Source organism: Pantherophis guttatus, chromosome 1 (genome assembly GCF_059756535.1).
Source record: "Pantherophis guttatus breed Tessera chromosome 1, ASM5975653v1, whole genome shotgun sequence".
Taxonomy (NCBI): Eukaryota; Metazoa; Chordata; class Lepidosauria; order Squamata; family Colubridae; genus Pantherophis; species Pantherophis guttatus.
In genome coordinates this window covers 67,857,361-68,001,539 of record NC_142063.1, presented here as the reverse complement: position 1 = coordinate 68,001,539, position 144,179 = coordinate 67,857,361, and the positions used below count along the sequence as shown (strand labels likewise).

Here is a 144,179-nt window from a genome sequence, read left to right as displayed (position 1 = left end):
ATCACTGCCTTCTCCTGAATGAACAACACAACTAGCTTATTTACTTTTGTCTACTATTACTAAATCTGTGCTACATAAATCCAGACAATGACTAGATATTAGCTAGAGTAGAGAGAAGCTGTTTCTTTGCTGATGCCACGTAATTAGTTGATTGTTGTAACCCAACTCTACCTTTGATCATTCTAAAAGGCAGAAAGTAAAACTTTGGCCGGTTAACAATAGGAATATAGCAAGCCCTCAGGTATAATGGTCCCCAGCAGGGGCGAGTTTCAAAACCCGTTGCTACCGGTTTGCTCATGGGCGTGTGCTTGCATGTGCAATACTTCTGCGCATGCGCAGAAGCATCCAGATGGGTAGGCGGAACCTTCCACTGCTGCCGCTACTGGTTCACCCATTCTGGGGCGAACTGGTAGTAACCCACCACTGGTCCCCAGGCTAATGCAGCTATAAGTTCGGTCTCTCTGTTTGGGCTACCTGGCATTTAATTTATCACTTGGTGCCCCAACTAAAGAAATAACTCCAAATTTTGATTTGAAAGACTAGGAATAAATCAGGGGTGAAATGCTCCTGGTTCGGACTGGATCGCCCAATCCAGTAGCGATGGCAGTGGGTGGTTCGGAGAACCAGTAGCAAAAATCCCTGCCCCGATGCCATGCCAAGTGATCATCAGAGGCTTTTTTTTCCAATTTTTAAAAGCATTATTTTTTCCACCTCTTTGGCTGAAAAAATGCTTTTAAAAGTAAGGGGGGAAGCCTTTGTCAGCCAAAGAGGTTGTAGAAAAAATGCTTTTTTTAAAAAAAAAAGCTCTGACGATCAGGCAACTCAGCTGGGATTGTCAAAGGCTTTTAAAATCATTTTTTACAACCTCTTCAGCCAAAGAGGTTGTAGAAAAAATGGTTTTAAAAGTAAAAACAAAAAAGTTGGCCACACCCACTCAGTCACATTACCCCCACCACGCCCACAGAACCGGTAGTAATGAATTTTACATTTCACCACTGGAATAAACACTGTTTATGATTCTATATAACTCTGTTAAATTCCAAATTTACAAACTAGGATTAAAATGAGGATGTTACTCTGGAATATTCATCCAACTATGTAATTTGCACATTGTGTTTTTATGGATCCAAGAAAAATCCTATTGAGATGAATTTTGTATTAATAAATGGAACAAAATGAGGGCCAAAATATATGTAGTGCAAAATCCATCTATACTCAAACAACATGGGGATATTAGGGCTACAACAGGAAAAGTCAAAATGAAATGGAATGTGTAAACTCATCCTTTCTCGGATGAATTTTTCGTCAGCATTTCTAATTACTTTCTGTACTAAATTTGGGAAACCTGCTGTTCCGCAAATCCTGTTGCATCATTAGTCTGTGTAATCAGTACACATAAACAAAGGAAAACAGGGCTGGTTCTAATTCTGCTTTTCAAAATTTGCATTCTTTTTGAAAAGAGTTTTAATTTTAAAGGGTTTCCTGCTCTTTTTGGCCAGTTTGGGTATTGCTTCCCCGCCCCCCCTGAAATGCTTTCATTTGATCACTAATTTATTACTGGCCAATCTATATTGTAAACTTTCATTTTAACCTATTTTATTTGGCACTGGAACAAAGTCCGGCTTTTTTTTTTTGTGATTTCATAATTGTTTAATTAAGGGGGAAGCATTCCAACATTTTTGTACTCCATTTCCATTCATCCCTCTGTACACCAAAGTCATGTTTCCACATTTATTTCCCATCATTCCCATAATTAATGTCAGGGCATTTCATAATGCCCCCCTTGCTTTCTGAGCTGCTTTTCTACGGACATGCCCCCTCCCCATTTTTTTCCTGGGATCTCCTTTTGCTCTGCCAGGTGACTCTGAAAAAAGCAAATTGGGATCATCAGTTGACCGAAAACTGTTGGTTCTTTTTGGTGCATCCATTCTTGAGCTCAGACCATATCATTTCTCATAATCTTCACTGAATTGGTTAGCAAGCTTCCAATTGCACTGCGGTCTGTTCATGCTAGACAAATGCATAGCTTGTGGGAGGAAGCAAGTGGTTTGGAGAGGGTGGAAAAATGATGATCAGATTGGGAGCCATGTACATACAGACACTACGAAGGGACAAACAAGTGCTAAGGCCAATCACTGATTGACCAAAATGAAGGCAACCATGACAAACACAGACAATTCATTTAGCAAGCATCCCAATATTCCTTTTCCACACATATGGACTGGCAGACAAACATTGGATTTTTCATATCACCATAAAGGCAGAAAAGTACGGATATCCCCAATGGAGTCTGCATGCATTTGATCCTGGTTGTGATTTTAATATTTCAATCAAACTATCACAATCTTTTCCTCATAGCTCAGTGAATATGCTTCGTGATAAGACAATATTTATTTAACTATACATACTTATTAAAAATAAATTAATAAATGTTAAATAATTATTAAAAATAAATAACAAGACATGCTTTCTTTATTGCTTTGTTTGGATAGCATCGGGTCCCTGTCTGCACAAAATTTTCAGCTCTGAGTCTTATTAAAACTGAGGTAGTTTTACCTCAGTAATATAACTTCAAGTAGTCTCATATGGGTTACAATTGGACTCCTGGTGACTTTGTGGACACAGTGATTCATTTTTTTCAGTAATGGTAGAAAAGTGGTTTCCCTTTTCTGCCTTCCAGGACTTTTCCTCCACTTTCCAGCCTAGCCCATATCTTGTCACTTTCTAGATGAGCTAAATTGAGCAGAACTGAGGCGCAGTCTTAAAAAAATACCTTGCATCCTAAATACACAAGATTTCCTATACAAGTCCTTTTTCATGGGAAATAGCAATAGCACTTAGACTTACATACTGCTTCATAGTGCTTTTACAGCCCTCTCTAAGTGGTTTACAGAGTCAGCATATTGCCCCCAACAATCTGGGTCCTCATTTTACCCACCTCAGAAGGATGGAAGGCTGAGTCAACCTTGAGCCAGTGAGATTTGCTGAACTGCAGCTAACAGTCAGCTGAAGTAGCCTGCAGTACTGCACTCTAACCACTGCACCACCTCGGCTCAGTATGCTGCAAGAGGCTTAATTTCCAGTCCCACTTCAGGCTCAATTTTTTTAAAAAGGTGGTGGAAGTTGGAGTGGGGGAATGAAATAAAGCCCCCATGCTATGGTTTCGAAGTGCTCCAGCTGCCACCATACTGGTTCCAGCTTTGGTCTTGGTGATTCCCGGAATATCGTTTGTTCTTAAGAACCAATGACACTTCCCTTCATTTATCTTTCTCTCCATTAAATTGTTTGTAATTTTGGAATCTCAGCAAACATGTTTTGCATCAATATTTACACTGGTTTGGAATTCGTTTGCGTTTACATTCAATCTTGCGCATACAGGACTTCCCGGGTACATTTGAGAGAATTCATGTTTGGGGAATCCAGTAAGCTTTATAAGAACCACAATCTCTTGCCATCTCAGGTTTGAGGGCATCAATCCTGACTGGACAGCCAGAGGTTCCCTTCCCCTAAATTTTAAGGTGAAGGAATACATTGGAAACACTAGTGTGCATAAGACAGACCGCAAATTGCAGTTGACTCCCATTTCTACCTTGTGTTATCCCCTAATTATACGTAAATAGTTAACCCACATGCCCCAGCTCATATCTGGATTCCCCTATCCAGCAGATACATTCTGGAGTTTTGCAGATTGCAATTTTGAATTGATACTCCTAGTTCCAAGACTCTGTCCTCTTCCAACAGCACTTAGAGCCACAGTTATCTGTCTTCTGAAGGGGTTCCCTATGAGGATTCTTCAGAAGATCCCATTATGGATTCTTCAGAAGATCCCATTATGGTAGTCCTTGAGTTATGAATGGAATGGAATCTGCCCATTCCATTTGTAACCCAAGGATTCATAGGAGTGAATTGCATAATTTGAACGAGATCAGTGGTGGATTAAGGCTCACTGATACCCTAAGCACTGACAAATCTTGGTGCCCCCCTCCTTCGTACATTCTGTACAAACGAAGCCAAGCTTAGGCAACATAATAAAATAAAATAATCCTATCCTATAAAACTTTGTGGTGCTCTAAGCACGTGCTTAGTCTGCTTAATGGTTAATGTACCACTGAACGTGATCACTCCCTTTCGCCTACGCATTTGCTAATCGAATGTGTAACTCGTTAAGTGCAGATGAGGTATCTTGGAGCGGGGAAGGCAATGGGGGACCTAGTGATGGAACAGGCTACCTGCTTCAGACCACCCAAGACCTCCCCCGACCCACTGAGATACCTCATTCTCTCTCTCCTACAGTCCCCACAATAGGTCTCCCCCCATCCTGCTGCACCAAGTCACTTACCTTATGAAGATCTGCCTCCTCTCCAGCCTGTTTCTTTGCCTGCTCCGCCCTTTCTCATCAGCAAAGTTGATGAAGACTTTGGCAATGAAAAAGGAGGTGCAGAGGGCCATGCACGCACTTCAGGGCTGCCTTTCTTCCCGCCAAAGCACTTGATGAAGCCTTCGGCAACAAAAAATGAGACGCGCACCAAACCACTTGCTGCCAAAATGTTTGATGCCAAACTGCTTGAGAATTGCGTCCTTATAGACTTCAGCAGCTCTTTGATTCTATGTTGGTTTTAAAGTTTGATACTGATTTTTAGTTGAAATGTTTTAAATTATGGGCCAAATTTCATTTAATTATTTTTAAAATTATTTTAACTTTTGTGTACAAATGTTTTTATTTTGGCTGTTCACCGCCCTGAGTCCGAAATATCTTTTATTAAATCTAATAAAAGATAAAGAAAGATAAAGATAAATGTTGCAGAGCCTCTGCAGTCATTCATAAGGGCAAAGAACTGCCGTGGTGCTGCAATATTTGTAATTTCGGGACTTGTTCGTAAACGCTAGGGGGCGCTTATTGCGTAACTTCAAACCTTTGCTAATGGAACGTTCGTAACTAGGGGATTACCTGTAATTCAGAATTCTGCTAGCTGGTAGCTCACAGGGAAATGAAACTGAGATCAGATGGTTTGAACCAGTGGTGAAATCTAAAATTTGTTACTACTGGTTCTGTGGGCGTGGCTTGGTGGGGGGGGGATAATGTGACTGGGTGGGCATGGCCAATCTTTTTTTTTTACTTTTAAAACCATTTTTTACATGTTAAACCATGTAAAAAAATGCTTTCAAAAGGCTCTGAGGATCCCAGCTGAGTTGCCTGATCGTCAGAGGGTTTTTAAAAAACCCTCTGCTTTTCCGGCAACTCAGCTGGGATCGTCAGAGCTTGGCTCGTCAGAGGCATTTAAAAGAAAAAAAGTTTTTTTCTTTTAAATGGCTCTGACGATCCAAGCTGAGTTGTCTAATTGGCAGGCAACTCAGCTGGGATTGTCAGAGCTTGGCTCGTCAGAGGCATTTAAAAGAAAAAAAGGCTCTGATGATCACGCAGCTCAGCTGGGCATGGGGGGCAGGGGCAGGGATTTTTGCTACCGGTTCTCCGAACTGCCTGCCTCCATCGCTACCTACTCGCCCGAACCGGGAGCATTTCACCCCTGGTTTGAACCAGCTTTATTGGATCCTTGCTCACTTGCCTGGGACATTGTTTGAACTAGCTCACTCGGACAACTGAGAAATATATGTTCATGGTGCCTTTTCCACCCTTTGCCATTCAGGTGAGCTGGACTATCACCCCAAGGAAGAATGTAGCACAAAACATCTGAAATTCAAGGAAGGGTGCAATGGGTTAAACAGATTTTGGGGATGCCTGAACATGGATTCTCTGAATAAGCTAATGGGCTAAAAGTCCCCTTTCATCTCTCTTCCCTGTTTAAGAGTGAGAGGGGGTTAGGAAGTTCTTTGCCCTCCACTGTAGCCCTGATCTAGACTGGACTCTCTCCATGCTAATTTGTATTAATGCCATTTAACATGGTCAAAAGGTAATTTATTTTTGTTTGAATTATATGACCTCTTGACAATGTAAACTGCAGGCACTCAGTCATCCCCCTATGAATTAGCGGCCATAATGCAAGGATAAATCAGGTTGGCAGCAGTTATTTCTAGTTTTGTAAGATAATATTACTAATAGTATATATATAAATTAATACAAAATAGAAATTTAGGACAAAGTCTCTTCCTTCCTTCCTTCCTTCCTTCCTTCCTTCCTTCCTTCCTTCCTTCCTTCCTTCCTTCCTCCCTCCCTCCCTCCCTCCCTTCTTTCTTTCTCTCTCTTTCTCTCTCTCTCTTTCTCTCTTTCTTTCTTTCTGCCCTAATAGGTGGCATAATGCTGCAGCTTGGTGGGTCATCAATCCAATTAGAATCAGTTCAGTGGAAGAATATAAAGGTTCGCTAAACATGATTTAGAAATACAAACATGATTTTTAAAGAACAAATTCCAGTAAACAATAAAAATCAGTACTGTAACATTTGTATTGTCAGTGGAAAAGTGCAACCCTAAAGTTTTGCAGCAAACTGCGGAGGATCTCTAAGAAGCCCACGTTACCAAGGGCCACACCCAAATTTAGAACATGAGATGACCTCATTTTAAAAAGCAGCCCTTTCTTGTAATAGATGCAAGGCTATGGAATATTCTCTACAAGTGGATGTATGTTTCCAATTATGGAGGATTGAGCAACCTGCATTTCTTGGATGAAGGCAACACACCCTTGGGATTGATTTCAAAATCCCACTAAAAACATCATACTTCCGGTAAGAGCTATCTGTCCTTTCCTTGCGGCTGGCAGCTTGGGGGAGAGGAAGAATGGGATGCCAGAGAGAGAAAGAAGGATCAGAAAGAGAATGTGACAGTCTTCCCTCACACTTTGCCCACAGCCACTATGTCTTTAGGGCCTACAGTTCTCTTCATTGTGGTGTGCTTTCCCTTCAAGATGTCATCCATTTTTAAGTTCTTTTTATCACCCTGTTAAGGTTTTGGTTTTTTGCATGAATTCTTGTGGAGGAAAGTTCAGTGTTTTTCATCTTGTGTATAGATTGTTGGCTCCTTTTGTTTTACTGATTGCCGTTCTCCTGGGATCTTAATTACAGGGCAAATCAGAAGATATGAGATACAAGCGCGCATGCACCAGTGGTGAAATCCACTTACCTTCACTATCAGTTCAGGAATGGAGTGCATGCGCAGAGGGTCAAAAATGGGATGTAATGATGTCCTGGCGGGTGGGCGGAGCCTCCTGCTGCCAGCGCTACCGGTTTGCATGAGCTGGATAGATCCGGGCAGATTTCACCGCTGGCGCGCACATACACATACATATATGTGGTTACTGGGACTTGAAAATGACTTGATGGCAGAGAGAGAGGGAGGGAGAGGGGGAGGGGGAGTCGAGGGAGGGAGGGGGAGACTCCAAACCAATGATAACTGCTTTTGCGGTACTTTTTTCTTTTTATGTGAGGTTTTTAAAATTTTTGTATAAATTGCAAATACTTTTTAATAATCCTACAGATAAATACAAGCTTACAATACAAAGCTGTAAGTAGTTTTTCACTCCAAATATATAAAGGGATAAAAGGGCATACAATTCATGTTTTAATCTATAATACAAAAATGTACAATAAATAATAAAGACACAGGGAGTATGGCAAAGGTCACAAACACTAGAACTTGATATTGCAGGAGACTTGATGCCATCTCTTCTGTCTATTTGTTCTCTGGAAATGTCTAGACCAGCTTTCCTCCATTTAGCACCCACCAGATATACTTGGTTGAAACAAGTAACATGTTGGCTTAGAATTGAATCTTAGAATTCTCTGGAGATTGCCAGGTGAGAGAAAGCTGGTCAAGTGTTACACATGATGTATTATGCTAACATGTCATGTGTTTTCTTCTTTTGCACTTTATATCACTGGATATTATAGATAGGAAAGACCAAACCCATTGAACAATCATGACATAAAATACATTATGATATAATGGCAATAGTACTTAATTTATATATTGCTTCATAGTGCTTTACAGCTCTCTATAAGAGATTTACAGAATCAGCCTGTTGCCCCCAACAGTCTGGGTCCTCAGTTTACTGCTCTCAAAAGGATGGAGGCTGAATCAACCATGAACCAGTCAGGATCGAACTCTTGGCAGTGGGCAGAGTCAGCCTGCAAGAGAGCAGGATTAACTGAGGATCACAAGTGATTTGCAACAGATTATCTATCTATCTATCTATCTATCTATCTATCTATCTATCTATCTATCTATCTATCTATCATCTATCTATCATCTCTATGTTCCCTTCACTTCTCCCCTCCCTTTCTTCATATACAATGGTCCATTCAAGATACAAATACAAACCACTAAGAGAAACAGATAAAACCATCAGCCACCCCAGTTCCAACAACGTTCTTATAAAAGTCAAAAACTTTACAAAAAAAGTGTGACTTCACTGCCTTTCCACAACTATCTGAGATCTGAGGCACAGAAGAATGTGGTCTCTGCTTCCTCAAACTTCATATCTCTATTACATTTCACATCTTCACATTTCCTTATCAAACATCTGATAGAAATTTTCAACATCCTTATTCAAGACAAGCAAATTATAGGAGACAGTCCTGGAGATAGCCAGTGTATTCCATTAATACACTGTTGAAATCAAGTATATTTTTGGCAGTAGATTTGTGTATGACAGGATTGTTCCGATTCCAACTCAATAAACAAATATCTAGGGAATCTTAATCCATAACTGCTGTCTGCATCCTATTTGGTACTTTTCTTTTATCTGAAGGAGCCTATGATTCTGGTGAAAAACAAGAACCTAAAAATATGCACACCTCTGCTGAGGAAAAAGAAAGAGTTATTGAAAATGGGAAACCAGGTGCTTTCTATGCCTAGATATGTTCTCTTTTTAGCTAAGAGTAGGTAAATTCACAAGGGACACGGTGGCTCAGTGGCTAAGATGCTGAGCTTGTCGATCGGAAGGTTGGCAGTTCAGCGGTTCGAATCCCTAGTGCCATGTAACGGGGTGAGCTCCTGTTACATGTCCCAGCTTCTGCCAACCTAGCAATTCGAAAGCACATAAAAAATGCAAGTAGAAAAATAGGGACCACCTTTGGTGGGAAGTAACAGCGTTCTGTGCGCCTTTGGCTTTTAGTCATGCTGGCCATATGACCACGGAGATGTCTTCAGGCAGCGCTGGCTCTTTGGCTTTGAAACGGAAATGAGCACCACCCCCTAGAGTCGGGAACGACTAGCACATATGTGTGAGGGGAACCTTTACCTTTACCTAGGTAAATTCAGTTATTATTGCTCTTTTTTATAATCTGCCCAATTGTTCTCAATGAACAAAACACATCTGGAGAGCAATAATTGTCCTAAAGATATCTGTAGGGTTCTTCTGATAATCCATAGGCTGAAACACATGGGTGTATTCTTCATCATTTGATAAAACTCTATAAAATCAGTTATTCTATGCTCCTTGCTTTCCAATCTATTTGGGGAAGGCACAGGCTGGCTGGCTGGCTGGCTGGCTGGCTGGCTAGCTAGCCAACTAACTGTGGTCATCTATCCTCTAAAGGCAATTTCACAGGCACTTAACTTGGCTGTCAACACCATCTCCTAATTGGCCTAGATACACTACCGTGTTAAATTAAAAACAAAAAACAACCAAAAAAAACCAGGCAGCAAGGAGAAAACTGATTTGAAAAGAAGAGGGGCTGCATTCTTGGAGCCTCACAAAGTTTGCCCATTTGAGGTGCCAAACAAATGCCAGCCATGATCATTTACTGCCGTGAATATTCAAGCCCAGCTGCCAGCAAGAAAGAGCAGCTGCTCTGGCAAGAAGTAGGGTAGCCCCTTCAGGCTGCCCTTGTAATACCCACCCCAGCACCTGGGTCAGCTTATAAAGAAAAGCCCTGTGCTGTATGTACCAAGTTTTCTGAACTGATACAATGGAGGCCTCCGGCCAAGGCTGTTTTAACAAAGAAAAAGGAATTTGGGGTTAGTTTTTAAAAACAAAACAAAACAAGCAAAGAAACCCACCATTGTATAGCTCTGTCATCTACTGAGGAAGGAAGCCTCTCTGAAACTCAGGTATGTCCCACTTTTGTGATTATGGATTAGAAGGTGTGAAGGTGGCATTTCAGTTACAATAATAATAGAAATGAAAAGCTAGGATCTAAACCATGCTGATTTCAGGAGGGCATTTCAGTTTTGCAAAGGCCATTCAAGACTTCCAAACAAATACCACTTGTAGACCTCAAGAGCCCGGGGATGACTCGTTACTGGCCATTTGAAATACATATTACTGTTTAGGGTTTTAGCAGCTGCAGTGGGTATCATTGGCGTGAGTAGGTAATTGCTCTCCTAAGAAAAGGACCATATGTCTGAGGCTTTGGACTAACAAAAAGCATCTGGAGGAACTGTACCACGTACTGCTCCAGATGGCTTAGAGGCCTGCAGAGAGCAACTGGTAAAAGTGGGGAGCCACAAAAAGATGATGTGTGTCATATTTCACTCCTGTCCACCAGTGAACCTTACGATCTGATGGGTTATGTTTTTATGTTCAGCAGCTGATGAGTAAAGCCCGAGTCCAATGATGGAACCGTTGCATAATGTCAAGCAGAATGCCAGTTTACACATTCATTTCTCACTACTCAGTTCATAATTCCTTGTACTTTTCTTCTTTATTGTCAGAGGCAATAATTTACATATAAAATGGTTTAAAACAGACATTTATCTTGTATTGGACTTGTGAGGAATATTGGCCTTCAATCCAGAAATAAATTAAAAGCATATATTATTTTTGTCTTGTTTTTTACAAAGAGAGTTTTAAAATAACGATTTCGGTATTAATACTAGTTCATAGTGTTATCATTTATAAGTAGAAGAATATTCATTTCTTTATGTCAGAATATAATGGAAAAATAACATTGGAAGATCTAGGAATGGAAGATGACTAGAAAATAGGTTTATTAAAATGGACACCTATTTATTCCACTGGAATAACTTGCCCATGCATTCTTTCTTCATTAAATTTTAATTTATTTCAAGGTAAATGGATATCCATATTGTGTGTATATGTATTCACAACAGATCTGAAAATATTTGTAATAACTTATGTATATCTGTAACAATTTTCACTTAATTATTATTATATAGTGTATTATTAATTATAGTAGAAATATATCAGATTCAAATGTTACTCTTCCCACCTCCAGTTACAGAAAGGTGATGTATAACACATCATTGAAAATTCCCATTTGAAAAGCTGGTGCTCTATTGAGGAAATACAACATCTTTAATAATTCCATGGGACACAAAATACTGTATCGCCTTCCTGTACACAAAAGTCCAATTGCATGTGTGAAACTAGTATTTTAGCTGCTACTGATGAAATTCACTGAGCACATGAATTCCTTTTGCTGGAAGAAACACCCTTTTATTCAAATGCAGTTCTACACAAGAGGTCACAGGCAACACAAGATACTCTTTATAAAAGTGACACCAAACATAAGCGTCTTATCTTTTATGAATCTGTGACACAATAGGTAGCCAGTGTCTGATATGAGTAAAAGAGGCAGAAAAGAATATATTTAAAAAGAGAACTGTTTTGTTTGCTTGTTCTTTGTTCTTTCTTTCTTTCCTTTTTTTTTTTTGGTCATGCCCTATAAGCTCTGTACTCTCCATTTTTTTGGCTGTTTTGTATACTTTCCCCAGCTGATTTCCACATTCCCAGGAGATTCTGCTACACTAATTAAGGCAATTTTGTTACCGTCAGTTAGATTCTGTTCATGTCCAGATCTGGACTTGATTATTAGTTCTATTTCAGAAGAGTGGAAGTGCAGAGCAACACTGATGTGTTTGCCAAAAGCCCGCTGGGTCTTTAATGTACTTTTCCAGTGTCCCACAGATGCTATGAAAGAACAAGACAAGCCTGCAGCAGAGGCAAAGTTCGGTACCCAAGATTCCCATTGTACTTAGGCACTCAACATGTTATTTCCCATGTCATTTGACAAAACCTGTGGCCTCCGCTGACAAAGCCACCTGGGACTGAAGGATCAGCTTGCAACTGTTCATCCAAGGGCCCAACCATGGAAGATGAGAAAAAGAAAGTTTATGAAACAGGGCTCTTTTTAATTTTTTTAAACCTTGTTCGGTTACAAAAACATGGACAGAAGAGCCAACGGATTCTGTAACCGTGTCTGTGCCAGGGATTTCATTTCTCATGGACTCACATTTATGTGGCAAGATTACAAACCACATTAGAAACCATGGCATCAAGCCCATTCTTGTTTTGGAGGCACTCGTATGTATGAGTGAATATTAAAACCTACATTGCTCTACTATTTGGCACTGCCTAAAGAGAACAGAAATAGCATAAGAGTTCCCTGATCTTACAATTTCATTATACCTTTAAAGGAGGATCTCTGGCTTTCTGGTTGCTCATTACTGAGCAACTTGCACTTGTTTGGGTAATGCCACAGACTGTGTTAATCCAAGGACCCAATGAGTTTTTGTTCTCAGCCTGGGAGACCAGAACACTGCTTCTATCCTGATCCTTACAAATAAAATTAGGAAAATGGGCTGCCTTGGTTGCATCTGCTTTTGCATTGCATGAAATGGCATTACCCCAGAGGGGTCACTGGCTGGGGAGAAGCATGAATGTAATTTCCTCCTTAAATGAACTATATCTCTCATCTATCTATCATCTATCTATCTATCTATCTATCATCTCTATCTCTATCTCTATCTCTATCATCTCTATCTCTATCTCTATCTCTATCTCTATCTATCATCTATCTTTGTATCTTTGTATGTAGACGATTATAACTCTTTTCTTTAAAAAAAAGTTTGAAACAATGAACATCATTGTTTACTGGATCTAAAAAAGTGAGTCCCTCTCTCCCCCCTCTCTCTCCCTCTCCCTCCCTCCCTCCCTCCCTCCCTCCCTCCCTCTCTTCCTCTCTCTCTCTCATATCATTATAGTGAGAAACAAATCAATATCCAAATTCCTGTCAGATTGATTCTTGGAGGAATTTAATAAAAATACAGTTTTATAATTCAAATAAGAGCCCAGTAAGACATTGGTGGCAGTAAATCAAATCTTTTGTAAAATTTAAGTCACATATCTGAACACTACTACCTTCCAAAATTCAAGGAATTTCTCATCTATTTGATCATATTCAACTGCAGAGTTGATTCATTAATAAAGCATTGCAACTCAAGTGTAATGGAAGTGATTCCATTATGTAGTAATCAGTAATGGAGAAGACATTTATTGACTGATTTGAATGTAAAGTTAACTGTTTTTCCATTTTCAGTCTTTAAAATGCATGCATCTTTGAATTTTGCCACACAGTTTGCCAATTGTCTTCAAAAAGTAGGAAACCATTCACAAAAATGCAAAAAATGTGTTTATTTATTTGATTTGTATAGCTGCCCACCTCAGCAAACAACTCTGGGTGGCTCATATAAAAACCATATAAATATCTGAAGCAAAATGCAAATATTTAGATATTAAAGTATATCTACATAAAAACATTAGTTACCCTTGAAAAATAACATCTGCAACTGCTTTGAGAATGGGATAAACCAAAATTTAAAATGAAAAAGAGAGAAAGAGAAGGGGAGAGAAAAATAAAATTTGCAGACAAGACAAACTGAGAGAAATTCAAACCAATATATTCACACATACCGATAATTATAAGCAGTTACAGGAGCTACTCAGTTAATCCATCTAGGGGCTCAGATCAGAGGTAGGTTTCAGCAGGTTCTGACCAGTTCTGGAGAACTGGTAGCGGAAATTTTGAGTAGTTTGGAGAACTGGTAAATACCACCTCTGACTGCCCCTGCCCCCATCTATTCTCTGCCTCCAGAGTCCCAGCTGATCGGGAGGAAATGGGGATTTTGCAATATCCTTCCCCTGCCATGTCCACCAAGCCACGCCCACCAAGCCATGCCACGCCCACCAAGCCACACCCACAGAACTGGTAGTAAAAAAATTTGAAACCCACCACTGGCTCAGATGTGAACCTGAGTTCCACTTGATCAAGTCAGATATGTTCTCACATTAGACTGCACTAGGTCTCTTCAATGTATAGTAGAAGAAAAAACAGAACAAAGTTAGTTTTTTAACCATCTTCCCTCCCCATGCCATTCTACTTCCCTTCCACCCTATTCCTAAAATGGGACATCATTTTCTTCTTTTAAATTACAGAAGATGGTTGTTTCCTCTTATGCTGCTTTAAACATTTTCCCAGAATTAGGAATGGGCTGAGTACATCCATCAAGAATTGCTCTCAATTGGTGACATTTGCCATCCTTGCAGACAAAACATTTCTCAAGTCAGCACATACCCAAGATGGTAAAATTAAATCAGCCACCAGGCTAAAGTTTGTATCTTTAGATTATATCTGTAATTGAAATTAAGGGGGCAGTTTCTGGATACAGAAGAAACCCCATCTTTTAAATTTGGAGATGGGCTATTGATCAAGACTGGAAGCACATGAAAAAAAGTTAGTGATATGATTTAGGCATGAATTCTTCAAGAAAGAAACTTCTTTTCTTCTTAGAAGCATAGTCGAAAACAAAGAAATGAACGCCAAGGATTCACCAACTTGGATACTTCCCAAGTTATATTTTAACTTCAATCTTACCTGACTCTAATGCAGTGGTGAAATGCAGCTGGTTCTATGCAGCTCGGGCAAACTGGTAGCGCCGGTAGCGGGAGGCTCCGCCCACCCACCCGGATGTCATCACATTCGTTTTTGACCCTCTGAGCATGAGCAGAAGGCTCTGCAGATGCGTGGAGGAAGTGTGTGTGCTCACATTTGCAAAATCCATTTGTAAGTGGATTTCACCCCTGCTCTAATGCAATGGTCAAAATGAGCCAGAATAGCAGTCATTTCAGTCATGAAACAAAAATTAACGTTGCTCTGCCTTGCTTTTCCACAGATACGGTAGATATTTACAATCATGGACAATTCATCTTTTTGCCTAAGCTGACTGCCAGAAAGAGCAGATTAATCTTGCCTTGAAAGATCTTGTGTAAATAAAGTGGTATATCTTGTGGTATATCTTGTGGGATGTCTCCAATAAAATATGATGATAAAACCTGTCTGAAACGGATTAGTAGTGGCTAGACTTTCCTTTGAAGTGATATTGTTGGCTATTAATACACTACTCACTTCTAAAGAACACAATTAAAACGAGGACTCTGTCTGGGATTTCCCCAGTATTATTCCTGTAGTGCTTTCAGTGTTTATAGTATTGGTAGTTCTTGGCATTAGGTACTTAAGAATCAATTGATAAGATGCAATTAAAAGGAAATCATCAACTGGGAAAGTTTTAAAAAACAGGAAGACGTATATAGTCTTCTGTGTTGTCTGGAAAAGATTTAAAAACAGGAAGATATATATATACAGTACTCTGGGTTGTCTTGGGTTGATGTCTTACTAATGACCATTTACTAATGTAGAATGTAAACTGAAATTCCCCATCTCCAAGTGTGGAACATCAAGATGTGTCCCATCTGAGATTAAAGAGGTGATGGGGAGTCCAAATGACTCATGAGGGAAACATGATAAGTTATGTGTTAGGTCTATGCAAAACATTCATAAGTATGTTGCTCACTCTTGAAACTGCCTCATGAAGCAACGTTGGCCTAAGACTGAAGCGATACATGATTAGCCTTGAACTGCCTCCATTGGTGTAGAATTGCTTCCAGGCTGGCTGAATCTACCTTTTATTAACTTTTTTTTTTTTAAATTGAGGTCTGCAGATGATGTAACACTGGAGGAAGCAGAGTCAATTTTTCGCTCTTTGGAGGATATTCAAAATGGATGCTTTATCTACCAGACCAGGAGTGAAATCTAGCAGGTTCTGACAGGTTCTGGAGAACCGGTAATGGAAATTTTGAGCAGTTCGGAGAACCAGCAAATACCACCTCTGGCTGGTCCCAGAGTGGGGTGGGAATGGAGATTTTGCAGTATCCTTCCCCTGCCATGCCCACCAAGCCACGCCCACCAAGCAACACCATGCCTACCAAGCCACGCCCACAGAACCAGTAGTAAAAAAATTTGGATTTCACCACTGTACCAGACCATTAACATCCCCTATTTTAGGGTTTATTTTATCTTTAAAATATCAAAGTGCATATATCTCCAAGCAGGAATTTGCTGTCGAATTTTAGCAATGAGATTCTAGTGGGTGGAAATGATGGAAATCGCACAAACACAGGTGGTGGGGATCTATGAGGGTCACAAGTTGCCAACTTCTTTTATACTGTGTCCTGGGACACAGGTAGGAACAGTTAAGGGCAGGTGCACTTAGACCATTTAGTGCTGCCTGAAGTTTCCAATTGTGTACAAATATATAATTGTCACAGTAGTTCAGTTAAGAAGCTACTGCTGCTTATCTCTATGCAAGATGGCTCTTACCAAAAATGAGAATTCAAGACATTACTACTTGGTACCAAAAGATGAGAACTCAAACAAGTGAAACATTTATTAAGTGAGTTTTGCCCCATTTTACAACTTTTCTTGCCACAGTTGTTAAGCAAATCATTGCATTTGTTACGTTAGTAACATGGTTGTTAAGTGAATCTGGCTTTCTCATTGACTTTGCTTGTCAGAAGGCCACAAAAGGGGATCTCATGACCCCAGGACACGGCAGCCATCATAAATATGAACCAGTTGCCAAGCATCTGAATTTTGATCATGTGACCATGGGGATGCTTCAACGGTCGTAAGTGTGAAAAACGGTCATAAGTCACATTTTTTCAGTTGTAACTTGGTAAGACCACTGTAACTTTGAACGGTCACTTAATGAACTGTTGTAAGTCGAGGACTACCTGTATGTGGTAGTCCATTATATCCTTTTCCAAGATACAGAGTTTTGTATAGAAGTCACGGATTTTCTGACACTTTGCAGGTTTAAAAGATAAGACTACTTCTACGCTGCACATCATTTTATATTGGTCACTCATAACTGTCTTCCAATTGGAAACATAAACATATGAAGCTGTTTTTGAAAAAAATCCCCTGAGAATATACTGATTTTAAATGTGAAAGACTTGACCACTTTAGCATATTTTGCCTGCAAATTTCAGTAGCTCTTTTTAAAATATTAAATACAAACCCATGTATGTCTATTTAAAATTTGTCAAGATTCATTACTGATTAATGACCCTGTTTATTTCTAATTGTGCAAATGAGAAGAGCATGTAGATTTCCAATGATAGTCAAGAGAAGGAATGAAGATCTGATTTTTGAAATAAAGATTGATGCCTCAAATCAAGTAAGTAGAGTTCTGAGCTGATTCTAGATGAACTGGGTGAATCTCTGAATCCATGAAACAGGACCCACACTGAATGTTGCAGAAATGCACAATTTTATGTCCAGAATTTATCCAGTTAGAATTTATCCCATTAGATTCTCTTTGTCTCTGTTGTTCAGCCAGAAAAAGAATTTCTTTTTCTGGCTGAACAACAGGGAGAAATGATTCAAGTCAATACTAGAAATCATCTAATAGATGTTATCTAAATCTAGATTTTGTGTGTTTATTTTCTTAAGGTAACAACTGTTGGATGCAGTTCCCTAAAAGGCTTAGAATAGACTTCACAAACTTTCAAAAAGTAGTCATCACGTTATAGTAGTTTTAAATCGGAGAAGAGAGGATTTATTTTAGTATGTTCTTAATCATTTCAGACTCCTTTACACATACACACATTTAATATTTCTTTTATTCAATATTTTGTCTGACTCTGGCCTTAGAACTGTAATAATATTGAATTGGATGAAACAAGAGGAGGAAGTGGTTACATATGTGGGGAATAATAAACTTAACAGTATCTAACAGGGCAGAAAAACTGTCATGTCTGGACTTTGAGGAAATGATATTTCTAAAGAGAAGAAAAAAGAGAGAGTTTCCAGTAGATATTTTCATTATACCTGTCAATAGAATGCTGTGCCTTCTCATTCTATCTAAACCTAAGAAAGACAGGCTGAGCACGTAACAGCTGATCATTCAAAACATAGACATAGATGTGACTTTCCCATCAGGAGCCAGAAAGAGCTCCAAAAGCAGAATGTTGGATCAATTATTCAACCCAAGGATGCCTATAGCTTCAGCTACCCAACCTCCACCCCCTTAATGGATTGTTGTAACCGGAGATGTTTTTACATTCACCATGACATGTTTGAACAAGTTTTTTTTTTTTTTTTGAATGATCTCTGCTTGGTGAAATATGTCTAATAAGTATCAGATTATTATGAGAGCTGAATACAACAAAAAATTTAATATATGCTTAGTGTATGCTAATCAGCATACATTTTAATGTATGCTGATTAGTGTACATTTAAAGTGACAATAAAGTTTCGTTTCCGATTCTATTCTATTCTATTCTATTCTATTCTATTCTATTCTATTCTATTCTATTCTATTCTATTCTATTCTATTCTTACTCTATTCATTATTTCTATTTCTGTTCTATTTCTATTCTAAAGTAATGCCTAGAAAAGTAGTGGAGTAAAAATCCTTAAACGTATGTGGAAGTTAATGCAAATCAGCTCACATTATTGATTTCCTCATTATCTTTAAAGTATTATCTTGAATGCTTTCTGCCATCTGTTTGTAATAGCCTTCAACCTGACAGATGTCTGATAAGTCAGGATAGTGTAGTACTGGATTTGAACCAGGGAGATACAGGTTTAAATAACTATTTGACCACAAGACTACTTTTAGATGCTGGCTGGGGAATTTTGGAAGTCCAGATATCTTAAAATTGCCAAGTGTGATAAACACTGCTTTAGTGTTACAGGTAGTCCTTGACTTACAAGTCGTTTTAGGACTGTTCAAAGTTACAGTGGCACTGAAAAAAGTGAATTATGACCATTTTTCACATGATCGTTGCAGCATCTCCATGGTCACATGATCAAAATTCAGATGCTTGACAACTGGTTCATATTTAAGACGGTTGTAGGGTCCCAGGGACATGTGATAACCTTTTGTGACTTTCTGACAAGCAAAGTCAATGGAGAAGCCATTTTACTAGCCTAACAACTTCAATGATTCACTTAACAACTGTGGCAAGAAAGGTTGTAAAATGGGGCAAAAGTCACTTAAATATCTCACTTAGCACCATGAATTTTGGGCTCAATTGTGGTCGTAATTTGAGAACTACCTGTACTTTGAAAGTATCTGAAAACTATAGTAGTTAAGCTCTTAACTGGTAGCCAATGCAAATATGGAAGGAAATATTTTGAAAATGTTTTTTAATTTTTTAATACATGGATTCATATTGTTGTTTTAAGCAAGTTTAAAATATTTTATTCTATATGTAAATGACTCTTCCTTTCAGCCAACAAACCTTTTCATGAACTGAAGCCATGGGTTCATTGGCTCGAAGGAGAATGGCATCCACCCAGTGGTGAAATCTGAACCGGTTTACTACCGGTTCACTGGCTGTGCGTGCGAGGTGCACGCGCACTGCACGCCAAAAGGAGGCATGCGCTAATCTTTTTTTTTTACTTTTAAAAGCATTGCTTTTAAAACTAGGGGGAAAAAAAGCCTCCGATGATTGCGCTGCTCAGCTGTGATCGTCAGAGGCTTTTTTCTTTTAACCCTTTAAAAGCATTTTTTCTACAACCTCTTCGGCTGAAGAGGTTGTAAAAAAAATGCTTTTAAAAGGCTCTGACGATCCCAGCTGAGCCGCGCGATCATCAGAGGCTTTTTTTTTACTTTTAAAGCATTTTTTTCGGCTGAAGAGATTGTAGAAAAAATGCTTTTAAAAGTAAAAAAAAAGCCTCTGATGATCACGTGGCTCCGCTGGGCATGGGGGGAGGGCAGGGATTTTTGCTACTGGTTCTCCGAACCACCCACTGCCATCGCTACCGGATCGGGCGATCCAGTCCGAACCGGGAGCATTTCATCCCTGCATCCACTGTTTTTAGTTATCAGCAGTCTGTTTGTGAATATGAGTTCCAACTTAGCACATAAAATTCAAGTTAAAGTCAAATTTAGGAACAGAACTTGTTCTTAACCTGGGGACTGCCAGTCTTTTCAAATTAGCCAGAATATCATTATCACAGAAAAACATTAAATTGTTGATATTATGCATAGTTTATTAATGTTTAATCCTAAACCTTTTTGGTTAAGGAGTAGTACTTATTACCAAGAAAGTGCTTAGGCTGAACAAATGTGATTAACTCTAATTATACAAATGTCACATCTCACACGAATGTACAAAAGTGTGGAAGTGAAATGGGCAGAACTCCTGCATACACATACTTACTAGATATTAATTACACGCAAATCAATCATTCATCCAGGTTTCCAAACTCATATATAGCTTGTGCAATAAAGACAATTTGATCAACATGCTAAAGTACAAAGATGCTTATTTTGAGTAGAACTCCACTGATTGATCAGTCCGGCTTGCTTGAATTATCATGTTGGCCTTGATCACACAAATACCCTTAGTTTTAGATCTTTCTGCAATGCAAGAATACTTACGATCTATTTCTCCAAGCCTAGCAACCATCAAACTAGAATTAACAGATAGCTGGTTGGGGAGAGGGGGAGAGTTCTAATCTAGAAGGTACCATATTCAAACTTAGAAAAGCAGCTGTATTAGGATAATCAAAATCATGTGCATGAATGAGGACAATTATCTTTAAGAGTGATGGTCAATTTAGAAGTTCTGATATTAATTTATGAAACAATTTGATGTTCCCATGACAAGTTGCTCTGTACTTTTTGGAAGAGAAGTAAGCTACCTTAGAAGTCAAGTATTAAGGTCTTATTTTTATTTTCCCCATGTTGATAACTTCCCATTTTAAAGAGATCAGTCAGCAAACAGTCCATTGTAACTTGTACAAAATGATTGCCAGATGAAAACCAAAGGTATCTGGGAGCCAACTTAGGAAGGAATAAAACTGTCTTCCTGCTCAGCTCTTAATTTTCATGAATCAATAAAGGGCACCTGCAGGCTGAAACACACAATTCTTGGTGCGTCAGTGCATAAAGCCCTCGATTCACCTCTGTATTATTGGAAAACAATGCAGCCACAAAGAAGCCAGCAGGCCTCCACTATCAGACACACCTCATTCAGAATTATTTCCTTCTTTTCTTTGTGGCTTCCTAAGTTCAATTTGAGAGTTTCACTCATTGCCCCCACTTGCTCTTCCCATATTAAAAATTGATGTCCTAGTGGAATTCAATAGGGGTAGCATTTCTTTACCAAGGCAGCAAGTGGATCAGAAGGGAAGCATCAGAACTGCGGGTGGGAAGGGCAAAGAAAGAGGTGGAAATGGTCGGCTGGTTCGCCTGCTTCCAACAAAGCAGCAGAGAGGAAGCGGGGAGAACATCTGGCAGGCAGAAACACAGCTGAAGGCAAGGTCAGAAACAGGACTGCTGCTCAGACAGGTCATTTTATATGTACTTTGGGACCAAACAGCGGAATGAGGAGGGTGTAATGCTATCCCTTTTCTTTTTAATGCTGCTAAAGTGGTAAGTTCTGCTATATAGTCCTGTGTTCAGCAGCAAGCCTGTTATGACAACAGTGGTAAAAAATATCTGCACTGGGCACCATCTTCAGACTTAGATTGACAGTCGAGTTCAGTGTTTTTAGAGAAGGTAATTAAAGAGGGACAGAGATCCTATATAAGCTGATAAGCTATACCAACACCTTTGCTCAGGTGTCACAGTATCTTTCGAGTGTTTGAAATGAGAAACGGCAATGGGCTGAATGAACAGGAAAAGAATGAACAAAGCACTGAGTGTTAAGTTACTTGTAATTAACATTATCATGAAACTTCCAAATACATAAACTGACCATGGGGGGTTTTTTTGACTTTAAATGATCACTTCTTCCCATTATGAACTGAAATCAGCGAGCATAAGCACTCCCAAGATATACACATTGCAGTCACTTAGTAGTTTATTTTATTGGTATTGCCACCAAGTGTGCATGGACAAACCCACCAAGTCACCACGGTCTGAGCTTGAGGGGAAGTTCATCTTATTTTACCTCGAAGGTCACACATAAATGTCACTTTGAAATAAGCTGTGAGTCAATGTAGGTAAATATTGCCTACATTTATCAAGGGTCATACTTGTTCTTCCCTATTGTTGGAAACGTTACTGAAACTTAAGTTCATATGATTCCACATGTGAATATTTTGCATGCAAATGAAGCATATAAAACGGGGTGTGTTGTTATCAAGAATAAACGGTCTTAAAAAAAACAGTCTTAAAGAAAACAGTGACCCCTAATGGCTGATTTTATTCTTTTTATTCCTTGTTCAATGTGGTACAGGTAGTCTTCATTTAGTAACCACAATCGGGACCAGCAAATTGGTCATTAAGTGAAGCAATTGCTATGTGAAACCGTGACTGGGCTTATGATCTTACTTCAACTTTCCTTTGCTTTACAGACCTGCTAAGCTTATAAAAGGTCATGAAGTTATGTTATCAACACCATTCTAACTGTGAAGTTACTAAATGAGGCAGTCACTAAATGGGTATAATCTATACTATAAGAAGTTTGTTTCCTGCCTAAGCAGGGGGTTGGACTAGAAGACCTCCAAGGTCCCTTCCAACTCTGTTATTCTATATTCTAAGTTAAGGGCTTCAGGATAAATGCATGAACAGCAGCCACATGAACCTTATTTTTGTTCAAAAACGGTTTCAATTATTGTATCATATATGACATAATAAAAACCTGTTATATATTTCTGTTTGTTGTATAATATTTAATAAGTTATTGCCAATTTATCCTTTAAAATTATATTAAACAGTTTATGTTGCTTTAAATAGTAAATATGGTCAACTACTTTGTTCTCACTGACTCAAATACGACAGGGAATTTAGTTGTCCCAAACATCAGAAGTACAATTCATAAAAGGTTTCTGCCTTGCAGCTTTCCTAAATATCCCATTTCTTCCTAATTTGGCTCCATGAGTGTTGGGCTGCCATTAAACAAAGGTGTCTTACTTAGGTATCAATCACATTCTACTTTAATATACCACAAATTTAGTAATAAATGGTCTAGTAATTTGTATCTGTACAAGTAGCATTCATATAAAAATACAAGAGATTAAGCAATAAAAACTCAAAATAAAACATTGGCCAGAAATTGTTTATCAGAAGTGATCACATAGAGCCAACAAGAAGCTAGCTAATATTCTACTGTTATACACTAACATTGCAGCAATAAATGATTCTTCAGTGATTCATCTGCAAATAATACAGTACAGCTACTCATATTTTATCCCGACACAGCAATTTTTAAGAGAGACAGAATTTAATCTTACAAATTTACAAATCTTACAAGCCAGAACTGATTTAGTGCAGAAGTGCAAACTTTCAGTTTATGCTTTACCAGAAAACAACTTCTCTGAGGAAACCAGATATTCAGGCAAAAAAAGAAGTGGAGTAGTCTTAGCTGGACTGTGAGCTATGTAAGAACATGTATGTTCATACATCATGCTGTGTGGTAGTTTTCACCAGGGGTTGTTGAAATCCACCACTTGGTTGACACATTAACACCAAGTATTCACACAATTTACAATACTAGACTCTGTTAGCAATCTCAAAGCAGAAATGGCGAAAAAGCAAAAACAAAGTACACAATAGAAAGTCATTAGACAATAATTTCAGGACTCTTTAATAGGCAGCTAAGCACAAAAAGCATAATTAATTACAAATTCATAGTCATTAAAGGTGTTTTAGCAGACAAATCTTTTGATACAAATATGTGACTTGTTAGTCACTGTAATTTGAAACCAGTGCTCACAGAAAATGTGTTTTTTAGATACAAAGTCCCTCTTAACTACTCTTTAGCTTGCATTCCCTGTTACCTAAATCTCTTGTACACTGTACAACACACTCCTTAAAAGAGAGATGTATCAACTTTTAGCTCCAAACCTTCAGTCAATCATTCTTCTAACTAAATGTTCCAGTTTAATCATAAATTATCTGAACCATTTGCAAAGTTTACAACTCATGGCATGTAGGATCCTAATTTTTTTTGTCTAAATGCCACAAATTGAGATAAATATACAGATGGCAGTAACAATGACAATAATGACAATGCAATAGAAAATATCAAGTGAAAACACGGAATGCTTTCAATCATAGTGTTGTAGGTTATGCAAACAACAGCTTGCAGCTACCCAACTAAATTTTCAAAGAAACCCAGAAAAAGTATAAGATAATTTCAATGGACAATAATCAAAATATAGTATCTGTGCGTGCTTTGACTGAAAATTATATGTTGGGAAGCTTCCTTGCCATATCAATATACAATTGGGATGTTGTCAGAAATGGGACCTCGTGCATAATTTCTATCATTTATGAATTTTATCTAATGTCATATGAGTAGACTTCTCTTTGCACATTGAAGCATTATCTTCCTCATTTCCATTATTCCCCAATTCTCCTATTTACCAATAGGGTCCATTCCCTTGACAGATTAATACATTTGGACATGACCTTGTGTATCTATTAATAAGAACCAAGGGAGCTCTTTGCATGAAAACAGGGTAAGCTTATGCAGCTGGGCATCCTCACCTCTAATTATCCATAGAATTATGGGTATAGTGCAGATATAATATATGCTATTATTTTAATTTGGTTTCTCAACACAAAAATCCATACAGTATTTAAGGTACGAATGTCTCTAAATTTATATTAGACAAATAGTTTAGTAAAACAATCACTGTCACTGACCATTGTCATTGTGAACTGATTCTTCACAATCAGTTTACAGAGAGCAGGATATAGTGCTTTTTCAAACCTATTTAGAATACCGGGAGAATATTGGCCAAGTTTCATGCTTCATAGGCAACTTCATTCTCATATCCTACAACCAGCTCTGCATCTCTTCTTGATATCTCTCTGGATCAATGAAAGGCTTATCAATGGATCGGATCATTATGTCACCACAATATACACATTCAGCTGCCACAATATCATCTATATCAGTTTTTGTCTGTTCTCGACTTGGCTGACCTTTTCCTTGACCAAGAGTATCTGCTGTATCCTTATGGCGGTGATGGGATTTGGAAGGCTGGCTTGCAGCCAGCATCTTCTTTTGAAGGTCTTCCAGCTTAGCTTGCTTATAGGCAGGCAAGTTTGGGTAAACTGCCTGTAGAAGACAATCATAGTGAAACATGTGGCCACAAAGAAAAAGGTAAAAAGGACGGTTTAGAAGTGGAAAATCACACGCTGCACACTTTTCTTGTGGTTCAACAGAGCCATATTTGTTTCTCATCTCCTGAATGTCGTCCCTGATCCTTTCAGCACTTTGGGTGGCTTCCTCCATCTCTGTCTTCAGCTCCTCTATGTGCTTGTTATAGGCCTCTAGAGAGTTGCAGATAGCTTCCTTGAAATGATCGATGGTGACAAAGTCTGGGAAGAAAGGCAACACATCTTCAATCTTCAGCAGATTGCAACTAGAAAGGCAAGCCATGGCCTTCTTAACATCCTTCTCTTCTTGTACAACATGACGAGCAATCTTCAGCCACAGCTTTTTTCTCAACTCTTCATCCTCTTCAGGAAGATCTGCACAGGATTTTGCCATATCTACATCCACCTTAAAGAGGAAAAAAAAACAGAAAGAAGGGGAGGGGGAGAGAAAAGCAAACAGTTATCCTATCTCCTATCATAAAAACACACTGTTGAAAAAGTGTGAGGGAGATAATGTTGAAAGCAATAACACAGGGATACAAGAAGAGATATTGTAGCTATATGTCATTATCTTCAGCCAATACTGGATAATGTTTTTAGTAGTGGCAGATCATTTTAGAGATCAGATATTCTAAGATGCAACAAACCTAAAATTGTGGGAGAATAACATTTTCCTCCTTATCCCATCCTATCCCTTTTTGCTGGGGAATTCCTAACCTGAACTGTGCCTTCAATCTGTTTATGAGTTTCCCATGAACAATGTTAGTTGCTGTTGAGATAAAGTTGGCTACAGGTCCTTGATTTACAAACAGTTGTTTAATGACTATCTGAAGTTACTGCAACCTCAGAAAAGTTATTTATGATCCATCCTCAAACTTACAACTGTCACACTACGTCCACAGTCACATGTTTACATTTTGGGTAGTTGGCAACCAATTTGTATTTAAGATTGCATCATCCTGCGGTCATGTGATCATGTTTGGTGATGTTTTTGCTGTTTTCTGTCATTGGATGAGCTAGATTCAGATTTACAGTGGATATAGAAAATCTATAAACCCGTTAAAATGCCAGGTTTTTGAGGTGTAAAAAAATCAGATCAAGATAAATCACTTCAGAATTTTTTCTACCTTCAATATAATTTATAAGCTCTATAATTCAATTGAAAAATAAATTGAAATCTTTTAGGAGGAAAATAATTTAAAAACATACAGTATGGTTGCACAAATATGCACACCTCTTATAAGGAGGGATATGGCTGTGTTCAGAATTAACCAATCACATTCAAGCTGATAGTCGATAGTAGTCAGTACACACCTGCCATCAATTAATATCCACATTTTGCAAAAACCTACATCAAGCGTGCTAAAAGTGTGTGGGAAAATAGTTCCAAAAAGTATGTTTGGCGAAAAAAGCCAACAACACTGCACATCACCAAAAGTACACCATATCCACCACAGTGAAACATGGTGATGGCAGCATTATATTTTGTGGCTGCTTTTCTTCAGCTGGAACTGGGGCTTTAGTGGAGGTGAAGGGAATTATGGACTGTTCCAAATAGCAGTCAATTTTGGAACAAAACCTTGGTTAAAAGGCTGATCATGAAGACGAATTTTACTTTTCACATCTCCAAATCAACAAGAATGGCTACACCAGAATAAAGCACATCTCCAAATCAACAAGAATGGCTACACCAGAAAATCAAAGTTTTGGAATGGCCAAGCCAGAGACCCGAATCAAATTGAAAATCTGCAAGGAAGATTCCCAAGGCAAGATGTTGCCATACTGGTAGGCTCCTATCTTAGAAGGCTGAATGCTGTCATAAAATCAAAGGTGCTTCAACAAAGTATTAAAGGGAGTGCACACTTATGCAACCCCACTATTGTATTTTTAAAATTTTCCCCCTAAAGGTTTTGTTTTTCAATTGAATTGTATAGCTTATATTAAAAGAGGAAAATATTCTTAAATGACTATTGTAAAAACAGTCATAAAATCAAGTCCAGTCATACGGTGACATGACAATGACTTACTATCAGAATTCCGGGTTCAATTGTGGTTGTCGGTCGACAACTATCTGTAAACAGGCCTTCATCTAATGCAGCAAGATAATTTTCATATTAGAGAATCTGTTCTAATAGTGTTTACTTTCTAACCAATAAATGTAATAGTACTTTCCTAATTCATTCTTAGTCTTCAGTCAGCATTTGATCCTGCCTACCGTTTCAGCTTTTTATGATTAGATTAAGGCAACCTGTTATTTATACAGAAGCATATTTACCTGTAAAGCTAGATCAACAGCTTCTTCATACATCTCCATAACTTTATAAACATGAACACAAGCTCGGTGGTGGCTATGTTCTGCACAAAGCCTAAGTGCATACTTCAGGTCATAATGGATACTGTCAGCGAAGGTTCCAGCATGTTCCAAGTAAGACAGTAATGAGTCAGGCCGACACAAAGCATAGAGAGACAACAAATAATTGTGAATGGCCTCCTGAGTTTCTTCTAGCTCATTCACACAGAATTCCATGTATCGAATGGCTTCATTGATCTGCTGGGTACTCCCACTCTGACTGTAGGTGACAAGAGCAGGAATTAGCCTCTTGGCATCCAAGTCCTTGCCCATTTCAATCCAAGCATCTACCACTTTCTTGGGCATATGCTGGATCAAGATTGGAGAAAACTTGTAAAAGAGTTCCTCATTCTTGATTCTGGATAGGACTTTTAATGCTTCGTTATAATTTTCATGTTGACAGTAATGGGCTATCACTCGCTCATAATCATTCATTATGACAGCAAAGTATACCATGTGGTCTGTGTCCCCATGACTTGCCAACAGCTCATGAATAGTTGATCGATTGTTGCGGAGGGAGTCTTTGATTTTGGGGCTACTCAAGAAGCTCCGGAACTTCTCCTTGGTTTTCTCATAGAGGTCTTGCTTTGACCCATCCCCTTCCAGCACCCCCAAGCGATTTAAATATAGTTCAGTTAACCAAGTGGTCAGCAGAGTTATTTGTGTTGTTTCAGACTGCTTCAAGCTAGCCAGTTTCTTTATCAAAAATTCCATCAGTGCCTCTTCCTGTTTAGCTTCAATAAATTTAAGAGCAATCTCCTCAAAGTAATTTTGGGTCATTGCATAACACTTTGCACTATCCAGATATCTCTTGTTTTGGAAACAGTATTCTGCTTCTTTTGCCAGCACAATATCTAAGCACTCAGGGCGGTCTTTACAGTACTCTTTAGCCAAATCAAATTTGTTGATATTCATGTACATCTTCCACACATCACGGGATTCTCGCTGAACGTTATACCGAAACACAACTTTCTCGGTGTGAATCCAGATTTGTCCAAATGCAGGATCTTTGATCATACGCTTTAGTGAGCCAAACTTTTCTAGGAATACGTCCTGGAAGACAACTTGCCCATTTAAAGTACATACAGCCTTCACTCTATCAGGAAAAAGCAGCAGAAAATGAAACTGGGTGAGCACTATGGAGATGGGTTTATTGGCTAGTGTGTCTATATCAGAAGGATATTCCCACACTTGCTCATCACTCAGAACAGAATCAGGACGTCCGTAATCCAGAGAACCATACAAGACTCCATTACCCATCATCCAAGCAAAAGCACTGGGCGAAGAACGAAGCTTGGGAGTGTAGTATGCAATTTCACTGTAGCCAAGACTAGCCGGAAACTCTCGAAATCCAGGCAAATGATCTTCAGGCATGCTAAATATGGTGCCAAAGGCTTGAGGCTCTGACCCTTCCGGAATCTTGCCAACAAACTGGAAAAGCCTCTTATGAGTGGTGGCAATGATAAACCATTTCCCATCAACTCCTCGTTCTATTTCAAGGCAACAGACTGGGGCAGGACCAGCTTCCTCCTCCAAGGTATAAATCAGGCGGAAATATTGATCAGGATTAGTACTAAAGAGACTGCCTTCAGTGACAGAAATCTCAGCCTCGTATATTTGGCCTTGTGATGTTCCAACCAAAATGGGGCCAGTGTTTATCTCTGTACCAAAAATTTTATTCCAACCGACACTTTCAATCAAATGACCTTTCCAACGGGAAAGAAGCCGTATCTTTTGAGTACTTCTATTCAAGTAGAGACACTCACTGCTATTCAGGGCAATGATAAGATGAGAACCTGTAGAGAAAGAGGATAAAAAGGAATTAATCTAGAATTACAGGAAGGACCAATGTGAAGCTTAGATGTTTGAGGAAGGCTATGAATTTAAGATCACACAGCCCCCAAATAATTCAAAAATATTCAGGATTATATTTTTCAGGGTCCTGTTGGATAGTTTTAAAGGCTCATCTATGCTAGCCAACATCCAGTTTCCAATAGCTTGATATCTATAAAAAGCCATAACGAAAACAAAACAGTAGATTTTCTGAGAGAAAATATACTGAGATAAAACACAAATAGTCAGAACACAATATTTATGCTATTTACCAAAAATATCAAATAGCCTTCTGCAATCCCTATTATCCTCTTACCTGTGTGGTCCAAGAAAAGCTTATAAACATTGGCTTCATCTTTTCGTCCAAGTTCAACCTGATTGGGCTCATCAGCCTTGGCTACATCAAGTCTACATAAAAAGGGAGAAAATCAAATTTGAAAGTTTGGAAGAAAAGAGATAGAAACACTGTCATAAAACAGTTTATGAAGACAGTTTCATGCAATTTTTTTCAAAAATAGATTTTGCTTTTTTGTAAATCTACACTCACTTCAACAAACATCATGAGACTAGGAACAACCACAAACAAGGGTCTATGATTTTATTGAGGCACAAATACTTTTTATTAATAGCAATAATAACCGCACAGAACCTATCTGAGGGATAGGTCTTGCTAGTTTTCCTAGTTATCTGAATGAGCCAGGGAGGCCCTTTGGAAAGTGCCCCATTACCAGAAGTTCACCATCTGGTACTCATGCCTTCCCCGAGGAGGAGTGATTGGGTCCACTTTTCCAGTATAATTTCTGTAATTTTGATGACTATTAAAGTATGGTCTGAGGGCAAGTTATTATAAAAAATATGTATTTACTTTTGTACATGCAGTTAGTGGTCCATTTAATATTATTTTCACTATGGGTAACCAGTGGCCTATTTTTCTTTTCTTTCCAGGATAAGCTTAACCTTAAACACAGATTAACACAACTGCTGTATTTGCATAACATGTTATGCTCAAATAAGTAATGTCATGGTCAAATGTGACCATCTGGTTTACACAATAAGGAAGAAAATTACAGAATTCCCCAGATGCAGAGAATAACAATCTATCCATTTTCTTTTTAGCGTAATTTAGTATGTTGCACAAGTCCAAATGTAAAATAACAACATACAAGATTAAAAAAATTATTCAAAATATGAAGAACTCAGAAATCAGTCATGAAAACTGACAATCTTAACATTTCCATAAAACCAGGAAAAAACTTCCTGTTGTCTCTCACATTTGAAATTATTTTAATACTAGGCCATTTTTAAAAATCTAGCCCAAAAATCTACCCTGACTAGCAGAAGCTTTTCAGGGGCTGATGCAGAGAGGATATATCCAACGTTATCTGGGTACAAGTTGATTTGTTTTGGGGGGTTCTTTTTTTTGCTGAAAATATCAGCTATAAATTCTAAGATTTTAACTCCCAGAATACAGTCAGTATTTTTTTTTCAAGTGTGGGTGGGATGCAAGCTACATTTTGCAACAGCAAGGTACAAGAAATAAACAAAAATATCAGTCTATTTAGTGTATACATAGTCTGAAGGAGAGGGCAGAGATGCATAAAGCAGTGTCCTGGGTCAAGATATATTTCTATTTAAGCATGAAACTTGGAGATATACCTGAATGTACAGTACTCTTGTCACTAATACCGCAGAGGCTTTTGATAATCTTCCAAATGAGCTCAAATAAACTAGTGTATTATGACTGACTATGCACAAAACTGCAGGGACTTCTCCAAACACCAAGAGTCAACACAAGGAGGGAGGGAGGGAATTAAAATGGATCTGCTATAATGTCAATGGGTGCAGCAAAATGGAATGATATTAAGACTGATGGAACACACTCTGCATTGGTTTCCAACTTTTTCCAAACTAATTCAAAGTCTCCATGGCTATTTTTAAAGTCCTAAGTGACTTTAGATTCAAAATCTGAAAGAATACTTCTCTACCTATATCAGCCTGCCCTATTTTTAAGATCTGCAAGGAAAGCTCTCCTTAAATATATCATATTCATGATGTGATAATTAGAGAAAGGTTATTCTCACAAAACAAATATTATGCAAAGATGCAACTGGCTCTAATCTTGCAATTATCGCAAATTTTGATTTCCCCACCCTTTTAATGCTTTAATTTGTTTATGTTTAATAAAGCACAGGCAATTCTGTTCTAATTTCTTTTGAGGTCTCTAAATATGTAAATAAACTCTAAGTAGCGCTTACCTAAATATTATGTCTTTTCCAAGACTCATACACAGTTGGTTAGATGAGACAATCATACTATTAATCTTCTTGGGAGGTGTGAAGTCAATTCTCTGTTTGTTAAAAATTGGTGTTTCTTTTTCCAGGCGAGCATTTACATATCCTTAAAAGCAAGAAAGAAATCAATAATTCTTAAAAAATAAAATCAAACAGCAATACAACCTAAGATTTTACAAGATTTTCCCTCCCTCATTCCAGAAAATGAAACCTCCATTTATGCTAGTTAGTTGCTATTACTTTTATTATCTGATTGATTTTGATCCAAATTTTTTCCTCAATTCTGGCATAATAGGGAACGGAGTGAGGAAAAAATAGATGTCTTAAATCTTAAGATATAATGTTAAGGCATCCACCTTGTAACAACCCAGATAGCTCCAAAAGTTGATCGTGGCCCCCACTTATACTTTTACAATGACTTTTGACATGACATGGGACACAACCCATAAGATGATATTGCACTTTCCTAGTACAGGGTACCACTGAGATTTTATTAAGCAGAAAGAACATGTACAGGTAGCCCTTGACTTACGACCACAATTGAACCCAACATTTCTGTTGCTAAGTGGGACATTTGTTAAGTGAATTTTGTGCCATTTTATCATCTTTCTTGCCACATTTGTTAAGTGAATCACTGCAGTTGTTAAATTAGTAATCCAGTTCTTAAGTGAATCTGGCTTCCTTATTGACTTTGCTTGTTAGAAGGCCACAAAAGATGATCACATGACCCCAAGACACTTCAACTGTCATAAACGAGTCTGAATTTTGATCATGTGACCATGGGGTTGTTGCAATGGTCCTAAGTGTGAAAAATGGTCATAAGTCATTTTTTTCAATGCCATTGTAACTTTGAACGGTTACTAAATGAAGTGTTGTAGGTCTAGGGCTACCTGTATTATAAAGTTTAAGTCTAGTCTTTTCCAAAATTTTGCCAAAGCAAGTATCTCTTCTTCTCAAGATCAGAGAGAAACTCACTGCGTTCAAGCAAACTGGAACATAACATAATCCTTATGAAACAAAACAGAATGTGTGGTCAAGTACGAATAAATAGCATCAGAGCTTTGAGACCACATATGGCTTTACATATGCCCACTTTTCTAGGCTTACATTTCTTACAAATATACAAAGTACAAGGAAACCCTTTCAATAATGTCTGCTAAAAGGATATGCCCAATGTACCACAGGGTAAGTAATAAGAAAGGGACAACCACTTGTGGGTAAAATAATAGCAGTTTCACTGGGACCGGAAAGGGACTTTTATGCAGAATTGTGAGCCTGGGAAAATTTTACTGGTAATATTTATTCAGAAGAACAAGAAAAACCACAAGTCTTTTTTTTTTTTTACAATTAAAGTTGTGTACTATAAATTTGTTTTTCATTTTACCAGAAAGAAATCCCTGTTTCAGCATTTGCAAACTGTTTCATTTTTCCAAGCAATTGGTCTCCTGCCATTTCTTTTTTGAGAAGTTCCCTAAGAATGGTCCTGCTGGCATATCATATAGCCACCTAGTGGCTGCCCTCAATAACAACTCTTTAATGTGAAGAAGGGCACACTGCCTTAAATAGAACAGTTTCAACTTCCCATTAATTATATTTGTTTGTTTAAAAGGGTGAAACAAACACTAAAGAATTGGAAGAAACTGTGTAGCTGTAAAGTATCATAAATGTTAGGTTGTTGGCTCCATTTCTTCTTTTTTTCAACTATCATATGGGTAGTGCTCGATTTATGACAATTGAGCCCAAAATTTCCATTGCTAAACAAAACTGTTGTTAAGTGAGTTTTGTCCCATTTTTATGTGACCTTTCTTGCCACATTTCTTAAGTGAATCAGTGCAGTTAAGTTAGTAACACAGTTTTTAAATGAATCTGGCTTCTCTGTTGACTTCGTTTTGCAAAAGGTAATCACATGGGATTCACTTGGGACACTGCAACCATCATGCAATTGCCAAGCATCCGAATTTTGATCATGTGACCATGGAGATGCTGCAATGATTTTAAGTGTAAAAAATGGTCCTAAGTTACGTTTTCAGTGCCATTGTATCTTCAAATGGTCACTAAATGAATGGTTGTAAATTCTCTACCTCTATTTACTCTCCTTTAAAACTACCTAATAGCTTCAGAAGGACTATTATTCCACATACTACAGGAAGCAAGGGAAGCCTCTACTACTGAAATGACCTGAATAGGACCGAGAAACAGAATGAACCTTTTCAAAACAGGAGCCAGACTATGGAATTCATTGGCCTTCTACATCTGCCTCAGGATCTCTTTGAGTGTTTTCAACTACATTTTAGTGCCAGCTGTTATTCTCCAGATGTTGCACTGCAGACCACTATGAGAAAATGGTAAAGAGCAAGGATATAATTTTTCTTTAAAAAATAAGCAAACATATACTGTTCTAAGCTGAGGAAGGAAAAGGATGAGAAACTCATCTGAGAGTGGGAAATAGAACAGAGGACAGGAAGGAGTTGTACCAATCTTGTCTGGGACATTTAAAGATCAAAGCTGAGATCCTATTGCCCCCACACAGCTTAAACGGTTTGCTCAGGAGAAAGTAACACTAGGCTAAGGGACATTAAAATAACATACACAATCATTTAGTCCATTCACAACCAAAAAGAAGCTCTGTATTAAGGGGACATTCTGGCACTTCATTTTCTGACCAAAAAGTATACTTCTGATTTGATTTTAAACTATATAGAGAGTGTTTATATATATCCTATGTTAACAAGAAAAAAAACCCGGACAATCAAGAATACAGATTATAACAAATGTTGCTTATGCCAAAGTGTTAACAAAGTAATGATGTTAATATACTAAATATCTAAAAATAAGTTAATTGAAAAAATAGTTTTGTACAGCAATGCAAACAAAATGTGCATATTTTTCCTCTCTGAAGTTTCTCTGTCTTTCTCTCTCTCGTTTTTAATTAAGAAAGCAATATGCCATACAGCATAATCTTTACCCTTCATTGCTTTTCAGAGGCAAGCTTCTTCAAAAGTAAAGAGTAAATGGAACGGATGCAACAAAGGCAGTCCAACTGAAAGCAAGCCCTCAAGAAATATAATGTATATACTGTGCACACCTAAAGAAGCCAGCAGATAGCAGGCAGCTAAAAATATGCAAAGGTTCACAATCCAAACAACTGTGGGCATTTTTTTTTTATTATTGCTTAGCCATAACATTTTTTTAAAAAGATTGTAGAAATTAATTCCAATTCTTAGTTAATTTTAAACTATAGGAACAATAATTTAACAAATACACCCCAAAGAAAAATAATCTTTTCTACCAAGATGAATCATATTAACAAAACAGTTATTGAGCAACCCTACTTGTGGTTTTATTAACTTTTTCCTCCCTGTGTCACATTGCTGCATTAACTTGGCACTGTTTTTCACTGGCTACTGATTTGGAGTATGCAACACCATTAAGTCCATGCAACTAAGATACTGAATTCTTGGTCCAACGAAATGTTCAAGTTATTATGCTGCAGTCTTTTTTGTTTGGGTATCAGTTCTTCACTAATGCTACCTAGCGGAATTGAAAGTAAATATATTTTTTTACTTAAGGGCTTTAATAAGTTTGTTGTTTTTGTGAAAATAAATGCATAAGCTTTGCGGAGAGATGAGCAGCAAACAAATTTTAAAAATAAATAAAAATAAAAGAAATAAGTGATTCCTACTTAAATTCCTGGTTAAATACTTAGTAGTTAAATACTGTGTTTTATGTTTTTCAAATTGACTTTCCCTGTATCAGGAAACCACCAGAGTGTTGGATAGAATGCATTAAAGCCACAGCAGATATATTAACGAGTCTTTAGATCCTAAGTAGAGTAACCATGGTATAATGGTCTAGACCAGGAGTCAGCAACCCGCAGCTCTGGAGCCACATGTGGCTCTTTCATCCCTCTGCTGTGGCTCCGTCACTCAAAATATGTGTCACAACTGCCAATGTGCGACACCTGCAAGCACACAATTTATTGAGCTTTTCGACCTCTGGTAAGCCAACCATGGATAAATCCATGAAAAGAAAAGTTTCAGAAGAAAACAGAATCTTTAATTCAACTATATATGCTAGTTTTGTGGCCGCTCAGGAAACAGGCTTCCCGGTTCTGCCGAGCTGATAGCGGTGACGATATGACATCACCGAACTGGTTCTGCCCCCCACCCCCTCCGCGTTATTCTTACCTTTTATTTGGCCCCACCCCCAATCTATTGCTGCCTCCTGAGTCCCAGCTGATGGCTAGAGGGAAAAAAACTGTTTAAACTCTTGCCATGGGGCTTCAAAGGGCCGCCCTACAGCTGATCAGTGTTAAAAGAAAACAAATGAGTAGACCAGTGCCTGCAAAAATACATGAGTACATCAGTGCCTGCAAAAATACATGAGTAGACAGTGCCTGCAAAAATACATGAGTAGACCAGTGCCTGCAAAAATGAATGGGTAGATGGGTACAGCCAGGTAGACCAGTACCTCTGCTAAATCCTAAATAATTGTCACATGACCACCAAGCCACGCCCACAAAATAAGCCACGCCCACAGAACCTGTAGTAAAATAATTTAGAACCCACCCCTGGTCCAAATGGCTGAGTGTTTAAGGTTGCTGACCCCTGGTCCAGACTTAAAACAGTAGATAGTATCTTCCAGATTTTTAATTTGTTAAGTGACCGGATACTTATTTGGGGATGCAATTAAGCCTGCCTGCAGTCACCTTTTAAATCAGGACGAGCTATTTAAACCAGCATCTTATAAAACCTTTCATCAAGTTTTGCGTAATTTCCAAGACTGCAAGAGCAATTCGAAGCACCCCTTGACGCTCAGCAGCAACTCGACAGAGCTAATTCCCAAAGAAATAAGTGTAAAAATGCCGCCCGAAGCTTCGTGATCCGTTTTTAAAAAAAAATAAAAAAAAATAGCGGAAGAACCCAAAATTTGCTTTAAAAGCACGTCAAAACGAACCCCTTTAGTGAAACGCTGAGAGTGGGTGTGTCAGGAAAGGCCCGACATGGTACACAATTCGGCTGAGACAACCGCGGCTGCACACCAAGATAACACAGTGCCCATTTCGCGGAGAAGCCCGTAAGCCCACCAGCAAAAAAAAAAGGAAAAAAAGGAAAAAAAGGGCGATATAAAGACGACCAGAGCCCTTTTCTCCTCTCCTACCCGTGTGCGGGATGCCCAGGTTCACACGACTCTGCTGCGAGGAGGTGGAGTGGGAAAGCGAGGCCACATACTCGTCCAGAATGGTAGCCATGGCGGCGGCGGTTACTACTGCAGTGCCTTCGGTATGGAGACCCCACTCTGTCCCTCAGCCTAGCGATCTTCCCGATGACACCCGCCGGGCCCCAACGCCTGAGTCGATTCGCCTCTATGAAAGGCTCGCGGCGCTTCCTGTTTCCTGTGGGACTCTATAACCATAGAGATCTTCGCGTGAGAACGGAGAGGCCCCGTGGAGCCGACCCTCGCTCGGTTGGGGAAAAGCGTCATTGTAGACGCAGAGCGAGGGGTCAGCGAGACGTTGCGTCCTCCCGGCGTGGAGAGGATGGACAGAACAACAGAGGAGCCTTTTTCCTCTTCTAGCCCAAGAAGGTCTTCCAACCATAGAGTAAAGAGGCGCGCGCGCGCGCGTGTGTGTGTGTGGAGCAGGGGAGGAGAACAAATTTTGCCAGATTGCAGAAGTGCAAAAGGAAAAGGGCCAGTATTACTTGGCTTTGTTCTTTCAGCGCCCCGGTTTGATGTGAAATTGATCTGAAGATGTGTGTGTGTGTGATACACACACACACTCGAATGCACACCAGCTGGGGTTCATCAGACCATGTTCAATCTGTGGTATATTTAGTGTGCTGCATGAATCCAGCTGTACGATATATATATATATATATAGGCTGTGATCTATGGCTATGCCTTAACAGGATTTTGGACTTGGCTTTTTTAACATCTGGCTTGTGGGTGTTTAAATGGAATTTGTGTGAGGGTATTAAGGTAAACTGTACGTACTGACATGTTGTTAACATGTGGACCCTAAAGAAGGTACTGCTGAGTCAATTCCTGGTCTAAAGAAGATGAGCTGCCACCCATCACCTTCATAGGTTATTAACATAGCCCATCCCAGACAATTTATCAGGGCTGGATTTTCCTATAGGCTAACTAGGCTTCAGCCTAGGGCCTCAAGATCAAGAGGGGCCTACATTCAAATTGTTAGCAAAATTAAAATTACACTTTCACTATGGGTGAAAGGGCCTCATAAGTGGAATAGCCTAGGGCCTCTTTTCATCTAAATCCGGCCCTGCAATTTATGGATACCTTATAAATGTAATAGATTTCAGCAGGCACTTGTGAAATTTCCCAGCAATCTAGTGGGCAGTTCCATCAATTGCCTACATAACCCCTGGTTCTTAGGACAGTTGCTCCCTAGATGCCTTTGTTTGATGATCAGAGCTGGCTTCTTGGTTTACTGACAGTCTTTGGGAGATGAAGCAGCGGAAGCAATACCTGGAGCCCCAGTGGATGAAGAGAAGAAATGAAGAGCATGGGTACAAACTCAGGTTTGAGGGAGTAATGATAGTAAGGGAGGTGAAGTGTCTCTACTTTTCCTTCTTTATTATATGGATGGGTTGCCAGTCAATAGCCTTCTTTAGGGTGGCAAACTCTTCAAAGTAGGGAGACACAACTAAATCTATAATCTGGTATCTGTGATGGTTTTACATATATTCTGCTGGTAAAGTCATACAGATTTGCCAAAGTTTTGACTCTAGGAGGTCTGTGGGGAAGATTGGAGAATGGTATAGACAGCTGGATCCAGTAAGTAGTCAGAGAACTATTTCCTGCAGGCTTGAAAGAGGTTGTGCCCTCTTTCTTGATCCAATTATATTAGACAACCAGTCTCCAACATTCCCTAAAAAGAGAAGGTTGCTGGGAAGCAACTTCAGAGCATCCAAAACAAAGAGCCTTAGTTGGACCCTTTTCAGTTGGGATCAGGCCTGGACATAGGATGGAAATTGTGTAGTTCATGTTGCCTGATAACCTTTGCCAGAACCTAGATGGAGGAGTGTAGCCTGCTTAGTCTTCATATCCTTTGATATCACTGATTATGGCATCCTTCTGGATTGTGTGCTGGAGTTGAGGATTGGGGATACTGCTCCAGTGTTAATAGCCTTTCCTAAATAAATTGTTCCTTCTACTTTTTAACGTTCACATTAAATTATTGAGAGAGGACATTTGTTGCTTTTGCTTGTAGTGTATCAGTTGGCTGATGATACCCAGTTGGACATCATCTCCCAAGGCCACTCAAATGATACAGTTGAAGTTTTGTTCTAGTGCCTGGAAGCTGATGGGATAATTATATCAAAAGAGGGGGATTAATAATACAAGCATTTTTCTTCTATCTCTTTTGTTCTGTTGTAGATAATTTTTCTATTTTTTTTTTAGTTTCTGCCATAATTGTATTCATTGAATAAAAAGAGGAACATTTCATTTTAAAATAAAGCTTATCTGTACTCATTTAATTTTCCCATGAAGTGAAAATAGCTCAGAGGAAATCATTATCTGAAAATCTATCTGTGACCAGCTTTTCCAAAGGAGGCATGAAACAAGAAAACCAGCAAGCTAGTGCTGAGTGCCACAGGGAAGCCAAAAAAAGGGCCTTCCTTTCCTGAAATAAATTCAAATGCTTGCTTTTTTCATCAGTATACATTCTTTTTTTATTCTGGGCAAAACAAGCGGTACATAAACCTAATAATTTTAAAGAAATCATTCTGGGCATAAATGTAATTAAAGATTAATGGTGTGTTTCTATCATTAAATCCATAAATCATTTTTTTTCTTTTAATGAAAAGTCCATAAAAGATTTCCAGATTTTACCTCAATAATATATGTTGCCTTATTAAACTTGCTACATATAACCAGATTTATTTACCCCACATACAGTAGTGGTTGATGTCATGTTAATGATTCCGTTTACATCTTAATTGCTATTTTTCTCCTCTAGGTGGCAACTCTTACCAACAAAGAGTATAACAAAAGCTAATGACTAAAAACAATCTGTATCAAAAGGAGCCACAAAATATTTTAGTGTTATTTCATGACTTTTGTTGGAGAAAAAAAAGAGAGAAAAGTTGCTTAACTTCTTTGGAGTGAAGTTTGATGATTACACAATAAAGCACTCAGTTGTGCAGATTTCTTTCTGCTTCAGCAGTAAAATCTTATCTGCACTTGAAGTAAGATGGTAAAATACAGTATCTGAAATTGTTTTGAAATATTGACCATAACTGTAAATTTTAAAATATGCAACATGTAAAATCTAACTATAAAATCTAAAATACGCAACGTGAATGTTCCAAAATCAATATCAAGACAATATTTTACAAATATTACAAAGTTAATTGTTGATTTAAAAAACTTCAGAGAGCTATTCATGCAGAATGGGTTTAAATCTAGAAGAGTTTTTGGAACTCTTAAAAGTGTACAAGTATTTTCAAATATTTAATTAGACTAATAAATATAGAGTATTGCCTCAATGAGGACTTAATTCCTGCTATCCTCACTTCTTAGCATAGTTACATTTTAAAAACCATGGATCTCTACTTTAGGGTTTTCTGGTTTTTTAGACAGATACCTAAATCCATTTTATCTTATATTCTGTTACTTTTTTACCATGTATATATAGTACAGATCCAGTCTATCATTGTATTTTAGGACCTAGTGACTTATAATTAGAAATTTTGGATTTCTAGTACTATACTTGGGAAATTTTTGACAGATGTTTGATATCACAAAAAATAAAGGTTTTTTTCCATTCAATCTAGTTTCTTAAAAATATGTAAATTTTCCACTGGTTTATAAAACAATAGGTAGTTGATCTCAGTGATTGCTTTTCACATCTATGTTATAGTTGTACAAATGTTTCTCCATCTATCCAAATGCTTGCATAGGGAAATCATAGCCTATCCTGAAAAGTTTGGATTCCCTAAATTCAGTTGTTGAGCTTATGCTCACATAAATTACTTTCTGTGATTGGGCTGCAAAACTGTCCTGAGAAAAGTTAGATTTACCGTAAATTTGCTGCAGAACACGGGTGTCAAACTCGCGGTGTCATGTGACATATTGCGACTTTTCCCCCTTCGCTAAACCGGGCATGGACATGGCCAGCGCATGATGTATCCGGCCCGTAGGCCATGAATTTGACAGTCCTGCTGTAGAACATCACTTACTTGCCGGTGCTTTTTGTCTTGAGGACTGAGAGAATCATGTCCTGCTGGTTAAGCTTCAACCAACATGTGAATTGTTGCAGTTCAGTTGTTCAGTTGCTTCTGATTCTTTGTGACACAAAGACTTTCTGAGTAACTTCTCTGAGGTCTTGTAGGATTGTGTTTGTCTCATCTATCATGGTATCTAGCCATCTTTTCCTCTGTCAGCCTTTTCCTCCTGAGTTTCTTCTATTTTTCCAAGCATTAGTGTCTTCCAAGGATCGTCTATCTAAAGTATCTAAGATTTATTTATTTGGCATATACAGCCACCCATATTGTAATCACAACCCAGAGCAGTTCACAAGACTACAAAATCAGCAACCTTCCCATGCAACAATCCCAATAAAAACTCATGGTGCCTGAACAATAATCTCCCACACAACAACACAGCATCTTGCTGCACTCTAACCTTATCCTTCTCCAACACTTTAGTTCAAGTAGGTCCCTCCAGTAATCAGTCTTATTTTATTTCACCCATCAACTAATTGCTTGTTCTTCCCTCAATTCTAGATGTTCTCAATCATTGTTTCCAGCACAATAAATCAAGGGCATCAAATTTTTCTTCACTCGTGTTTTCTGATGCTTGTGCTTTACAGCCATATATTGCAATTGGGAATATCATGGCCTTGACAAAGCATACTTTTATATTATTGATGTATTCAGAGGCTAATTTTATATTAAGACGTAATTTGGTATGCTGCTGCACAGGTAGTCCTCGACTTATAAACAATTTGTTTAGTGACCGTTCAAAGTGACAACGGCACTGAAAAAGTGACTTATGACCATTTTTCAGACTTACGAGCGATGCGGCATCCTCATGATCACATGATTTACATTCGGATGCTTGACCACTGATTCATATTTATGATGGATGCAGTGTCCCTGGGTCTTGTAATCACCTTTTGCAATCTTCTGACAAACAAAGTCAATGAGGAAATCAGATTCACTTCACAACCGGGTTACTAATTTAACAACTGCAGTGATTCATTTTACAAATGTGGCAAGAAAAGAATAGAATAGAATAAAAGAATAGAATAACATTAGAAGGGACCTTGGAGGTCTTCTAGTCCAACCCCCTGCTTAGGCAGGAAACCCTACACCACTTCAGACAAATGTTTAATCTCTTCTTTAAAACTTCCAGTGTTGGAGCATTTACAACTTCTGGAGGCAAGTTGTTCCACTAATTACCGTATCTTTTGGACTATAAGACACACCAGAGTATAAGACACACCAAGATTTCAAAGAGGAAAACAAGGGGGGAAAAATCGTTTTTGCCCTCCCCGGCCTCCAGGAGCATTCTGCAGGCCTCCCAAACCCTCTGCACATCCCGTTTTTTTTTTTTTAAAAACGGGTCTGTTTTTGGCAAAAACGGGACGTGTGGGACAGGGTTTCAGGAGGCCAAAAATGGCTGTATTCATTGTATAAGACACACCAATATTTCCACCCTCTTTTGTGGGGGTGGGGGAGTGCGTCTTATACTCCGAAAAGTACGGTAATTGTTCTGTCAGGAAAGTTGCTTCTCTCCTTGATTAGTTTCCACTCATTGCTTCTTGTTCTACTCTCAGGTGCTTTGGAGAATAGTTTGACTCCTTCTTTGTGGCAACCCCTGAGATATCAGAACACTGCTATCATGTCACCCCTAGTCCTTTTCATAAGACTAGACATATCCAGTTCCAGCAACTGCCCTTTATATGTTTTATCTTCGAGTCCCCTAATCATCTTTGTTGCTCTTCTCTGCACTCTTTCTAGAATCTCAACATCTTTTTTACATCGTGATAACCAAAATTGGATGCAGTATTCCAAGTGTGGCCTTATCAAGACATTATAAAGTGGTATTAACACTTCACGTGATCTTGATTCTGTCCCTCTGTATATGCAGCCTACAACTGTGTTGGCTTTTTTGGCAGCTGCAGCACACTGCTGGCTCATATTTAAGTTTTTCCTTTTTTGAATATGGGAACTACATCAGCTCTTTTCCAGGCCTCTTTTCCAATCCTCATAAAATGGGGCAAAACTCACTTAACAAATTCCTCTCTTAGCAACATAAATTTTGGGCTCAATTGTGGTTGTAAGTTGAGGACTACCTATAGTTTGTTTTTTGACTTAGCAGGATGTGTGAGCCCAGCCATTATGTTTTATTAGTATGTATGACCACTACGGCTCATTCAACAAACCGTACTTAAAAATTTCAGCTTAGCACAACATCCACTCTTTGTCTTTTAATCAATAACTAATCTTAGAAAGATAGAGGCTGTGTTCAGATAAGATGCTTAACCTTAAAGCTCCAGATTGAATTACTGAAAAATGGGAGCTAATACTATAGGATTGATGTTGTGAGCCCTGGAGGCCATCTTTTCTTTGGAGCTTCAGGACCGCCAGATTTAGTGCCTGGGAAAACGGGAGGGCGGGATTTGCAAGGAGTTGGTGAAGATATATAGCCATAATAACATTACTTTCTCTGAGAGTCAAGGACGTTCAGCCTGCACCTGGATAGGAGTGACAGGGGGCTGACTCCAGTTCAGACAGTGGATTGATTGGATCATGTGACAGACATGTGGGTGCAGGGGATGGGTCTTTGACTTTCTTTTGGGTGGGGAAAACCCAGGAACTTTCAGATTTGGGTTTTCCAGATGTGCCAATAATGCATCTCTAATAAAATGGATCTTTGAGGAATTGTTAGCCTCGGAGTCTTCTTTAGTTGGGGGTGTTACTTGAAACCCTGACATATGTGTTTATATCACATTCTATGCGTGTATAAATCATAGTGTGGCTTAACACAATGGCCGCTTCCACATCCTTGCTAAAATAGTGATGGAGTTTCTACCCCATTTTTACCTAATCTGGCATATGAAAAGGCAGCTAGTACATTCTGAACACTTTACTGTTTTGCTGTCAGAGAAAAATTGGATAGCAAATCAGTAGAAAGCAGCTTTCCCAGACTCTGACAAATGGAACATTGTGGATGTGCTTAGTTGTTCAATGCCAACACCTATTCAATACTCACTGCAAGGCAACAGTATTTATATTTTCTAGTTTGACGTCTGCCACAGAGATAAGTTATTTGATCTATTCTGTTTAACTTCTGCAACAGGAGAAAGGGATAAGATACTTATTTCTCAGGGACAATGGGCTTTGGAAACGGTAAATAATTGTGAACCAGTCAACCTATTGGCAATGCAGCAATAGAGTATCTATTTTGTTACAGTTAGAAATCTGTGTCACACTAAGTTTACAAAATTTCACATCTCCGATTAACACAATACTTCTTTGCAGCATAATCTGAGTTCTTTCAGAATGACCATGACTGGAAGAAGAAGGGATGTGTATTGTGTTTTTTTTCTTTTTCTTTTGAAATTAGGGAGTTGGCTTTTCTTTCCCACAGTGCTGAGGCTGTCAGAAGTGCGCAATGAATCAGCATTTGTTGATTCGGTCAATAAATAATTAAACATGGGATTGACACGAGAAATACGTGTTTTATCTCCAGAAATTATCTGCCTTGGTTTCACTAGGTCTGTTCTGATTGCCTTTCTTGGGCTGCCTCTCCAGTTACATCTGCAGAGATCCTGATTCCCACCCACTCCTCCTGCAAGGTTTTTAATCCTTGACTGGTTGCAAACATCTCTCTGGGTACACTCTCTTGATTTTATCTAACAGACTTCCTTCCAAGAATAGCTGCATTGGATAGAAGGGGATGAGCATTCAGTCGTCAAGAGCCACGTGAGAAAGAGAAAGAGAAACCACCCTGCAGATATATTAAACTAAAATTCTACTTAAGGAATTATAGAAGCTACCTGGAAGGCACTTGATCATGAAAAAGCAGTGTATAGATTGCTGGTGTTGAATTAAAGCATTTTGAGACAAAAGCGTCAATTTCATCTTGAGGAAAAGTGTTATTTAGGTGTGGATTAAGTGCTGCATTATTTGATTCCCATGAAATAACTTATTATTGGCTCTTTGTATTCTTTGAGGAAATACTAAGCAATCAAGGTATATAGGGTATAGTTGATTGTTGCAGTTAATTTTGTATGGGATGTTATTTTGTATTGTTTTACATTGCCTGGAGCCATACAGTGAGGCATATTCACCAGCAGTGGATTTTCAAAGTGACAAACAAAGCCAAACAAAGTCTGTTGACCCTCCTCCAATGAATTCTGTTCAGATTTGACAACTTTTTGTGAGAGTGAAGGCTGTCACACAATCAGTAGAGGCTCTCTGTGAGTTTTAGCAAGGTTAGAGGTAAATAGCCCAAAGCCAATCTAACCCATTACCATAACAAGGGACACTTCTCCCCAGGAAGAGGGAGGCTTAAGACCATAACAACAGGCCACCAAGAAAGTCAAAGATTAAACCCAAATTTACTATAAAGTGGGCTTGTATTTTATACTGGGCAGTCCTTGGAATTCTTAACAGCTTCTATTACTCTTGCAATAGCCTTAGTTATCAGAGAGCTGCATCCTTGACTCTTTGTCTACACAATTTCCCATTCTGCTATCAGCAGTCAGAAAATCCAACAAATTGGTCAGTTCACTGGTTTAATCTGTCACCATTCTTTACTCAAAGATGCCATTTAAAATTTGAAAAGTATGACATAGGTGTTCTGCTCAATAGGTCAACAAATCGTGACCTTTTATCAGTCATATAAAGGTAAATGTTGACCTGTGGAGCAACTTCTCTGTTCTTTAAGACTAACAACTTTTGCTCCTCTGGTTTTTCTTGTTTGTAAACCATATAGTTCAACACAACATATTTGCCCCCTCTGCCTTATTCTGAACCTTATGCCTATAGGAGTAATAGTCATCTACTTGAATTCCTATATACTTTGCATTATCATGACTTTTGAGTTTGATTGTTTTACAGTGTAGAAAGAAATATCCTTCTGGGTTCTGCTCCAAGTGGGGAAAAAGACATTGGAAACACGGAGACTGCTTGGAAAGATGGTTTAATGGTGGACAGGATCACATGGCTTGAGTTCCTGAACAGAAAAGGGGCTGAGAGTCAGCAAGTCCCCGGGTTTTATGCTCTCTCTGGCTTTGAACTTCCTAGGGCCCCGAAAGTGTATCCTGATGGTTGTCAGACTCCCAGGGGGTGGGGGTCTTAGCTAGCCTTGCTGGCTGATGTAATCTTCCCAGGTGCCATGTGGTGAGTTTCTGTCCTAGGTGGGTCCCATTGTCTTGCAGATGAGGTCCATTGACAAAGATTGAGTTTCTGCCTCTGGCCCATTAACAAAAGGGTGGGGGCAGGAAGGTGGGAGCTGCTTTGTCTTTAAAACATGCTTCTCCATTTCTCATCCAGGGAAACATAATATTCTGCCTTTTTAATATTTCCCAAAATATTTCATTCTTCTAGGAAAGGGGTGGGTGCTAACTTCCTACAACAGAAAGCAAAAATATGGGAAATATTCTGTTGTAGAAGAAAGTGAGAAATGAAATCCCACTTTGCAGACCAGATTTATACTTACAAAAAGGCAGTCCTCATTTAACAACCACAGTTGGGACTGGCAACTCCATTAATAAGTGACACAGTCATTAAGTGAAACATTGTGTAAGCACACCCAACTTACATCAGTTCTGCTGCTAGCATTTAAGTGAATTACATGTCATTAAGGGCAACATCACATGACCACAACTTGTGACCTTCTGCCATCTTTACCATTGACTTTGCTTGTTGGAAACCAGCTGTGAAGCTTGTTGCAAATGGTGATCACATGGACATGGGACACTGCAACCATTGTTAATAGTGTGTTGATTGCCAGACACCTAAATTGCAATCACATGGCCATGGAAATGTTGCAACCATTGTAAGTGCTCAGGCTGGTTGTAAAACTTTTTTTTTAGTGCTGTTGTAAGTTCAAACAGTTGCTAAACAGGGCAGTAGTTATCTGAGGACTACCACTAGGATTGAATAGACAACTTCCATGCAGAGTCAATGACAGCATTTTATTCTTGGACTGTTTCCAGGGCCCCACTAGTTATTCTTGTCTCTGATACGTAGACATCAAAAGAAGGGGATAAGTGATGTGCAGCCATGATGGAAACCCCACCCCTTATATGTTTTGAGTGATATTGCAATTCAAGTAACAAAAAAACAGAGCTTGCATCATGACATCACAATGTATGTTTTATAATTTTGGCATTACCATGATTTGGAATGGATTTCTTTCTTGAACGTACATTAATTGTCAACCAGCACAGATAAAATATAGCTGGAGGGCATTGAAGTCTGATATACCTGGAGGAAACAAGGTAGGGAAAAAACTGAATTAGGCACAGTAGAAAATATAATATTAGCTAAATTAAACAGCCCCTTGTCCATCTTCATACCAGGCATGGCAATAAAATCATTGATTCTCCAAAAGCTCAGCTTTGCATCTGGTAACAGGAGAAGCTTCATAGACTTGCCACAGATAGGTAAGTTGCTTTATTCCAGACAAGAAGGAAGTCATATATATGCAGAAGATCTGCTTATTACGTGTGTGAGAGAGACACAGAACACACCCCAGGAATTAAATTCTAGGTCTTTCCCTCCCATTCTTTCCAATCAACAGACTTTTTAATGTATTTTTTTCCTGTCCTTGAGAACCAGAAATATCTATTCCATTCTAACCTTATAATTCTGTCTCTGCCCTGAGAATTGTTGCTTCCTATCTCATACTTCAGCCCTTCTCCCATGATAGCCAGGATCTTCTAACAGAAGAATGGACACTTCAGTGGACACAACCCCAAATCTCCTACACTATATAAATGCGTATAAATTAGCCATCATTTTAACCAGTGGATACTTCATACTTCTGGACACATGGATGATGTCTTTTGCCTGAAACTATGATCTGCTACGTCTGCAATATAGCAGGAAGACGCAGCTTGGGCCAAGATTTGTTTCCATTGACTTGCATGGCCTAGAGATGCCTTTATGCAAATAAATCTGCAATGGAAAGAAGTACTAATCAGAGGCACTGTGCCAAGTTATATTTGCATGCAATAACCTTAGCAAAAATTTAAGTATTGTTCTTGTGCAAAAATTAGATGTGATTAGTCTTTCCAGAGGGACATATGGATGGTGCATATATATCTGTCAGCCTCCACAAACAGCCAAACAAACTTGCATAAAGTACAGCTGCTTTAATTGGATGGGGAGGAACAGGCTCAGGCTCAACCCATCCAAGACCGAGTGGCTGTGGTTTCCGACGTCCCGATATAGTCAGCTAATGCCATCGCTGACTATTGGGGGCGAATCATTGGCCCCCACGGATAGGGCTCGCAACTTGGGTGTCCTCCTGGATTCACGGCTGTCGTTAGAAGAGCATGTGACGGCCGTGTCCGGGAGGATTTTTCATCAGGTTCGCCTGATCCGCCAGTTGCGTCCCTATCCAGATCGGGACTCCCTACACACAGTCACTCATGCCCTCGTTACTTCTCGTCTGGATTACTGCAACGCTCTCTACATGGGGCTCCCCTTAAGGTGCACTCAGAGGCTCCAACTGGCGCAGAGTGCGGCCGCGCGGGTGGTGATGGGAGCGACATGGAGCTCCCATGTGACACCTCTCCTGCGCGAGCTGCACTGGCTCCCGGTGGTCTTCCGAGTGCGCTTCAAGGTTCTGGTTATCACCTTCAAAGCGCTCCATGGCTTAGGACCTGGTTATTTACGGGACCGCCTGCTACCATCAATAGCCTCCCACCGGCCAGTACGCTCCCATAGAGAGGGGCTCCTCCGGGTGCCGTCGGCCAAACAATGTCGGCTGTCGGCCCCTAGGGGGAGAGCCTTCTCTGTGGGGGCACCTACGATTTGGAACGAGCTCCCCCCGGAGATACGTAGGATCCCGGATCTGCGCACCTTCCGCCGCGCGCTTAAGACTTTTCTATTTTATCAAGCTGGCCTGGCCTAAATCTTCCCCCTTTTTAAATGTGGAAATTTTAAATTTTTTAAATTTTAAATTCGTCTTTTTATAGGGGTATGGGTAAGGCATTTTAAATTGGGGAGCCATTTTAGATTTAATTCTGTTTTAAACGTATTTTAATTGTTTATATTGTATGTTTTTAACTTTGGCTGTTCACCGCCCCGAGTCCTTCGGGAGAGGGGGCAGTATAAAAATCTAATAAATAAATAAATAAATAAATAAATAAATAAATAAATAAATAAATAAATAAATAAATAAATAAATAATTATTTGAAGAGAAAGCTTCATTTCTGTGACAAAATACCTCTTTCAAATGCCTTGCACAACCAATATCTTGACTAATAATAATTTGAGGATAAAGCAAATAGTGGTGAGATGAAGCCCATGGCTGCCAAAATTATATGGCCAAGGTTATAGAATATGAGCTGTGAAAAATCTGTTAAAAGAATATCCTCTATCTCCAGTCTGTACTGTGACTGAATGGAACTGTGAAAAGATTTCAGGATATATATTATAAAAACACACACCTAATCATGGTGGGAGATTAAAACCAGTCCTTTGTAAATTGTCATTACTGAGAAGGACCTTTGTCCCATCTGTATCATGGAAACTCTGAAGTAAAGTAGGGTAATGGAAGGAAGCCCATCTTGTGTCTTCAAGAGACAGCTTGGGAAGTATCTGGGAACTGCAGCTAAGGCTGGGAAAACAATAAATAAATAAGATTGGGTGAATCTTATTTATGATTCATAAGATTTATGAATCAGGTCCTAAGTGACCCACTTTCTGAAGCCTTCATTATTTGATTGATTTTTTTTTAATCATAGTTCTCCAAGGGCTCAGAAGAGGATTGCATGCATTTCCTTGAATCGTTTTGCCTATGAAATGTCCAGGCATTTTCCCCAACCAGGTTGGGTAATTCTGGGTATTGACATCCACACATCTTAAAATTGCCAAGGATGAGAAGAAAGGCTGACTTAGATCACATAGCTTTTTTTTTTTTTTTGAGGGGGAGGGAAAGGTATAGTGTTGCAAAAGAGATAGTTGCACCAAACCACCTAGTTTGTTTGTTTGCTCGGGACTTTGAGGGAAGAAGATTTGCCCCCTTTATATTTGTTGTTTTTTACGCAGGGAGCCTTTTGGTTGCTCATCCCACCGGCTTTTCCTGACCTAGCTGGCGCTCGGTTCCGAGAAGGAGAAATCCTGATGCCGCAGCCTCAAGTTACAGGGAAAGGAGGTGGCCCTATGCAAATGAAGGAGGCTGTGGGAAAAACAAAAGCACCTGACAGACCTGGGAAGTTAAATGTAAAGCTTGAGAGGATGAAATTCCCGCCCAGGATACAAACCTACCTGTCCTGGCTACTCTTTCACTGCTCCGGGACACCTGAACGATGTAACCCTGAGAAAGAGAAGCTGCGGCTTTGCGTGGGAAACGGTGCCTCTTAGGTCGCCTTGATCCTCGGGTGTCACCGTCACCTGAAAGTTACTGGGCTGGGTTCTTTTGGTTTGGTTTGGTTATTTTAAGAAAAATAAAGTGCTCTCCAACTGCAACATTTTGTGCTTCAAATCGTACCCCGTTTTCCAAAGAGGGAGCCGAAGGGGGCCCCGCCCGGCTCCTCCAGCAATGCCGCCCCAGGAGCTCTTGGATTACTCGCCTACCTTACGAAGAAGCGGCTGTCCCAGCCGAGGCAGCGGCTCGGAGCTGGGCATTAAGTGTGTCCTCATCGGGGATGGAGCCGTGGGCAAAACCAGCCTGATTGTCAGCTACACAACCAACGGATACCCAGACCACTACCAGCCGACTGCACTAGACACCTTCTCAGGTAGGCAGAGCAGAAATCCCAGCCTGTCAAGGCAGGGTAGAGGGCGCTTGCTGGAGGAGGAGAAGGGAGGAGGGGGGGTGTCTTTTGAGTTTAGCCCTGTGTGTTTTTGAAAAGGTAACAACAGTTAATATAATGGGATGAAACACTCACTATTGATTTCAGTGTTGTTACGAAGTCTGCTGTGTAGGATTGCCAAAGCTACTGCTTTGTTTCCCGGGCATAGGCACTGTAGAGACAAAACGAACAGCAATTTAGCAGGTGACTTTTTTTCCCCCTTCAAGAGACAAAGTTAAATGAAAAATGACTTCTATAGTCCCCTTTTACATGGGATCCTTGCACAAAGAAAAGGGAAGAAAGGCAGATCTATTTGTAACCTGGATGTCTTTGGGAGGAAAGTTTTTGATCCTTTGTTATTGATTAAGTGTTCAGTTGGAGCAGGAGGAAAGATAGAGAACTGACGTGAACCAATTTTCTTATTCTTTGTGGAAAAACCAAATGTCCAATCAAGTGGGAAGCAACTGTATTCTTGTTTCATTGATGGTACAGTTTTATGTCTGCTCTGAAGTCAATCTTGTTGAGATAAATGTGACATTCCTAGGTAAATGTGTATAGATGGGCATTCTACCTTCTTGAAATTTAGTGGGGTTATGTACTTTACAGAGTTCCATCTATAATTCCAATAATATTGGTATTTCATAAGCTTGAGAAGTTCTCAAAAAAGGAAACTATTATAAACACATCTTGAACTCAAAAAGAGGTTACAAAGCAAAATGTTTTACTGTAGCCTTTCACCTGAAACAAGGGTGGTAATTCTCCCACTCAGCTAGCAGTGCAAGATATCTAGTCTGCTTGACTTGTTTGAGGTGACTTTAATTGCTCTAGTAAAGCTGAGAGAGCATTACTTTTAAATTGTTTTTCCAGCTAAAATATAAGAAAGAGCAGATAATTGCATGCCATCTGAAAGTGTGTCAGTAATTCGTTTATCAAGATGAAACTCCAACAGCACTTGGGGGTTGATTATCCCAAGTATCACCTACCTACACTACAGATCAAGTAGCCTAAGACTAAACTGGAAATGCAGGAAGGATGACTGTAGATTATCCCTCCACCCCAAGAAAGATACACATTCAATTGACTGGCTAAACTTAGCAATTGGTAAACCATGCTCCAGCACTGCAATTCTGTGCATGCCTCCTTAAAAGTAAATCCCATTAAGATCAATGGGATTTCCTCCGTAGAAAGTTTGTATAAGATGATAGTCTGAACAAACTTTTGTAGCAGTTGTAGAATAAGGTGGTGCTAGATTTTTGTGTGCTGGAGTAGATAATCCATCTGATTCATTCTTTTATTATTTTCAGTTTACCTAGTGTCTCCGACTGATTGATTACATGTCATCAAGACAGTGTCACTTTACTGACCACATAGCAATTCTTCTCCAGAACGATTTAATGATTATTATAACCATCTATAACCTATATCTCTATTTCTACATCTTAGTACAAATACTGTGGATTTTTTAAAAAATGGCTTTTGAGGATAAAGATTTCTCAATTGATTTTACTTTGTTTTTAATTTTGAAAATTATGTCGAATCTATTATGCTAGTACTGAATCCACATTTAACAATAAATAAAATGTAACATTTAAAAACAATAGAATATCTGCTTGCATTAGAAGAACCATTTCCCACGGTGCCAAAGTTCTCATTTTGCAGACAGACAGAAACTTAATTTTGGTCATTGGCCAATAAAAGATACAATCAATAAAATGAACAAAACAAAAGTATCGCCTAACAACAAGAACAAGTAGTAACTACTAGTGGGTGGAGCTTATACATAATGCAACAACATTTTAATGACTTTTAGAGGAATAAAGTGGTTTTGATTTTTTTAACAAATAATGTAGATAAAAGCTATCAGAGTGCCCTGGAAATTTAAATAAAAGAAGGATAATCAGCTGGTGGTGAACATACTGTGGAAGTGGCAATATAGAAGAACGCGAACTGTGTTTTCTATGGGATCCATATCAGAGGGGCAGTATTGGGTTTCATTTAGCCTTTTCCTCCATGTCCCTTCCAGGAGAGCTGTGGAGAGAACATTAGATCTATCTAAAGATAAGACTCTTCTAAAGTTGGGAACTGTGATAAACATGAGGCTGATTTAGACACTAAGATTCGGTGATTGCAATTATATTATGACAGAAAGCAGTGATTTGTGTTTGACCTTCTGCATCTAAGAACCTTTGCCCTAGTATTGATCTAGCTAGCTTGATCTGACTCTAAGATTAAGATGGCATCTCTGGAGAAACCATAGAGGATCAGTTTCTTTTGAATTGCTATTTCTCCAGGAAATAGTTGTCTGCCAATATTATTCGATTGGTCAGTTTGCTAGGGTTGTCTATCACATGAGGATGACTGGCTGTCAACAATCTCTTAATGCTCCTTGAAGCCTATTAGTCAAAACATCTCATCATCTGAAGAGTTTCTGTCGTCTGAACATAACCTTGTAAGGAGGGAAATAGGAAGTGCAGTTAGAACCAGTTGAGACAGTTTCTGTTCTTGATATGTTTGATGAATTGCTGTTGCACTTTCTCTAACCTGGTGTCTTCTAGATGGGTTTGCTCATCTTTCAGAGTTCCCAGCTAGCACAGTCATTAGAGAAGTGTTAAAAATATTTAATCCTCAGAAGTAAGAAACATGGAGTGGTTCGTTGTACAGTACAGAATATAGCTACAAAGGTAGTTACATGAAAAGTAGCATATTGGAATTTTGGAATTGTTTTTTTTTTAATTTTAAGTAACTCTCACTTAACAACCAAAGAAGAATTCAAAATATACACCGGCCCTCACATTTCAGAGAAAGATATAAGGCAGCCATCTCCAACCTGATGCCTTCCTGATGCATTGAACTTCAAGGACATCATCATACTGCCCCCCATGCTGGCTGGGAAGGCATGAGATGGGAGAAGAGTGAAGTAGATGTTTGTTCTCAACAGTTTGAATAGCTGCAAGATGTTGTGCCTTTACTGCAATGACTGATTAATGCAATTATTCCAATTTGAGTGTGAGCTCCTTCTCAACCTGGTTCACTGCATCCACATGGTCTTTTAAGGATTAGAAAGGAATTACATGTATGTTCTCAAATAATTTTGAGACTGCTTTCCAACAAATAATTTCCAGATGATCATATAAAAGAATTTATCTGGATGTTTTCAAAAAGGCTGTCTCTTTTATCTTTTGAAAATTAGTGGTAATATGAAGTGGCAATATGAAGATTCAAATTCTGATTGACCTATCTGAAGCAGTGGGTAGGAATGTCTACAGCATATGGTTTTAGATTCATACAGCAAAAGGAACCATTGTACTAAAATGGCAGTGCCATATAACCTCAACTTGAATTTCATTTTGAACATGAGCTCACTAGATGGCATCTATCTTCCCATGAGCAACATAGGATCCCACAACCAACATGAATCATCTTGCAGCATTTGTTGTAAAGAATATTTATACAATGTATTCACAGAATCATATAATGAAAGAGTTGGAAGAGATGTTGTGATCACGTTATCCAACATCCTGCTTAGTGTAAAAATCCATATTACATCTGAACTCTGTGAAATGCCAGAACTCCTTTTACAGCACCAAGAGCCTCCAACTTGATCTTTTGACATTTGGAGGAAGGCGGGTGAGAAGTACAAGTAATCCTCAATTTACAACCACAATTGAACCCAACTTTTCTGTTATTAAGCGAGACATTTGTTAAGTGAATTTTGCTCCATTTTGCAACCTTTCTTGCCTCAATTGTTAAGTGAATCACTGCAACTGGTAAGTTAGTCACCCGGTTGTTAAGTGAATCTGGCTTCCTCATTGACTTTGCTTGTCAGAAGGTCGCAAAAGATGATCACATGACCTTGGGACACTGCAACGGTCATAAGTATGAAGCAATTGACAAGCATCTGAATTTTGATCAGATGGTTCTGGGGATGCTGCAAAGGTTGTAATTGTAAAAAATGGTCATAAGTCACTTTTTTCAGTGCTGTTGTAACTTTGAATGGTCATTAAGTGAACTGTTGTAAGTCAAGGACTCCCTGTAAAATGTTCCAGAAAGTTAAAATAGACTCAGTTTGCGTTCTAGCCCCACCCATTTTGGAGTGTCTTGCTTAACTCCAGTTTGTTAAGTGATAATAGTGACTTGGAACAGACTAAAATATATGCCTGAATTAGTACACAATATATGAACACCATTACTGCCTCCCATAGGACAATGAGCTGCATAGTCTAGTCAGGCTTAAGTCAGCTTGCTCCAACCTGATGACTGGAATACTCAAAGCTATAGTCTCAATATATGTGGAGAGGACCAGGCTAGTTGGGACAGGCTGAATTTGCTGCTATATCCGCTGTTCTAATTTTGAACGTGTAATAATTAACTTATTGCTTGATTTGGCCTGTACTATCAAGCAAACTATGTGCAATCCAAAGGACAGTCTGTGGTTCAGTAAATTCTGGCTTGAATTTTATATTACGGTATAACCTTTAAGTTTATATTACAGGAGTCATTCATTCCACTGGTACATACTTAATATACAGTGTATTTAGCTTATTACATGTTGTACATGCTTTTAAAATCTGATACGATAGAAGGAATACATTATAAGAAGCCCCTTTTTTTAGCTCAGATTTTCTCCTTTTTTAAACAACGCTACAAAAGTAATATCGGATAATTCTTTTTAAACATGTAACCTAGTAGAATGGGAATTTGAGCCTCCCAAGTTCAACTCCCAGCAACCCCAGTGAGAAGGCCAATAATGAGAGCTTCTGGAAGGTGTATTCCAACAATATCTGGAACCTGAAGGCTAGATGTTCCCCCTGCCCGCTTCGATTAAGGCCAGGTATTGAATGCAAAAAACGCCGTCCTGTCTGTGCCTTTTCTTCTGTTTCCAGGACAATAGATCTCTAACCTTTGGGGAACAGGTGGGGACTAATCCAAATGAGGAACTAGTATAGGTTGCAACCTTCCTTATTTGCAACTTGCTTTGCATGATGCGATTTCCCCAAAACAATTTCTAAAGATGCTTGTTTGTTTTCAACACTTTTCCAAGGACTCCAAACATCAGGATACAATGTGGTTTAATCTTTCTCTCTTTTCATCTTCCTACAGCAGCAACACTGAAAGGCAGAGCTCTCTAAGGGCTGCCCAGTAAGCTTTCATAGATTTGATCCTTGAATGCTACTCTAGCCCAATCAGTGGGCTTCAGCAAACTGGAATGCTTCAAACAGAATCCAAACAGCTGTTCTCCGTAGTTTTCCTTTCCATTTTAGTTCAACAAAATGAGGGGATGTTAATTGTTTCCCAATTTATAAATAGGTGGCTATCTAAGTCTTGCATCCAAATTTCAGCAGCTATGATTGAAAGACTAAACTGCTTTAGAATAATCCCAGGCAGGGTTTCCCACCCAATCAAATTGCACTAAACTTAGATTTAGAATAACTTTTGTCACTTTGAATGTACGCTAATTGGCATATATTAAAATGAAATTTTGTTGCATATAGCTCTCAAAGGATCTCTACTCCAACATTCACTAGATAAACATGACAAAATAAATAAATAAATAAATAAATAAATAAATAAATAAATAAATAAATAAATAAATATGCATATACCCACATATATGACACGGAGAAACAACGGTCTAGTTCGGATGTATACATGTACATCAGTAGTGGGTTCCACTTACTTTCGCTACCAGTTCGGAACTGTGAGCGCCTGCAGCGCTTCTGTACATGCGCAGAACCTTCTGCACATGCGCAGAGTGTCTGTGATGACATCCGGGTGGGTGGGCAGAGCCACCCACTGACGCCATTAGCGGTTCACCCGAACTGGGTGAACTGGTAGAAACCCACCACTGATGTACACGGCGAGAAAAGCGAATCTTGCGAGATTACCAGATGGATGGCATAGGGAACAAAGCTGTTACAGTCCTGCTAGAAATACTTCGAAACCTCCTCCCAAAGGGGAGCAACAGAAACAGACTGTGAAGTGGATGTGTGGGGTCTTTAACAAGACTTCGAGCTCTAAGCACATAGCACTTATAAGCAGTACCCTGAATGACAGGAAGTGAACTTCCTATAATCTTCTCAGCTGTCCTTACCACTCTCTGTATGGACTTTCTCTCTGAGGCACTGCAGCCTGCACTGCAAACTTCTTGTGTGTTGGTGAGGTTGAGCTTCTGTGGTGGAAATACCACATTTTCCTAGCCTTGAAATTTAGTATTGGCATCATTTACCATATAGCACATTATCCAGTGGTAGGCTGCTGCCAGTTCAGACCGGTTCGGGTAAACCAGTAGTTCTGACCAGGGCCCTGGCACTATCACGTCCTATATAATCGCCGGGTTTTCGATGTCGCGTGCATGCACGGAAGGCACACTTACATTTCCGAACCGGTTGTTACAACCGGCAGCAGCCCACCCCTGACATTATCTAATGTGTAGTTAATATATGACTACATCCCTGGGGTAAAATAGGGTTAACATGTGCTGGTAAGCTTTTTTCTTCAAACACACACAAGGGATGGAATTCTGCTTCACTGTGGCTAGTCCATGTATCACACTAAACAGCTGGGTTCCCATAATCTAACATTCAACTAACCATATTAGAACTGATTATGCTGGGTGAACCAAGCTTACATGAGAGTTAAAGGCAATCGGTGCACAGTTCCAGGCCTGAACTGCAAGTGCCCAATGCAGATTGGTAAAACAAAAGCAAATATAAATGAATGAATGAATGAAATAAAAACCAAGTAGCCTTGTGGAACTGGTTTAAATGAGTACAGAGGAAACTGTTCAGGGTTTCTCAAAAGCATGAGATAATCCATCATGAATCATGTGCAAGAATAACAGAATCCTTCAACCTGCTCCTCTCCAGATAGTTGAAGTACAATTCTTATCATTTGTAATCAGTGTACTAGCTGGAAATGTCAAATTGTTGTCCTGTGCAGGCAGAGGTCATTAGATTGGGCTGATAGGGAAGTGTTTCAGATAATATTGAAAAGTAATATTTTCCCATGCATGCATGCTGAGATCAGAACTACTGATATGTCACATTGCAAGACAGTTCTGCTCTTGGGGTCAGTAAATATTGATGGTCACCCACCAAACTTTCCTGCTTAACCTGTTTCTTTATTACACTGAAACTTTCCTGCATCACTTACAGGGGAGGCCAAAGCACAATTAAAACAAGATCTACAAATTTGCGTGAGACAGGTGGAGATAAACTTCCTCATATCAGTTTACCATGCTTATTTGGTGCATCCCTAGAAAAAGGCACACTTGGGTACCCTAGGACATTGCTTCATCAGGTCAATGTCTCAGTCCAGTTTTATTGCTATCATGGGATGGTGTAGCAGATGCATCCAAGAGGTTGATAGCTCTTCCAGTGAAGCTTATTTGTAAAATTTATTTGCCACCTATCATGCCGCGGGGCTACTCTAGGCATCTTACAATAATAAAAAGGAAGAAGGTGAAAGGAGTATAAACGGAACAGAAGCAAAATAATAGAGCCATAAAATAAACATGAAAAAGGGCCCAATGAGAATACATCACTATGATAATCAAGTTTGAGAATAGCTGGTATTTGAGGTGCTGTCTGTCATGGTCATCCAATCTAGTAGCTATTGACAGCTCGATCCTTTATGAATTTTTCTTGTTATCTTTTAAAATACTTGAAACTGGTATAATCACTACATCTGATGGAGAATTATGTAATTTAATTGTGCCTTGTCTGCTAACAATTATTTTTTTATTAATCTTGATGGCAACTTGAAAGCTTTGCAAGGGCATCTTTCGGAAACTTCACACGTGAATCTCTTTATGCTCAAAGTCTGATTTAAGTGGATTGTACCATGTTTTAATAGTGTGTAAAAGAAAAATAACTTCCCTCGGACCTGAACTTTCTTTTCAAACTGGATAACAGTAATTAAAAAATAGTATACAAAAAGGTAAATGTTAAATATAATATGTATTAATATTTTAAAAAGTAAAAGTTAATGCTAAAAGAGATGCATCTTTATAGATTTTCTAATTACATAGAGAGTGGAAGCAAAAAGTATATTCCAGGGGGTATCAAACTCATGTCATCACAGTGATATCACATGACGTATCACAACTTTTCCTCCTTCGCTAAACTGGGCGTGTGGGCGTGGCCAGCGCATGATGCATCCAGCCTGCAGGCTGCGAGTTTGACAGCCCTGGTATATTCTTGGTCTGGAGGAAAAGATGCTCACTTTGACCCAAATAAATGAGCCTCTCAAGAGCTACAAAATTTTCAGAAGGGTCAACAAATCTTAAAGGCTGGATACCTTCATCATAGATAAAGTTCTATGCCTTCTAGAGGTTGAAAGTGTAATACCAACAGCTTAAATAGTATCTGATAAATAATAGGCATTTTAAAATATAGATATGATGTGATTCTTGTTTCTTATACCAGCTATTTGCTGCAACTTATAGGATGTTTCCAAAGGTAATGCCACAAAGAGTACATTGTGGTAGACAAGAGTCTTTTTTGAGGTGCAATGATCAGACCTATGGAGAGTAAAGTCATACCAAATGGCATTTTTACAGTGTTATATACATTACCAGTATAGTGGCATATACGTCACACAAAATATGGCATCAGATTTTTCCACACTAATGCTCTGGGCATAGCAACCATTTTATATTTACAATATGGGTTTGGCAAGTATTGAAATGAGAAATGAGACAAGCGGGAAATGCCCACTATCTTGAAGATCAAGTAAAATTCTCAGCAACTCTTTGACCAGGAACAGGTTAGTCTTCTTTCTTTACAGCTAAGCTTTGGCAACAGTCATAGTTGTGTCGTGGCCTTAACAAAGGTAGAGCTTCTTTCACTTCTGCTATTCGATGGTTGAGTAGACATTGTGTTACCTCAGTCTATCATTCAGTGGAGATTAGACTATATGTACTCATAGATCAGTGCAGTAATAATTAAATGTTCATATTTTGCAAGATATTGTAATAAAAGCATGGGGAATCCAAGGCTGGCTACCCTGAAATCTAAAAAAATCAGTAAGGATTTTATCTTGTTTTCCACATCTGTGATCAGAAAAATGTACTATGCCGGCCAAAGACACGTCACAGGTAGCCCTTGACTGACAACCATAATTGAGCCCAAAATTTGTTAAGGAAGATAGTTGTTAGGTGAGTCATGCCCCATTTTGCAACCTTTTTTGCCACGGTTATTAAGCACATCACTACAGTTAAGTGAATTGTGCCATCATTAAGAGAATATGGCTTCCCCCATATGACCCCCTTTGCGTGTCAGAAGCTCCCTAAGAAGGTTGCAAATGACAATCCCAGAACCCCAAGATGCTGCAACCATCGTAAATATAAATATACATTGGCAAGCACCCAAAGTTGATCACCTGACTGTGGGGATGCCTCAAAAGTCATAACTGTGAAAACTTTTTTCACACTTACAAAAAGTGTAAGTCACTTTTTTCATTGCTGCTGTAACTTTGACCGGTCAGTAAACGAATGCTCTAAATCGAGGAGTACCAGTGTGTAAAATAAATTCAAGCTAGTTCTCTTTCTACGTCTATTATGTTTAACCATCTTATTCCATCCTAACTTGCTTTTTATATGTCCTGAAGAAGGTTGCTTCATTTTCAGAGCTATGTTTGGCTCTACTCCATTTTCAAAAAACCATATTGCATATTGCATTTACCACCATGGTTAAAGTAAAGCAAGATGCTTTTTATTTGACTTGTTAGATACAGCAGAAAAAGAGGGAAGGGGGCCAACATACCAAGGACTTTCATCAGTGTTTTCATGTATTGCAAAGTTTTTACCATTGTGAAAACATTATCAGGTTAATACAGGTAGTCCTTGATTTACAACAGTTCATTTAGTGACTGTGATTTAGTGATTTATGACCATTTTTCACACATATGACTTTTGTAGCAGCCCCATGATCATGTGATCAAAATTCAGATGCTTAGCAACTGGTTCATACTTATGACTGTTGCTGTGTCCCAAGGTCATGTGATCACCTTTTGTGACCTTCTGAGAAGCTAAATCACTGGGGAAGCCAGATTCGCTAAATCACTGGGGAAGCCAGATTCACTTAACAACCGTGTTACTAACTTATCCACTGCAGTCATTCACTTAACAACGTTTGCAAGAAAGGTTGTAAAACCTGGGCAAAACTCACTTAACAAATGTTTCACTTAACAACAGAAATTTTAGGCTCAATTGTGGTCATAAGTCAAGGACTATGTGTACACTTTTTTGCTCCACTTCCAAAATATGGGAATGTGAATTTTCATGTATATGTACATGGCATAGTTAGGAAGCATTTGCTTGCTTTGCTTTATTTTTCTGCCTTTTAATTTACAAATTGAAGGACCTTATTCCCCAGGAGGCTGTCTGGACATTAAAATAATTGCAGAGAAATCTGATGGCTGTCTTTTAATTGTTGACTGTCTAACACCTGTCTGCCCTGCTCTCTCTATATATTCTCACAGAGTAATTTTATTACATAGAATCAGTCTAGCACACTCTATATAGGGGAGATTACAGCTTCCCTCAGTTTTTCAGTTTTGGGCTTAGAACATTGATATAGGTAACAATTCAACCCATATAAGAATATGCATATTGGGGAATGTTGTTGTCTGAGATGAAAACTAATATTATTGCACCCAGAAATGTACACATTTTTCCTGTTTTTAACATATAGTCTTTGGATATTCCTTAATTTTATGACATTTTCAAGATTTCTTTCTTTTTACTGCAATGCCAAAATGCCACTGATTCCCTTTGTACAAAATTATAAACAATACAATATTTGTATTATTACTCATGTTTTCTAATAGAAAAAATACCGTATATTATTTTGTACTAGAAAAAAGGGATTCCTCCTCCAGTTGGTGTATTCGTTACTACTTCTATTGTGTTGTGGAGGTGCCTTATTGTGTTATCACAATATTTTTCAAACTTGACAACTTTAAGGTGTGTGAATTTCAACTCCCAATAATCCCCAGCCAGCATGCCAGGCATTTGTGCTGGCTAGAGAATTCTGAGAGTTGAAATCCACACATCTTAAAGTTGCAGAATTTGGAAAATACTGAACTGGGATTTGTGCTGAACTCATTTCCTGAAATGCTTGAAAAACTAAACTGTGTGTTTTGAAAAGGATATTGAGGTCTCCAGCAGATGGTTTCAAGGATAGCTTGATATTGTCTTCTTGACAGCAATATGGAAGTGGTTTGCTCTTGCCTTATATTTTTTTACTTCCCACTTTAGTCTTTAGCCCAGACATTTCCTGGTGGTGTTTGTGTATGAATGTGTGTGCATATACATACACACTCATATGACATCATCTTATTATATTATTTATTTAATCCAATTTTGGAACCGCCCATTTCCCTCACAGAGGAACTGTGGGTGGTATGCAAATAAAATATTAAAACATAAAATGTTAAATAAAATTTAAAAAGAGGCAAGGGTGATTGAAATCCAATGTTAAAAATTAATTAAAAGGCAGAGGGAAGGCTTTTGGGGGTGCTAACCAGCCCCACTACTGTGTACTCCTCTATGCATCCCAAGCAAGGCCACAGGGCCATTTTTTCACCCGTTTGTTTACATTTCAATATATTTTATAGTTCTAAAGCTTCGCATTGGGGCCATCTCTCACTTTGGGACTGGTTTTCTTGTTTGTGTTTTGTTTCTTCCACCAACTCTCTCTCCATCCAATCTTTGGGCAAGAACTGAGCAAACAGATGAGAGAGTCTGCCTGTAAAAATTCACGGTAGAAACTTAAAAAGCAAGAATTTTGGGAATAGTTCATGGGGCATTCAAAATAGAGGGGAGTAAAGAGGCTGGTTGATATGGCCACACTCAATACCCAATTACCCACATTATGGCTTAGCACAATGTGCAAACCGCTCACACTCTATTCAGAAGACGGCTCTGATCCCCACACCTTCCTGTTCCTGATCGGCTCCAGCAAGCCTCCAAATATCTAGACAAGAAATTGTGCCTCAAACACAATCTATAATTTGGATTCATTTTTTCCATATCTGAATGGTTGTGCCATGAATACCTAAGTGCTACCCTTAGCACATTCATTTGCCCCCCTCCAAAACAGAGAGAGAGAGAGAGAGAGAGACAGAGACAGAGACAGAGAGAGACAGAGAGAGACTGCAAAAGTTGCTCCATCACTGGAGGTTTTTAAGAAGAGATTAGTGACATCAGTCAGCATTTGTCTGAAATGGTATAGGGGAGGGGTCTCCAACTTTGGCAACTTTAAGACTTGTGGACTTCAACTCCCAGAATTCCTCACCCAGCAAAGATGGCTGAGGAATTCTAAGAGATGAAGTCCACAAGTTTTAAAGTTGCCAAGGCTGGAGACTCCTGGTATAGGGATTGGACTAGAAGACCCCCCCCCCAAGGTCTCTTCCAACTCTGTTATTCTATAAATTCTGTAAGACCACCCAAGGCAGGAACCCAACTCCAGAAAAGTCCTCCATGTGCTGTGGAAACTAGTGACTGTATTCCCAGGTGGCAAAAGTACAACTGACAGGGTGTACTAAGGATTTTGAGGTGACTCAGACAGAGGCTTTACCTGATTGTACCGAAAGACCCTGAGGCAACAAGAGTTATTTCATTCAGAACAGGGCTGCAAACGCTACAGCCTTCATTTCCCTAATGACAAGATGCCTGAGAAAAGATTAGCAGAGTTCTTTTTCTCCAAAATAAAGAACTTCTCTGTACTCAAGGATACCCTGGCAATATCTCTGGTTGGTGTTAAGTGCCTTCTGTTGTCTCCTCTAAGACAGGATGTCTCCCTTCCCTCCATTACACTCTCCTGCTAATTGTGCATTTTGCCTTGATTTATTTTTATCACCTATCTCCTCTGCTTCCTGCATTTTCAGTTAGCTCTCCACAGTTTTCACAAACGGTTACAGGAGAGTGAATTGTTCTCAGTTCTTTTCTACAAATTTATTCAAAGAAGTTTGTTTGTTGGAGGCAGGGAGCTGTAGGGAGGTTTTGAAGGTTTATTTTTAATTTTCATCCTGTGCCCCCGTGCCTGTCAATTTTTTTCTCTGAATACTTGAAATTTTTGATGTGATATCCTTTGGAGCTGCAGAGATCAGAGGACCTGACATATTTAGTTTAGAGGTAATAATGAAAATTTTATTATCCTCAAGTAGCAGAAATCACCATCTAGGAGAGGACAGAGTATTTAATCTTAGCTATCCCATACAACAGGGTTGGATTAAACAGTAGGAGAAATGTGTTGATAAAAGGTGGTGGGTTCTCCCTGATTATTTCTTCAGTTATCAATCAGTGTCCATTAGATCAGGGGTGGGCAACTGTGGCCCTTTTACAACCTGTGGACTTCAACTCCCAGAATTCCCGAGATAGCCAAGCTACATTAGATAATGTGTAAACCATTCGCACTCTGAATTTTGTGAATTGAATTGGATCAGCTGTATTTTAAAGCCAGACCAATCTCATTATTAAGTCAGGATATCAATATTTATATTTTTCCTTGTATTAGGTTAACAAGGAACTATGGAAATATTTGAAAAATTAGGAGGTAAAGTTTATTTTTAAATGGTTTTTTATACTTGGCATTTAGCAGACTACATTTTTAAATGTGTATTTTTTAGACTAACGGCTTGCAAAACTATTTGGGTATATTGTTTGGTTACTTATGTGAGTTAATAGTTCAGCTGTGTTTATGAAAGAAATGGCATACAAGAAAGTTGTCTTATTTATGAGGAAAATATTCTTTCTCAGTTTGAACTACAATTCTTGAGCTGATTTGTGAGGATATACTGCACAACAGACAAATAGCCAGGCCTGTCTGGGCCTCCTCACCACTGTATAGAGTATAAAGCTTCACCTTCTACGAAGGAAAATTTGGACAAATAAATTGTCTTTCAAACAAATACTGCCTGCCACCATTGATATTCATGTTCAGCAACCTTTGATAGCCCTTCAAGGAATTTGTGCATTTACTATGAACATAATATGAAACCTTGTGCTCCAATCCTCTCCTTATGCCTTTAAAGCCATTTAGAAATCAAGGGGGAAAAAAGGAGAGAAGAGGATGAAGCAGAGGGGGAGGAAAGAAAGAAAGAAAGAGAAAGAAAGAGAGAGAGAGAGAGAAAGAAAGAGAAAGAAAGAAAGAAAGACAAAAGAAAGACGTAATTGCCAGTTATACATGTCTCTGTTTTGCTTTTCCTAGTCAACTTGCCCTCCAGGTTTTATCAGTTCAGATCCAATTGCTTTGGCCCACAAATGCAAGGATAGATATATGCTGCTTTGAAGAGTTGCTAGAAGCAATAAGAGAAAAAAGGAAGCCCATGCCAGTTTCAGCCCTAAGGGACTGTAGGCTTAATGACAGGTTGTTCTTATGGAAGGTGTTAGGAGCTGCCGGACCCCCACTGCTTCAGCAATCTTGAGAACAAGGTGTACGTTGCAATGGAGAAGCTAGAGGGAAGTGGGAATTTTTATTCTCAAATGCCCACATGGGAGTAATGTCCCGCTTTCAAATATCTTAAGTCACAGAGTTTAGGACCATTAGTGGGCTAATCCTGACCTGTTATAGCTAAGATGAACAAAACATGAAGGTAGGTAAAAGAAGAACTTCTAGGCCTGCTGGGTGGAGCAGTTTTTAAAAAACTTTGTCAGAGTTCATTGCAATTATGCAATGATGTTTGTGGCAAATACTAATAAGGTTTCGCTGTTAACAGTAAACAACTCTGGATATGCAGCATAGACATCAGCTCCCAGAACATTTCTGAGCTGGCAAAAAGCAGAAAGGATAGCTGAACATGTAGACTTCTCGCTTTTCAGTTGTTTGCTTTTTAAAAAGGTACTTTCCTGTACTGTAAATAGAGACACAAGGACATCATGTTTAACTGTGTATGCGTTTATTTGCGTTAGCTAAACATAGCGTACAGATACTAAAGAGCCATTTATCAATTAGGATGACTGCAGCTCAGACCTGGTTCTGTATTTTGATACTTAAAGCCCTCCTAACCAACCTGAGGCACTATATTAATAATAATATTAGCTAGGAAGCAGCTGCATTAATCCTTGTCTTCTGTGTTTAAATATTTGGCTAGCTTAACATGTTCCTTTGTTTGATTGCCACCTTTCTATCTGACTGGATGTTAACAACACTGCCCTATATGTAGAAGAGTAGCCAAATTTGAAATTGCCTGACTTTTCTAGTGCTTTCTCAGGGGCCATGCTGGCTGGAGTTGATAGAAACTATCATTTTAAAACATCAGATTATGAAACGGTGATCCAGAGTTTCATAATATCTCTAGAACCTACTTAGATCATAGGCGCAATGGCATCCACTCTCGGTTATTGGTTCAGCACATCAACATAGATGGGAGTGTGGAACATAGATACTTCAGGACCTGGAAAAACTGGCTCATGTTTGCTTTGAGATGGAATATATACTTTTCCTGCAATCGTTTGTTGAGATGTAGGTGGCCAGACAGAGGCAATACTTCAATGCAGGTTTAAATTATTAGTATAGAGTTGGGCGTGTTTTAGTAATAAATCTTCTACAGCATTTGCTCAATATTTTCAAATATTCTATTCCAGCATTTGGGATAATATCTGTGCAGCTTCCCACCTTCAAAGCCCCCTCTGGAGAATAGACCAAGACTGATGCTAGTGAAGCTGAATGGCATACAACAATTACTTAGTGATTTTCTCTTTCTCTTCACAGTTCAAGTCTTGGTTGATGGTGCACCCGTTCGTATCCAGTTGTGGGACACTGCAGGACAGGTGGGGCCTATAAAAGTAAAGAATATTTGCAGCTCTGGTTCAAATGCCATGCTAAGGATGATATCAGAAAACAAATTAACAATAATTCAGTAAAAAAAAAATGACATTCAGTAGCAATCTACAGCATAGTTCTGGCATACTTTACATTAAAATAATATTTCAGTATTGGAGAAGAGACACACTGTTTCCTTCTGGTGAGTTCTTATTTGAAATAACCTTTGAATTGGGAATTCCTGGCATTGCATAATATGCTAAATATGTTATGGATGCCACCTTACATTCCTGGAAGAGAACTGGGTTATAAATCTAACCAACAAATGGATATAATTTTCTTGTTTGTGTGATTTATGGCTTGCTAACTAAAATTTATATTTTTGCAGCAAAAATTCCTTTTATGAAATATGTCTGGAGGTCCATGACTTTTTAAGGGAAGCATGAGCTCTGAAATATTAATTGGGACAAGAGTTTTGGATTTGATTGTTTACATGATTGAAAAGCCATTTTAATAGGCATTAAAAGTCCCTCACTTCTTCAATGGTCTAATTAGCAAATTAACCCATTTTTGAAAACATTTATTAACTAAGCCACAGTGGCTGCATTTACACATAATACTAGCCATTAACTGGGAGACCTTAATATTTTGGGAGCAATGGGCACATCTGGGATTTTGAGAATGTTCTGAATATGCTCAGAGAATGGCTACCAGAGGGGATATTTCTGATTACAAACATCCACTTTGTAGGAGGCAAAACAGTGAAGTTATTCTCTTGCCATATTCCCTCCAGGGTATTTCCTAATATCTCAGTTTTATCTTGCTTTTTTATTGGCACATTCCAAATAGAGCGGTTTTATTTTCTAAGAATGGGCTCTGAAGTTTATGAACACCCCAGCTTAGAAACATTTTGGGAATTTTAAAAAAGGTGAATTATTGGAAAAGAACGTACATATGAGACTGAAGATCGTTGGCTTCCTGGGTATTTATTTATTTCAATGATCAAAGTCTCAAAATATAAAATCTGGAGAACAAAAGAAACATCCACAAGGACATTGATGTCCTAGCTCAGTCAGGGACTCTGGCCATAAACTGTAATGGTTGGGTTTACCCAACATGCTGAGGCAAAATTTGTTTTGTTTAGTTTTAGCTTAGTATGATGTGTGAACTGAACCATTAATTTTATACTTGGTAGCTATTAATTGACTTAATTTTCTTCTTAAAAGCACTTGGGAAAATTCAAATGATTTCTAACCTTTGGATGATTTTGCTGGTTGAAAGTTGGAAGTTTGGCTTTAGAGCTTTGTAGAAAAGACGAGATTGCAATGCCTACTAAATGTAATTAGTACAGTAAATATCTGTCACAAATTGATCTCCATGTTTCTTTTCTCTATATAGGAAGACTTTGATTGCCTCCGCTCTCTTTGTTACTCTGACACAGATGTCTTCCTGGTCTGCTTCAGTGTTGTAAATCCCACCTCCTTCCAAAACATTACAGAAAAATGGATTCCAGAAATAAGAACTCACAATCCCCAAACACCAGTGGTGCTAGTAGGGACACAAGCTGACCTGAGAGATGATGTCAAAGTATTAATCAGCCTGAATCACTACCATGTAAAACCTGTGCCGAGAACACAAGCAGAAGGCCTGGCTGAAAAAATCCGGGCTCAGACTTATGTAGAGTGCTCTGCTTTGACTCAAAAGAACCTGAAGGAGGTTTTTGACACAGCCATTGTTAGTGCAGTTGAATACAAAGCCCAACAGGAAAAGAAAATGACAGCTAAAGGAATCAAAACTCTCTCTAAGTGCCGATGGAAGAAATTCTTCTGCTTTGTCTGACACTGACTCCAGTAAGAAACATTTGTAAACCAAAGTAGTCTGGAGCTCAAGCTCTTGTTGGATTATGGCGAAACTTGCCTGGGAATGAAGAAGGAGAAGTGTAGCATCAAATGGTCCACGCTACATTCAAACATCTGGGACAGGATGGTCTGCTGATCATCTGATCTGCTGATGTACTGAGTCCAGCAGCCAAGTTAATTTATATATACATATATTTCAGGCAAGATGACCAGTTTTTACAGCTTTTGAAGGCTTAACAGCATATTAATTGAACAAATTAATTAAATCTGGGAGTAGCAACCCCAACCTGCCTACAGGGCACGAGAGCAGGAAAGGTTGAATGAAACTTGATTTAATAAATTTGAGAGTTATATCTCATTTTCAAGTCATAATAATGAATAGAGGAATGATGCAGAGAATTAATGCAGAACCAAATTTCCACTTCAACCCTCTTAAAAGTAAAAGAAAGTAAAATAACTGAGATATAATTGAGGATTAATCCATGTTTGGGGTGAATAGTGGCTATGTCACATCCTTAAAACAACACAATATTTCCCAATGAAATTATGTGGGAAAATGCCTATGGCTCAAAAAAAAAAAAACCCAGTATGATATAGTGCTATTCTAAGAATATTTGGATTCATATGTGAAAAGCATATCACAAACTGAAATATTGCAGAAAATATGTGGTTACATATGTGTGTATGTTTGAGTGTGAAATACTTTCTGAACATTTTCTACAGGAATTTAGTCTGGCCATCCACTGAAAAGATTGATGCATGATTTGCTTTGATGTAAACTTTCTGTGTGAACAAACTTTCTGATTCCTTTTTAAAGTCATCCTTAGAAAGTAAGAATTTAGCATAATCAAAGTTTAACACGTTCAAACTAAATTGAAGATTAAAAGTCCAGCAGCTCTGAGTATACATTCTTTTTCCTCCCTAAATTATGCCTTGTTCACATATTCTTAGACTTTCCATATTAGGCAAACTGATACTGTATTGTCTATTTTAATAAGGTGCCACCCAGTACCATGCCAATAATACTATTTAGGTGGAAGGAAATTAGCAATTCTTGTTATACATTTATATCAGGGATTGGGCACTAAATCACATTTCTTTGTATTTCACTGCTAATACTGAAGGCTTAATGTTCCCTCCCTGAAACCTGTAGCAGAATAATCAGGTTTGCCAAGTTAGCAATTAATATTTATGTTGTGTAACTATTACAGCTAGATGAAGTTTACATCTGAGATGGAAAGATAACCACACACAAAAAGACTGAATTAAAAGCATAATCTCAAAGGGAACATATGACACAGTATTTTACAAAATTATAAAGCAACTTCCCCAGCCTGATATTCTCTGCTCTAGGTACATTGGGATACAATGCCCATAAATCTATAGCCCAACTATAATGAATGTGTATAATGGGAGAATAGTCCAGCACATCTGAAGAGCATTAATTAAGAAAAACTGTTCCCCGGACATTGATAATGTTGACTCCAAAGTTCCAGAGAGCTCCAATTCATATTCCATTTTTGGCACATGTGCAGCACAGTCACTGAAGAGGAGAGGAGTATCTACTTTAATGGTCCAAAAAGGAAAGAGAAGATTGCCACCTTTGATGGCATTCAGGTCTGGAAATGTTTGCCATTTAAAATGATTCAAGACAAATTCTGCTTGAAAGGTTTGAGGAAAATAGAGATAAAATATGAGAGGAAAGCAGAAAATAAAAAAGGGAAGAAGCATGTGATAGAAGAGGGAGAAGTAAGTGATAGCAAGGAGAGACAGAGAGAGAGAGATTGAGAGGGAGAAGGTGAAAGGTGGAAGGCAGGCAAAGAGAGAAAAGGAAAACTATATAGGTAACATTGACAAGGTTAGTCCATCATGGATATTAGAGTTGAAATAGGCTTGTTGATCGTACATGTTCTCTACAAATTATTTCCATAACTTGGAATAACATCTGAAGTTGTTTACACATTGGATTCTTTCCTAAGTAACCTATAATGCATATAGAAGTTGAATCATATTTTAGATCCTCTCCAGGTATGAAGACAAATATCAGTCATATTTCAAATCACATCCAAACCAGATACGAATGATCAAATGTGATCATCATCTCTATATCCTTTTTTTTTTTTTTGCCACAGGTATGTACACTGGGAAGCTGAGCCATGACTACTCACCTTTGTGGTCTGCACAGAAATGTATCAATGTCCTGGAAATGTGTCATTGCGGAAACAGCCATTGAGCATTGCTCATTCCATGTTGTATACTTCAGTTCTGCTGTATAAAAAGAAAGTGTTTACAAATGAGTCTTTATGCATTTCCAATGGGCATCACAAAAGAGCCCTGGAACAGCCTTAGCTGAGGATCAAACCTCAAAAGTAGTGCCAATTTAGCAGGAATTCATAAATACTGTCTTATCCCCCCCCCCTTTATTCAAAATTCATTAGAGATATTTGGTTGTTGTTGATTCATATTGATGGTACCCAACAATATTCTTTTACAGGAAAGAAAGAATGCTTAATCCATGCTGTTATTGCCTTAGAGAATGCAGATCATTCTTTTTTCTGTGTCAAATATTTTCTATTTCAACATAATTATTTTTTGCATTGTATTATTTTCTCTGTTCTGCTATATAATGCAAATAAATAAATAAAAAACCCAAAGACGACAACTTCAAGCCACAGACTATTGTACTCAGCCATTCATTTAGATATCTGGTGGTAGAGACTGCATATTTAAAAATCACTTGATCACCATAAAATTCATTTTAAAAAAGTCATTACAACATGACACATGAATTCTCATTAAAGTTCTAAATATAAACTAAATTAAATATTACATCATTTCTGTTTATGTTGTTAGTCTCGAAATCATGTCCGACCCATCGCGACCCCATGGATGTTCCTTCAGGCCTTTCTGTCCTCTACCATCTCCCAGAGTCCATTTAAGCTCACACCGACTGCTTCAGTGACTCCATCCAGCCACTGGATTCTCTGTCGTCCCATTCTTCTTTTGCCCTCAATTGTTCCCAGCATTAGGCTCTTCTCCAGTGAATCCTTCCTTCTCATTAGGTGGCCAAAGTATTTGTGTTTCATCTTTTATGTTTATGCATACACACAAATTGTTGACGGTATTCATATACAGAGGTTGCTCAGTAATCAGTATGTTCAAAAATCAACACAAAATTGTGTGTTCAGCAGAGAGCACTTAGGACCTCTAAAACAGATTGCCCACTTGACAAGTTCTCAGGATAAGCACTTCCTGAAACCTATGAGGTTCCTAGTTTATAAACCTATCATGGAATAGGCACCAACCTAAAATTAAAAATTGAAAGCAGAAACTCCGAAAATAAGATGACACTCAAGCACAGAATTAGATGTGTTATTGTCAATAGATGCTCTGTATAGAAGTTATGTGGCTGATTGGAATGTAGACACTTTATGATTCTGGCCTTGAACTATTGCTACAATCACTGCAAGTATTGCAGCTATCTGAAAACAAAAACAAATGGACAGTCCCTAGCTTGTGGCAAGCATCTACATGTTTCAGCATCCAGGCATCCTTTAGTAATCGTGGAAAAACACAGTCTGTCTACCAATGTGTGATGAAATCTGGATATTGTAAGCAGCTTACCATTGCGTGAAGTGAAAGTCAGTGTGTGCAGGTTTTTAAAGTAACAATATAGCATCTGAATAATTGCGTGATTTGGGTTGCAAAGATATGACAACAAACAAAAACAAAAAAAATACAGCTCACAAGCTTTTATGGGACAGAAAAGGAGCAGGCTACTCACAGATACTATTTGTACTTTTTCTCCCTAAAAGACAATAATTAGAAAATATCTGATCATCAAAACAGCTGATTGAAATAAATTTTGGGAAGTGCTACGTAAAATTTGAGGTATTTGTTGCTCTGTGCCATCTTAGTGCCTTTCAAATGTATTGGCATTAGGGCATCTAAATTAGCCATATCCTGACAAATCCAGAAACTTCAGTCATATTTATCTAAAAGATACCAACTAATCTAGAGCCCAGTCCAGATAACTAAGCAATAGAACATTAATCTACATGGTAGAACTTCATCCATCTGATGTCCTTCGTTGTATTATATCCTGAAATATTTACCGTCAAAGTAAATGCAAGGTTTGTTTGCAAAACTAATATTTTTCTAGACCTTGCTTTTGGATAGCTTCTATCCACGTGTTTACACAACAGCACAAATGCAACATATGTATTTCAGAGGAGAAGATAACTTATGGGTCTCTGGATTTTGTTGAATAACTCTCAGAAGCCACCATCCACCTGGTCAATAGTGCAGCAGCACAAAAATGATCACACTTTTTATGCTTCGTCTTTAAAATGAGTGTGGATCCATATTAGTGTAACTGGAGGCAACTTTTATAATGTTTTTCTCATCACTGCCATTGAAGAAGTGGCCAAGTGTGCCGGGAGATCACAGAATAGGCAAAGCCAAATATTTGCTTTTTTAGATTGTAGGGCTTTTAAAAGACAAATGCTGTGTTGAGGTAGGTTTGCCTTTTAAAATGGGAAGGGAGGGAATAGGAAGGAGGCTACATTGTTTTAAGTATAAAATGGAAGGTGCTTCTGAAAAATCTGCAAACTCCCACAAAAATATGTTTGGCTCTGTTTATTCTACTAATGCCACTGGGGCCCCCAAACTATTAGCTCTGGTTTATCCAGCTCTGCTCTATAGGATGCTCCAGGGACCCTAAACCTTGCCAATACTCATAATGAGGATGTTGTGCTTGGTATATCTTCTTATCACAAACAGTGATATACAATCTGCGAAGGACACCTGTTTCATTCTGAGCCAAAAAAACAATTGTAATATTCAACATTTCAAGAGTTAGCATGATTAAGCAATATTACCTGGATCTGCACCAAAGCAATTTGGAGGCATTTAGTCAGTGACTATAAAGAACACCCATTTACAAAAGATCAATCTTGCTGGGAAGTGTAATTATACAGTCCTGTAGCTGATGAAGATTTGTAAAACCATTGTGCTATTTCTTTTAAGAGTAAGCAATATCATGCAAAGCATAGAAAAAGTGAAGAAATCAGCAGAAGATTAGCAAAAGGATATCAAAATCAATTTAAACTTAAACTTAACTTAATTCACTATATCTCTGCCTGCCTTTCTATTTTCACAAGCATTTCCTTGTTTCTATATGTCAAAATACAGATATCACACATTGCCTTTTGGTTTTAAAATTCTCTTACCACAGGGGTGTCAAACTCACAGCATCATCACGTGACGTATCGGGACTTTTCCCCCCCTTTGCTAAACGGGGGGGGGGATTGAGGGTGGGCATGGCCAGCACGTGACTTATCCAGCCCAAGGGCCATGAGTTTGACACCCCTGTCTTACCTCTTGGAAAATAAATTCCAGCCAGCCATAATTGCCTTGGTCTTCTTACTTCTCTCAACCCATTTACTCTTTCTTAATATATATTTGCTTTGCAAATCAGATCTCTTTCATTCTCTTTATAAGTTATATAGGATTTTTGAGTTCAGTTTGCATTCATTCTTCACTTATTCATTCTTAATTCGTTCTTTTCTTATCTGTCCCTATTGCAATCAACATACCTTTATGGGGGTTTTTTGATATACCCCAACTCTCAGTTCCATGTAACAAAGTAGGCAAAAGTCTGTTGTTATACACAACTACTTCTTCTTCCTTCAATCAACATTCATTTCTGGTAGATCACATAATGTCAATTACTTTTGTACCAGCATATCTAAAATTTCTCTGTCCTTTTCCTCCTCTTTAATAAACATGATATTAATATTTATCTGCTTGTTTAAATTTTTTGCCATTTATGTATAATTTCCATTTTCCCAACAGGCACAATTGTCTTCATCTTCAATTATATTAGTATTCATGTCTATACTCCTTGTTTCATAATAAAATCTATTTTCAATAGAAGAGAATATCTATAGCTCAGGGTTCAACTGTGTTTTTGCACTGATGATGGGTAATGAAATGTCTGTAAGCAAACAACCAAGATCAGAAAACACCAAGTACTCCACAAAATCTACATTCACTGCAAATCTGATTACCAACAAAAGGGCAAAATCTCTTTACTATCTTTATTACAGACCCAAGTTCTTATAATTTTACACAGCACATTTCAAATGCTTGACACATACTCATCACTCTAAATAAGGGGTGAAACACATGTAAGCCTAATTTCACTGCTTGGTTTCAAAAGGGATAAAATTAAGGGATAATTTCAGACTTCTTTACTGATGTTGGAATTCAAACAGATCCTGGAAAAACTTCTGTTTGACTAATAATTTTTGATAACTTTATGTCCTGGATGGGTTAACTTGAAATTCTTTTTTTATCTTTTAATGTTTTTTTGCACGCAGCTCAAACTTCAATTATTTCTCATATCACCTTAAGCCAAGCATTATATTTGAACCATGGAACAAATGTCATACTGTGAGAAATAAGGTTACCTATTTCTAGGTCACTCTCTATACATTTTCACAGATTTATAGTTAACCAGATAATGTGGTGACATTATCAGTAAGGAAGACAAGTTTTAGGTTGCTACAGTAATGGCTGTATACTGAATCACACTATCACAGCCTTGTAGGCTGTGAACTTTGCTATGCTATTCTCTGCCCTCACATATCCAGTTTGAGACTTGATAAAGATGGGCAGGTAGAACTTCTTTCAGGAATGTCCCTCATTTGCTTTCTTTTCTCATTTAATTCTCATGATCATTTAAAGTATAGCATTAGCAAAGATGGAAAAGCACCCACAATCTCTGCTGCCTACCAGACACATTTCTCAGCCCATTGCTTTTAAGGTCGTGTTTTTCTAACTTGGCAATTTTAAGATATGTGGACTTCAAATCCCAGAATTCTCCAACCATCAAGTTAAAGATGCCAAATTGGAAAAACGCAGCTTTAAAGTTTAAAGGTTTACTTTCTCCTCATTTTCCTTTTCCACTTCTCATCTCAAGGTGGAATGTTAACAACTATCCATTTCAGTGGGATTCTTCTTTCCAAGTTAGAAGCAAGCTTTGAAAAGTCTTCCCCCACCTTCCAAAGATAATCTCACTCCCTACTGTCTTTGTTCAAGTCTGATTTACAAGGCATGAAAAATTGTAAATGATGACGTTGACCTGTGTCCTTCAGCTGAAATACTTCACTCAGTAATGCTGATGAGACCACAAGAGAAGTCACACAACTGTGCAAATTACTGTGGCTTTGAGATAAAATGTAACTGATTTTTAACAACAATGGTTCATTGCCTTCACTGATTAACAGTGAAGGACATTATTATTCTCTTATAAATAGACCATTCAAAGAAAAGGCAGCTTTGCTATGAGTTATTAGCAATATTACTATTAATCTGGTCAGCATACTAGAGTGTTTGTGTCAAAATCGCTAGAATTTTTTTACTTTAGCTAATGTGTTTTCATCCCTGATTTCTTTTTTTTTTCCTTTTTGCTTCTGGTTTGCTTAATTTTCATCTTGAAAATTAATTAAAAGTTTCAAATTTATTGATTTTCTTCTAGCTCACCTTTCCCAAGCATAGTGTCCTATGGATGGTGGGAGTGTGTTTCATTTGTACCCTTTGCCATATTCCCTGCAATCATCAGCTTCTAAAACATTGCTTTTAAAAATATTGCATATCCTTGAATGGAGGGAAAAATAGCCAAAGATCAGGTTGACAGGGAGAAGGGGAAGGAAGAAACTAAGGTCCGTGCAAAGCCCTAGTTGATCAGAAACACCAGCTGATACTGAGCAAATTTGAGTTTGCCAGATCACAATCTATAGGAAGGGCAGAATAATTTGTCAAGTATTGCAAGCTTGTTCTATGCAGTGTGTAGCACAGCTCTGGTTTCGAGAATGGAAGTTCTTTTTAAAAGGCCATGTTCTTTGAAATTAAACCTGCTTACTCATGAAACTTTCAAGTCCCTTCTTCACTAGACAGAGCTTCCCAAACACTGATAAATGCTTTATTGTTCTTTCGTGAAGCTCAGTTGTGCAAGCAGGCAAAGAAAGGGAGGGCGGGGGGGGGAGGGAGGGAGGAGTAATTCAGCCCTCAGCCCTGAGAGAAGAAGCATGGACCATATCATGTGATATCAATTCCCAGGCTGACATCATGCCCTTTCCATTTGTGGGAAGCTGTGCTTCTCCAGCTCTAAACTGGTCTAGCCAGTCTGGGAAGAAAAAGATCAGCTGTGAGGCCCTGTTTCTCTTCCTTCCACCAACCCCCCCTCCCCCTTCAGCCTCCTCCTGAGACTGCGTTGTGCACCTGAAGCATCACATGTGGTTTTGCCTTCGACGGAGGTGCATCGGGTGTGTGAAATTTGGCTCCTAAACAAGTTTCGCCACATGTCGACAAGCTAGGCTTCTGGTTCCCATGAGATAATCCTGGGCGGGGCAGGCAATCACTCAAAATCGAAAAATAATGAAAATGAACAGCTTCCCAGGGGTTATTGTAAAGCTCCCTCAACTGATTTTCTCAAGGAGAGAGCCAGACTGAATGAAACTGCTGGAAGCATCCCAGCAAACACAAGATTATTATATATCAACAAGACCTCTCCAATTGACAGAAGTTGACCCAAATTATAGTTGTATCTTACTTCAACAGTGGTGTTAGGATCATCCTTTTCACCAGACCTGAAGAACATCATGGTGGCTTTGGGGGTGAGGTGGGACTGGAGCAACCTGAGACCCCACATTTTAAGTGCAACTCCACAAAAGCATTAAACATTGCCATCAAGTTATAATTTTAGGGGGAAATTATTATATGGTGGGGGAGTCATCATATTAGCTATATTTAATCAATATATTTTAATCAAATACAGGGAAGATACATCAAAAGTAAGGAGTGTACCTCCAACTCATTTCTCAAAGAGCATTTGTAGCCCTTGGCCTGGAAACAGTTCTACCACTGTGACTTAAGGGATGCAACGCAAGATGCGAAGACATTTTAGAATTTCTTTCTTTCAACAACTCATTACTTCCCCCAAACCCCAATATTTCATTGGAAAAAACTACTATAATAGGGCTAGGTAAAGGTAAAGGTTCCCCTCGCACATATGTGCTAGTCATTCCTGACTCTAGGGGGCGGTGCTCATCTCCGTTTCAAAGCTGAAGAGCCAGCGCTGTCCAAAGATTTCTCTGTGGTCATGTGGCTGGCATGACTAAATGCCAAAGGCGCACGGAACGCTGTTACCTTCCCACCAAAGGTGGTTCCTATTTTTCTACTTGCATTTTTTACGTGCTTTCGAGCTGCTAGGTTGGCAGAAGCTGGGACAAGTAACGGGAGCTCACCCCGTTACGCAGTACTAGGGAGTCGAACTGCTGAACTGCCGACCTTTCGATCAACAAGCTCAGCATCTTAGCCACTGAGCCACCGCATCCCTGTCCTTGGTATATCCACTTTATTTTGATGCAACCTTTCGATCAACAAGCTCAGTGTCTTAGCCACTAAGCCACCATGTCCCCTTTATAATAGGGCTAGGCCTGCCCAAATCCACTAATTTATGTTAGAAAGACCATCCTTCATTTTAGAAAAACACAGGGATCATGTCCTTGAATCCTCTGTCAATAGTCTTGGCTGTTTCTTCAAAAGGTTTTATACTTTAAATCTTAAGTGCCTTTGGAATACTAGAGTTATCTTCTGCATCTCACAGAGGAGCCTGTCTCGCCTCTGTTTTGCTGCTATTAAGTACCATCAGTCTGAATGGTACAAAGGACAGGATCTTTCCTTGGTGACCCTCCGTCTTCCTAACACCTCCCTTAAATAAGTGCATATGACTTCTTTGTGTATGGCTTTTAAGCAGTTTTTGATTCTTGGCTTTTCTAATGTACGTTTTGAAATTTTAATAATTTTATTTGGTTAAATGGTTGTTTTCTATGATACATTTTATTGATTTTTGTTAGTCACCCTTGGCAAAAATTGGAAAAAACTGGACAGACATTTGTGAAAAAGAGTTGTATTATACTGAAAAGTCCAAATTAATAAGCAATCCTGGAATAATTATGATAATTATTGTCACACATTCCATTAGCATCCACAGCAAATATACAATCATATCAGAATGCTACCCTTAGATACTTGTACCCTTATATCTGACACAAGTACACAACTTAATTCCTAGTCATAACTTGCCTTAGTTCTGCAGACTCTTTTTCTAAAACCATTGAAGACTGGGAGTTTTACATATTCTGTTGGGAAGTATAATTTATCAAGCTTCTCTGCAGTTTTCTTAGAATCTGCTTTTGATCCCTTCTCATGCTTCCAAACAGGGGTGTTTGATTGAAGCTCTACCTGTTTTTCATGTGCATCACAGGTGGAGATGCATTCACACCACTGAGGCAGTTTTCTGGAATTATTTTTACTATACCCTCTGGGCACCCATGCTGCCAACTCTTTGAAGGCTCATATCTCCTCTTTGCTTGTTTCACACACACACACCAATGGCAAATACAACTATGCATATATCTACTCCACTGCACAGACTAAGCAATAATGTGGTTAAGTGTGGGGTTATCGTGTTTATATAACTGCAGATTGGCTGTTCAACATATCTCAGCCAGAAAAACAAGAGCTCATCTTTTATAAATGAGAAAGCAAGGGGAAGGGGGTCAGGAAGAACTGGCCATTCAGTTGAATTAAAAGCTTAGTTGCAGATTAGTTGCCTGACTTTCTTTAAATGTTAGTTTACTTAGTGTAGGTTAACCTTATCTGGCATTTAGATAATTATAACCCTCAGCTTTGAGAGCAAGAGAAGAAAGAATCTCAAGGCAGGAAGAATGTCTGTGCCAAGTGAATACAGACTCTACCCTTCTAGATCGAACGCCATTTTGCTAATCATATCAATGGCATCATAATATATTAAAGCAACCTTTACTGCGTCCCCGCTTGGCTATTTAATTCTATTGTGATTTTCTTGTAATTTACCACTTAACCACAGAAAATGTGTGAGAGAAATAGAAGATGGGGCAATATCTGAGGACACATCTCTGTAACTGTGGGACAAGTTCAAACTGAAAGGCACTCCCTTTGTACTTTCATACCTACTGAAAGCCCATCTGAGGGAAGAATTGTATATGAGTCTGGGTCCCACACTTCACAAGGCTGCAGGGACATGTTGCAATTGATGGCTGTAGAAATACAAGCCTAAGATGGTTACGAAGGGCTATTGGAACCCTGCTTTCCTCTTTCCTTCCAATGAGTCAATACAGTGCCTCGGGCAGTTCACTGACGCGTCACACACCTTCTTAGATCATCCCTTTCATGGGAATAAACTCATGAGAGAGGAGGAGAGAACGAGTTGGTGAGACTCTCCCAAGACTTCAGTCACTGTCAGCACTCACAATGCAGATTTTCGTCAGATAATCCCAAAGCCTTTAATAACCACAAGGGATTTATACATAAAAACCTTCCTGAGCTGTGCCAGGAAATGCAGTCATCTAAGGGACAAAAATTTCAACCTTATGCAAGTTTATTAACTGCTTTCAGAGAGAGAGAGAAAGAGAGAGGGAGTTGTAATGATATTTACCAAAGTATTTGAAACACTAATTGAAATTTAATTATATTTTGATTAGAAGTTTCTTGCTCTGCAATAGAGGACTCCATTATACTCCATACAGATGAATTAATCATTAGGCTAGGAAGATCAGGCTTTGTGAACTTAACTTTAGGGTACATTCACACATTCACAGTGCAATTTTGGGAAAAAAATATTTTTTTTTGCAGTTCTCACAGATACATAACATCATCCTATACTCTTCTGTCCCAAAGAGCTATATTGCAAGTGGAACTATTTGCCAAATCTAATCGGATTGGCACACCAAACATCATGGTATAATTTATTATCAGTCTACAAGAAAAAATATTTGATTTTTCATATGCCTCTTTTATCCGACCCAAAATTTGCACCACATCGAAGGTGTAAAATGTAGCCCATTACGTACCTCCCATACCTTCATTTCTTGCATCCCTTTTTGGTGTGTTTTTAAATAGTAAATTCCTCTCATGACAAAAGCTACCCCAACAATATCAACCACAAATGGGCAAGTCCTGGGTTTTATGAAACATTTAGAGGCCTTTCCCAATACTCTAATGGGTTTAGAGTATTTTTGTAGACCTGTTTGTGGTCTGCAAAATTGACACGCAGATGAGTAATCTCTGGGGAGAAGGAAGAAGTCTCCAGTTTGGGTAGATTAAAAAATGTGAGAAAATGTATTTAGATTATTTTAATGCTTAATGTTTATTCAGAAAAGGAGCAATGGGCTAGGAAGACAAGCCTGACTGCCAAACCCTGGTTAAAGCTGAGCCCTAGGAATGTCTTAGGACTGCAAGAAATGTAGTGAGTATAATAATGTGCTTGTTATATCAAAACGAAGGGGGTTATAAACATTGACCTTAAATCAAGAAAATCTCCTAAATCAAAGTAAGCTGACGATTGAAGGAATTAGTAGACAACTACCATTTTCAACCCCACTTTATAGACAGACCAAGAAGTCAGCTCTGTGAGAGTACTAAAACAACTTTTATTAGCTATACAGTAATAACAGAATCTTGCAAATCTGATTATGATGTCCCCTCTACTTATAGCTGAGTGAATAAGAGAGATCTGTGTCTGAACTATTTCCAAATTTTATCTGGATATTTTGGATTTAACATGTTTTCCACTGGTCATCTTGGCAACATCCATCAGAGTCATCTTCTTTACTCTCTGCAACCCCTGAATTTTTCAAAAAACAGGTTGAAACTAGTTCACAATCGCCTTCACTTCTGCTGACCTTGAAACACTGAGAATAAGGAACCTCTGTGGAGGAAGAGAAAGAAGCCAGGAGGTTGGGTGAGGCAGGAGTTCCATCATTAGGAGGAAAAACAACCCACATATTCTGCAGAGCAGCAACTCTTCAAGGGAAAAGAGCAGCTTTGCTGTGGTTCCAGATACACTGCAGCCAGATCAGCAATAAATGGTCTCAGTTTCTGGACATAGTCAACCTCAGGAGATTGGACAAGCCCAGACCTGATTCTGAAATGGGACAAAGATCTTACGTGGCAGTGCTCTAACCATATACAGTTAAGAGGAATGATTCTCTAGATGAAAACCATTCCATTAGTTGGCATAAGTCAATTGACATAGATGGCAGTTTGGGTATTTCCATGAATAAGAATTGTAATAAATTACATGATAAAATAGGGTGAGTCCCCTTCCCCACTTGTATTTAACTATGACACAATCATAACCTGACAATTCCCCTTGACTTTAAGGTATGGTCCTCACCTTGTCCTCAAGCCATGATGGAGACAGCTTTAAGTAGTACTGATACAAAGCAGGATTATCCCTTTATTCCCATTCCATCCCATGGATAGTCTTCAAACATATAAAACTCTTCTTTGCTGCCATGTTGTGGTAGCTAGTGGACAATGTCGTCCCACAAGACCTTCAAGATCAAATGTTTCCTCACTAAGAAGCAGAACCATCCCATTCCACAGTGGATTCATATGAAAATTGGCAATAAGATCAGGTATAATTCTAAAAGGAGGCATTGGAGAAGGACCAAGCTGGGCCTGTGAAGAGAAGCAGCTGCAACCCTCACCATATCTATCTGGCAGCAAGTTTTTGTGCCCCAAAATGGCTGCCTTCTAAACAGGCCCCTATTTTCAAGACTGAATCTCCTCATGTATTATATACTTTTTCCCCCCGCCTTTACATTTTTTATTTCCACAAAGATTTCCAAATGTATAAACTCTGTAGTACTTCAATCCCAATTATTTTAAAGGCAAAGATGTGCAATCAATACTGGGTATGATCACATGCATTTTGTGAGAATGAGAAAACAAAGGTATGCATCATTATTGACCTATATGTTTACCTTAAAATGCATCAATCTTCTTTTTCCTTATTCAGTGTCAAGAAAATAATGATTGTTGACCTTTTATTCTTTATTTGCTAATTTCCTTATATTTCATTTACTTCCCTTCATCTCTGTTCTCCTTAGACTAAGAGAACTGGTTGAGCAGAGCTAGTCAATTTTGGTTGTCCTACAGTATAGGGCAGTGATGGCTAACCTGTTTGCTGTCGCGTACCAAAAGCAGGGGAACACGGGGGGTGGTGGTTGCGCATGAGCATGCCCACACCCATAATTGAATGCCCCCTGCGCCCCCCATGCATCTGCGCATGGCCCCTCCGCATTCCCCCTGCTTTTGGCACGCGATGGAAAAAGGTTATCGGTGGGCCTGGTAGACCCGTTTTTCGCCCTCCCCAAGCTCCAGAGGCTTTCTTGGAGCCTGGGGAGGGCAAAAATGGCCTTTCCCACCCCCCTGGAGGCCCTCTGGAGGCCGGAAACGGTCAGTTTTCTGATTTCTGGTGGGCCCAAAAGGCCCGTAAACCAGCTGGCTGGTGTGCGCGTGCACGCTGCAGCTGAGCTAGGGCAACGCTCGCGTGCCCACAGATATGGCTCCACGTGCCACCTGTTTGCCATCACGGCTATAGAGCATAGCTAATTGTACAATGGTGGCTTGGGATGCCTACCTCCTCTGCAATGCTAATTAAATATAATGTGATTTAATTTTCCAATTTTGAGGCTACCCAACTCCATGATGATTCTGGGAGCCCACAATGAAATAAAATTGAAAAATAACATATATCAAGCAAAAGAAGAGATGGCTAATTGGAAGACCATCCCATAATATCCACCCCAACCCAAGGCCTGGGGAATGTCTCTGGTATTGTGGGGAGAGAGCAAACAAACAAAGCACTTAGTGTGGTCAGGATTGAGTTTGAGTCTGTTCTTCCCCATTCAGGCCCACATGGTCTCCAGGCACTGAGTCAGGACCTCAATAGCATTGGTCAGCCGCAAGTCAGGATGTATAACTGGGTATTATTAGCATTAGTCTTCACTTAATGCCTACTTGTTCAGTAACATTCAACAACAGCACTGAATGAGGAGACTTACGACCAGTGCTGGGAGTTGCAACTGTTGCAGTGTCCCAGCGGTGACATGATTATAATTCTGGCATTTGGCATCTGGCTAGACAATTATGGTTATAGCATCCTGTAATCATGTGATCGCCATTTGCAGCCTTCACTGCCAACTTCCAACAAGCAAAGTCAGTGATGAAATTGATAGGAGGTCACAAACGATGATCATGTGACACTTTGCACAGAATTCATTTAATGACTGCAATTGGAACTGTCATGCTTGATATTGGATAACTGTCAAGCATAGTCCTGTGACATCATGCTTTATAACTGGGTCACTTACCAAGGAGTTGTTAATTACCATCATCAAGTGAGGCAGTGGTGGCTTGTCCCCGGTTCGGACCGGTTTGCAAGAACCAGTAGTAAAACTGGTGGGAGGCCCCGGCCACCGCCCTGGATGTCGTCATCAGCGATCTGCGCATGCACAGAAGCAAGGGGCATGCGTAGAAGCAAGGTGTGTGCCCGAGTGAAACAAGCGTGCATGCATGATCCCATTGCGAACCGGTGGTAAAGGTAAGTAGAACCCACCCCTGAAGTGAGGGCTTCCTATGCCTATATATGGAACTCACCCAGCAGTTTCAGATAGTTGTTAAATAAAAGGGGAACGAGAGTCAAGCCCTCCAGGATCTCATAAATCCTGTCAACCAGGATTGGCTATTGAGAAAGGAGGAGAGCCAGCATAAATAATATCTCCCATTTCCAGTCCTTGAAGCTGGCTAAAAAGAATACCATAGTTAATGGTACTGAATGTTTCTGAGATATCAAGGAGTCTCAGGATAGATGGATCACCCCCATTCTGGCTCAGCCACAGACCACAGGCAACCAGTGCTGTCTCCATACTGAACCCCAGGCTGAAGTCTAATTAGAATGGATCTAGATAATTTCTGCTTAGCTCCATTTTTCTTGATTTTATATTATGTTAATTCAAGAAATGTCCATATACGGTATGGAAGGAGAGGTAGGCAAACCAGCTTAGAAAAGACAGGGCAGAGCTCCAAAGTCAGACTTTTGTCTTTCCTCTTCAGAGCCATGATCGGTTACGAAGTCAGTAGGACATAACTTCAGATATGGCAACAAAACTAGAGCAGAAAACCAATAACCTTGTCTGGAATGATTGACACACTGACAAATCAGAACATTACCAGAAGAGTGACTCAGAAGAGATACTACAGAGGCAAGGATGGATTCCAGGAACAGACATAACGACCGCAATGATGATCCATGTGTCATGACATCATTGTGCAAACTGTGGTGGATACACATATCAATTGGACAATAAAGTTTATGCTAACTTTGCTTTCTGCAAACTCAAGAATGAATAGCAGTGTAACTCAGTTACAGAAAAAGACCCTGGGAGTGACCAAGGGAAAGGTGTTTTTTTTTTAAAAAAAAATTATTTGGTCAGATCAAGGGAGGTAAGGACTTTGAACAAAGGTATTGCAAAATCTTCTGTTTTACCTTTCAGCTTGAAGGTTTTATAGGCTTTAACCATTCACTGCTGTCTTTGTTTAGCCTTAACACTGAGGCTGCCCCTGAGTGAATCATCCATTCTTGGAAACTTTCCAAAATTTGTGTCGCCATTGATTTCTAATTGAGCAGAACTAAAACTATTTCCCCCTAAGAAAAAATGTATAAGGGGGAAAATTTCTCTCACAAAAGCACAATGGCTTCAATCCACTGAAAATAAATTGAATGGGATAGGATCCTTCCTTCCTTCCCTCCCTCCCTCCCTTCCTTCCTTCCTTCCTTCCTTCCTTCCTTCCTTTCCTCCTTCCCTCCTCCCTCCCTCCCTTCCTTCCTTCTATGGTACAATGCAGTGGTGAAATCCAATTTTTTTTACTACCGGTTCTGTGGGTGTGGCTTGGTGGGCATGGCAGGGGAAGGATACTGCAAAATTCCCATTCCCTCCCCACTCCTGGGGAAGGATATTACAAAATCTCCATTCCCACCCCACTCTGGGACCAACAGGAGGTGGTATTTGCTGCTTCTCTGAACTACTCAAAATTTCCGCTACCAGTTCTCCAGAATCTGTCAGAACCTGCTGGATTTCACCTCTGAATCCTAGACTGTAACAAGGAGGAAACAAGCCTTACTCTTGTTAGTAGTACAATACAGTCTCTGATTTGGAAGAAGCAGAACTGGCTGTTGATATTAAAGGTGTCCCTGAGACCTGCAAAATATTCCATTGTTAGAAGACCTGAAACAGGCAGTGATTGAAATCTCCATGTAGCCTGGACTTCATAAAACATTCATAAAACATTTTGCAAACCACTTTCTCTCCCATCCCCTACTTTTTCTTAATATAGTTAAAATCCGTCGGGGCAGAATCAATATAACATGCTATTTGCTGCAGAGTGAAGACAGCACAGAGTGGAGGGAGAAGACCACTTGTCCTACTTACAAACTTAGGGTGGACGTTGGAGTAGATGCATATTCAGAAGCCAGAGAAGCCGTTTTATTACTTATGTCTTTAACCTTTTCTCAGTCAATTTATTTTTGCAACAATCCTTGAAAGTCTCGTATGTGACTTCCTATACCTAGCCTTGTAGGAGTGAACACGATAACAATGGTACCTTAAAATGTATATTTCAGTTTTGGCACGCCCAGTGTATATCTCTGTTGTGAGCCTCTCATGACAAAATCCAGGGCAAGAAACATTATGTTTGCTTTATTGAACTCCCATAATATTTCTCTTTAGGGAAAAAATTATATACTGTGCACGCCTACAATTAAATCAATAGTACCAATTTAGGCTAATTCTCTTATTTGCCAATAAATTTAGTTTAGCTAAAAGAATTTGTGATGAACATTTTGTTGAGTTTTTTCCCCCGTCCCCTTCTATATTTTAATAGATTTGCCTTCCCCAACCCGTTTTCCTCCTGTTAAATTAAACACAAATTATCTGGAAGAACTACATATATTTTAATTTCTGTAACAGCTATAGGGTGTACCCCATGGCAGTGTTGATCTTCTGCTGATCCTGCTGTGCTAAGGGACTAATTTCAAAGGGCAAGTGAATGTTGTTAACTCATGTGTATAAATATAATTAGAATTTATTTTTATTTACAAAACCCAAATCAAGCTGTCCTATAATTACAATGCATTCTATTCCTGCTCACTTCTGGGGAATGAGGACATGAGTCTGGTATGTATAGAGACTTCGGGGACAAGGCCAGAATAACTTGCATGTTTAAACACCCACCCAGATTTAGCCCCCAAATGTGAAGTGTGACTAAATGGTTAAATTGTTGGATAGGAAATGAAGAAACCGAGCTTTGAGTCTGCCTTCAGGGATGGAAGCTCCATAGGTGGCTTTAGGCAATGGTGGGATTCAGCTGGTTTGGGCCGGTTCAGGCGAACCGGTAGTTAAATTGCTGGCTGGCCCTGCCCTGCTCCTTCCAGGAGTCCCCAAGTGCCCCATTTTGGCTCCCAGGTAAGTGCAGGGAGGCCTACTAGGCCCAAAATGGGGTTTGGGGGAATACAGTGCTTCCCCCCCCCCCGCAGCCCATTTTTGCTCCCAGGAAGCTTCAGGGAGACCTCCTAGGCCCAAAACAGGGCGTGGGGGGCAGCGCGTCCTCCCCCCATGGCCCGTTTTTGCTCCAGGAGGTGCAGGAGGCTGAGTGCTGCTTGCCACACCCCCTGGCCATGCCCACCATGGCCACGCCCAGCCAGCCAGTCATTAGGGTAGAGAACAAGTTGTTAAATTATTTGAATCCCACCACTGGTTTTAGGCTAGTCTCTGTCTCTTAGATCAATTTACCTCACAGGACTAGTCCTATGAGGAAAAGTTGAGGGGGAGAGTGTTGCTTTGAGCACATGGAAGAGCAGTGGCATTTAAATCAAGTAAGGAGCAAAAGCGCGGAGTGAAGCAGGGATATATCTTCTGCAATTATCTTATACCCCCCTCTGAGGGTCTGTCGTGCCTTCTGAAAGGCTATGCTTTTTGAGACAAGCTGGCTTCGTTTCCCAAGGAAGTGTCCTTTGCCCAAGCAGAATGGTGTCATTCTCTTGTATCTTCAGAATGTATCTTATCTTGGCACATAAGGCAACCCGGTTTAATGAAGTTATATGGCTGCCTGTCTTGCAAGAGCAACTCTGGGTGGCTAACATAAACTCATAACACAAAGTAAACAATGGAACAGAAAACATAATGGCTACCAAGAACAACATGTTGTTCTACATAAGCCCAGTTGCTTGCTATTTCATGCTACCTTTCCTTCTTTCTTCCAATACCATCCAGACCAAACAGACTGAATTATTTATTGCCTCTGAATCTAAAATCCAATGGGCTGCCTTTTAACCAGTTGACATTAGAAATTTCATATGCTTTACTTAAAATGGCCTTGAATCTCTTCCCTTCTTTTAGCATGTCTTTCAGACAGACGTGAAAGACACAAAGGTAGCTTTCAAACACTTAGGTTCTCCACGTGTCTTAACTAGTTATGAAGAACAACCTTATAATGTCACTGCATTTTTTTCCCTGCCTTTTGGTGTCACTTAAGTGCCATTTAATCCTCTATTCATTCATGTTCCTTAGAAAATATACCTTTGGGAGTGACCTGTTTGCATTTTAATCCCCCTTCCTGTATGGAATGCTTCTTTATTAAAAGATATTGCTATGTTACTTAATCACTGTACTGTATTGCTGTGTTGAAATTTCTTTCTGGACAATTTCATCAGTACTAGTTTCCTTCAGCTTCTTGCTCTCCACCCAAAGAAATTGACAAGCTTAGGGAAGTCCTAGTCAATTTCATGAGGTGGTTTCCAACTTTCAGAAAGTCTATATTTTATGCTTCAATGTTGACATAAATAATACTCTTTTTAAAAAAAAAATGATGAAGTTCTATCAGGTGGATAACAGAATCCAATGGAAATTGGATCAGACAGACAGGAGATTTAACAGAATGTCAGCATGCCAGATAATCACAGCTACATCATTATGAAATTGCATCACAGTCTAGTAATGAATCAGCATCACCCTAACTTGAGGTGAGTAGCATTGCAAGCAAGTAAAATACAGACTGTGAACAATATTTGGAAAAAACGGATTTGAGTCTTTTTGCAGCAGAAATTGTGGACTACCAACACTGCAATTCATATTTATTTATTTATTTATTTATTTATTTATTTATTTATTTATTTATTTATTTATTTATTTATTTATTTAGTTTATATGCCGCCCTCTCTCCAGAAAGGACTCAGGGCGGCTCACAGCAATAAAAACAGATAAAATCAATATTAAGTGTTAAAAACCATTAAAACTCCCCTTAAAAACCCCTTCAGTCCAATCCGGCCTGGCGAAATAACCATGTCTTAAGGTCACGGCAGAAAGAGCGCAGGTCAGGGGCCACCCGGAGCTCCAGGGGGAGTTGATTCCATAAGGTAGGTGCGCCCACAGAGAAAGCCCTAGGAGTCGCCAGACGACACTGCCTGCCTGATGGCACTCCAAGGAGGCCCTCCCTGTGGGAACTCAACGGGCGATGGGGAGCTGTCGCTGGCCGCAGATGGTCCGTCAGGTACCCCGGGCCTAGGCCATGTAGGGCTTTATAGGTAATAACCAGCACCTTGAATTTCACCCGGAGGGCAACTGGTAGCCAATGCAGGAGGGGTGTAACATGAGAGTGTCGGGACACTCCCATCACTACCTGCGTGGCCGCATTCTGCACCAGCTGAAGCCTCTGAGTGGTCTTCACGGGCAGCCCCATGTAGAGAGCATTGCAGTAGTCAATCCGGGATATTATTTGCTTATTCCTCTGGCATACACTTAGTTGATAGGAAAAGCAAGATAATGCAGTTTATCATAGAAAGGTGCAAACTGTTAATTTAGTTTTCTTGACCTCTGATGTAATGAACTGAGCTACATGCTAAAGCAGACACCTGAGCAGATATGCTAAAGCAAATGTTTGCACCTCTCCTGTAAATCATTCAGGTGTACTTGTTTCATGAGGGTTCTTCACCTGTTATTTTTTTCTCAGACAGCTCTAGCACTGCCCCCAATTAAAAGTTATCCTCTGTTTTTTTCATGCAAGTGCAGCTAAACAATTATACATCCATGCTGTCTTCCAAAATAAATAGCAGAATACCAATTGTAGGATATACTTTGTTTTGAAGCCACATTTTATCAGGCAGAATTGAATTGTTGCAAAAATAAAAATGTAAATAAATTAACATTAAGCATTTGCAAGTTGCTTTTTTTAAAAAAAACAAATTATTCACCATGACTAAGAATATAAATTGCCTAATAACAAGGGAGGCACACCTCTTAAAATAATGCAAATATGAATCTCAGTTTGGTTTTGTTTTGCCTGTCCAAATATAAAGCATTTATATTACTGCAAATTAATTTCAACTTCATCTGCAAACTCATTAGATGTCATTAACTACCTGATATGTCTTCGGGCCTCTCCATCTACAGTATGATGCAGTTTCATGGGTTGATAAATAGAATGAAAAGAATTAATTCTTCATCTTCTGCCTTAACTTCTTGAACAAAAGATTGATAGACAGAGGACTGGAGTGATATAAACATTACATTGTGTTTTGAACTCAAAAAGTTGATTTCAAATTCTGACCCATGTCTTTGATCAGAATTTTGTAAAGTTATTTCTATAGCTCAGTTACAGTTCCTGGAAATGTATTTTGTGATTCTTTTGATTTAGTAGTTCCTGTTCCAAGCAAAGAAAACCATATTTTCCAATAGCCACCTTCTGTTCTGCTACTATTAGAGTTTCCTGTTGTGGACACAGAAATTGATGGAAACAAAGGTGCATTCAATTTTTACTTGGTGATCGTTTTTCTTTCTTTCTCATCTTCCCATGACCTTATTCTTTTATTCTCATATGCTGTGGCATAAATGTGAAGTGTAAATACTTCTTTTCTTAATTCCCTCCATTTCGAGGCAGGATTTCTTGGCTGGGGCAGCCAATAATGTTCTCAGCAAGCTGTTGTCTTAGCCAACTCAGCAAATCTGTCTTCTTCTTCTAAGCATGGGTCACTGCAGTTCACACTGCAGTATCTAGAGAGACTGAACAGTGGCCACACCTGGAGCAAAAAACAAGCCTGAACTTGCTAGTGATATAACACTTCTGGTACTTATTTTATGACTTCCTTCGGGTCATTCTCACTCCCTTTCATCTCTCCTTTCTATGCATCCTTGCCAATTACTGGGAAATTACTGGGATATATTATACCAAGTTAAAACCACTGATGATATCAGCAGCAACCAAAATCCAAAATATACTATCCTGTCTTATTGTCTTTCATGACTACACCACAGGTAACTTTGTCATGACCATCTCTTTCTGCTTGGTCAAGTACAGTGTAACCTCCATAACTGCTTGGTTCTGAATAAACCATGCCCTTTGATTCTGACTTTTGATTCTGAACTGAGATTGTATCCCTTAAAATCAATATAATTATTTCTAATAACTCCTCTAGTACAATATTTGCACTAACTTGCTAGGTATCTTTTAGCTGGATCATAATATTACTCCCTTCAGTTAGTCTTACACCACTTCAGGCACATCTTGAATCCAGTCCATTTCCTCTGCACATTTAATAACCTACTACATTCAAAATCTTTGATATGGTTTGTATTTAATTTTTGGTAAATTAAATGCCTAGATTACAGAGGCAATACTTTTCCTTTTTGGAATCAGATTTTTTGAAGTCTGTGACTCAGGAACTAAATGTTCTGCACGCATAACACAACAGATTTATCAGTGCAGAATAATCTCCATTTATGTGACTCCTTCAGAATTCTGCTACTCTTAGTAAGAGAGCAAGGAAGAAATCAGGGCAGAATGGAGAGTTTCATCCTAAACTATGAGGACTGTGAACTTAGAAGCAAAACAGTTAGTATGAAAAATATTGTTTTATCTTTCATTCAACATAAACAATCTCATTAAAAACTAAGTAAAGGAGAATGCATGCTTCCCAAGATGACAGAAGTGTAATGATTTCCTTGGAACTCCATAATCAAATCTGTTTTGTCTAATTTACCTTAAATGCAAGTGTGGGAACCTGCTCGGCTGATGTTGACTCATGCCAGCGGGTATAATACAGTGTTTAACAAAAATCCTTATTCAGATCAGCCTTGGCCATGAACTTGTAAACTCAGCTTTCCCCATCCTGATGTCTCCAGAGGTATTTGACTACAAATCCCAGCTATAGTGGTTAGAAGTTGTGGCCAAACAGATCTGGAGGATGTTGGATTTCAGAAAATGCATTAGACAAAGTACTTTTTCTCATCCGTAGCTCTCTATCTGCAGCCTGAAAAAAATAATATTGATCCATGTTACAAACGTAAAGATTGTGACAAACTTGAAAAAGCTGGTCATGCCTGTACTTGATCACAGTAACTTCAAATTTGTAAAATACCAGCTCCTAAATGTATATTTATTGTACTCCTGTGTGTGTGAGTGAGAGCTAGCTTAAATCAGGAACAACAAAAAATTTTGCCGTAGTGGGTTTCATTTAAAATATTTTTATTCCACCAAAACATTCAGAAAGTGAGGTTTTGTTGGTATGGTATCACCTGGGATATATTTTTGCTTCTAGTTAATTCTTCGTTCAGGGATTGAGGAATTATACTGTAGATACATTAAGCAAATCGAGGTTTAATAAATTTATTTTATACTATATTTTATTAGGGAAAGATTTGCATTCTAAAATTTAGGAATAATATGTGTCCCATAAAACTGTATCTTAGGAAAGAGGAAGTTTTGAAAAAAATATTATTTATACCTTTCTGTCCTGAAGATCAAAGTACTGGTACCTTCTAGAACAGTGTTTCTCAACCTTGGCCGCTGGACGATGTGTGGACTTCAACTCCCAGAATTGAAGTCGAGCTGGCTGGGGAATTCTGGGAATTGAAGTCCACACATCGTCCAGCAGCCAAGGTTGAGAAACATTGTTCTAGAATGTATGTTTATACATATGTTGGAGATATGAACAAGTATCATTTTATCATGCTTAGTGGACTTGTAAAAACGCCAAAGAAGATCAACTTTCAACTGAAACCAGAATTTTTTTTGCTGGTAATGATGGGCAGTCAATTAGAAAATAGCCACGGAAAATGATTTTTGTAAATGAATACTAAAAGACTATTATACTGTAAGTGCAGAAATGGAAAGACTCTGAAATGCCAACAGTGAAAGAGTGGTGCCAGTACTAGCAAAGATGGCAAAATTAACTGGTTTGACTAGAGATAGATCAACAATTTATCAGTGACAGGAAATCCCTTTTGGACTTCTTGCTGAAAACAATAAAAATGAAATAAAAATGGTTTACTTTGTGCTTAGAAATGGTAGTCTATGGAAACAAGAAAATTATGATGCAAACTTAGAGAGTCTAAAATATAAATTCATTTATAACCACTGTCAAAAAAATTGAGTCACTTCCTTATAACCTCTCCCTTTTCTTTTTTCCTTTTTTATATTTTCTTTCTTTGCTTTCTTTCCTACCTACCATGTTTCCCCGAAAATACGACCTACCCCGAAAATAAGTCCTAGCCTGATTTTTTTGGGTGGGCCTAATATACACTGCTCAAAAAAATAAAGAGAACACAAGCAGAAGACATCCGAGATCTGAATGAATGAAATAGCCTTATTAAATACTTTGTTCCTTACATACAGTAGTTTTAGTTGTTTGAGCAGTGTCTAAACTACTGTATGTAAAGAACAAAGTATTTAATAAGGCTATTTCATTCATTCAGATCTCGGATGTCTTCTGCTTGTGTTCCCTTTATTTTTTTGAGCAGTATATTATAAGCCCTACCCCAAAAATAAGCCCTAGTGAAGGAAGTGGGCATGGCCAGCACAGGAGGCAGCCCTTCCCTTTTCCGGTCACTTCTTGACTGCTAGGCCCCTTAACCACGGACTGCGGATCAGCTGATCCAATGAGGGTGTGGAGTTCTGTCTCTCTGGCTGCCAGTAGATATTTCCAGAGCATTCTTGCTGGCCCCAGCCCTGCCAACAGTACCAGGCAACCTTACAGCCGAGGGCCCCTCTGTTCCACAGCTCACCTTGTGCCTTTGGATCAGGCAGCGAGCAGAGTTTACACCTGGAGCTTGGGTGTTGCATAGGTTGCTGCTACAATGAGGCAGAAAGCCATGTGGCCCATTGGAATTGGCTCTCTCCCCCCGCCCCCACCTCTACCTAGCTGCTGCTGCTTGAGAAAAGGACAGGCAATTGTGGAAGATTGTGGGAAGCACGTGCTTACGATAGAAGCATAATCTTCCACAATTGCCTGTCCTTTTCTCAAGCAGCAGCAGCCGGGTAGAGGCGGGGGGAGGGATGCCAATTCTGACGGGCCGCATGGCTTTTTGCCTCATCATAGCAACACCTGCGCTCCAGACCTGGTGGAGCGCAAACTATGCTTGCCGCCTGCTCCATAGGCACAAGGTGAGCTGCGGAACAGAGGGGCCCTCGGCTTCAGGTTGCCTGGTGCCGTGGGCAGGTCTGGAGTTAGCAAGAGTGCTCTGGAAATATCTCCACCCAGAGGCACCCAGAAAGACAGAACTCCCGGCCCTCGCTGGATCAGCTGATTTGCGGGCACCGTTAAGGGGCCCAGCAGCCAATTAGACACACTTGTGATGCCACTTCCAGTTGCATTTTTCCAGTTTTCTTTAATCATGCAGCCCAGGAGGAGATAGAAGAATATTGGAAGCAAATAACTAGGATGTACAGTATATCTATGGTGAAGGGACTCCTATGTGCTGTTCCTCAGAAAAGCTGAGAAGAATTTGTCAGTTGAAAAGCTGATCCAGAGGGTTTTTAAACTGACTCCTGTGGGAAGAGAGAAGAGACCTTCCTCCTGCCCCCAGGAGTGAAGTGCCATGCACTAGGAACAGGACTGGGATTGATCCACAGGTTATGGAGACACCTAGTAATGTGAATACAAGAAGGAAGAAGCAACATCGTATGAGCGAAGGTTTCCATTATCCTGTGCAAAGGCACAGAGTATGGGGAACTAATAGGAAGAATTAGAAATTTCATTGGAGGAAAGCAAATTATTTTTATATATTTATTTTATTTATTACATTTCTATGCTGCATATCTCCCCTACACGGTGACTGTGGGAGGCTTACAAATTACAAATGCAATTTAGTACAGGGGTCTACAACCTTGGCAACTTTACGACTTCTAGACTTCAACTCCCAGAATTCCTCAGCCAGCATGTGCTGGCTGAGGTATTCTGGGAGTTTAAGTCCACAAGTCACAAAGTTGCCAAGACTGGAGACCCCTAATTTAGTAGGCATTATATAAATCTGGTAGGATGAAATTCATGAGTTGCATGCAAGAACTGAAAAGTATTGCATATTCAAAATCTGAACAACAATATTTGTTGTTAATTAAATTTATTTTGATTGTCTACTTCAGCAGACTCTGGATGGCTCACAAAAATCCAAACACACATTAAAAATATATTAAAAAAGCATAAAGCAGTATGTTTCAGCATGAACTGAAACAGCTATAACAATAAAAACATAAGAGAGATCCCACAAACAGATTAACCCCAGACCTGAAAGCAAAGCCAAGTCTTAAGGGCTTTTTGGAAAGGATCAGGACCATATGTTAAGTTATAGTTCATAGATTTACTGCTCAAGTCTCTACACAGGAATCTAGTTAACTGAAGTTCAATGCAAAATTGGCACCAGAGAAGGGTCAAGAGAATTCAAGAGGGGTTGGACTTGAACCATTTGTGACAATGTAATGATTCCAAGCTGATGATGCACTTAACTGTCCCCACCCCCAACCCCCACCAGCTACGCCTGTTCTCCTACAGGAATAGACTGCCTTGGTTGGTGATGGATTCTTCTTTATTGCCAATACTTCATCAGAGGATAGAAGATGATTTGACAGGCTATACTACTAGATTCCTCTACAGGTAGTCCTTATTTAGCAACTGCCTCATTTAGCAACCATTCACAGTTTTGACAGTGATGAAAAAGTAACTTTAACCCAATCCTCATATTTATGATCTTCAAAGATCCGTAAAGCAAGGAAAACTAAAATAAAATAAGCACAGTCGTGGCTTAGTTAATGACCATGTAATTGAACAACTGAGTTGCTGGTCCCAATTTTGGTCGCTAAATGAGGGCTTCCTGTATCGACATAGAGTTGGTATATATGATTTCTGAGATACAGACCAACCTTACCTTCTATGATTTTCTCCTATTATTGGCTTTTTCAGTGATTTGTTTTAGTCAAAAGCCACAACTGGATAGGTTTGCACAGCACACTAACCCACAAACTACACTTAATAAAACATAATGGCTGGGTTTATGAAAAGCAGATTTTCCCACGGTAGACTTGTCCAGCTATTTTGGACTCCAATGTCCATAATATTCATTTAGCGTGGCCTGTAGGACATGGTCACTTGAGAAAGAAGGCTGATCTAAGAGCAGTGAATGATTGGCATCTATGGAGTGTCTCTTTCAATCCTTAGACTACAAATAAATTGTGTTACCACCAAACCTCCAGTTTCCCCATGAGCTTTGAAACTTCATTAGTACTCCTGAACATAAATACATTATGGAATAATTCACAAGTACTAATTTCATCCTTTTAAAAGCAAACTGTTCAACACATGAAGACAATAAGGGGATGGGCCAACAATTAAGTGAATTAGAGAAATTGCTTATACATAGTATTGATATAGGATTGGACCAATTCATAGATGTCATGGGGATTAATGGCTATTGGCCTTGATGGCACTAGAACCAATTCTGAAGGCCATCTACAGGAGAGTAAAGGGCTTCTTTTGTGCAGTTGTGAGAACAGATTGCTAGACTAGATGGGTAGGGCTCTGATTCAGCAGTGCACAATGTATGTTCTTATTCATCCATTTTTAAGAGAAACAGGATCTGAGCAGGCAACATAACAGAATAACAGAACAATTTTTACTAGGAAAACTGGATTAATTCTCATTTTGCAAAAGATCAAGATATATTGTAGAATGACATGCAAATGTGTGAACTGCCTTGGCTACTATGAGTTTTATGTATAAGCCATCCAGAAAGCAGATACTTGAGATGGGTAACTATATAAATCTATTGAATAAATGTTAAAAGTGGTAGTTATTGTGGGGCCAGTGAAAGTGGGATTCAATTCACAATTGTTTGTGCCACAATGATTTGCTTTAGACTTTGGACTGCTACAATTCTCTTTTAATAACTTTTAAATTAAGGAACCGCAGCCCACTAGTGACACTCTGTGGCCCGTTTGAACATTTGAACCTCTACTTCTTTGTATAGGCTGACAATAATATTGCCTCATCCCTAGTGACACTTGGAGAAATTGACCTATTTAGGACAACTTAGCTCTTGACAACCTGGGACAGGTCACTGGATCAAACAGCACGTTTTTAGCCTTGATTTCTGTACTGTTTCCAAGCAGAATTCACACAGCCCTGAAACAAAACAACCTAAAATATTGCAGTATATCTTTTCTTCCTCAAGAGAGTGCTCTTGTTCAGGATTTCACAATTTCACTGAAACAAAAAGATTCAATTTTTCTCTGTTACCAAAGTTCCCTCTAACTATCCACACCCCTGCTTCTTCCAAGTGTTATTCAACTGTTTCACCCCCTGCTGACTTATTTGGTCCTCAATGGAGTATTTGAAGAATGTTGTGTTTATTGTCTCATTAAATTTGCTTGACCAGGTTATTTGAGGGACCATCTCTTGTGATCACATCTACCTGACCCACCAGAGCGGGGAGACAAGGAATGTTACAGGTCCCATTCCCTAAGAAGGAATATCTGGTGGAACCCAGAAGAAGGTCCTTGTCCATGGTGGCCCCCTCTCTCTGGAACATCATTTCCCCAGAGATTAGAATGGCCCCCACTCTAGCACTCTTTCTGGAAGGCGCTAAAGACCTGGTTCTGCCAGCGGGCCTGGGGAATGCAGAGCGGGATGGAGACCATTAAAGGGCTCGTATGATGTGTTGTTGCAGGGTGGGGGATGGGGGTTATTTTATTATATATGATTCTCTTTTATTAGTTTTATTATTTTTATATGTTTTTATATTCTTGTAAGTCACCATGTGCGAATAGGTGGCAATATAAATCTCCGAAATAAATAAAATAGGATTGGCCTTTGTCTTTTACTATGTTTGTATATCACAGTAACCATTGTTTGTTGACCAAACCACAACTGACTACTAGTAAGCCATATTTTGTGATTTTCAACATTTCAAGTACTGAATTATATGATGCATAAGTCCCCTCTCTCTGTGGGGCCCAGGGGTACAGCCCAGTGGTGGGTTGCCCCCAGTTCGGACCAGTTCACAAGAACCGGTATTAAACCGGCGGGAGGCTGCGCCCACTGCCTCGGATGTTGTCATAGGCGATCTGCGCATGCGCAGAAGCTTCTTGCATGCGCAGAAGCTTGGCATATACACAGAAGCTCAGCGCGTGCGCAAAAGCTCGATGCGCCCGCACGAGTGAAGCAAGCACCTGCGCGTGATCCCAATGTGAACCGGTATTAAAAGTAAGTAGAACCCACCCCTGCTACAGCCCCTTTACACTCCCCCTCTACCAAAAATCCTGGATATAAGATTTAAACTCCTGACTCCCTGTTAGGTTAATTGGGCAAAAAAAGAGGCTTTTGCTTCGCTATCATATTGAATCTTACCATTTCCATGCTGTTAACAACAGATTGGAAACTAACTTGCAAGCCCTCTTCTACATAAATAAGTCACCAGTTTATCATTTTTCATTTTCATTTAGATTAACAGAGTTGGAAGGGACCTTGTAGGTCATCCAGTCCAATCCTTTGCCCAAGCAGGAGACTTTACACCAGTGATGGCTAACCTTTTTGCCGTCGCGTGCCAAAAGCAGGGGGAGCGTGGGGGAGGTGGTGCATACGCGTGTCCATACCCGTAATTCAATGTGCCCCCTGCTCCCCCCGCTTTTGGCGCGTGATGGCATGGTGGGCCTGGTAGACCCATTTTTTGCCCTCCCCAGGCTCCAGAGGCTTTCCTGGAGCCTGGGGAGGGTGAAAACAGCCTTCCCCACTCCCCCAGAGGCCCTCCGGAGGCCGGAAACAGCCCGTTTCCCGACTTCCAGTGGGCCCAGAAGGCCCAAAAATCAGCTGGCCAGCACATGCTTGCATGCCCACAGATATGGCTCTGTGCCATAGGCTCGCCATCACGGCCCTACACCATTTTCTGCTCTGGGGTACCGTTGAGCAGTGAAGACTATAATCTACAGAGACTATCTCTCAAAATTGTAACCTTTCTAATATTGGTCCATTTCTATATTTCGGCCAAGTCACATTGACAAGCTATCGAGAGCTAAGTGTCCCTCCATTAACATTTTATGGGCAAAGATGCATAATGCCTATACTTCTCAATGAGCATACAGATTAAAAGTTCAAAGACCAGCCTATAGAAAAACATACACCAAGATACACCAGGGAAGACAAATACGCACAACAGCCTAGTATGATATTCTTGGATTGCACTCACACATTGCAGTAAATTGCAATATAACTTGCTTCATTTCAGCTTATTGATATATGAAGCCATCCAGTGTGCTTTACAAATAGTAACTATAATAATTATGGGTGAACCCAGACTTAGGCTGATACAGCAAATTATTGCTACTAATATTCTGTAACTAATATACTGTATGTGCACAACTCTTAAGTATATTTTATTAGCTATGGTTTACTACAGTTTGTTAAAGTGGTTAAGGCATTAAACTAGAAACCGGAAGACCATGAATTCTAATCCTGCCCTAGGTATAAGGGCAGTGGGCCAATCACTTTCTCTCAGCCCTAGGAAAGAGGCAATGGCAAACCACTTCTGAAATCTTGCCAAGAAAACTGCAGGGACTTGACCAGGCTGTCTCCAGGAGTCAAAATTGACTTAAACCACCACTCCCTCCCAAAAGCCAAAATCAAGCCAAATATATTATGGCTTTATATGTTATAATAATCAGGAGAGTCTGAATTCTTCAGGTCATTTCCACTAGTTGTTCAATACAATATGTGAAGTCTTTTATTTTACTATTAATATAATGTCACTGTAGCCGTATATTTTTAAACTATTCAAATTCAGCTTTATATCAGTTGAGTAAACTATGGTTCCACAGTCTCTCCCCCCACCCCACCCCCATTGAAACAATAGAAGAATACACCAAATACAACTTTTGTTTTAATCAACCAGGTTGTTATTACAATACGCTATTAAATGGCGCTTACTTCTCAGTAGTTCCAAATAAGATTGCATTGAATTTACATGTTTATAATAGAACATCAAGGCCCCAAAGCCATGGTTAATTCCTCAAAAGTACTATAGTCAAAAAATACTAAAGGATGTTTATGATGGAAGTAAAATGAATCAATTTTTTACCCACTAAATTAATATAATTTGCCTTATAATTATCTATGGACAGCCATTTCATTAGTAGCAAATGCTTTCTGCTTCTTAGGCTCCTAATTCCAAACTAGTCCAACCAGCTGAAATCATGTGTGCCCTTCCCTTCTTCAGTATTTTGTCCCAATGTACAGGAAATGTTCTCCAACCCACAGTCTCTCAAGTCTAATTTCAACCTATTGATGTTGACGTGTCATTGTACCGGGGTGAAATCCAGCAGGTTCTGACAGGTTCTGGAGAACCGGTAGCAGAAATTTTGAGTAGTTTAGAGAACCGGCAAATACCACCTCTGGCTGGCCCCAGAGTGGGGTGGGAATGGAGATTTTGCAATATCCTTCCCCCAGGAGTGGGGAGGGAATGCGGACTTTGCAGTATCCTTCCTCTGCCATGCCCACCAAGCCACGCCCACAGAACCGCTAGTAAAAAAATTTGGATTTCACCACTGCATTGTACCATAGAGTTACTAAAAGCTTGTTTCTTAAATTATGAAAGATCTGGAGCTTCTTCCTTTCTCCGAGCACAAAGATACCAGCAAGATCCTAAACCTTTCTCAAGCTGGCAAGAAATACTCTGGGGCTGAGGGGAAAAAAATCTGATCAGGCAAGCAAGTTGTAAAGAAAATATTTTATTAAAAATTTCACTGTCAGAGGAAATTTAGAATTTGAGGGCTCAGAAAGCAGTGAAGAGATACAGAAAGGGAGGGAAAAGGTAAGAGTTGACAGCTGTAGCAACATGGAATAACCAAGTCAACTGCAAAGCACAATGTGTAATCTCTCATTTCCTCCCTGTAAAACATAATGACCAGCTCTGTCATTTCCTTCCCTACCCCATTTTGCAATTTCTCATAGATGCTCAGCCAGTTTCACACTTGAGCTGGTTTGGCCCTTGGTGCAATAAACAGCTGTCTTCCCTTCAGATAATTCCCTAATAATCATTCCTCCTATTCACTTTGCTGATGACTCTTCAGTTTAGCCAGCAGTTTTACATCTAAGCACAGAATCCTTATATACATCAATACATCAATAAAACAAAATCTCATAACATCTACCAAAAAAAAATAAACAAAATAATCATATCTCATTCGTATCATAAGACTATGTCCAAAGTTATGTACAATATCATACGGAGTGGATAGGAATATACTGACTGGCTTCACACGCTAACCTCCTGTATAGACAGAGAAGAAGATGATTCAAATTCAAAAGCAAGATTTGGATTTTATAATAATATTCAGCTTTGCTATTGGATTCTCAAGGAGGTCAGGCATGAGCTGGGCAATTCACTATAATACAAGCCAACTACAGGTCAATCTGTCATATATTCCACCACTGTGAAATACTTCCTCCCCTTTAGTTCCTGGAAAGATTCAGTGTCCTCAGAAATGTTTGAAGTCACATGTAAACTTGCCAGATGATGGGAGTGATTCACATAGTGACCCCTAAGCGTAAGCCCTTATTGAAACAGCCTTCCTTCCACACATAAACAAGATCAGAGGAGTTTTCTATGCATCCTCAAATGACCAGAAATCAAGAGGTGTAGCTGATCAACTTCTTTTTTGAGGATGTTTTTGAAAAGAGATGGAGAATTATTGCAAGCATCTCTATCCATAAAGTGAACCAGTACTCAGATGCCATAAAATGTAAGACATCCATTTACAAACTGGGGTGTTGGTCAAAGTGGGAAGAGATTAAAATATTTTACCTCAAACAAACGGGAAGATAAATGAAAACATCATAGGCATCAACCTATATATTTCATGTAACATATTCGTTGAAAATTGGGACAAACCTGTATTCTATCTTTATAAATTCTGGGCAACATCTGCTACTTTCTCTATATTTAAGGATGGCTGTGCAAGAAGCAGAGTCTGTCAACCTTCATGACTCTACTTTTGTCCAAGGATCTTGTGAAAATTAGCTGTTAAGAAAAGCTAATTTTGAAACTGCCCCTATGTAAGTACATTATTTAACTACTTAACGAAATTGTATAGTTGGAGACAAATTAGAAAATGAGGAATGTCCTCTTTTTGGTCACAATTTCATTCTAAAAATAAATAGGTATGGACGAAGAACTCAAAACAATAACATTAAACTAGAAATGATAACTAGAAGTTAGGAACAGAGGGGAAATCCAGAAGAGAAAGGCAGGGCCAGATTTTCGGCCATGGCCTAATTTCTATTTCCTCTTATATGCATTCAGATCAAATTACGATGTTGTCTGTTTTCCATTTAACCTAGATATTTGGTATAGATGAGATGAGCTCAGGCCTCAGCACAGACATTAATAGATTTGTGAAAAGGACACCACTTTAATTAGTCCATCAAATTGGTCCTCTTTTTGTACCAGTTAAAACCCAGAGGGTGGCTTTAAGGCAGCATAGGTTCTCTCTCTCTCACTCTCTCTCTCACACACACACGTGCGCTCACACACACACTTCAGTGAGTTTTGTGGGAAGAAGAATCCCATTCATCAGATTAAACTATGGTTCCTTCAATAGATATAGCAAGTCCTTAAACTTAAAATAACCTTCATTATAGAACTCAGGGAAACATGAACTCAAAATTCCATCCATGTAGTGTCAAAGCGGGCTAATCTTCTGGTCACTCCTTGTGATCTTAGAAGCTATCACAGGATAAGGACAGGTAGAGCTTGTAAGCAGCTAATGGATAGTCTAAGGAAACATGGAAAAAAGGAAGGAAAAATCCTTCAATAGATCCCCTCACCGCTCCCCCCTACACACACACAAACAAGCATTACAAGCAGTTGGTAAGACTGTCCTTCCCAGAAATGGGGGATAATTCTACATAATCAGATGGGCTTTGTGGTGCTGTTGTACACCAGATGTTCTGTGTCTTCAGCAGTTGATAAAACAGAAGAAAGAGTGGAATTAGCTGCAGTAGAGGGCTGACGACGTCTTCGATACGTTTTTCGGTTCTTTAGGAAGAAGTACCCAAGGACTACCAACACTATCATGATGCAGACACCAAGGAGCACAGCAATGGCCACTTCAAAAGCACCTATGAGAGATGGAGCAGGAGTAGGAGATGGACAGAGAAAATCATGATTATACTGAAATTGTCAGAATGCTTCGTTATGCAAAAAAATTAAGATACGTTTTTGCTTTATGCAGGTTGCCCAATCCATTCAGAAACAAAGTAAACACTATGTTTGTAGGACTCTTCCTTAAAAAAAAATGACAGTACAGTATCAGTCTAAATCCAGTTCTAGGTCACCTTAAGAAAACTATAATTATAATGTAACATTCTTAGACGTGCACACCTGCTGACGTTATATGTACAAACAAACTGGGGGTGGAAAAGGAAATAATTCTTTGAAATGCTGGTCTTAATTCAGGTTCTAAAAATTGCTGCGCCTTGGTATCTAAATTATACCATACTCCACAAAAATAAAAAAATATGTTCTTGTGGTAGGGAATGTTCGAAAGAATTCTTGAGCCAGTATTTTTTGTGGGAGCAAAAGTGAAAGTTATGTAACATCTTATTTTTCCATTTTCTATGGTTTTTATTCTTTTGTGGTATATATGCTTTGTTATCAGTAAAATAAATAATTTAGAAGCACGTCATACTTCTTTCCACCACCCAAAAATGCCAGGCAAGTTGCTGTTAAAAATAAACATTGTAACAAGCAGAAAACAGGGAGTCAAGAGTTATTTGGAATGCTGTTACATACTTAAACTAGCTTGTTGATATTCGTATCCTCTCCATCTCTCACCAATCATATCTTTCTCTATATTAAAAGAAAATACAGGATTATGTAATAATGTTCAGAATAATGGAGACAACAATGTACTTATAATATTATGTTACTAGTAATTACTTAATAGTTAAGTTACTATTAAGTAACCATCCCCAGGAGGTCAGGGTGAGACCCAAGGATGCCATTGTGCCCAGAGAAGGTTATTTATTAACCTTAAGTATTAGTACTTAAGTATTAATACTTAAGTATAAGTAAAGTACTTTACTTAAGTATAAGTAAAATAAGTATTAGTACTTATTTGTATCCCACCTTTATTATTCTTACAGGTAACTCAAGGCAACAAACACATCCAATACACCTTCCTTCTCCTATTTTCCCCACAATGACCACCATGTGAGGTGAGTGTGTTTGACTGTCCCAAGGTCACCCAGCTGGCTTTCATGGCTAAGGCAGGATTTGAACTCATGGTCTCCAGCTTTCTAGCTGGTACCTTTGCCAGAAGACCAAACTGGCTCTCATAATAATCAAATTCATATAGCCACCTATCTCCCCCAAAGGGTATTCTGGACAGCAGACAACAATAAATAAAACAGCCAATATAAAAATGATAAAATCTAAATGGTCACAGTAATAAATAGCATAAAAACAAAAACAGTAATCCTGGATGGATAAAATTGACATCTTTAGTAGTTGAGCCAACAAGACAGATCTCTGGTCCCCAGCAAGCCCCAGGCCTGCCAGGATCGCCAGATCTTGAGGGCTTTATGGAAAGTCAAAATGGTGACATCATTTCTCCTAATGTTTACCAGTCTCCTGGTCCACTTGATTTTTTAAAGAATTTTTTCAATTAATGTAATTGAATAAAAACTAGCATAGTGCAAAGCAAAACACCAGCCTCTAGCAATAATACTACTGAGTGCTGTAGAAGTCTCAATACAATGATAAAAAAAAACTTAAGATTTTCTTCTTACTTGTGACACCACTACATATTTTCATACATGTTTCTTCCTGCTCGAAATTATTTTTGTTGCCTTCACAGCCTCCATAGGTGAAGCGATCACACTTCTCAGTCGAAGGGTTGTAGTACCAGCGAGGTATACTTTCCTCACATGGTCCAGTATCGGGCATATCCACACAATAACCTACCAGAAAGGAACAAGAAATATTGTTAGCTATTAATTAACTGTATTCCCAATTCTATTGACCTATCATGATTAAGTATTTGATAAAGCCATTAGCACTCAGAGAATTGGCCTACTACCTGTGTAGCACAGCTAGCTTTAAAACTTAAAATGTATTACAGGTAATCCTTGATCTATAACCAGTTGTTCAGAGTCCTTTCCAGATGCTAGAAGGACTTCTCCAATGCCAGATTTGCACTTGAGGCTTCACACAGACTATTTGTAGTCTTGGCTAGGACGCATCCTGATTACAACTAACAGAGCCAACTAAAACGAGTATAAGCTTAACAGTAACAATGGATTGCTATTGTTACTTTTTTGTAGCAAGTTCTACTTATTACAGCTTACATAAGACTTTGCGATAATGGGGAATATCTGTAGCTCAGGTGTAGGAGTGGGGGGTGAAGGTTCATTCTCCAAGCTTGTGGGTTGGTTTCCAAACATTTAGTTACCAGGCGAGAATGAACCTTCACCCTCATTACACAAGACTGCCACAAGCAAATTTACTACATGTCCATATTTATACTATATTTGACTTTCAGTTCCACATTTTTTTGGTCTTTAGCTATTTTAACTATCAAATTGTGCTACTTAAAGCAGATCTGTGTTTACGAAAACACAATGCTTTAAAACACTTGACTGTTGGACAATAGCCAATTGAGCATATCTATTGATGTGACAAATTTCCCAATAATAAAAGTTACTCAAGATTATATTCAAATATGTCCGGAGTAGTTAAAAAGAGCCTTGGTAGTACAGTGGTTTAAAGCACCCTGTTATTAAGACCAGCTGCCTGCAATTACTGCAGGTTCGAATCTCGCCAGGCTCAAGGTTGACTCAGCCTTCCATCCTTTCTAAGGTAGGTAAATTGAGGACTCAGTTGTGTGGGCAATAAGCTGACTTTGTATAAATATACAAAAGTATGAAGGCTATTGCTTAGCACATTGTAAGCCGCCCTGAGTCTCCGGAGAAGGGCGGCATATAAATCGAATTTAAAAAAAAAAATTCCTTAACAGAATCCAGTTCAAATTCTACATGAATACAGTAATCTTCTTCAATTATATTCAGAGAGATGCAAACATAGATTTTCGAAATGTGTTAAAAAAATTTCAAGTGTAAACCTTCATGTATTTTATAACATACTTACTTCTGCCAGTAAGATTGATGTTCTGTAACTTATTGAATCCTTGAATATCTGAAAGAGACAAAGAGCAGACAACAGAATGATTTACAGACATGCATTTTATTTGAAAATGGAAATAATTCTTATGAAGTATGTCATAAACTAAATGATGCAAATATTCTATTTTATTTTGCAGAACATTAATTTGCTGTTTTGTTTTGTATAATAAATGTTTTTCTTTTTTAGAACAGAAAGCTATGCATGACAGTGAAGTGCAATTAAATGCACATTAAAAACTATTTTAAATTCAAAATAAGCTATTGAGACCTCTTAGGAAGCTCTCCAACCTTACCAAAATTGCTTTGAGCTAAAAACAATCCTATTTCAATCACAAACCTGAGCCTTACTTACAAGGTCAGAACAGCTTCTCTTCAACTTAATGTCAACTCACAAAGCATCCCTGGCCTGCTTTCGAGTTGTCATAGGCAATGGGGATGGGAAAATGAACTCTGCAGCTGCGGCAAGGAAGCACGTCAGTCAAAACAAAAGCACATTCCAGCCATCTCTCTGTCAAGGCCATCTCCAAAGTTACCCACAGTGGCCAGACGGGAGTGATCTCTACAACCTGCAAAATTGCTTTGTTGGAGAATGTGACTGATGACACACCTTGGGGGGAGGGGGGAAACAGGGTCAGAGCTGGAACGTAAATTACGTGGGATCAGAGTTGGCTTCACTTGGAACGTGCCAACATGAAACTCCTAATAAATAACTGGATTTCTTTTGAAATTTGGCTTGAGGCTCATGATTTAATTAGGGCATCGGTGGGAACCCTGACACTTAAAAAATTTCAAAAATATCTATATCTATATACACACACAGAGAGACACAGACACATACACATTAGAGGCACACTAAATATATTATCTTCTCCAGGATATTAAGAGGCCAGATCACACTAAAGATCTATCCAACAGCCCAACTACATTTTCACAATAGCCTTTAGATGCCCATCAAAAATTCAACAGAAAAATGTAAGTCATATGTTTAGGGTATGCTTAAATTTAGTTTCTTGTAGTGAGCAGAGTGGCCTTTAATTCAGTGGCCTTCAATTCCATCTCTATTTTTATTATTCTAAGACAGTTCAAGGGTCACCAACTTACATGAATCACAAAATTTCTCATCTGACCCATCTCGGCAATCTAGAGTTTCATCACATTCCAGAATTTTATCAATGCAGCAGCCATCTTCACATTTGAAATAGCCGGGTAGGCAGTTTCCATTGCATGCTGTATGAGAAAGATGGGTTAGTTCTCAAGGGTTCTCAGCAAAAATGATTTATTTTTGTGCCATTCGGGTAAAAAGATGTTTTTCTTCCTTGGGCACAGCAGAAATAGGGTACAGGTAGTCCTCTACTTACAACAGTTTGTTTAGTAACCATTACAACAGCACTGAAAAAAGTGACCTGTGACTGTTTTTCAGTTGTTGCAACTGTTGCTTGGCAAATGACTCATGTTTTATGATGGTTGGAGTGCTCCAGGATCATAATGAATCTTTTGTGACTTTCTAATAAGTAAAGTCAATGAAGAAGCCAGATTCACTTAAAACTGTGTTACTAACTTAACAACTGCAGTGGTTCACTTAAACTGTGGTGAGAAAGATCATAAGATGGGGCAAAACTCACTTAACAACTGTCTCACTTAGCAACATAAATTTTGGGCTCAATTGTGGTTGTAAATTGAGGAATACTCATAGACAGGTATTTGCAAGTGCTTCACTGCAATGCTACAAAAGCAGAGAGTAAGATATCAACCAAAGATGTACCACTAAACCTCATGTCAGTAAGGAAGTTCAAAAGAAGTTTGAATGCTATCATGGAAAAGTACAGAAGAACTTACTTGGTTCTTGACGTTTTTCAACAGCCCCTGGAAAGAAGGAAATTAGGGTGAGAATATTGTCCTTTCAATTTTTCAACTAGCTCTCATTGCAACATTCAATCCAACCACTTTACCAATTCAGTGTTGTTGTTTTTTTAAAGGGGGATTAGAGAACTGCCAGCCCAGGAACTAATAATAATAATAATAATAATAATAATAATAATAATAATAATAATAATAATAATAATAATAATAATAATAATAATAATAATTTTATTTCTATACCACCCTTCTCCCGAAGGACTCAGGGCGGTGTACAGCCTATTTAAAAACACAGACAAACAACAATTTTAAAATTTAAAATAATTAAATAAATTGGCTCAGATTTAAAACCCCCCAAAATTTAAATACCCCAATTTAAAACTATTTTGTTGACAGTCCGGCCTGGCGGAACAGCAGGGTCTTCAGTGCGCAGTGAAACACCCGGAGGTCGGAGATCTTACGTATTTCCGGGGGCAGTTCGTTCCACAGGGCTGGGGCTCCCACAGAGAAGGCCCTCCCCCTGGATGTCGCCAGCCAACATAACTTGGCCGATGGCACCCTGAGGAGACCCTCTCTGTGGGAGCGAACTGGTCGTTGGGAGGCTAACTACAAACCACATCCTTTATATACTTTTCTGGTATGCATAGAAGCATACCAGAAGCATACATCTAATGCATTGAAGCTACTTCCAATTATTTCTCCAACACATAGAAACACAGTGGCGGCAATACTTTTCATTCAATCAAATGCCAATCGTATGCTTCCCTTGGCTCAGCCTTCTTCAACCTAATAATGTCCTCCAGATGTTGAGTGATAATTAATAGTTGTGCCCCAGCCTTGCTAATTGGGAATTTATGTGAATTTTAGCCCAGCAAACCCTAAAAGTTCCAGTTTGGAAAAGTTTGGAACCTAATAACTATGTATTGAAAAGTATGTTTTTTTGTTATGTATGATTTGGGGCACTATGGTTTACTCGATAAATCATGATTAAAACATTAGAATGAAACCAGCCAAATCAGCCTAACCCGATTGAAAGTTATAAGATTGAGCCAGTGTCAAAATAATTCTGAATTGGTTAGGTTTCCCCACTTAAATCTCTAAAATAAAAGAAACAATATCTTCTAATATACGAACCTTGAACATTCTTGCAGGCAAGATCACATTCCTCTTTTCTTACATAATTGTTCTTGTTGGGATTGCAGCCACCAAAAATGAATTGCTGACACTGCTCTATTTCCGGATTATAGTACCAGCGGTGGAAGGAGCCTCGACAGCGTCCCACTTTATAAGGAGTCAAGCAATGATCTAGAAAGAACAGAAATATTGAATTCTCCCAGTAAGGGTAAGAGAAGGCATAAAGAGAAGGCATGGCTCAGGACCTGGGTACTTGCGGGACCGCCTACTACCACCAATAGCCTCCCACCGGCCGGTACGCTCCCATAGAGAGGGGCTCCTCCGGGTGCCTTCGGCCAAACAATGTCGACTGGCGGCCCCCAGGGGGAGTGCCTTCTCTGTGGGGGCACCTACTATCTGGAACGAGCTCCCCCCGGAGATACGGAGGATCCCGGATCTGCGCACCTTCCGCCGCGCTCTAAAGATCTTTTTATTTCACTAGGTGGGCCTGGCCTAATTTTCTCCCTCTTTTAAATTTTTTTTTAATTTTTAATATTTTTTAGTATTTTATATATTCAAATGTTTAAATTTGTTTTAAATTGATTGGGGTTTTAATCTGTCTGGGCCAAAACTATTTAATTTGATTTTATTTCTGCTTTTTAAATTTTGTATGTATGTATTTTATTGTTGGCTGTGCACTGCCCTGAGTCCTTCGGGAGTAGAGCGGTATATAAATCAAATAAAAGTAAAGTAAAAGTAAATGATATATATATAGTCTATTTTCCCAGATTTTACAGTGTTGCAGTTGGAAGAAAGAGGGGAGCAGGTAGCTGTCAAGGAGAATCTCTAAATGTATTTTAATAGCAAATATGAAATGTCAGTGCACCCAAGGATCTCTTAAGGTTACCTAACTACAGGATATTAAAAAGCCTATAGCAGAGGTCTTCAAACTTGGCTATGCTGGCTGGAGAACTCTGGGAGTTGAAGTCCACAAGTCTTAAAGCTGCCAAGTTTGAAGACCTCTGGCCTATAGTATATTAATATATCTAGCTCTCCCCAAGCAAAAGTTTTGGGTCTTTCTTGCCTTTGGTGGGGAAGGGCTAACATTGGCTTTAAGCCATAACGCGCAATACAAGCATTATTGGATAAAATATTCATGCTCCATTTTTCTTTTTATATATTTTTGTAATACACACACATGTATATATATAAATGAATATTTATATTCATATTCTTCTTACAAATATAAAAGAAAGAAAGAAGTAACGGGTTTCATGGGGAAAACAAGGAAGAGCTTTTTGTTGTTTTTAAAACGATGGTGGGAGGAACTTTAATAATTCTAAGAAGTAATTGCATTTTTCTTTGTGTATAAAGGCTCCGGAGCTAAGATACCACTCCAATCTACGCCATTTCAAAAGCAGAATATCTGGCTATTTATCTGCCTATCTAACACTATTCCATATGTGGATATGTTGGAGTCAGGAAAGGAGAGAACAAAGCAGGAAAGAATTACATACATCAGAATCACTATCAGCATGACTGAATATTTTCCTGAAAGAGAAGCTGAGAGGCTGCAAGCCCACATGTCGTTGGCAGTCATTAATAGGTTATTGCATAGAGTGCTGCCTGTACATTGTTCACATCTACCAACCCTTGCAAATTCCATATTTTAGGGACACAGAATGTTTTAGGCTTCTTAAAAATGGCCTTAAACGTATTTTAGGGATTAATGTACAGTCTACATATTTTCTACCTCAAAATGGTGGTAATCTATGGCACCAATTTTTAGCAAAATGTTATTGGCACAAAAAATCAGCAATAACATTGTTAAAACTGTGAATAGCTTTGGGGCTATTGTGTTACTAAAACATTGAAAAGCTAAGAAGAGTATTAACTTAATTAGAAGTTAGTATTAGTATTAATTAGTATTAATGAGCCGAGGTGGTGCAGTGGTTAGAGTGCAGTATTGCAGCTACTTCAGCTGACTGCTAGTTCAGCAGATCAGCAGATCAAATCTCACCGGCTCAAGGTTGACTCAGCCTTCCATCCTTCCGAGGTGGGTAAAATGAGGACCCAGATTGTTGGGGGCAATATGCTATTTAGTATACTGTCTTTGGTGTAAGCCGCCCAGAGTCCTCGGAGAGTGGACGGCATAGAAATATGACTAATAAATAATAATAAAATAAACTTTAAAAAGGAAAAGTTTACTATCCTTCATAAAAGTTCACTTTTATTGTCTTCATACTTGTACCCTATAGGATTCCTGAGTGTGGTCTTGGCAATCTGCAAAAGCTACATTGACCCGTCTTGATTCCAGGCTAAAAGGTGCATCTACAAATGACTTACCTGCAGTCTGATCAGAATTAAGTACAGTGACAGTGATGTTGATGGAGTGTTGCTGATCCGCAGTGTCTGTTACAGTGAATTGGAAGATGTAAATCCCTTCATTCAGATTTGAAAGTATCATAATATCGTTCTCTTTCTGAAAGTACAAGAAAAAAAAAATCAGAAATAAAAATGACGTAAGCAAAAACAGGTCTCCTTGGTTTCCGTCACTTTAGAGTTTATCTATGCAACTCTGAGGATTGCTCATAATATTATACAGTCCCATTATGTATAAATATAAGGAGTTGCTAAATTCAGAATTCTTTGTACCACATCCCCAGAATTATGAAGATGCAATAGATATCAGAGGCTTTTTTTTTTTACTTTTAAAAGCATTTTTTTCTCCCCCCAGAGAAAGCTCTACCCCAGAGGTAGAGCTTTCTCTGTGGGCGCACCCACCCTTTGGAATCAACTCCCCCTGGGGCTCCAGTTAGCCCCTTTCCGCCACAAACTAAAAACATGGTTGTTTAAATTGCCCAGCCTAGACTGATGGGGTTTTGATTATTTTTAATGTGTTTTAATATGCATTTAGTATGTATTTTTAATATGTTTTTATTTGGATTGAGATTGTATTTCTTAATTGTTGTGAGCCGCCCTGAGTCCTATGGAGATAGGGCGGCATACAAATCAAATTAAAATAAATAAATTTTTTTGCCCAAAGAGGTTGTAGAAAAAATGCTTTTAAAAGTAGGGGAAAAAAGCCTCTGATGATCACGCTGCTCAGCTGGGCCGGGGGGGGAGGGGGCACAGGGATTTTTGCCACCGGTTCTCCAAACCACCCGCCGCCATCGCTACCGGATCAGGTGATCCAGTCCGAACGGGGAGCATTTCACCCTTGGTTCTATCCATGAACTCCCAGAAATAAAAATCTGTATTTAGATTAGATTTGATAGCTACATTAAATCATGTTTACAACTTTTTAAAGCTGATATTTTTAGAACAGAAATAACCCATTGTTCAAGCTCATAGTGGTCAGTATGATGAAATTGATAATGTTTACAAAGAACTTCAACAACAACTAAATTAGCCAGTCTATAAAAAGATCATCTTTGTTAAGTTTCAAAAATGTATGTGATATGAGAAGCCGGCAGGGAATTTCAGCAGATCCTTGCTGAAAGATCCAAAAGGATCTGGAGGAGTAAAGATAGCTTTACCTATTAGATGGATGGAATGTATTATCAGAGGAAAAAAGTCCTCATCTCAAGTGTATTACACAGATGACCCTCACTCTGTCAAGGACCTTGGGCTACTCATTTCTAAAGATCTAAGTGACAAGCCCACTGTAACATCATTGCCAAAAAAGCATTAAGAGTTGTTAACCTAATCTTGCATAGCTTCTCTAGTAATGTTGTACTACTAACTAGAACATACAAAACATTTGCTAGACCAATTCTTGAATACAGCTCATCTGTCTGGAACCTGCACTGCATATCGGACATAAATACAATCGAGAGAATCCAGAAATATTTTACGAGAAGAGTCCTCCATTCCTCTAACCGCAATAAAATACCTTATGCCACCAGACTCCAAATTTTGGGCTTAGACAATTTAGAACTACGCCGACTTCAGTCTGACCTAAGCATAGTACATAAAATTATCTGCCACAATGTCCTTCCTGTCAATGACTACTTCAGCTTCAACCCCAACAATACACAAGCAAATAATAGATACAAACTCAAGGTAAGCAGTTCCAAACTCGATTGCAGAAAATATGACTTTAGTAACAGAGTGGTCAATGCCTGGAATGCACTACCTGACTCTGTAGTTTCTTCCCTAAACCCCCAAAACTTTAACCTTGAACTGTCTACTGTTGACCTCACCCCATTCCTAAGAGGTCTGTAAGGGGCATGCATAAGTGCACCAGCGTGCCTACCGTTCCTGTCCTAATATTCCTTTTTATTTATTCTTTTCATGTATTCAAATTATGTTTATACTTTTACCTGTTATCTTATATATGCTTGACAAATAAATTTATGACTTATGACATTTTCTACTAAATAGACATGCTAATTCCAAGGAATTTTTAAAAATCTTCAAGTATCTTATAAACTCTATGTTGTCTTCATAACCATGTGGAGTTTAATTTTTTTTTCTTATATCCCATATGACTACTGTGGCTTAAGTGGGGATTTTAAAAGTGCTGCAGAAGGGAATCTTAGTAGACAGTTGATATGCCTTACCTTCATTACCACTGAGGAATCACCAAAAAGAAGTGTCCATTCGTAATTCACAATGCCATTATCATCAGTACTTTCTGAGCCATTCAATATTACTGGTTCATCATTGGGCTGGACCTTCACATCCATTGAGGCTTTAGCTTTAGGTGGCTGATCATCTAGTTTAAAAACAACAACAATCGGAATGCATTAATTTTCAAAAAAACTCATAGGACATAAACATTCACGTTGGCCAACTTGACCGAGAACAATACGTATTGCAATCCAACACAATTTTAGTGAACCCACATTAAACATCAGCCACATTCTTGAGTTTCTCATGTGCTGTAAAAATACAAACCAGTTCAGGGACAGAGGGCTTTCGGTTAAAAACAAATTGATAGAATATTCAAAACTGTTCTCTAGTCAGTACCTCCAGATAGAAAGATGCTTGCTGTCTCTTAGCAAAATAAACATTTGAAATGTTCAGAAAACATATAGAAGAACTCAGTAAATCCCAAAGTTGGCTTCATATTACATCCTTTTTCTTTTTAAAAATGCAGAGTACCTGACATAATAATGTGTTCAAACCAGTGGTGAAATCCAATTTTTTTTACTACCGGTTCTGTGGGTGTGGCTTGGTGGGCGTGGTGTGGCTTGGTGGGCATGGCAGGGGAAGGATACTGCAAAATCTCCATTCCCACTCCACTCCAGAGGGTAAGGATACTGCAAAATCCTCATTCCCTCCCCACTCCTGGGGGAAGGATATTGCAAAATCTCCATTCCCACCCCACTCTGGGGCCAGCCAGAGGTGGTATTTGCCAGTTCTCTGAACTACTCAAAATTTTGGCTACCGGTTCTCCAGAACCTGTCAGAACTTGATGGATTTCACCCCTGGTTCAAACCGAAGCCATAAATTATTACAAAGATGTAAAGGCTACTGCTCTATGGGAACTATATAGATAAAGAAACAATACAAGTAGTTCAGCAGAATCACTAAGTCTAGTACAGGTGTCGGCAACCCGCAGCTAAAAGAGCCGCATGCGGCTCTTTCATCCTTCTGCTGTGGCTCCCTGTTGCCCTGTCATAGCAGAGGGATGAAAGAGCTGTCGCCATGTTGCAGCAGTGGCGATAGGCGGAGCCTTAGTGCAGGAGCTAAGCGCCCCTGCACTTGACTTTGCACGAAACAGCATTCCTGCTTCGTCACGGTGCATTTGCTGTTGCCGTTCTTGCAGCGCCCTGAGCAGCACAGTAAAATTTAGTGTGCTTCACAATGGGGGAGACAGGGTCCCCTCCTCCTGGAGCCCATTAAGACACCTGCCCCACTCGCCCCTGGCAAGAGCAGTGTTGTTGTGGGCTCACTCTCGCCTCCCGGATGTCAGTTGCTTTTCCTGCAGAGCTGCTAGTGTTGTGATGCCCTGCCTCCCCACCAGACAGCTGGTCTTCAGCATGCTGCTCCTGGGCTATCAGCCTCCAGACGTCAGATTCCCACCACCAAGCACCAGTTCAGGGGTTCCTTTCCCTCCCCAGGGGAGAGAGAGGGAGGGAGGGAGGGAGAGAGAGATGTTGTGTATTTTAAGGGTGAAATGTGTCCCTGAAAGTCCTGAAAGTAGTTTTGCCATTTTTCTCATCAACTCATTGAGGGGGGGAGGGAGAGAAAGGGAGGGAAAGAAAGAGGGAGAGGGGAAGAGAGAGAGAGAGAGAGAGAGAGAGAGAGAGAGAGACTCCTTTCCCACAGAAAAGAAAACACCGGGAGCCACAAACCCTGGTAGGCATGGCTGAGGGTGTGTCATGTGACTGGGTGAGTACCATCGAGTTGGCCACAGCCATCCAGGTTTTGTGGCTCCCGGTGTTTTCTTTTCTGTGGGAAATGTGTCCAAATGGCTCTTTGACTGTTTAAGGTTGCAGACTCCTGGTCCAATCATTCAGAACTTGGCAAAACAGGTTTATTTAGGATCAAAGTAGGAAGGTACAAAACTTTCTGTGCATGGCAATAACTTTTTAGGATGGTCCATGCCTAGACCAACAACATGTATCATCCAGGCAAGGACTCAAAACATGGGTGTTCTGGGGGGCAGTATTCTAGGATGGGAAACCAGCGTGGAAAGAATAAGGCTATCAGCAGTGGCTAGTGAGGTAAAGGAAAGAAAGGTATAGAAAGATTGGGGAAGGATGGTTGTGCTGGCTGTGTATGTGACTAACAGGAAGAGACTGATAGCAAGAAAGATGAAGAGAAGGCAAAAAAGCTTTAACCATTCAGCTTATCTTGTAAGACCCTCTGAGGTTTGCATTGTAGCTGAAACCTGAAACCAAAATGTTCTGAGCTTTGGCCCAGCTAAGCAGTAACCTGTCCAGATTAGTTTGTTTGAACAATAATGTTTTTGTTTTGTACCCAAAACAAAACACACATTTTTCAAAGCCCTAATTCAAAGCAAAATAAACCATTCACTCGACCGAATGTATTTGGCTAGCTGTAGCAACATGCATGACACTGGGCCAAAGATGCAAATTAAAACAGATATGAGAGAACAAAGTGGATGTCATCAGCTGTTTTCAAGTTGTCTCTAGGAAACGCTTACAGCGAACTTGGCTTTGGAAATAGTACTCTGGCTGGTACTCTTGTTCCATCTCTTGTCCTATGAAACCCATGAGATCAATTAGTGGTGACCATCTGTTCTCAGTGTTCAATAGGTAAACTTGAACAAATTAAGCTCCCTTATGTAGGTGCTCAAAGTGCTATGAATCTGGAAGAGCTGTGACCAGAATAATGCCTGCTAGGTAAGAGCTTTTATGCATATGCACCTAACATCATTTAGCGATATGTCTTGCGACAAGAAATAAGAGGAAAGAAGAATGTAAGTATGCCCAATAAATAGCATAACGCAATGAAACAGATGCAAGATCAGGTTTAATCAGAAACTTCATTTTAATCATATCACTTCCATCCCTGCTTCCTGGAGACAGTTTCTCTTTTTTTTCCTTGTCTCTATTAAAAACCAACTGTAGGTGGTAAAGGATACCAATTTTAAAAACAAAGAGAGGCTAGATTCCTCAGCAATGCTATTATATCAACTTTGTGTCTTTTTTTCTTTCATTCTGTTTTGAGCGTAGGAAAAAAGAAATAAGGTACTGAAACATCAGTCTTAGATCCTATGAAGACAAATATATATATGATGTGATGTATCTTATCACATATATCATATATGAAGTCATGTACATATCTATTTAAGACTGTTTTAACCCATTTTTCTCCACTAAAAGGCATCATTCACAGAGATTGCAAGCTAATACCTCTTACATCCAAACACCTTGCCAAGGAATTTCTGACTGTAAAGTAAGACTGTTGTTTAACGATCAATCTCTCTCAGGCCCATAAATGCCAATCAGCTCAACTGGCTACTTCTGTAGCTGCTTTACCTCTTACAATACTGATCAGACTGCTGAACATGTGGAAATACTGTACTCATTTTCTCCTCTACCACTGGTTTCTGCCACACCCATCCTCATTTTTTGCCTCCCACCTTTTTGATTTATACCAGCTGCAGAGATTAATGGGAAGTTCGACCTACAGAATTAAAGTATTAAGGCAGTCTTGTTACCGCTTAACACGGAGCTGAAGTTCTGGTTGACTGTGGTGACAATATCATGGTCATAAGTTTGAGGACAAGTCATAAGTCACTTTGTTCCGCACTGTTGTAACAGTCGTTAAACGAATGGTTGTAAATTCAGGATTACCTAGAGACAATCACATTTGTACTAATATAAAGTACTATCAAACTGTAGGATAATTATTAATTCCCTATAAATCAAACTTCCTCAGGTTGTTTCAAGAGCTAAACAGTATGACTCTGATCATATTTAGGGAAGGTTTTGGTAGGATTATTATGACAAGCACAATTACTTGGCATTTGTATCGATCCATCTCTCAGAGAATTGTTTCCCAGAAACTTACCAAAAGAGCTTTAACATGCTATAGGTAGGAGGTCCCTGACTGGAAAAATTGTGCAATTAATTATTTTCCCTAGCCACTCAGGAAATATGCTGTTGTCCATATTTCAGTATATCTGACATCATCCACAAATTTCCCTGATGACTGCCTGGAAATTTTAACTAGACAATTTTCTATTGTATTCTAACTTTCCTCCAAGGAATGTCAAATATGACTCTTCTACCATAAGCAGCTAAAGGATGTTGCTCATAATAAGTAACCTTAAAATCCTTTGCTTATTGGAATTGTTTTGTTCTTATACTAACTCTATTAATAATTAAATGGCTTATCTGGCTATATAACTGCAGAGCGGGGAGAGATCTTTATCTTTTCAAATATTTCAGAGATTCTTATAAAACATCATACACATATCAGCCCCAACTTCCATTATTCTAGTTCAGTTCTCTATGCAATGAAAACAGCTGTTCTGAGGACAAGACTGTAGAACATTCAAGGTGGCTAACAACATTAAACGACAAATTAAAGCCACTTCAAAACCTACAAATATTTAAATTGTAAATTTAAAATGAAAGCATTTAAAATCTTCAAGAGATGGGAAACTCTTAAGTTTTAGTCATTCTGGACTATTCTTATTCCAAAGAGCTTCTGCTACAGAATTCCACGAATCAAGCTATATGGATACCTATAAAGCTTTGTTCTATAAACAAAAAACAAATTTACACTTTAGAATTAATTATATAAATAATGACCAGTATACAATAATTCACTGAGACCCAAAATCATAAAGACCTGTTAAGTTCTTCCCAAAGTTACACCTTTTCTCTACACCTGTATAAAATGCTTCTTCCACCAAAACCAGCACAAATTTTCCCTATGATAAATCAGAGAATGGTATCTTTGCCAACTGCGCACTTCAACTCATGATTATGAATATCATAAATGTAGATCTAAGTTTAGCTTTATGAAACTATCCAATTACTTCCTGCTTTGGCTCTTAGCAACAATAATTAATTCACAGTGGGTTTTAACCTTCATTAAGCACTCACAAGGTTAGCTTTGTTTGAATGCTTTTAAGCACAAAGCTTCATTGTGCAGTTGACCTGTCTTCTGAAAAAAAATTACATTTTTTTAATGTAAATAAAAAAGCCTTCCAATGTTGTTGTTGTTGTTATTATTATTATTAATTAAATTTTTGTACCGCCCTTCTCCCGAAGGACTCAGGGCGGTGAACAGCCAAGATTAAAATACATACAATGTGAAAATTAAAATAATTTAAAAACGTGATTAAATTAATTTGGCTTCCTCAATTTAAAACCCCTTACCCATAAAATTAACCAGTTAAAAATTTTAAGCCAGCCCGGCTTGCTGAAATAGAAAAGTCTTCAGGGCCCGGTATATATTACTTCATTTTTCTTCCAAAGAAAACTGATATATTTTTTTTTTAAAAAAAGGCAAAATTTTTGACAGGTTTCATTAGGAGACTCCTTTTTTATTGCAATAGTGTAAAATTTCTTCAGTAAATCCACCAGTGCCATATCACATTAAAATATTGTAAAATGTACATTAGGTGCTCTGAACTAGTGGCTTTTCTAAAACTCTGGTGATATAATCAGATTAAATGGCCTGTGTAAAATGCAAAGGATTGAAAGTTCTGAAACAATAGTGAGCAAAATCTGTAACCCTGACGTATACCTATCAAAAGGTAATGACAGCATCTGAGATTTTCCAAGTAGTTGGAGGATAGGTGGAATTTTCAAGAGATCAATCCTTTTGACAGTTGCATAAGGCACTTCAAAGGCACATCCATTTGATCTGAATGTCACACCATGGCAGTCTGACTTAACTGCAGCAACTGAAAATATTTGCAGTGAGAAAACACAGTGTTTCACCACCTCAAAGTTATGCCTGGCTCCGAAAAATGTGAACATTCTTGCTCAATTTGTAAATATTCTTTTCTCAGGTAAAATATTCTGGAGAACAGTGTTTGACTAGCTAAAAGTGGAAAAATATATTATCTAGCCAATTTCATTCTGAAATTAATTTTGGTTGCACTGACTAACAACTTGATCTAAAAGAAGAACAGGAGAAAAGTTCTGTTTTTTGTCTTTGATTTGTTATTGATATTTGATATAATAATTCTTCAGATCATTTGAAACATCACTGTGGATTGGGATCTGATGATTCGCAACAGTTCCCCTCCTATCACCAGATAGTGGTACTGGAGCAGTATTGCTCAGCCAAAAAGTAACCATAGAGGAATTTTACTTGGCAGCTGTGTGATATGATCCCATAGAAATCTATCCTGCTTCTCCAAGTTACTGCAAACGATCGGATGATGTGATGGCAACTGATCAGATGGTGTGTATTTCCATGTGCCCACACTTTGAATCAGTGTTCAATCCTGGCAACTGCTGGACAAGTCCCTGAAGTTTTCTTGACAATATTTTTAAAAGTCACCTGCGCCATTGATTTCTTCCTAGCTCTGAAAGAGAGTAACTTGCCCACAGTCACCTAGCTGGCTTCGTAGAACTCATGATCTCCCAATACCTTAACCCAGGGGTGAAATCCAACAGGTTCTGACAGGTTCTGGAGAACCGGTAGCGGAAATTTTGAGCAATTTGGAGAACTGGCAAATACCACCTCTGGCTGGCCCCAGAGTGGGGTGTGAATGGAGATTTTGCAATATCCTTCCTCCAGGAGTGGGGAGGGAATGGGGATTTTGCAGTATCCTTACCCTGGAGTGGGGTGGGAATGGGAATTTTGCAGTATCCTTCCCGTGCCACGCCCACCAAGCCACGCCCACCAAGCCACGCCCACAGAACCGGTAGTAAAAAGAAATTGGATTTCACCACTGCCTTAACCACTACATCAAACTGGTTCCAGATGATTAAAGAGTACATTTTCAGTATGTATAAATATGCAGGTCTTCCTGTTTCAGTCCAACTCTAGTGAAACTATATAACTTCCTGATCAATGCATGGGATAGTGAAGGGACCCCCCTTCCTCATTCTAAGCACACTCTAAGTGTGTGAACTTCCTCTTCCAGAATTTTCAAAAGTAGCTACCGTATATACTTGTTGAAGAATTTGGGAACTGAATCTCCCACACATTAATGAGTGAATGAGCTATAACATTTCACTGTCTGTAAAAAAGAGGAAATTAGCAACTTGCCAGGAGGTTGTTTATGAAAATGGGGGGGGACCCCACAAAATGATTTGAGTTCTGCCATACTTCAGCATCAAAATCTTCTTGAAAATAAACCCCTAATTTAGCAGTTATATCAAAGTTTAGGGAACTTTAGGGAAAATATTGCTTGTAGGATGGTGTCAGTTTGAAGCATTTTTTCCCATTCACCCACCCCAGCCCCCCCAAAAGGAAAAAGTTCAAGGAGGTTATTGTTATAGTTGATCCCCAGTCTGACTAGATCCACAACAAAACAATGAAGTCATAGCTAAAACTCTGGGTTATACAGCAGTACTTCCCATAAAGTTTTTCTAATCTCTCCATCTCCCCTCCTTCCCATACACCAAGGGGGGGGGATCAATATTCATATTTTATGGGGAAAGTGGTAGAAGAAACATAATGGCCTATGATCAAGAATATAACTTATAATTCAGATCAAATTCATGTATCACACTCATTATGGTTTGCTGAATTATTATGGGCTACATAATTATTATTATGAATTATTATGGGCTACATAATAATTACTGAATTATTATGGGCTACATACACCTACAATAAACTATAGTTTATAAACTACAATGGCTAGATTCCTGCAGTATGTTAAGCCAAGACCAAACAAACACATGATGGTTTAAGATGGTATATAAACCAAGCCTTTGAATCTAGGAATCAAATGAGTGCTATACTGCTCTCTTAGCAGGCTAGCACTGATAGCTACTTCAGAGGCCCCAGTTGCTCACAGAAAATTCCATTTACTGTATCAGGGTCCTGCTCATGTTAAGGTTCTTAAATAGAGGAAGCTGCGAGTAGGTTGGTGATAGGCCCAGATTACCTTCCTCATTCAACAGCCCAAATCCATGCTTGCTCTATCACCCCAGTATAGGAACAGTAATACATTTTCCTTATGGATTCATTAGTAAGAGACAGAAGCAACACTTGGCATGGAAAGAAAAAAAAAGATCAACCCTGTTTCACTTTAAGCAGAAACTCTGTTTTGCTTCCCTTTCTACTCTGTTTAAATAGACTTGATCTGTGTTAATTTCTGGTTTTGCTTTGCTCCCACACATCCGCTTTAGACAGAAAAAAGTGCAGAAATTCCTAAATTCAAGTTTCTTTTGGGGGAGAAGGAGAGCACTATCTCTTTGAATCGATGTATAACGCTCAATTCTGTCTTCTTCTCCACTCTTGGTAAAGGTAAAAGTTCCCCTCCCATGTATGTGCTAGTTGTTCCCGACTCTAGGGGGTGGTGCTCATCTCCGTTTCAAAGCAGAACACCCAGCGCTGTCCAAAGACGTCTCCATGGTCATGTGGCCAGCATGGCTAAACGCCAAAGGCACACGGAACACTGTTACCTTCCCACCAAAGGTGGTCCTTACTTTTCTACTTGCATTTTTATGTGCTTTTGAACTGCTAGGTTGGCAGAAGCTGGGACAAGTAACGGGAGCTCACCTCGTTACACAGCACGAGGGAATTGAACCGCTGAACTGCCGACCTTTCGATCAACAAGCTCAGCATCTTAGCCACTGAGTCACCGCGTCCCTGTCCTTGGTACATCCACTTAATTTTGATGCAACTGACATGAATTCCAATTTTATCCAGATACATAAATAACTCTTGAGAAATGATTTGAAAAACATGATGGTTTCATCTTTATATTTGACAGCAGATATAAAAAATAATTTGGATGAGGAAATGTTTCCAGTGCTTTGTGATCCATTTACAATTAGGACATACCAAGCAAGTGAAGATTGTTACCACCAAAAGAGGGCAGGGCTCAGAAATCACATTAAACATACCAGGTGGAACACTTGACCTACAAGATAACTAAAGAGGAAGTAAAATGCCATCTCAGCCTATATTGATACACCCTTTTCCAATATCACTATATCACAATCTAACCATTTTTAAGTTTTACTAACCCACATCTAGACAAATTGCCCACTTTCCCCCTGCTTTTCTCCTACATTGTTTTCAGGACCTGTAAAATGAGAAGAAATGCACTATTTAGAAAAAAAAAGAAGCAGTTAAGAGATTAAGAGATTTGACTTTTCACACAGATTAGTATTGTTGCTACTTTGGTTATTCTGGTTAGGCCCAATATAAGAGACTGAAGACTTTCTTGTATCAACAGTGTTTATTTCTCATCTTCCTCAGGAACACTTTTGGACAGCTAGAAGTCTGACAGGAGTGAAGGCTTATATACAGAGGAGGCGGGGCAAATGGTAAGTAGTAACCAATGGCAAGGGACATGATGACATCACATAATGACATATATACAAGTACACATATTTACAGAGAGCAAGTTAGGTATTTTCAATTGTAACAAATCCCCCTCTAAAATACCTAACCAATGGTGGGTTATTAACATTATATATGTACATTAAGTTTAGAGGTCAAATATACATGTTGTTTGGTTGCTAATGGCTTAGTGAGGATGTCAGCAATTTGTTCATTAATATCGCAATGAACAGCCTTAATGAACCCTATACTTGACAATTGCCTTACATGTTTGTATTTGATATTGATATGTCGAGATCGTTGGCCTATTGCTTCGGAAGCTGATATATCTATTGCTGCTTTATTATCTTCATTGATGATAATTGGATAAATAGGTTCATCCCATACATTAGATAACAAATCATCGAACCAGGTTAGATTATTGACCGCTTTGGATAGACAAACGTACTCGGCTTCTGCTGTAGAGGTGGCAATTAAGTTTTGTTTGCCAGTGTACCAGTGCACCGTACAACCATTTATAAGAAAAACATATCCAGAGGTGCTTTTTCTGCTTTTTGAATCAGCAGCCCAGTCTGCATCGGCGTAGCAGGTCAACGTTAATTTTTCAGAAATGAATGGTTCTAAGTATAGACATACATTAATGCTAGATTTCAGGTATCTCAAAATTCTCTTAATTCCTTCCCAATGGTATAAGTTAGGATTGCTCACATGTCTTGACAACAAATTAACGGCAAGGGTGATATCAGGCCTAGTCCAATTAGATATGTATAATAAGGACCCAATAATTGATCGATATAAAGTGTTATCTTTGAATGGCTCGTGTTCATTGTGCACATTTCTATAAAAAATCAGTTGACATGGGAGTTTCACAAATTTTTGAGTTAACCATATTGCACTTTTGTATGAGTTCTATAATTTTATCTTTCTGAGACAATTTGAAACCCTTATCCGTTTTATCAATTTGGACTCCTAAATACTTGTTTACCTTTCCTAATATTTTTAAATTGAAATGTTTGCCCAATTGTTTAGCAAAGTCATCACATTTAATCTTATCACGTCCAAAATATAATATGTCATCAACATAAATCAAAACATATTCAGTAGAATCATTATTTCTTTTTGTGAAAAAACAAAAATCAGATGAAGTAGCTATAAAACCCATATCATTAAGTATCTTTGATAAACATTCATACCACCGTTTGCCAGACTGTTTTAGTCCATAAAGACTCTTATTCAATAGCCAAATTTCTCCCTTTTTTGTATCCTTTCCTGGGGGCGCTTTTACATAAATTTCTTTATCAAGATCAGCATGTAGATAAGCTGTCTGTACATCAAATTGATATACTTCTAGATTTAAGATGGAAGCTAATACCAATGCTGTTTTCACACTTTCTGATCTAACGGTTGGAGAGTATGTGTCCTCATAGTCATCTGGAAATCTTTGGGCAAAGCCTTGAGCCACTAACCTGGCTTTATATACCGTATTTTCCGGCGTATAAGACGACTGGGCGTATAAGACGACCCCCTACTTTTCCTGTTAAAATATAGGGTTTGGGCTATACTCGCCGTATAAGACTATCCCTCTTCCAACGCACACCAAATAAAAATTAAAAAAACATCAACTGGCTCACCCACAATGTAAAAGCAGCTGTGCTAGACCCAAAATGGCCCCTGAAACAAGCAGGAACCTCACACAGCCCCAAAAAGCCCCAAAAAACAACTTTCACGCTTTACACACACACAACACAACACAACACAACACAACTGGCTCATCCACAATGTAAAAGTAGCTGTGCTAGACCCAAAATGGCCCCTGCAACAAGCAGGAACTTCACACAGCCACAAAAAGCCCAAAAACCCAACTTTCACACTTTACACACACAAAATTCCACATACAGCTTTGTGAGATTTTGTGTGTTTGTGTAGTTAGAGTGAAACACTACAGAAACACACTAAATCTCAGAAAGCTGCACAAATATTATTTTATTTTATTTTATTTTATTTTATTTTTATATGAAAGCTAAATTTAAAACTTCCTAAACTTTAAATGGCTAGGTCTAAAAAAGAACTTAAAAAAAACCCAATTAACTATTTTTTTAAAGCTCCCAAAGGGGAAAAAAACTTACGTACCCAATAGAACAGGGGTCTCCAACCTTGGCAACTTTAAGACTTGTAGACTTCAACTCCCACAATTCCTTAGCCAGCTTTGTTTTGCTGGCTGAGGAATTCTGGGAGTTGAAGTCCACAACTCCCTGCCTGCTTGGTTGTAGGCAGGGAGTTGCTTGCTGATGGAATGGATTCAGGCAAGCGAAGCAAGGCAAGCAGCTAAGGCAGTGGTTCTCAACCTTCCTAATGCCGCGACCCTTTAATACAGTTCCTCATGTTGTGGTGACCCCCAACGATAAAGTTATTCCTAAAACCATCAAAAATATGTGTTTTCCGATGGTCTTAGGCCAGGGGTCCCCAACCTTTTGGACCTCAGGGACCACCAACTTCATAATTTTAAATTTCGCAGACCACTAATACGAATCCAGTGCCCCGCTTGCTGAAGCACCTGGACTCCCAGTACGGGATGAGGTCCTTCAGGCACTCTCCATCCTCTCTGTCTCTCTCTCTCTCTCTGTCTCCCACTCTTTCTCTCTCATTCTCTCTTTCTCTCTCTCTCATTTTCGCTTTCTCTCTCTCTCCCTCTCTTTCTTTCTCTCCCACTCTTTCTCATTCTCTCTTTCTCTCTCCCCCTCTCTCATTCTCTTTCTCTCTCCCCCTCTCTTTCTCATTCTTTCTTTCCCCCACTCTTTCCCTTTCTCTCCCCTCTTTCTCATTCTTTCTCTCTCTCTCCCACTCTTTCTCTCTCATTCTCTTTCTCCCCCCTTTCTCTCTCTCTTTCTCCCACTCTCTTTCTCTCCCCCCCACTCTCTCTCATTCTCTCTTTCTATCTGTCCTCCTTTCTCTCCCCCCCTTTCTCTTTCTCCCTCCCGCTCTTTCTCTTTCTCTCTCTCCCACTCTTTCTCTCTCATTCTCTTTCTCTCTCCCCCTCTTTCTCTCTCTCCCCACTCTCTCCCTCTCATTCTGATTCTCTCACTCTAATTCTCTTTCATTTTCTCTCCCTCTCTCTCATTCTCTCTCTGATTCTTTGGTTCTCTTTGATTCTGTCTCTTTCTCTGTCTCTCATTCTCTCTCTCTCACTCTCTCTCTCTGATTCTCTCTGTCTCTTTCTCTCATTCTCTTTCATTTTGTCTTTCTCTCTCTTTCATTCTTTGTCTCTTTCTCTCTCTGTCTTATTCTGATTCTCTCTTTCTCTCTCATTCTCTCTCTCTCTCATCTCATGGGCCAGCCAGTGTCTTGGGGCTGAGAGGAAGTCAAGCATCTCCCTGAGAGACTGAGGGCCGGAAGAAGTGTGGGAGCGAAGCACTACTTGAACTTGTGCGGCATGAGCATTCGCCTTGGTATATTTGCGCCAGCCGATGGCCAAGGCAGCCCTCATCTGTCTGCTGAAAGTGCAGCATCAGGATTCTGCCTTGCTATATTTGCGGCGCAAGGCAGCCTTTGTTTCCTGCTGCTTGGGACTCAGAGCGGTAAATAGCGTCTGATCCGGAGAGCTGCTGGATTTTGCTCTCTAATCCGGATGCCAAATCGGCCCCCTGCAAACTCTCGTCTCTCGAGGAGCGCTCCCTGAAGCGGGGCTGGAAACTTTGGTTGGACTGCTTGAGAGGAGAGCTTGCAGGGGGGCGATCTGGTGTCTGCAATGGAGAGCGGCATCCGGCTTTTTCTCTCCGCTGTAAGAGCGCTGTAAGAACGGCAGCCCTCATCTCCTAATGTTTGGGACTCGGAGCGGTAAATGGTGACTGGTCCAGGGAGCAGCTGGATTTTGCAGTCCCAAGCATTAGGAGATGAGGGCTGCCACTCTTACAGCGCTCTTACAGCGGAGAGAAAAAGCCGGATGCCGCTCTCCATTGCAGACATCAGATCGCCCCCCTGCAAGCTCTCCTCTCTCAAGCAGTCCAACCAAAGTTTCCAGCCCCGCTTCAGGGAGCGCTCCTCGAGAGACGAGAGTTTGCAGGGGGCCGATTTGGCATCCGGATTAGAGAGCAAAATCCAGCAGCTCTCCGGATCAGACGCCATTTACCACTCTGAGTCCCAGGCAGCAGGAAACAAAGGCTGCCTTGCGCCACTCCTGACACAAATATACCAAGGCGGAATGCTGCTGCCGTACAAATGAAAGTTGTGCTTCACTCCCACAGCTTCCAGCCATCGCAAACGCCGCTTCTTCCCGCTTCTGCCGCCCCCTCCCCCACCGCCACAACAGCACCATTCATTCCGGATGGCGAGGGCTGCGCTCGTTTTTCTGTATTGCACCACCATCAGAACCCCTGTGAAAGGGTTGTTTGACCCCCCAACCACTGAGCTAAGGTAAGCAAGCCAGGAAAATGCGCTGCGCACTCCCACCCTTTGCCTGCGAGCCCGGACGCTGATCCGGACGGCTGCAGAACGAACTGGGCACCGGCTGTCATGTCTTTTCTGCTGTGCGGGGTTCGGCACCTGGGCTCCCGGGGTTTAAGCCTCTGGGCCAGCCCGTGCTGCTCCAGGATGTTCACTTCGGGCTCCTTGGAATCGCTGCCGGGCGGTTCTTCCCGTTGGGGCGATGGTGGATGGCAGCGATCGGCGTCGCTTGGACTGCGGGAGCCACGGCGGACTCCTTCCCCACGAGGTATTGCTCTGCATTTCACCACCTCTTCCAGGCTCGCAGCCACCCACCATCGCCCCAACGGGAAGAACCACCCGGCAGCGATTCCAAGGAGCCTGAAGCTAACATCCTGGAGCAGCACGGGCTGGCCCGGAGGCTTAAACCCCGGGAGCATAGGTGCCGAACCCCGCACAGCAGAAAAGACATGACAGCCGGTGCCCAGTTCGTTCTGCAGCCGTCCGGATCGGCGCCAAGCCAGGAAAATGCGCTGCGCACTCCCACCCTTTGCCTGCGAGCCCGGACGCTGATCCGGATGGCTGCAGAAGGAACTGGGCACCGGCTGTCATGTCTTTTCTGCTGTGCGGGGTTCGGCACCTGGGCTCCCGGGGTTTAAGCCTCTGGGCCAGCCCGTGCTGCTCCAGGATGTTCGCTTCGGGCTCCTTGGAATCGCTGCCGGGCGGTTCTTCCCGTTGGGGCGATGGTGGGTGGCTGCGATCAGCGTCGATCGCTGCGCACTCCCACCCTTCGCCTGCGAGCCCAGGTGCCGATCTTCTTGGACTGCGGGAGCCACGGCGGTGCTGGCCGGGCTGGGTCTGGTGCGGTGGGCGGAGATGAAGGAGCAGCCTCGGCGGCAGCAGCAGCAGCAATCACAACGGGAAAAGCCGTGGGGAAAGGAGGATGAGGAAGATCTGGCAAGGCGGTGCAAGCACTTCATGGCTCCTCCGGTGAGCGGATTGCGAGAGCTGCGCGACTGGGGCGGAGACATGCGAAGTCGCATGGAGCTTCTCATAATGGAGACTCAGAGCCAGGTGTGCAAGGCGCTGGCCCAGGTCGACCGCGCCGCCGCTTTCACCGTGGACTGCTGGGAAAGGAAGGAAGGTGACCCGAATTCCGGGGTAGAGTGGGGACGCGTTCCTTTCTCGTGGGCCGCGCACTGCCTGGCACCTCTTGTAGGTTGGAACTAATTCAGAGTACAGCTTCCCCTCAATGTTGCCGGCGCTCCCAAAGTGTCATCGGTCAGCGCCAGCAACTCAGATTCGGGTACCCGGCGTATAAGACGACCCCCGACTTTTGAGATGATTTTCCTGGGTTAAAAAGTCGTCTTATACGCCGGAAAATACGGTAGGAATTTACCATCCTCTAGCTCTTTGATTTTATAGATCCATTTAGTGCCAATGGGGGACTTCTCTGTAGGTAGATCTGTTGGTGAGTATACATTTAGTTCTTTCAAACTGTCCATCTCTTTTTTCATTGCTTCCTCCCACTTACTTTTTTCTTCTAGAGGTAACTTGAGTATGTCATCATATGTATTGGGAGTCAGGTGTTTAGCTTGGATAGACAGTACATAATCATCTAATCTTTTAGGGATTGTGCCTCTATTGGATCTAATGGGTCTATTCTGGGGATGTTCATCGCTATGCATATATTTAGTTTCTTTTTCAGTTAATTGGTCTACCTTCAAAGTGGGATGTCCTTTCTTCCATTCATCATTAATTATTTTTGGGTATTTGATTTTGCTCGTTGTTATACTTTTGGGGTTGGTATCTGATGTATAATGTTCTGTGCGTGTGTGTGTAGTGTTTTTTGATTCTGGATATATTTCGTTGAGATGTATTTTTGACCAGTTCATGTGTTCATGAAACACGGCAGATCTGGATACAATGAAATGGTTATTTTTATCAATGAAGCGATATCCCTTGGTTCCTGATTCGTACCCCATAAATATTAGTCTTTTGGATACTTTCTCTCCTTTGCGCCTTAATTGTGTGAGGACATATACATCAGCAGTTACACCAAATACGTGTAAATGTCCAATTTTTGGTTTTCTTCCATACATGAGTTCGTATGGAGTTTTGTTGATTGTACTTGACCATAAGCGGTTTATAGTGTAATTGGAATAAGTAAGGGCCTCAGCCCAGAATGATTGGCTCAAGCCAGCATCGTCTAACACACATTTAACCATGGTTTGTAGCAAACCATTCTTCCTTTCAGATACTCCATTTTGAAAAGGGGAGAAGGGACAAGATTTAAAGTGCAATATTCCTTGTGATTTTAGCCAATTTGAAAATTCGTTGGATAGGAATTCCGACCCCCTGTCGGTCATTATTTCTTTAATTTTAATATTGTGTTGTGTTTCTACCATTTTAAAGAACTCCTTAAATTTTTTGAAAACTTCACTTTTGTGGTTAAGAGTGTATACAAAACCGAATCTACTGTAGTCATCGACTATGGTTAGAAAGTATCTTTTTCTATATTTAATTGAAGGTTTCATTGGGCCTACTACATCCATATGAACTAGTTGAAAAATTGAGTGTGTGGTGCGAGTGGCTTTTTTGGGTTTAGGTTTACTTTTAAGTTTGGATGAATTGCACACGGAGCATTCCAAATAATTTTTACAGTTCTTTATTTTTAAATCTTCGGAACATTCTAACATCTTTTGTATGACAGGAAAACTTGCATGTCCTAGCTTTCTGTGGAGTAAGTGGCTACAATTGTCATGTATAGGTTTTCCATTGTGTAAATTTTCAGACATATTAGTATCAGTAGTTGATGCATTATTATTATTACCCTCATTATGACTATCTGACTTTGCCTCTTTGTTTTTTAATTGATAGTTTGCGTAGATTAATTCGTTACTTTGTGGTGGTAGATATGTTAGTCCGTCATTTGTGAATAGTTTACCTATGTTTCTGTTGTTTTTAGTCATAAATACCTTTCCACCTTTGAAAGTGGTCTCTACTTCATTTTCTATACTTAATTTTAGAGTTGCCAATATATTACTTGGAATTTCGGGTACAAATAGCACCCCCTCTATTTTTCCTATACCCTTTATATGCGTGTCTCCCATTCCTCTTACTAGGACTTCATTTTGGTTTGCTACTTTAATGTAATATTTCTTTTCAGGGAAGTTGCTTAATATTTTTCTATTGTGAGTTGTATGACATGTGGTCCCAGAATCGATGAGCCAAGTGTTGAGTGAATCAGATGTTAAAGTATCACTGTTTCTTATTCCATATAGTGATCCTTTCTTATTTTCCCTAGGGTTATTTCTGTACATTTGTCTTTCTCTAGAATGTGGTGACTCCCTGAGTTTATATCTGTAGTCAGGGGAAGTTCTGTCTAAGAAATGTATTCTCCTATCTTTGTGTTGATATGTGTCACTGTATCCTGTGTTCTTGGGGCAGTCTCTTTTTTGATGTCTTTCAGATCCACATATTGAACATTCATGTGGGTATCTGTCTCTGACTCTAAAATCTGTCCTTTTTTGATTTCTACCTTCCCTTTGTTGTGCATATCGCTCCTTTCTAAGTCTATCTTCAGTAATAAGTTTATTGGTAAGGTTTTCTAAGGTAATTTGTTCTATACTTAAGTTATCGATTAAGGTAATATAGTTATCCCAGCTGTGGTCCAATGAATTGATTATAATGCTTTTCATAGTGTTATCAGAAATAGTTTCCCCCCTTTGGATAAGATCTGCCCTGACTGCGTTCAGATTCAAGATATGTTCACTCATAGATGTATCATGTCTTAGTTTGGCAGAATAGAAATCTCTAGAAATTTTTGTGGTGGTGGCTACACTTTTGCTATAGAACAAATTGAATAATTTTTGGTATGTTTCAGATACGGTTAGATTATGTTCAATACTGGGAAGTATACTTGGGGAAATAGAAGTAATTAATATATAATACGCTTTGTGATGGAGGCAGTCTATTTCATAAGTCCAAGGTTTGTCTGGTGGATTATCAATAAAAAATAAAACATTCTCTTTCAAATATGTAATTTGTAAACACTGGCTCCATTCCATTAAGTTGCTCCCATCTAATTTTAATTTTATAAAGTCTGAAGATAGTATCCCTGAGTGTTGTGAAGTGTTATTTATGTTCAGGAGCTGTCCATGGTTTAAGACCTTAGCATACTCGCAATAAGGCCTGGGTATGGTAGATGCATGTCTGTATTTACTTATCTCTATGTTCTGGCTGGATCTGCGCTGCCTTGTATCTACGTCTTCTTCTTTTTTCTTTGCAGGTTCGTTCTGCGCATGCTCAGTCCTCATTCTTCTCCAGCAGTCGACGAGGGAGGATCCTGTGTTTGCAGCTCCCGGGGTGAAGTCCCAGTCGGCCTTCTGTTCTTCAGCTTTGTTTCCGGACGGCCTCTGGTGACTGAAGAATGCCTGGGATGCTGTCCTGCTCGTCGGGGAGTCTCCGAAGTTGCGACGATCGAAGAAGAAGCCACCGGAGGCTTGTCGGCCATTTTCTTCAAAGTAGTCAGGAAGTGAAGTTCGAGGCGGGCCACCATTGTTGATGAAGCCGGGTTGCTCAGCAAGTCGTTCTTCGGTAGGTAAGTATGATTGCCAGTGCGTCTTTTTTCGGGTGGCTAGGTCTTTCTTTAGACAGTTTATTTCTTTTTGGCTTTTGGTAGGTGATAGTTTAGAATTTTCTTTTTCATTTTCTGGTTGTTCGTTTGGTATTTTTAGTTTAGTCCCGAGTGCTGCAGTCAGCACCTGTATAGCGTTATCTATTTCTAGTTCAGTAGGTTGAGCTTTGTATTGTTTAAATAGTTGTTTTTTATTTGTTTCTGAACTCAGGTAGTCATCTTCTTGGTAGGTTTTGTTTCCTACTTTGTAGTTTGAGGTTTGGGATTCTTTTAGTAATTGGTCGGCCATTTTGAGAGTATTAGGTGGGTAAGATGGCTGCCATGAAAAAGGCGGGAAGCTGTCACCATCTTCGGTGTCGTTTTTAAAGTCAGGGGTTGAGTTTCTTACCTTGTATTTTTCTTGTTTGTTATTTTCGTTATCTGCTGCTGTTCCATGGTCGTTTATCATGCTGCGGATTTTCACAAGCAGATTTGATTCAACTGTAGTTGTTTCTATTAATTCTAGTATTTTTCTTTTTACTTCATCTTCTTTGTTTGGGGTTGAGAAAGGTTCTTCTGCTCCAGCTAGTGGTTGTTTGTTTTGTGTTAGCAGTTCATTTTCTTGTAATTGCGTTTGTTTCTTCATGTTTTCAATTGGTGTATATTTGTCAGGAGTCAGCTGAGCTGCCATTCTTTTTGTTATGTATCTGGTGGCAGGTCTTCTTTTGTCTTTTTGTGAGTCTTGCATCTTTATGTTTGGTTGGGCCTACCAAACCATCCTCTTGCTACCAATTTGTTGCTACTTTGATTATTCTGGTTAGGCCCAATATAAGAGACTGAAGACTTTCTTGTATCAACAGTGTTTATTTCTCATCTTCCTCAGGAACACTTTTGGACAGCTAGAAGTCTGACAGGAGTAAAGGCTTATATACAGAGGAGGCGGGGCAAATGGTAAGTAGTAACCAATGGCAAGGGACACGATGACATCACATAATGACATATATACAAGTACACATATTTACAGAGAGCAAGTTAGGTATTTTCAATTGTAACAAGTATAAAGATATTGAGAGGGGCCAGTCATGCATATTTACAAGCCGGAGATTCTACATCAGTCTATATCAGGCTGCTATTATCAATAATTCTTTTAAAATATTTTATGACAGAAACATTTTCCAATCATTCTACTCATTTACTATATGATATAAACTGAGCTCTGGGGTCTCTCTCAGTTTCATTTCACTGTGATGCAATCTGGTGGTGGTGGCTGTTGTTAGTTGCAAAGCCGTGTCCAACCCACTGCAACCCCATGGACAACATTCCTCCAGGCCTTCCTGTTCTCTACCATCCTCTGGAGTACATTTAAGCTCACGCCTACTGCTTCAGTGACTCCATCCAGCCACCTCATTCTCTGTCGTCCCATTCTTCTTTTGCCCTCAATCTTTCCCAGCATTAGGCTCTTCTCCAATGAGTGCTTCCTTCTCATTAGGTGGCCAAAGTATTTCAATTCCATCTTCAGGATCTGGCCTTCTAAAGAGCAGTCAGGGTTGATCTCCTCTAGGACTGACCAGTTAGATCGCCTTGCAGTCCAAGGGACTCGCAGGAGTCTTCTCCACCATCATAGTTCAAAGGCCTCAATTCTTTGGCGCTCAGCCTTTCTTATGGTCCAACTTTCACCGCCACACATCAAGCCTCTTTACATACCACCCTTCCCCTTACTTGATCAACAAAGCTGCTCCTCTGTTCATGGTTTGATCCTTGTAATGAGACATATAGAGACATACAGGTGTCAGGGGGTTGGAGAGGAGCAAATGTTATTTTAACTGCAAAAGGCATCAAGGAGATGAGAGTGAGAGGAAAGAAATACCTCACTAAAACCACCACCTATCCATCCTACATTGACATAGATAAAACTTACCAAAATACCTTGCAAATTCTGATGTAATTCATATATTTTGCAATGTATTCTTTTTCTTTTTTCTTTTTCTTTTCCTTTTTATTTCTTTTCTTTCTCACAATAAAAAAGAAACTCGAACTGTGGATGTTGCTTAAGAGGACAGGCAGTCAAAAACCTCTTGTTAACAGGGAATGAAATAAATGATCTCTTGGAGCAATTCCTTCTTTTACAATCTGCTCTCTAGTCTTTCTCCAATGTAATTTAATCCAAAAAGGTTCCCTCACAGTTCTGTCACTAATCTTTAGATGTTTATTTCTATGTTCCAATAGTCCACCCAGTTCACAGACACTTCCAGCCTAAGAAAACAGCAGTAGGAACATTTCCCATTTTTGCCCTGACAGCAGAATTCAAGAGATTCAATATTATTTGTTTATCTTTTTCTCTAATTTATAGAGCTGCTCAGGAAAAGCCAGTCTGGGCAGTGAATAACAAATACTCCAACTGTAAGAAATAAAACATCTAATCAAGTAGCATGGACCAGAGCATTAAAAATGTATTTTCCATCTTTCTGGGTTTGGGATTGCATACAAAATCAATCAGCCCCACTCTGGATTCTATTTGGAACAAAACATCCCAAATACATGTTCATGCATAAACCATCCAAAACCAGCTCTTATATTCATGGAAGGTTTTGAACATCCCTAGACTTACTTTGAAATTGCTGGGACAAAATATAAAGAAACAAATGACTTGAAAGAATATTCCTTCCCTCTTCATATGGTGATTCCCAATAATATCAGAATTCTGTACAGTTACTTTATAATGCAATAAAAAAAGATGCATATACAATACAACTGATGTTAGTTTATTCTGCAACTGGGAATTTTCATAGCAGAAGCCCCTCCATGCAAATCTATCTATCTATCTATCTATCTATCTATCTATCTATCTATCTATCTATCTATCTATCTATCTATCTACCTATCTATCTATCTATCTATCTATCTATCTATCTATCTTATAGTAAGCGTAAGACAAAGTCAACAAAGAATTTAGTCTAACATTTTCCATCACAAGATAATTTTTGAAAGTAGTATAATAAGAAAACTCCCACTTGCAGTCTAGGGCTCCAGGTTTCCAAATGAGGTCATCCTGAGATTCTGTACCACTCTTTATTTTATTTATTTATTTACTTATTTGTCAAGCATATGTAAGATTACAGATATAAGTATAAACATGATTATGAATACATGAAATGGGTACGAATAAAAAGGGACAGTAGGCACATTGGTGCACTTATGCACGCCCCTTACAGATCTCTTAGGAATGGGGTGAGGTCAACAGTAGACAGTCTAAGATTAAAGTTATGGGGGTTTGGGGAAGTAACAGAGTCAGGTAGTGCATTCCAGGCATTGACCACTCTGTTGCTGAAGTTGTATTTTCTGCAATCGAGTTTGGAGCGGTTTATCTTGAGTTTGTATCTATATTTTTTTAAAAACAAATTTTATTGGTTTTTTTTCTTTTCTCCTCTCCCACCTTCACCCACATCTTTCTTTTTTTTTTTTTAACAGTGTGTTGGTTGTTTCTTATCTTATACAATTAGTCAAATTCAAATATATTTTATTCAATTACAATTTTTGTCAATATCGTCTTCCCCCTTCCTTTTTTTTTGAATATACCTCAGTATTTCTATACTTGCATACATAAACACCTTCTTCATTTATCCCTAAATTCTAACTTTACTATTTGTACATATTTATCCTCTTTTATTCTTAAACAATTCATTCTTTTTCTTAATATATTTATATTGGTTTGTTCAGAGCTGCCTTCCTTCCACTTCATCTTTTTTTAATTATTATTATACAGCAATCTTTCTCCTCAGTTTGAGTTTGTATCTATTGTGTGCTCGTGTATTGTTGTGGTTGAAGCTGAAGTAGTCATTGACAATTTTGGATTGTAACTCCCACCCAGATTACCAAGCAATGCCATACTCTGTCCCCATTTAATATTTTAAAATAAATTGCCTCTGCATGGCATTTTGACATTAATTTTATTTTATTTCGGTACATAGTTGGAGACAATGCTTGATGGTGAGAGGTCAGACATCCTTGTTGCCCAAAAAGTCACCCAAATGCCACTTGAATATTATATGTATCCTAGAAATGGACAGCACTCCCTATGGCAGCTAAAGGCAGCAACTAGCTAAGGGTGCTCTGGGCAGGCCCCATGATCCCTGACTTCTTACCACTGCTTCCTATTCCACTGTACTTGCTTCCTGGTTTTGCTCCACCTGAGCACATACAAAGGAAGTGAGAATGGATGTAAAATAGACTAAGTCCCTAGAAACAGAGAAGTATCTAAATTGGGATGCATGGAACCAAGGGAACATTTAACCCTATTTTTGTGTTACGATATTGACAAAAACAGCATTCTTCTGAGAGGCAATTGCTTTCAGTACCACCGCAAGAAGAGAAAATTAAATGTCTCCAGCACAACAATTCTGACTTCTAAAGCACAGGTATTCCTCACATTCACACAAGTGATACTGAACTGCATTAAGGTGGTTGTCTTGGGATTGCTTATGGTTGTTGTTTGTATTCTACGTAAATTGGGGACAAATACAATACTGGTCAAGCCTGGGGCCATGGCTAAGGAAACCCAAGTTCAATTTCAACTCATGTGAACTTAGTGAATGATTTAGGCTAGTCATGCTCTCAGTTCAACCTGCTTTCCTGGGTTGTTAGTTGGGGGAGGGAAAATTGGAGGATCACTTTTATATATCCTGCTTATGTTCCTGGAGGAAAGATAGCAATAAACAAACATAAAAGAAGAATACGCCCTTACTCTACAGGAAGGTATGTAATATTGCCCAAGACCAACACAAAAGCTGGTGACATAGTGTTATGACTGCATCTCTCCTATCTCAGCTTCATGAGCTGATAGCCTGACATTAGCCATGGCGGGGGGCGGGGGAGGCAGGGGAGAGGGGAAGACTGGACTGTAAGGAAGAAGGGGGTGAATGGAAGACAAGCTGAGCCTTGTGAGAAGCTTCAGTCAGCCAAGGTCAACTATCGATATGCGGAGATGGGAACCAAGAACCTGTTTCCTAAACAATATACAAGCACCTAACTGGACATTTACAGATAACTGAGGAATGGCCAGAGGAGAGAGAGAAGAAGTTACTTTGTATTGTTTGCACGGAAAATGTCAGTTTCAGCTTACATGACTTCTGTAACCACTTAAGCTTCAGTACAGTAAACCCTTGGCAAGGAGTCTTTCTTTGCTAGATGACTGTGCAACAGTTAACACATAGGTAAAGGTAAAGGTTCCCCTTGTACATAGGTGCTAGTTGTTCCTGACTCTAGGGGACGGTGCTCATCTCCATTTCAAAGCCTGAGTGGCGCAGCAGACTAATGCTACTGTTAAAGGTAGTATTTAGCTTCCAGCTGCCTGCAATTACTGCGAGTTCAATTCGCACCAGGCTCAAGGTTGACTCAGCCTTCCATCCTTTCTAAGGTAGGTAAAATGAGGACCCGGTTTGTGGGGGCAATAAGCTGACTTTGTATAAAATATCCAAAAGTATGAAGGCTATTGCTTAACGCCTTGTAAGCGCCCTGAGTCTCCGAAGAAGGGCGGCATATAAATAAATTAAAAAAAAGCCGAAGAGCCAGCACTGTCCGAAGATGTCTCCGTGGTCATGTGGCCAGCATGACTAAACCAGAGGTGAAATCTACTTACCTTCCCCTACCAGTTCAGAAGTGCATGTGCCGCGCATGCACATTTGCTCTGCTTGCATGTGCGCATCACGTGCACGCTTGGACCCTCTCCGCATGCGCAAACCCTTCTGTGCACGCACAGAGGGTAAAAAACAGGTTACTTCCTGGCTTTAATGACGACTGGGCGGATGGGCAGAGCCTTGTGCTTCCGTCGCTACCGGTTCTCTGAACCACCTGCCACCATCACTACAGGTTCGTCTGAACCGTTAGCATTTCACTCTGAACTAAACGCCAAAGGTGCACGGAATGCTGTTACCTTCCCACCAAAGGTGGTCCCTATTTTCCTACTTGCATTTTTTATGTGCTTTCAAACTGCTAGGTTGGCAAAAGCTGGGACAAGTAATGGGAGCTCACCCTGTTATGTGGCACTAGGGATTCGAACCGCTGAGCTGCTGACCTTTCAATCGACAAGCTCAGCATCTTAGCCACTGAGCCACCGCCTCCCACAGTTAACAAATAGACTTTAACAATTTGTAGACAGGAAATAAAAAACTAACAATTCCACCTCCTGCCCATCCCAATTGTGGTCACTAAATAAGGATTACTTATGTTCAGTATTATAAATACTGTTAGCTATGATGGTTAGAAAAAGCTGTAACTCAAGTACACAAATTTGTCCCCAAGCATTCCCAAGACAATTACCTGAATGCAATTTGATATCTGTTGTATGAATGTGATTAACACCTATGCTATAAAACTTGGAGCAGATCAGATGTCTCTAAAAGTTCCAGGAAAATAAAAAAAAACTAATGCTAAAATCTCAACTAGGTAAATGACATCACCTTACTGTTCAGAGGTTTTGTTAAACCTATCTCCAACAAATGAACTCATGATGCTCTCGTTTATCCTGTTCAAACAAACCAACTACTTTCTACATTATACCCCACCTCCTGACCCAGTTCACCATGACAGAGCTAAAAAAAAATCATATATTCTCTGGCTACAATTCAAAAGCAATGCTTTGCCTTCTCAAATATGATTGATTCATCTTTCATTCTTCTGCCATTCCAAGGCAGCTAACGTAACTATAAAATTAAAACTAAATACAGAACAAGAAAGATCAACAAATTGAAAACTGATGCAGACATAAATTCACTGTCTGCCTAGAAACTGATCAAAAATGGGAAGCAGGCATCAAGGAAATCACCCTAGGAATAGCATTATTTCATCTAGATGCCACCAAACCAGGGGTGAAATCCAGCAGGTTCTGACAGGTTCTAGAGAACCAGCAGCAGAAATTTTGAGTAGTTTGAAGAACCAGTAACGGAAATGTTGAGTAGTTTGGAGAACTGGCAAATACCATGTCTGGCTGGCCCCAGAGTGCGGTGGGAATGGGGATTTTGCAGTATCCTTCCCCTGGAGTGGGGTGGGAATAGAGATTTTGCAGTATCGTTCCCCTGCCATTCCTACCAAGCCACGCCCACAGAACAGATAGTTAAAAAAATTGAATTTCACTACTGCACCAAACTGAGGGCCATGCCTCACATTATGTATGATTTTTGTATGCGTAGACAGATTCATGAGAAGCAAGATTTCCACTTTCCTCTTAAAACAAGGGGAAAGTCATATGTATCACAGTTCTTTACCCAAACACCTTTCTTTCCTAATTGGACAGATTTTCCCCACTAATAAATTAGGCATTAAATTGATTTGGTTACAGAGAAAAGTATAAAGACAAATTATCTATAAAGCACGTCATTCTTGGGCTAAAGTATAGAAAACCATTTTTAATTGCCTAGATATAATGTGATAACAGCTAATGTTACGGTATTGAAGGTGAAAACTTACATAAAAATACACACATATAAATGTGAACAAAACAGAAGTTTGATGGATGTTCATCAAAAGTGCTACTGTTTTTAGAAAGACGTATATTCAACAATTAAATGTAATTTCAATTTTACCAGATCTAGCAATGTAGTGCTTATTATAGAATTGTTAAAGAACCACAGTTTACAGCAACTACAGGCTGGTAGTTGTAATTCTAGAGGGCTACAGTATTGATCTAGGTCAAATATCACTCGTTATGATAGTTTATTTATGCCTTTTTGTAGGGATAATATTCTCACTCAGCAATTAGCTGCTGGGGTGCTCACTTTTTTAAAAAAATGAAATAATACAAAGCTATCACAAGCATAAAGAGGAGTTTAGATCAAAATTAACAGAAGCATACTCCTTGTCTATTTCTATAACATGGCTACAATCAGATGCAAAGTTATTTTCCTATGTCTAATCACCCATAGCAATCTCCTAGAGCGCTGGCCTCAATACAAGTTCAACTTGATTTTTAATGCTGACATGTGACTGAGTGACCAACATTGTGTTAGCTTTGGGACAGTTTTTAAGAACACTTACCGGTACAAGATCAGCAATTATTCAAAAGCAGGCATGAGAACAAATGTAATCTGATGCAGGTGTGCACATTTATTATTTTATGGGATCAATTATGCGCACAAACTGTACCACATGAAATGGACTAAAGAGCAACCAAAAGACACCAAAATATATATTCAAAATCTGAAGAAAAAAAAAAAGGAGGCAAACACCCCTGGTTCAGGCCACCACCTGACTAGCAGTCTCAATACAGTATGTAGCATTTAAGAGAGAGAAAAAACATCCCTAAAACTGAAGCATACCACTACAGAACAATAATGTAATAATGTAAAAATCATAGGATGGCTGAAGCAAAGACTAAGATTTGCAGAAAATATTTCATTATTAGATTTTCACCTCTTTTATATGTGTGGGTGTGTGGGTGTATACACAAACACGCATACACAAACACATACAAACACACATCTATCTACCTACCGTGTTTTCCCGAAAATAAGACCCTGTCTTATATTTTTTTGAGCCACGCTTAGCCTTATTTTTGGGGAGGTCTTATTATTTTGGGGGGCATGGAGCAAGATGGGGCTCCTCTTGCCGTCTTACCTGATTTCCATCTTTGCGTTTAAATATTTTCGGGGAGGGCTTATTTTCGCGGGGAGGCTTATTTTAGTGCATGTGCTCAAAAGCCAGATTGGGTTTATTACCAGGGGATGTCTTATTTTTGGGAAAACAGGGTACTTACCTACCTATCAGCAATGAATATACCTAATATTCCTGGTTTCTATTTTTCCTACAACAACTCTGTGAGTTGGGTTGGACTGAGAGTGACTGGTCCAAAATCAACCAGCCAGCTTTCATGACTAAGGAAGCCTAGAATTCACAATCTCCTCGGTTCTAGGCCAACACCTTAACCACTACACCAAATGACTGTGTTTAGAACCATTTGCCAACATAATACTTTTGTTCTGTACTGTGGTATATTCCTTCCTTGCACATGTCTTCAAGTCAAACAGAATCACAGGGGCATTGGGGATGGTAAACCACATTGAAATAGCAGGTATAACCGGGTGATTGAAGACCCATCTTGTTTTAACATATGTTGTATGCATTGCACACAGAAAAGGGGGCAAGACTTCAATTGCCCAGATCATACCCACCATTTTGTTATTGTTCACTCTACTCTGCAGATACCCAAATGGGGATTTAGAATGGAATTTTACCAGTCTTTTAAAACTTGGTATTCTCTAGATATTCTACACCTTTTAGAAATCCAGTTTTCACCCTGCAAATAACATCTATAACTAGAAAGGAATAGTTTGGTATCCTAAGTGAAACAAATGTGCACATTCTTGCACTATTGCCCTTTTCCAAAGAAAAGAGATTCAGTGCTAGCCTACAAATGATGACTTACATACCTCCCCACCCAAATCAATTTCTCACAATAATTTCCTTTCTTCATTAGACCAATGTCCATCGGGTTCATTATTCTGCTTCCAACAGGATCAAAGAGAGGCTTTTAATGTTCATGATCAAAATTCAAAAGGAAATAACATTTCCTAAAATTTGCCCCTAAAATAGGATTACTCATTAGGTTTAATTCACAGTGGTATATCAACCAATTAATCCATTAATTTGTCATTTTAAAGAATCGGAAATCATTTAAAGGGCAACTGGACTTTAGGTGTTTTTTTAAAAAAGTCCAGTTGCCTTTTGAAAAAGCATATTTGGGACAACTATGACCTGGATGGCTGAGAATCGCCATAGACATTTAATTACATCTACTGCAACCTATCACTCTACGTAGTGATTAGAAGACCATCCATTTTTCATGATAGTCAATGAAAAACTCAGATATCAAACTGGAACAAGGCATTTTGCTATTTGTATCACCCAACAACTGATATCGGAAGTATCCTGTATCTAGAGATAGAAAGGAACTCTCATTGCTTACAGCCATTGATAATCTTATCATTTAATTGCATCTAACACCATTTCATGTTCACAAAATATCCTTACTCATATTTAACTGTACCATAGTTTACTCATTTAACCCTTGTTTCTGATTTGCATTACATTGTTTTCAGTAACACCCTCACCTCTGTGCCGTTGTTGCCTTAGTGCCAAATGGTAAAATAATCATGGCAAGGCTACAATGTGGTTGGCAACCTTGTAGTCCCATGTACCATACCAACGGCTTAGGTACAGGTTCCTGAACTATCTTGGTTCATGGCATCCCTTGCAGTTCCCAAATTATATCATGGCACCCAGAACACTGTAGTGAACTAACAGTTCCATTTATTATGTAGAAAAATATCCTCAACACCCTTGTGAGTTCACTGTGATGTCCTTGTGCATAGTTTGGGAACTGTGGGGCTGGGGTCACACTATGCTATGGTTCAATTATTCTGTCATCAAGACAAGTGTTAGTGGATGTCCACCACATTATGCCCGATAACCAAGAGATGCCCATAGTTTGAGGACCCTAAAGACCAGTTAAGTTTATTCATACATGCAAATGGAGCTTGATCTGAGAACAAACTCTAGCCATGGGAATCCACAGCATGGCTTATAATGATGTATGAATCTTGATACAAATGATGCAACTTACATACTTATGTCTGATGTTCAGAGGCAAGTATTAAATTGCACCCTTTTCTCAAGGATGTTATGACCCACCTGTTGTCATTTGGACATTGCTTGTTAGAGATAAAAAAAAATAAATACTTGCCCTGATCAGTTAAGTGAAATATGCTTATGGTCTTGTCTTATACTTTCATTTTCACGTTTCCAAATGGAAACTTTGTGAAACTGCCCTAGCATTTTTCAGCAATCATGGTCAGCAATGGTGCCCAGAGCCACCAACATTGACAGGCCACTTGGGGCCTTAAGATCTTGAGACTGCTTGCCTTCCTAAACCAGAAGCTGCCAGAGCAGGCAGGTTCACACCACAGACCAAGGCAAGGCAAAGCAAACCAAACCAACCAGATCGGACCGGGCATAACTGCAGGACCGAGAGAGAATGCAGGAGCTACTCTCGGGTCAACCCTTGGCTGGGAGAAGCGGGCTCTGGTCTCCTTACCGCTGTTGCCTCGGTTTCGCATGGTCGCGTAAGCGTTGTAAACCTCCCGTCTGACATAGTTCAGGAAGCCGTCCTTCTTGGCAAACCTGCAGACCAAGGCCTGGTCGTAAAGGCAGTCGAGGAGGAAACAGCTCTGAATGCCTTCGGAGTCCTCCCCGGGGCTCTGCTCCACCAGGGCCAAGTTGCAACTGGGGTTCTTGCAACAGGCGCGGACGCAATCGCGGTTGCTTTCCACCGGCGGCGAAGCCAGGAAAGTGGCGCCGTTCTCCACCGAGGCATTCGTGTCCAGCACAAACTCCGGAAACCCGGGCGTAAATTGAGCAAGGCACCTTTCTCCAAACGAGGCTCCTTCCCCGTTTTCTTCCTGACCAAGAACCAGGCCGGTTAAAAAAATCCAAGTCACCAAGAGTCCGGCCTGAAGCCGGCTCCTACTTCGGCCCATCTCAGTCCAAACGAGCCAAATGGCGCAGTTCCCCGGGCCGAGGGCTTTTCAGAGTGGGGCAGACCCGACCACGACCGCCGAGCAGAGAGGCGAGGAAACGCTCCGGACGCGCAGGAACCTTAACCTCCGTCCCCTCCGAGGGTCCTTTTCTCCAGCGGGGTCCCTCGAGCACTTCTGCGAGGAAGGACTCTCCCCCAAGTTGCCTTCTTCCTCTTCTTCGGGCCAAGATCGCCGCCCTTAAGGGTCTCTGCCCCCCACGTCTGGTAGGCGCCCCTCTTTGCAGACGGTCGGAGGCTGGGGAACCCGCCGCCTCGACCCGAAGCTCTCGGGGCAGCCCCTGCGATGTAGTGGGGCGGCTCTCTCGCTCTGAGCCTTGGGCCCTCTTCTTTCCGGATCTTGGCTCCAGTTCCTTTTCCTTTTTTTTCCCCCTTCGTTTTTGCTTCCTTTACTCACCTGCAAAGTTTCAGGTGAAACTGACTCACAGGCTACTCTACCGTCAAAGAGGGTGGCGCCCTTTCCGAGTCAATCCCCAGTTAACTCTTAATTCGCTGCCCGGCCGACGGCTCCATCCTGCCCTTAAGTAGGATTCAAGAACAGACAAAGGACTCCTGCCAGGTGACAGGAAGTGAAATTCGACGCCCTCGCCTCGGTCTTTATTACTTCTGACTGCAGGAGAGAAGCAGGGGGACGGACTTGGTAATAGCCAGGTTTCTCTCCCCCCCACCCCCCCACCCCCAAAAAGCAGAAGGGCCAGAGTTCATAAATTAGTTCATCCGTGGGGGGGGGGAAACGGGGGCTCTATTTATTTCTGCTTTTGTGGTTGCTTATGCAGGATGTAGGGAATAAGTTTTTGTGTAAGAAGGTATAAAGATTGCCCAATATGCCTAAAAAGTATTATTGGGCAATCTTTATTAGAAACAAAGGCCTGGGGTAATAGAGGCATCACCTTTATTATCATCATCATCACAGATGGAAAAAAAAACATGTTTTTAATTCTAGTTCAATGTAAAAACAGAAACATCAAAATCTGTCTGAATTTGTTCATGAAAAGGCAGGATGCAAATGTCATAT

General features: G+C 39.5%; 3 protein-coding genes, 1 long non-coding RNA gene and 1 pseudogene across 5 annotated transcripts; 2 read left to right on the top strand and 3 right to left on the bottom strand.

Moving 5' to 3' along the window:
- Positions 1-23,555: 23,555 nt before the first annotated feature.
- VPS18 (VPS18 core subunit of CORVET and HOPS complexes) lies at positions 23,556-37,415 on the bottom strand. 2 transcript variants are annotated; one of them, XM_034417830.3, is made up of 5 exons: positions 36,737-37,415; positions 31,541-31,682; positions 29,602-29,693; positions 27,378-29,248; positions 23,556-25,508 (listed from the first exon to the last, which is right to left on the bottom strand). In XM_034417830.3, the coding sequence occupies exons 1-5, from the start codon at positions 36,825-36,827 to the stop codon at positions 24,777-24,779; spliced, it is 2,928 nt and encodes a 975-aa protein (XP_034273721.1). In that variant the 5' UTR covers positions 36,828-37,415; the 3' UTR covers positions 23,556-24,776. The 2 variants fall into 2 exon arrangements, with proteins under 2 accessions (XP_034273721.1, XP_034273722.1); XM_034417831.3 differs by lacking the exon at positions 36,737-37,415 and adding an exon at positions 33,783-33,964.
- A 9,320-nt stretch (positions 37,416-46,735) lies between these two features.
- On the bottom strand, positions 46,736-50,162 carry LOC148116436 (uncharacterized). The gene is made up of 2 exons (XR_015729402.1): positions 50,060-50,162; positions 46,736-47,046 (listed from the first exon to the last, which is right to left on the bottom strand). It is a non-coding gene; the product is annotated as an uncharacterized LOC148116436 (long non-coding RNA).
- Positions 49,775-70,874, top strand: RHOV (ras homolog family member V). Its single transcript, XM_034417832.3, has 3 exons — positions 49,775-50,532; positions 66,303-66,361; positions 67,752-70,874. Exons 1-3 carry the CDS (start codon positions 50,334-50,336, stop codon positions 68,190-68,192), a joined length of 699 nt encoding a protein of 232 aa, XP_034273723.1. The 5' UTR covers positions 49,775-50,333; the 3' UTR covers positions 68,193-70,874.
- A 10,734-nt stretch (positions 70,875-81,608) lies between these two features.
- Positions 81,609-81,790, top strand: LOC117666105 (large ribosomal subunit protein eL39 pseudogene; annotated as a pseudogene).
- An 18,401-nt stretch (positions 81,791-100,191) lies between these two features.
- Positions 100,192-143,830, bottom strand: SPINT1 (serine peptidase inhibitor, Kunitz type 1). Its single transcript, XM_034417834.3, has 10 exons — positions 142,667-143,830; positions 113,198-113,352; positions 110,979-111,114; positions 108,654-108,824; positions 107,499-107,525; positions 106,764-106,889; positions 105,628-105,675; positions 104,271-104,441; positions 103,273-103,329; positions 100,192-102,599 (listed from the first exon to the last, which is right to left on the bottom strand). Exons 1-10 carry the CDS (start codon positions 143,106-143,108, stop codon positions 102,391-102,393), a joined length of 1,542 nt encoding a protein of 513 aa, XP_034273725.1. The 5' UTR covers positions 143,109-143,830; the 3' UTR covers positions 100,192-102,390.
- Positions 143,831-144,179: the final 349 nt, after the last annotated feature.

Coding starts and splice junctions, on each gene's coding strand:
- SPINT1 (XM_034417834.3), bottom strand. CDS start 143,108: ATGGGCCGAAGTAGGAGCCGGCTTCAGGCCGGACTCTTGGTGACTTGG. Junction 107,526..108,653: donor TGCCTGCAAGAATGTTCAAG/GTTCGTATATTA, acceptor CCTTCTTTCCAG/GGGCTGTTGAAAAACGTCAA. Junction 103,330..104,270: donor AATATGTAGTGGTGTCACAA/GTAAGAAGAAAA, acceptor CTTTTAATATAG/AGAAAGATATGATTGGTGAG.
- VPS18 (XM_034417830.3), bottom strand. CDS start 36,827: ATGGCTACCATTCTGGACGAGTATGTGGCCTCGCTTTCCCACTCCACC. Junction 29,694..31,540: donor GGAAAAGACATAATATTTAG/GTAAGCGCTACT, acceptor CTTTTTATGTAG/ACTTGATGTAGCCAAGGCTG. Junction 29,249..29,601: donor GCTTTTCTTGGACCACACAG/GTAAGAGGATAA, acceptor CTTTCTCTACAG/GTTCTCATCTTATCATTGCC.
- RHOV (XM_034417832.3), top strand. CDS start 50,334: ATGCCGCCCCAGGAGCTCTTGGATTACTCGCCTACCTTACGAAGAAGC. Junction 50,533..66,302: donor TGCACTAGACACCTTCTCAG/GTAGGCAGAGCA, acceptor TTCTCTTCACAG/TTCAAGTCTTGGTTGATGGT. Junction 66,362..67,751: donor TGTGGGACACTGCAGGACAG/GTGGGGCCTATA, acceptor TTCTCTATATAG/GAAGACTTTGATTGCCTCCG.